At 47.3% G+C, this 140447-nt stretch overlaps 6 protein-coding genes, 1 long non-coding RNA gene and 1 other non-coding gene across 13 annotated transcripts; 5 read left to right on the forward strand and 3 right to left on the reverse strand.

Moving 5' to 3' along the window:
- Positions 1–1138: 1138 nt before the first annotated feature.
- cdk8 (cyclin dependent kinase 8) lies at positions 1139–41338 on the forward strand. 5 transcript variants are annotated; one of them, XM_088920329.1, is made up of 14 exons: positions 1139–1613; positions 20475–20550; positions 20767–20877; positions 22346–22486; positions 29120–29177; positions 29418–29549; positions 31242–31385; positions 34293–34362; positions 36310–36382; positions 37423–37520; positions 38771–38849; positions 39433–39591; positions 40078–40196; positions 40335–40798. In XM_088920329.1, the coding sequence occupies exons 1-14, from the start codon at positions 1486–1488 to the stop codon at positions 40579–40581; spliced, it is 1635 nt and encodes a 544-aa protein (XP_088776455.1). In that variant the 5' UTR covers positions 1139–1485; the 3' UTR covers positions 40582–40798. The 5 variants fall into 5 exon arrangements, with proteins under 5 accessions (XP_088776455.1, XP_088776456.1, XP_088776459.1 ...); XM_088920330.1 differs by having other exon boundaries at positions 39436–39591; XM_088920333.1 differs by lacking the exons at positions 40078–40196; positions 40335–40798 and adding an exon at positions 41169–41338.
- Positions 41339–42302: 964 nt separating this feature from the next.
- LOC148830285 (uncharacterized) lies at positions 42303–44949 on the reverse strand. The gene is made up of 3 exons (XR_016091301.1): positions 44887–44949; positions 42969–43044; positions 42303–42435 (listed from the first exon to the last, which is right to left on the reverse strand). It is a non-coding gene; the product is annotated as an uncharacterized LOC148830285 (long non-coding RNA).
- Positions 44950–45160: 211 nt separating this feature from the next.
- On the forward strand, positions 45161–73000 carry wasf3b (WASP family member 3b). Of its 2 annotated transcripts, XM_088920335.1 has the most exons (9): positions 45161–45234; positions 55444–55605; positions 63010–63144; positions 64348–64501; positions 65278–65395; positions 65483–65658; positions 67596–67919; positions 68587–68954; positions 69847–73000. In XM_088920335.1, exons 2-9 carry the CDS (start codon positions 55473–55475, stop codon positions 70002–70004), a joined length of 1566 nt encoding a protein of 521 aa, XP_088776461.1. In that variant the 5' UTR covers positions 45161–45234; positions 55444–55472; the 3' UTR covers positions 70005–73000. The 2 variants fall into 2 exon arrangements, with proteins under 2 accessions (XP_088776461.1, XP_088776460.1); XM_088920334.1 differs by having other exon boundaries at positions 45162–45234; positions 65278–65658.
- An 8597-nt stretch (positions 73001–81597) lies between these two features.
- Positions 81598–82608, reverse strand: gpr12 (G protein-coupled receptor 12). The gene has a single exon (XM_088920829.1). It carries the CDS (start codon positions 82606–82608, stop codon positions 81598–81600), a length of 1011 nt encoding a protein of 336 aa, XP_088776955.1.
- Positions 82609–109962: 27354 nt separating this feature from the next.
- Positions 109963–121811, reverse strand: usp12a (ubiquitin specific peptidase 12a). Its single transcript, XM_088921805.1, has 9 exons — positions 121721–121811; positions 119496–119576; positions 118835–119048; positions 118345–118574; positions 116933–117009; positions 115884–115967; positions 114841–115038; positions 114250–114328; positions 109963–113594 (listed from the first exon to the last, which is right to left on the reverse strand). The coding sequence occupies exons 1-9, from the start codon at positions 121766–121768 to the stop codon at positions 113493–113495; spliced, it is 1113 nt and encodes a 370-aa protein (XP_088777931.1). The 5' UTR covers positions 121769–121811; the 3' UTR covers positions 109963–113492.
- A 1163-nt stretch (positions 121812–122974) lies between these two features.
- On the forward strand, positions 122975–127235 carry rpl21 (ribosomal protein L21). Its single transcript, XM_088921806.1, has 6 exons — positions 122975–123030; positions 124053–124132; positions 124786–124847; positions 125555–125667; positions 126346–126496; positions 127109–127235. Exons 2-6 carry the CDS (start codon positions 124066–124068, stop codon positions 127196–127198), a joined length of 483 nt encoding a protein of 160 aa, XP_088777932.1. The 5' UTR covers positions 122975–123030; positions 124053–124065; the 3' UTR covers positions 127199–127235.
- LOC148830290 (small nucleolar RNA SNORA27) lies at positions 126126–126258 on the forward strand. Its single transcript, XR_016091374.1, has one exon. It is a non-coding gene; the product is annotated as a small nucleolar RNA SNORA27 (small nucleolar RNA).
- Positions 127236–132948: 5713 nt separating the features above from the next.
- Positions 132949–135204, forward strand: LOC148830291 (ras-like protein family member 11A). The gene is made up of 4 exons (XM_088922008.1): positions 132949–133259; positions 133621–133677; positions 133775–133851; positions 134527–135204. Exons 1-4 carry the CDS (start codon positions 133139–133141, stop codon positions 134992–134994), a joined length of 723 nt encoding a protein of 240 aa, XP_088778134.1. The 5' UTR covers positions 132949–133138; the 3' UTR covers positions 134995–135204.
- The last annotated feature ends 5243 nt before the right edge of the window (positions 135205–140447 follow it).

Genomic DNA, 140447 nt, shown 5'->3' on the forward strand with positions numbered 1-140447 from the left:
CACGGCCATTGATGTTTAAGTATAGTATAATAATGGAGGTCCAACAAAGAGTCCTTAATTTATATACCCCTCTCCATCCAAAATTGCTTTACAGATAGCAGGGGTCTCCCCTTAGTCACCACTGAAGGGCAGCTTGCGTGACCAAGCACGTGGCCATTCTGCACCAGGAACCCCACTGCACAGCAGATCGCCGAGGCGGAGGAGGACTGAGAAACCGCTTCTTCAGTTGAATTGAAGGGGGAAGTTTAGGAAGTTAAATCCAGAAATTTAGCCTCGATTACCGATTTAAAGACCTTACTCTTCAGAAGAGCAACATTGGATCTTTAAACTTTATTATACAGCGAAGTTTTTCACTCCTTGCACGACTTTCACTTCAGACACGCAAGGCAACCACCCTCGTGACTTGGGAGCGTCTCAAATACTCCAGGACCCCGACGACACCCTTACATGTCTCACACACCAGTGCCACACACACCCCGCGAGAGCTGGGGAAAAAGACATCTGGCAGAACATCTGGTGACAACTGGCAGAACTGGGGAAAGAGAAGTCTCATTTCTGTAAACGACTGTCCTCACAATCGTCTTATAACTGGATATTAACATGAGATTCGACCTTTTTTCCTTTCTGAACGTTGCCGGAACAAAACCTGATGCTCTTCACATCTAGCATGGTCATTCAAGCGAAATTCCAGCAGAGGGAGCTCTAGAGTTTCGGAGCTCATCTTTATACATATATATTGCAATATCTGTTTAAAAAAACGGCCAATCTCCTTTTTTTTTTGGTTCGTTTTTGTTGCTCTGACATTAAAAATATACCAAAACAATAAATATTTAGGTTTCGTGACGTTCAGTCCAAACCCAATCTGGTTACTTCACAACTGTGGAAAAAGACTGCATGTTTGCAGCCAAAAACAAATGAAATCCGAAGAGTTGGCGAGCGCGTGTTTTTTTTTTTAAACGACCGGCGCGCTAACGTGATTTACGAAGGTCGTTTCCTCTGCCGCTGATCAACACGGCAGAGCACCTCTTGACAACAGCAACGGTTTCGCTGCGGAAGGGCAGAGGCAGCAACAGCCACGGCGACCGTGCGCGAAGGGTTAAAAATCCACGTGGTGCGCCGCTCGGAAGCGCACGTCTCCCTTTCCAGACGGTCCTTTATTTTAAAGCCTGGCTTGGCGACGCTTTGCGACATTGCCGTGCGCTGATGCCCAGCTCCTGCGAGCAGATACCGGCAGAGAGGCGCAGCTGCAGAAAGGGAGAGACAGGGGGAAGCAGAAGCAGTGTCGGTGCAGCACCCGGGGAGCCCAGACGCTGCAGAAAACCGTGCATCTCTCCGCCACACGCACCGCCGGTACATGCCGCATCTCGGCCCGGCGAGGGGGCAGCGCTAGGGGGGGGGGGGAGAAGATCGATAGATACGTAGAGCCCGGGTGCGAAGAGAGGGCTGCTTCCCAGGCGGCGCTTGGAAAAAAAAAAGGCGAGGAAGATGGACTATGATTTCAAAGTGAAGCTGACTGGGGAGAGAGAGCGAGTCGAGGACCTGTTTGAATACGAGGGCTGTAAAGTTGGAAGGGGCACTTACGGGCATGTGTACAAGGCGAAGAGGAAAGATGGGTGAGTCAGCAGGCCTGCCGGGCTGGCTCCGGGTGAAAATAAAGCGCACGCTTTCTTTGCGGCTCTTTGGTTCATTTTAGTTGTGTTGTTGTTGGTGGTGGTGTTGCTGCCTCTATTGTTTGAGATCCCAGAGACGGTGGTGGTGTTGTTGTTGTTGTTGTTGTTGTTGTTGTTGTTGTTGTCCTGCTGGATAACGCAACCCGAATAGAAAAGAGACATGCTCGGTAACACAGTACCAGCACCATGAGATTGTCTCTGAACTGGAGAGGGACAAAGCTGCCCGGACTGTCACATCAACCCCCCCCCCCCGTCCGTGCCAACCAAAGATAGCTGGATAGGTGCCGTGTGCTGCTGTTTTTGCTCAATCGTTACTGTTCTTAACTGGTGTTACGAATTTCCACCGCCTGGCTGTCGCACTGTTTTCTGATTAGAACTACAGCGGCGGCGGCGTCCCCTATAATAGACCGAACCCGTTTGCAGAAAACATCCTGGAAAAATACATTTTAGAGGAAGTGTTTACGTTGTAAATCCTCAGCCGGGATGGTGGGTTTCGGCAAAGCGATTTGCCGAAGAATACCGGTGTAAGAGCGACGTTCCCATATCGGAGTAACCTCTCGTTTATGGGGGTGAATTTCATGTTTTCTTTCCTCTTCCGAGTCTCCACGCCGAGGGTGTTATTCACTTTTGTCTTGCCTCCCCCCCCCCCGGACACCTTTTGCAATAACACAAGGCACTTGCAAACAAACCGACATTTCTCGGGAGGGTTCTGCGTTTGTCGGAGCTGTATCTTCCTGCGGACAGCTCTACGCGTCGAAGTCTGCGGTCACTGGTTTAAATCGCTTGTATCAACCCGAATAGCAACTCGCAAGAAATGCTCCATACATCTTGAGGGGCGGTTCAGTTTTTTTTTTTATAGCAGTTACATGAGACTGACGAAGTTGTTCCGCTTGCCCCTGGAGCTCAAGGTGAAGGACATCCTTCAGCTGCCTGGATAGACGTGAGGGCTGACCCGGGTTGCTGTCCTTTTCAACAGGAATTTATTAATAGTCCCAAGAGCACACAGGTGCTTCTCTGCCACTGGCTGTATCGGTGTGTGTCCCTCTTTCTCCGAGTGCATAGACTTGACACACGCACTGTGTGAGCAATGGAGCAATGGAGCCATCACTCCTGTGTTTTGGCGCCTTAGAAAAGAGTGTGAGCTGGGGTTCTGGACTTGCCTGTCCACAGACAGAAGCCAGGCTTGGTCCCAGTATCTCTTGGGGGCACAATACACAGCTCTCCTCCCCAACAAGTCAGGCTCACTGCCAGGCAAGATGGGGGGGACCACAGGCAGGGGGGGATGAGTTTAATGTCCTGTCGTTACTGTCATCAATTAAGAAGAAGGTACCAAAACAAAAAACTGCATTTAAGTTGGCGGATGGAAGGGGTTATTCATCACCCTCTCGAGTGAAGCCACGCAGCTAATGAGTAGTGACATCCAGCCTGGTGTTGATGCGTGTCAGCTCTGGCTGTCAGGACAGAAGGCACTCCAATATGGGTCATCTCCTGCATTTGTCCCCCCCGAACTCCCAGCGCCAAAACGCAGGGGAATCTTACAGTGTGGAGCGGCGGGCAGGGCTCTGGACTCCTCCCTGGAAGCTGTGGGTCTCATGCGGGTTCACATCTCAGGTGGCACAGTGCTGTTGTACCTTTCCACGAGATCCTTCAGTCACATGCCCTGCTTCATGTGTGGCTACTGATTCAACCCCTTTGGATAAAAGCCCTGGCTGACTCGGTTAATGGCACGTCTCCGTGTGTGCATCAGCTCTTTGATTTGGGAAACTCTGTTGTGCTGTGACAGAAGAGCTGTGTTACACCCCGTCTCTTTTCGCTGGGTGTGTGCTGTTGAGATTTTATGATGTATCTGAGCCTCCTCTTGACAGCAACGTGCCAAACCCTGCTGGTCTGCAGATACTATAACGAGAATGCGTCGCACTGCAGAGGTCTCTTAAACGAGAAGGGTCCTTCTCAGTTCCTGGGGGTTTTCCTGCTTGAGAAAGTGTTGCTGTTGCCGTCTCTGAAAGAGGCCTGCAGAAACGAGCATGATGTCACTTTCTTTTTTGCGAGCTGACCAGATTGCGGCAGCGAGAGTTTTAATAAAAGAAACATGCCTCACAATCCAAGTGATCAACGCGCTCTTTTACAAGTGACCCTCCCAGAAAAAAAATGCTGCTTTTAGGTCTTTGTCTCTGTGAGCCACGTGCTGTGAGACGCGTCCCAGACTGCCTGAGGTGTTGTGTTCACGATGCCGGTGCTGTAAGTTGGTTTATTCATAGTTCCAGTGCCTTCACAGAATCCAGACGCGTTTGAAGCTGCAGGGCTGTGATGGCTGAGATGGTCTGTCCTGCAGCTCTGTGGAGACGTCCTGGGCTTCTCAGTGGAAGAACCCGAGGAGACTCTCGCACAATGCACAGCATGTCAGCTGCTCGCTGTGGTTAGATATCTCCCACCTTCTCCATGTCCATTAAAGCCCTTTTGCATGGGAGAATCCTTGTCCCAGAAGTGCTAGCACATCGCTGTGCATCCCACATTTTAGTCCATCTCCATCATTTCTGTGCTTCTCTATTGCTCTATTGCCTTGGTTTCCAATTCCGAGTGTGCGGCGGCGCTGTTGATACAGCGGATCGGGGCTGACTGCTATGGCAGCGCACTGGGAGGGGAATGGGACCACTGGACCACCTCCTTCAGACAGGAGGGGTTTCCTTACAGAGGTGTACAGTTCCTGTGAAGTACGAAGGCAGCTCTTTAACAACAAAAGACCTAAAGAAGGTATTTATACAGGGTCTTCATTACAGCAGCCGTGGAAGACGGGCTGCAAATCGGGAGGAATTCACAAAGCCTCCTGTTGGAATCGGCTGCAGTGCTGCAGCAGTTCAAATCTGACGCTACTTTGGAGCTGTCCTTAGCGGAGACGACGTGCAATGAGTTCTCTATCAAGTCAAACATGGGCTGATTCTAGATACATGGTGAACTTTAAGAGGTTATTTCTCCCCCTGCGAATGCTTTTCAAGAGACTGAGGCACCTAAAAGAAATGTTATTTTGAATGCTAACATGTTCTGTACGAAACAAATTAAAAATCTTGCTGGGGGGGTATTTCTGCATTAATAGTGGCTGGTTTTGATCACTCGGGGGTAAGTGGAGGGACAACATTAACATAAAAGCTGAACAATAACCGTTTCACGCAGAACACATCTCCTCTATTGCTCTGTCCAGGCGAAAGAAGAGCAAAAATGCATTTATGACACAAGACCAGAAGTTTGCAACACAGGCTTGGAGTGTGATGTCTTAATTGTATAGCTCTCGGAACAGTGGCAGTCTTCCTCACCATGTCTGACCATGGGTGCAGGCGTCACAGCTGCAAACTTCAATTAATGTCTGGACATACAAGTATACATGCATGGTCTTATCAGTGTACTGGAGCCTAAACCCTTGTCAGTAAACTGTGGCTCTTTTTTAACTGACAAGAAGTGCTTCATGCAGAATGTAAAGCAGTCCAGATTATCCAGTAAATCAGGAAGATATTATAATCAAAATCTGACTTCTAGCTACCCCAGGAGCTGAGGCGTTACTTTGAAATATTGGGGTGTTGGCTCCGGGTTTCTTTGAGCTGATCAAAAGCACATGCACTTCCACATTGGTCCAGCAGATGGCGCTGTGTGAGGCAGCGCCTGTGTTGCACCTGGTGTGGTGTGAGGTCACAGTGCAAAGACCTGCCACTGACATCATCCTGTGGGCATTGAGAGATGGAGCCATTCCCACAGCAGCAGACACTTAAGGGGGTGAGAGCTTTTAAGCGCTTGATGGGAATGCCTGACTCTTGAGTGTGAGGCTACTGTTAGACCAGTTAACATGAGTATGGCTTACTGCTTCTGATTGCCTGTCCTTCAGTCCTGTACGCTCATGGTAAAACAAGATGTTGGACCACAGGGGTGCTTTTCCTGGCAGAGGGATAAAAAGGCGCTCTCGGTGCCAGAGTGTCCTGTGTGCACAGCGTGCTGGGCTGCAGAGATATGCTTTTCTCATCAAGGGGGGCCTGTTTATAATCCAGGCAGCTGTTTGGATTTCGTTCTCTCCTTGGACTGCAGGTCTGGCTCGGAGCTCGGTTTGAGCTCGGAGGCGGAGTGAGTGGGGGGGGGCTTCAAAGGGGGAGGAGGCGTGACGGGTCAGCGCTGTGTTGCAGCAGGGGGGCTTGTGCTGTACTTGAACATGGCCAGAGGAAAACGTACTACCGGGAGACGAGGGTGGGGGACCTGACGATGCATGGGAGCCCTTACCCTGCAGGAATTACAGGTCAACCTCGCTTAACTCCTCAGGTCCGAATTCATGCTTGACAATTTAGCGACGTCAGTGGGATTTGGGATGAGTGGGCAGGCCTCTTCCTTCAAGGCTGATGGGTGCTTTCATTCACAGCTGAACTGAGCTGCTCAAGATGAATTGGTGGTTTGGTGGTGATTTCGGGGTACCCTCTAGACACAGCTGGGCTGTGGCTCTGCGGGATCACCCCTTTGTGGACGAATGCCACGAGTCTTGAGGCAGATCAGCACAGACGCAGTGTGAATGAGGTGAGCAGGGGGAGATGGAGAGAAAGAGAGTGGCCTGCACTTGTATTCCAGAGCTCTCCATCCTCCTTGCTCTCCCTGACACTCCAGCTGAAATGGATTGGCGCCGGTTGTGTAGATTCCGGCGTCTCTCGTGTGGGTGATATCCTGTGTCCAGGGTCGCGTCCAGTAAAAAGAGCCACGCGTTTTTATCTAGTTCATGGCTTTGTCTGCAGTCTCTGCTTTCGTTTTTAAATATACCATGCGGACGTGCACCCCAGCAGATACACCAGCGTATGAACGAAATTAATCTTCATACTGACAACCTTCCACGTGGAAAGCTCGTTGTGTCAGATGAAGGGTCTTGTTTAGTGTTTGCAATGCACCAAGTCTCTTAATCGTTTGAAGAAATAAGATTTACTTGAATCATACATAACTTGGATGGGTTCTCCACAGTGCCTCAGCTCATAGAGGAACTTGTTTGGTGTGCGTGTTGAGCCTCTTGTCTGTACAACACGTGTTCCGAGTCTGGGCTTTGCCTCAAGCTCTCTGTAACCAGGGATCCCCGAAGTAGGGTACCCCCAAGTCATTTGCTTGTTCTCTGATGAGACAAGTTGCTTGCGCTTAAATGCACCAAGGTGTGCAACATTGCCCCCTTGTGACCTATCAGGCACCTGCAAGCTTACAGTGCTGTTGAGAAGAGCAGCATGACTTCAAGTTGTGCTGTCTCTCCCGTTACGCCCAGTGGGACTCTGTGTTTGAAATGGTGAGTCCTGTTGATGAGAAACACAGGCATTTTCCTCATCACGCGCATTTACCTGGCACGAAGGCCAGAATACCAAACTAGCTTTCGGACTTGGATCACTCTGCCTAGTTCTTCCCACTGTGCCTCTCAGACATCCCAATGGCCAAACTACCACTATGCTTAAAACCTGCTTACAAGGCACAATACTGTCTGTTTTGCACAATACTGTTTTATAGCCCAGATCCGGTTTATTAGTATGAAAAATACTACAGACTGGTGCAGATGTAACTCTGCACTGCCTGTTTGTATGTACTGTATGTGCAAAACTGTCTGTTAAAGTGAAAATCCTCACTTCCTTGGAAGAAGAAAGACCAAGCATTTGGAGGAAAAAAAAAAACCATTTGGTCCTTCTTTAAGAGCTACATTTATTAAGCCTGTTGGAAAAGCTGTCCCATTTTCTGAGCGGGGTCAGGTGAACAGGAGAGACGCAGGTGTGCGGAAGGTCGTTGTGCTGTGACCTTTATAAGCTTCCTGCGGACGCACTCAGCCAGGCTGCTTAATGACCGGGGCACTAAGTGGTGCAGCTGGGATTAGGCTTGGCCCTTCGATTTCAGGGGAGTGACCTTTATGCCTGCCCGGCAGCCGTCTGTCACTCCCCTCCAGGCTCAGGACGTCCTGCACACTGATCTCCCGTTGACGAGGGACGCTGCTGTGCACAGGCTTGCAGTCCCTGTACCTCTCTCTACCAGCTTTATTATTGTCAAATCTGTACGTGTTGTATATCTATAAACTCAAGAATCATACCCTGACATGCTAAGCACATCATTTTCTTATGTTTTTTTTTTAACTTTTTTTTTTTACTTTTCCGTCAGGATGAAACTCTTATTACCGAAACTGTAAAAGACCAATCGCATTCTTTATACGTATACAGACCATTTTACTATTTCATTGCTTTAGGTAGGGGACAAAATTGCATTGTAGTTTTTGAATGTGATTTCCTGTAGCTGCAGATGAGAACTGCCTCATGTGCTGTGGCTACAGAGGTGTCCTCTGTCTATTCCGTGGTTGATATTTCAGTGGCTGAAGGGGGTTTCCTTGTGCTAGTGCAAGCATGCATCAGTGTCATTAGGGTGCTGAGGAGGAGCAGGTATTTAACCACAATGCATATAGAGTGAAATCACATACTTTGTCCTCCTAATTAATGGGAGAGTGTTAAGAATGAGTTATTTAAAGATGAAGATCTGAGGAGAAAGACTCCACTGTCCTCTCAGGAGGAGAGTCTGTGTGGTGCTGACTGGCTTTCTTGACCCTGTGCTGTTCTCCTGACGTGCCTCTTGGTCAGAAAGCCCCTGTGATGCAGCAGGACGTTGCCAGGCGTGCCCTGTCTCGCCCTGGCTCTGTTCTGAGCTGCTGGGCAGTGCTGGGGGGGACAATGGAGAGCTGTTGGGATGCTTTCTGCAGTCTCGGATCATTTGGTTCCACATTGTGTTGCTTTCTTTCTGACGGACCATTCCTTTCCAAAAGCAGAATCGCTCTGGTCTCCAGAGAGTGCTTGTATCAGGGGTGGGCAATCTGCAACCTCATGTGTCTGTGAGGGGACGACCCGTTTCTCGGTGATTAACGCCGAGCTCTCCAAGAACCTTGGCCGATAGGTTATGTGGCAAGGGCACAGGGGTTTCCTGGTACAAAATACTGCGTCAGCTGCACACAGCCGCCTTTCATGTCAGTCCCGAAAAAGGCCACGTTTAGCGGTCATTGAACCTAAAAAACAAACACGCACAGGGGGGTCTGTTTTCAACAGGAGCTGCCCTCAGGAAATCGAGGTGGGGGGGGAGGAATGCATCATGGAAGGGCTCAGCGTTGTCCTAACTGGTGGGGCGTCCAGCAGAGCTCCTCGTGGTACAGTATCGGCTGTTGGTTTGCAGCTTTGGCAGAGCTGTCGGTGGCCATCGTCCCTTCATGACTGGTCAGCCGTGCTGCGTGGGAGCCCTGCTGCCTGAGGAGTTGCTGATTACAGGGCAGGACTTTGGCACACAGGGTGCTGAGCTCCTTGCCCAGGGTCCGCCATGCTGGAGCCCCTTATTCATCTGCAATTTCAGCGTTTCATTAGCTGCAGCATTGCTGTGCAGGAAATGCCAAGATCCTCAAACGCACTCCAGGGTGAATCAGCGAGTGCAATGTGCTGTGGACACTCCATGTTGAACCGTTTGTGGATAGAGCTGCAATATTTCCAGGAGAAGATGAGACATAAAAGTGTACAACTGTGCTAAACATAGCCAAGTATTGTTTCAGGATTGCTTTTTGCTCCTTTGTGTTTTAGGGCTTTGATCATGCTGACATTACAACACACAAACACCGTTTATTTAAGGGGATTTTCAGTGGTTGGATCCCTGACTCCTTCATTAACAGTGTCGGTCTCCCGTGCTCCCAGCAACAGAGAAGGGAAGCCTGTAGAAGTTCAGCTGGCGCCCTCCTGTGGTTCCTAATCAGGTTTAAGTGCATCTTTGTGAGAAAATAAAAGGTTTTTGGGTGGCGGTGGGGCAGGAGGTTTGCAAGATAAGGCTTCTCCCCTGCTGTAGTGTCCAGCTCTGTGAGCTCCAGCTTACAAGCAGCTCCTGGTTGGCAGCTGAGGGGATTTAGGTTGGCAGGAAACATCCCTTTTGTTCCATCGCCGAAAGCAGTGCTCTGGTAAAGAGAAGGTATTTCCTTTCCTGAGCTGCTTCATCACACTCCTGCTCAACTGGGGCACAGCGCACAGATGAAAAGCAGCATGTAAGCCTTACCCTAGTTCCCTGTCCTCTCTCCCGCTTCAGCCTTTTTCTGGATGCTTTAATGTCGTTGCCCCTGCTCCAAATCGGTAACGAGCGTGCTTAACAGGTAATGGGGAATCCCACTGCTACCACCAGTGTGCAGCCCCACCTGGATGATGCGCCAGTTCACTCCCCACACACTCGCTCTCAGTGGGAGGAGAACAGAGTGATGAAGCCAGTTCAGAGAGGGGGGTTATTAGGAGGCCATGATTGGTAAAGGACAGGGGGAGAGAGATGAGCCCTTTCTCCTCTCCTTTTGATGAGCCTCTTTCTCCTGGGTGAAAATAAACGTTGTGCTCGTTGCTAACTGATTAGCGGTACTGCAGAGCGAAGCTGCTTGCTGTACGTGCCCAGGGATCGCTCGCCGATGTTAAATGGCCAAAAAAAAAAACAGCTGCTTGATTTAAGTTCCAGTGTGGAAGATGGACATGAACTTAATTTGCCAATTAAGAACGTTTAAAAATAATAATGGTGACCTTTTGCGACTCTCTCAGAACATTGGTTTTTAATGACTTTTCATTAGCGAGTGAAGCAAAATGTGACCCAGAGCACTCTCTGTGATGTGGAGGATTCGTTTTAATTCGTGAAAAATGGCAAAGATGCTCCCAAAGTGCATTGGTTCTCAGGGGGAATGGCTCTGTTAACGATCTTAACTCCCTCCTTTTTGTAGCGCTTGACTCTATACAGAACAGCCGAGCCGTTTGGTACCGCAGTGCTGATCTTTTATTCCTTTTGTGATGTTTGTGTTCTTATCTCTGAGGAGCCGGGGGGCTGTGAAGTACACAAACACGTTCATTCCTGTGGAGCTGGAGTCGTTTTCTAGAGCGCAGTTCTAGATTCATACGATAGATACCGCAGAGTTATTCCCCAGAACAGGGCCTCTTCAGTCTTTTATCCTTTTTAGTTAAGGGAAGTGTTGACTATAAATCAAGGGAAGCTATGTTAAAATGGCACAAAGCACAAGTTAGACCGCATTTAGAATACTGCATGCAATTTTGGTCACATTAAAACATTAAAATTGCTGTACTGGAATCAACGACTAGTGCTGTTCCCAGGCTTAAAGGCATGTCCTACCCGCTGACAGAAAGGCACTGAGTGTCTTGAACAGTGAAAGCCACGAGAGGACCTAATTCAAGCATTCTGATTCCTCGGAGGTATCGACTGAAGACAGTCAGCAGTGAAATGGGAGCCACATGACTCAAGTGGGAACACTTGGGAAAGAGGAAAGAGTGGACAATGGGAGACCTGTGAGCTCGGGGACGCGTGCGTCTGGACGCCCTGGCTGTGTTCCCTCTCGGTGGTTAAAATCCCCACAGCCCGCTGAAGAAGGGTGATTCCACACCAGGAAGTAGGTTGACTGGATTTTCTGTCCAGTCCCCCAAGACCTTGGTGCACAGGTAGACCTGCTGTTTCTCAGTCCTCTGTACCAGGGTTTGCCGGGCCTGCTCTTAGGGAATGCCAGCCTGCTGCTTTGCACTGCAGCTGAGATCTTCACTTCAGTAAAACCCTGAACTGGACCAGTATGTTGCTCAGCTGGAATCTTTGTGCGTTTCTTTTTTCTACTGGCCTTATTAAGTTACTTAAGAAACGCAGCAGTTAGAAGGCAAGCTCTTGCCCTGTCAAGGAACCAGAAATTAAACCTGCTATTAGGTCCGTTAAGGGTTCAGTTGTTTAACGGGGTACTCGGGTAGAACACAAACCAGTAATGTTGGGGTGTGGGGGACCCCAAGATTGGATGCCCCTGCCCTACACTGTTCAGGAGAGGAGACTCGATCCTCTCAGTCCTCTCTCAGCAGTAGAACAGAGAGTGCACCTCTCCAGTAATAATGTGATTGTTCTGATTGTAAATGCTTTGCTGAATATTTCAGTGGCTTAACTGACATTCGTCGGTCACGCCAATAAAGCTCACAGAGATTCAGACTTCAGCTGGGGTGACGCAGGTAGCAGGCCTCTGTGCGAGCTGGTCCAGAGTGGTTTCACATTGAGGGAGGGAAGAGATGGGTTCCAATGGGCCCTGGTGCCATCAGAACCAGTACCATTAAAAACATGGATGTTGATGTTACCCCGGAGTCCTGGCCAAATTTCCCCCTGCTCTTTACCAATCATGGCCTCCTAATAATCCCCATTTATGTACAGGCTTCATTACGCGGTTCTCCTCCACACTGAGAGCTGGTGTGTGGGGAGCATATTGGCACGTTATGGCTGCCGTCACATCATCCAGGAGGGGCTGCACACTGGTGGTGGTGGTGGAGAGGAGTCCTTATTACCTGTAAAGAGCTTTGAGTGGAGTGTCCACTATAAGTGCTATATAAGTGTCAGGAATTATTATTATTATTTTATTATTATTATTATTATTATTATTAACATCAGGTCCATCTTGTTGAATTTAAGTGCAGCCCAGCCTCAGTCCCCTTTTCATTGGTGTCTTTGGTTACTGCTGGGCACGAGCATGTTGATTTTCAGCAAAGGATTCCCCCAATGGCACTGTGGCTGGAAATTGCAAATGGATAGATTTTAACTTCCGAAAAGAAAATGGATATAGAGCAAGGACTTCAAAAAATACTGCAAAACAAGAATACTTATGGGGGTGACGTAAACTCATCTAACGTCTTCTGAGGATCAGTTTTAGGACATCGTCTCCAACCTCAGAACACTCTTCCTGGGTTTTCTCAGGCTGAATTTCTGAAATGCTTCATAAAATGGCAAAAAATGATTTGTTGCTGGAAGTCTTTAAAGAAGCATGTATTTTTCAAAAGTGTTTTTTCTTTATTCTCCAGTGAGTATGCAGTGCCCGACTGTACAGCTGTGCCTGAGACACAGTTATGCTTTTGTTAGCCTGGGAATTCTGCTTGATGAGTGTAACAGATTACAGATTTGCGATCTTTTTCTTCCCTTTCTTTTTGAAACTGTAATTGTATTCTCTCCACTTGTAGTTAAATTGTTCTTTGGCTGCTTGATGGATTTGTCCTATAATAAAAGTGGAAAGACGCATTTAAAATACCTCCAGCTTACAGGCTCTCTTGTGGCTCAGCCTGCCTTTGTTACGGAAATTAAGCTTTTTCTTCAAAAGGTTAGGAAATTGAATGATGTGCTTGTATAGTTTCCAAGAGAAACAAAGGCAACTAGATATCTTCAGTTTGCAGAGTGGCTTTGTTGCATCTTGCTGAAAAAACGTGTCAGTTGACATAAAGAAGCAGTGTGTCAGCTGGGGGTGGGAGGGGCTGGTTTGGGGAGGGTTGAGACACATTTTAATGGTTTTCCTGATCTACAGCTTGAAGAAACAGAACTGTGTGGAAACCTGGCTTTTGTCTCTTGGACAGAATGCAGACAAGTAGCATTGAACTCAAAACCAGAAGCTCTAATAATTTGATTTTATCTCTGTTAGATCTGGGGTTTTACATCTTAAGCCAAACTGTGTACTTAGCTTAAAGGAAAATGTTGAGATTATATCAATAAATGGCCCTGTTTGCTCTGGCAGTCAAGTCTGCACGGCTGGGGTTCTCCCTGTGGGAGACTCTGCCGTCTTCTCTTGAACTTGGCCTAGGTTAAACACAGGTCGCTGGCAGTTTGTCTTGGGAGGTTAGTTAAGCATGTCTGCTTCACAGCCCTGGAGCAAATCTTCACGTGGGAATTTCTGGAGCTTGTGACCGCACCCCCACCCACCCTTTACCTCTTCCATTGTGTACGACTTGTAGAGCAAAATTTCTCACAGTCCGAACACCGTTTTTCCTGCCTGTCAACTAATTGTTCAAGCGACATCCGTGTTTGATGTCTGTGTTTGATTGGTGATGCCTTGATCCTCCGGGCGGCGCGTGGATTGGCCAGCAGAAGTGGAATTACAGATTTTGCAATGTGCTGATTGGGCCAGGGTTGCTCATGCAGGAAAAGAGGTCCAGGCCTGTGCTTTCTGCCCCGAGTTCAGTGCTATAGTGGTATCGGTTTGGAAACATGCTCAAAAGACTGACGAAAGTACTTGAAAGTGCTTTGTCAAGACAGGCCCCCATTAAATCTTCATCTGGATACAGTGAGCAGAGCACTACAATTCTGAGCAATTTGCACTCGGGGGATTGAGCATGAGCAGTGTCCTGACTTGTAGTGTCCTCTTGCATCAGAGGCCTAAAAGTACATACTGTAGCTGTTTGACTCGGAGCCTCCGGAGCAGCTGGGGTTTTGGAGATTTGCATTTTTCTTTGAGCAGGAACTGGCATTTCAATAGGACTGCGGTGTGGGCGTCCCTGTTCCCCATGACTTGGCTACGCTTGCCAGTTCCTGCCACCTCATACGTAATGTAATACAGATAAGAGCTCCAGCCAAGCTATTTTGTAAAGTCATGAAGCCCTGTCAAAGCTTTTAATGTTGAACATAAATAATGCCAGGCTGGACACGCACGTGAGTGCACAGCTCAGGCGGTCAGGAAGGTGTCGTGTTACTGCCGTGCAGACGCTGAGCCCGTTCGCTGCCGATACTGTACCAGGGAATGCCATGATGTATGTTAGACAAAGCCAGTCAGAGGAGATCTCTGTCATGTAATCTTTTTTTATTGTCCAGACTGTTCTTTTCCAGTTTATTTGAAGATGCAATGTTTCCTTAAGCATCCTGTTTTGCAACAGTTTCTTAATACTTTGATTCAAAATTCTTTTTTTTTATTTCTGTTTCTGCAGGGGGTAGAATGCTTCCCTAATATCCTTGTGGCCCTGGATGAAATTTGAAAAGCAGCTTCTGACATCTGTAAACAACTAGCGTCCAAACCAGGGCAAGAATTCCTGACAAAAACAGTTTTTTTTCCCCTCCACAATGCTAATGTTTATAGAAGGGTGAAAGACGATTTTGCAAAAAAACAATCTTTAAAATCTGCGAGATGAAGTGCTTTGTGTGGCAGCTGTAGTTGGTCCTGTGTGTTTCTTTTTGTTTTGCAAGCTGTTGCACGGCTAAGCTACACGGACGTGGGACTCTGTCCTCACGTTTAATTCCTTGAATTTGTTGGTCTTGTTGGGTGGAGCTTGGGATTGCAGACGGTTTTCCCTTTCATGTTGATAGGCTTGTACAACACTTGATAAATCCATCCCTTAATTACAGCTTTGCAGCCTCCTGTTTGGGGTAATTATATGTTGACATTCTGTCTTGCTTCTTTGCCATGAATAAGCTTTGAGGTAAGTGTGGTGCATTATGGAAACCGAGGCTTTCAGAGCGAACCAGGAGACAGTGTTTACTAAACAGAGAGGCACGCTGCCTTCCCAAGACAGCAGCACGCTGTGCCGATTCCCGATTCCCGATTTCCCAAGTCCCAAAGTCCTAAACCCACAACCCGCATGCCCTGAGAGATGGAACCCTGTTGGAGGTGATGGCCAGTGATCTGTGTCTCTGGGCATGCGTGCAGCGTACTTGCAGTCATCCGGTCCTGTTAACTCGAGAGCGTGATTCTCCTTAGCAGCCAGACACTGAAGAGAAAGCGCCGCGCCAGTCTTTCGGATTCTTGATCTGCTCCTGCACAGTGCTGCTTTGTAACCGGTTGCTGGTCAGTAGGTGCATCGTTATTCTCAGCCCCCACTGGCCTGTGGCTCCCCAGCACTTGAGGACGAAACCGGTCTGGGAGCCAGTCTCCCCGGGCTGAGAGGCCGCTCCTGCCAGGAGACGAATGGAGTTCCAGCTGAAGGGCCTGTCCAGCCACGGCGAAGTGGTACGTTGAATTTTTGAGCCGCGGCTCGGGGAGAGAGAGGTGGCACCGTCTTCAGAGCTGTGATCGCCTCAGCGCAAACCCGCCTGGAGAGAGAGAGGAGGAGAGAGGAGGTTGTTGCTGTTTTTTGGGGTTTTTTTACCCGGTTCGGAGGCGTGTGAAGCATGAGCTCTGCTCATCGAGAGGGGGAGAGAGAGGCGGAGGGGCTGTAGGACATGTGGTGATGGTCCCCCGTCTTGGAATAAAAACGTATTAAAGAATTCAGGTGACTGGTGATGGTGACTGATGAGCCACCGCTGGTGAACATTGCCGGCTTAGTCAAAAGAAGAGTTTTCTCTTCGCATTCCAACATAAGCGCTCGGTTAACTGAAATGGACCTAATTATGGGCTGAGCTGCACCTGCTGGATTTATTTTTTCCAAGCTGCTCCTCAGAAAGATGCTGTTTGAAGGTGGGAATTGGCCGGAGCCCGACATCTGCAGCGTGAAGTGGTTGAGGGAGCATGTGACGCCCTCCCCCAACTCCAGATGGGACACTGATCCCTCGCTGGGATTGACCCCCCCAACAGTACTGGCCCCCACGCACACAGCCGGGTATTGCAGCACTGTTGCCGTGGGGACTCGAACCCACAACCTCTCAGTCGTGAGTCCAAAGCCTCACCCTATGGGCTCTGGTCGAAGGTGTGACGCTTTCCAGCTCAAAACATAATTGGATCTTAGATCGGAGAAGTAAGTGAGACGTGGTGGTCTCGGTGGCGATGGGGCTCTCCTCCCCTGTCCCTGGTGCTTTGCAGAGGGCTTGGCAGAATAGTGCTTCTTAATTTAAGGAGCTCCATGGGGCTCCAGTTTGTAGCGGCAGGCCTGGATTTCTGAAATGCCATGGAGGGCAGGCAGCCCTCATTAACCCCCCCTGATTATTTTAAGGAGTAATAAAGAGAGGTATGTTTGCCACAGAGCCCCTAGGCCTTCGTGCTGCCAGTTCTCAGGACTGCTGGCACTCCTCTCTGTGGCTGAGGGCGGGTGGGTGTGTGTGTGTGTGGAAGGTGGAAGGTCTCTCTTTGTGTGCAAAGTATTTCAGCAGTTGTTCGTTTTTACTCTCTCCTTCCATTAGCTCTTCTGTAAATGTGAATCTGCACTTGCAGCACATCTGGCCTGTTACAAAATACAAGCAGTATTTTTACTGAGGCTCTTTTTCATTCAGGTTCAGATCGGGTTTGTTTCTTTTCTACCGTGATATTAATTTTAGGTGGAAGTTGGGGGGGGGTGTAGATTTAAGAGCTTCTGCTCTGAATCTCTCCAGGCCAGCTAGCCGAGATGTTTCTTGCCGATTTTCCAGACATCCCTGCACAGGAAATTGCCTGGGCTGTGACAGCACAGTCCACAGGGGCCAGAATGAACTCTCTTAGTTCCCCCCCTTCTGTGAAACAGGCCCGCTCCAGCCTGGCCCTGTGCTTCTGTGACAGCGAGTTCTTCTGCTTTTTCAGCCTGAAGAACGTCCCGTCGCCATGCCTTAGAGCAGCGGTTCCCAGTCCTGGTCCTGGTGACCCGCACATACCTGCTGGGTTTCGTCCCAGCCCACCTTCACTGGATCATTGATCTGAAAAATCGTTTCAATTTAATAATTGCATTTTGTTTCTAGTCACAAGGTTGGGATTTGATTTCACTTACACAGCGCGACTGTTCAGCTTGATTTGAGCCAAGATTCATTTGTTCTTAAACACGTTGGGGCTGTATTATTGTTTAGCCAGTGATGGGTTTGACTGTGTAGCTAAGGGTTTGGCTGGATGGAACCCCAGCAGGTATGAGGGCCACCACTGCCTTAGAGCCCGCCTTAACCTCTGCAGCACGTGTAGCACTAGCCTCGCTTGTGAAGCTCGTCTTACTTTCTTGAGTCGGTGGAGCTGTGCGTGGGAACCCCTTGTGTGGTGACTGCGAGGAGAGCCGTGCAGTGGTGCACTCCTTTATCCCGCACAGACTCGAGGGGAGGGGTCTCATAGTCTAGACGGCTCTTGGCCACGTGAGAAGGAGCTAGTCAGTCGGCGCGCGCTATGTTGTGAATGTTTTTACCTGATGCTTTATATGAAGGCAGTTCCTAGCCCACGTTTGCGTTTCTGTGGGCTTCAGTCAGCTTGTCGTTTCCATTGAACTGGAATGCTAGCAACACATTTATGAGTCATGATTATGGTAATAGGAACTAATACACTTATGCACTTTTGCAAAAAGGGCTGGGTGAAGAAAAGCTCCATTTATTCTTTTGCGATGCCTGGCGGCGGCGGTGGGGGACATAACTGATTATGATGAGTTTCTTAAGGGCGCTACCTTTCTTAAAACGCACGTTTTGCACGCATGCTTTGGAGCACAAATGCAGGGACTATTTCACAAGAGTAACCCAGCAGCTCGGCAGGCTTGCTGGAGAGCTGGGTGGTGCTGGCCTGTGAGCCTGTGTCTCTTGGATGGGGCAGCAGGTGCAGACCTCGAACCCCCAGGACCGCAAAGCCGACTCCCTTCTGAGGGTCCCGGATGCTTTCCCCTGCATGGAACTGGCCTGCGGGAGCTCTCGAGCAGGCCCCAGTGATCTGTCACCAAGAGGCGCCCCAGGAGTGGTGTGATGGCTTCCAGGCAGTGTCGCCTGCACGTGTGCTGCCTCAAGGGGTTGTCTGAGGAGGGCGGGGAATGGGGCTCCGCTGCCTCTGTTGAAGAGGGGGAGGGCGACGGGGACGTTGCTGCGCTGTGCGGCGCACAGGTGGAGACGTTGCTACCTGCTGCTAACCTTTCCACAGGGGCCAGCGGGCAGGATGTGGTCGAGGCTCAGAGCGAGCTGGCTCTGGCGCGCTCGAGCTGGGGGCTTGTTGTGAGAGCGCGCCGAGGGCCAGTTCCCCGGCTCAGTCTGTGTTGGTGGTTTGAGGTGTTTTCCCACAGCTCTCTGTAGAACTGCTGTCACACGCAGAGCGCCTCCACCGTAGTGCCTGATGTTAACTCGCCCCATCGCACCGTGACAAACCCATCTCTTCATCTTCTTATAACCTATATATATATTTATCACACACTTATATATTTACATACATAAAACGCAAACCTCGGTTGAACAGAGCACATTTCATACAGTAGATTCACAGGCAGGATGAGGCTGCAAATCACATTCTCTTTCTCCCCTGCCTTCGCCCCTTCTCTCTCTCTCTCTCCACTCCCTCTCTTTGTCTCTCTCTGCCTCGTTCTCTCTCGTCTGGCGTCCCCGCCCTGCCTGTCTTCCTCCCCGCGCTCTCGAACCCGCTCCCTCCCTGGCTCAGGCTGCCCGTTAACAAACCAGCATGTTAAAGACCGCGGCACTCCCTAGTGTAAGTGGCCTGGTAATTGTGACCATGTGTTTAATTGCAGTGTGCTCGGTACCCCCCCCCCCCACTTGTGGTGCAGAACCAGAGGAAGGAATAATCAATTAGACTGCAGCTTTAAAGGACTACAGAACCTACTTCAGCATCTCAGTTATTCTGAGGCAGTTAGAGCTACAGACCCTTCCACTGTAAGATTGCTGTCTGTGTTCTGATTTGAGCTGTTCGGATGCCAGCAGAGCCTTGTTGCAGTCAGTACCCAGTCGGGCCTGCTGAAGCCACTGTCCTCCAGTCCAGCTCGCTGCTCTTCATAGAGAAAGGCTGAACTAAACGTGACCCAGGAAATTGAGCCCTTCCTGCAAAGCAATGCAAGCCATTTCAAGCTTTGAACAGAAAAAGGAAGAACTATAAGATTGGAAATTTGCACATGCTGTGCCCAAGGAAATGTGCTTCATGGCCACAAACGCGAAGCACGTTTCTGTTCTAATGTGATCAAAAGCGTTCAAAAATAAAATGTACGATATATTGTAGGATTGGAAATTGCTTGACTACAAAAATTAATTTGTACTTTGTCACTTGATACATTTATTACTTTAATAAAATTGCATGAATTAAATAGGCAGTACTAGCTTATATTCCAAAGCTTGTGGCTCACAGCGTCTGAAATTGCTACAATTGAAGCTCCATTTGGAGCCATAGTGCGTTTTCTTCCCTGAAACAGGCTAAGCCACTTATTATAGCACAGACATCGTAATTGCTGATAGGCTCTCTGCTGAGCTGTGAGGTCGCCTAGTTATTGCACACTGTTCCAAGCAAATCCCAGCTGTTACGGGACAAAGGAACAACAATCTATTTCTTTTCATGTGTGGTTTTTTTTTTGTAGCAGTGAATTCGTCCCGGACAGCGCAAGTGAAGGAAAACATTTGTTAGTTACTGAGCTCTTCACACAGAGTGTTGGGACCTTCTTGTTTCCTCCTGCTGCTATTTCGGCTGGTGCCTGGCTCTGCCTCGGGCTGTGGACTGCAGCGCCCAGTACAAGCCCTCTGTGGTCGCACTACCCTGGGACAAATGCCGTGCTGCTCCTTGTTAATTTTTTTTTGCTGTGTTATGCAGTGTGTTTAATAAGAGCAATGCTGTTAGGGTTTTCAGGGGTTTGCGTGACAAGTGGCAGTTGTTGTTTTACTGTTCGTGCTGCCTCGGGGCCAGACATCACAATTTCTAAAGGAAACTGCAGTAAAAAAGCTACTATTCATAAGTGATAACTTTTCCCACGGGCTGGGTTAGCATAGGCCTTCAGTTCAGGCTTCCACCTTGAACTGTCTGTAATGTTTTTTTATTTCACAAAATAGGGTAAAATGCCCTTTCCACTAACAGTCCTTTAAAAACTGCAGGAGTGTGTAAACGTGTTGTAGCTGTTCTTGCGTCTTCCTGGATAGTGGCTGCAGACACTACAGCCACCTGCAAAGAGGCTTTGTAAGGCAGGCTGGTACAGCTCAGCTCCTGCATATTTTAAATTCTTCCCATCTGAAGAGCTCAGAGAGGTTCTATAATTGGTCCAGTTAAGCCAATTAAGGTTAGTTGGAGTTGGAACTAAAACCTGCAGACAGATTTGGTTTGATGAATGTTCAGTTGCATCATAAATGACTCATGTGTGAGGGTTCATGACTTCTGACTAGGCCCTTGCTCTGATGAATTAAAGTGCTTTTTTTCTTTTCGATTGCATTTTTCAGGAAAGATGACAAAGACTACGCTTTAAAACAGATAGAAGGCACTGGAATATCCATGTCTGCTTGCAGAGAAATTGCAGTGAGTATAAAAACAGAATGCTCTGTGTTCTGGACCAGACTCTTTTGCCTTGGCAGCCACTTCAAGCTAAGCTGTCTAAATGACTAGACTTGCAGCAGAATCCTACGTACTTCCACTTTCCTCTGAAGAAGGACACATGTTGGAAAAAACAGTCTGTTCTGTAATGTTTTGTAGCTTTCGCGGGGGTTTAACTCTGTGTCTGTTTTCTCTGTGCAGCTCTTGAGAGAGCTGAAGCACCCCAATGTCATCTCCCTGCAGAAGGTGTTCCTGTCCCACGCTGACAGGAAAGTGTGGCTTCTGTTCGACTACGCCGAGCACGACCTCTGGGTGAGGCCTGCGCCGCTGTGACACTGCGCTGTAGGGAGCTTCAGTCAACTCTTCAAGGCATCCTGAATGGACAGAGGAAAACCCATTAGCTGTGGATCACAGCTCATGTTTTCCTGGGTCCAGAATCTAGCAGGCTTTCTGTATCTCCCTAAATTGTAATGAGCATTGCATCTTCATCTGGCATAAGGGCGAAATTGATCCAGTCGAGCTTTGATGGGACAGATTTATGGAAATATAAAACCTGCTGTACTCCGGACCCCAGGGGAGGTCTGGAGCTGGGAAGCCCTGTTTTAGGGGATGTCTTTAAGTGGCTGTCTTTGCCGCTGTGCAGAGAGGAGGGGGGGGAGCAGAGCCGACACCCTCTCGGAGATTACTTGAGCAGGCCTGTTCACCGTTTGCTCTCTCAAGTTAGTTTTTTTTGTATAAAACAGGTCATGCCATTGCAGCTGTTGACCTTGGATCTGGTACCAAGCGGACTGCCAGCTGAGGTTAAATAAGCAAATAACGAGCAGAGGAGATAGGAAGGCTGGGCCTCCCAGCACTGTCCTTCTCCTCATAAAGGTGCTTTGGAATTCTTTTGTGATGAAAAGCGTCTCATAAGTGCAAGAAATAATTCATTATTAATAAAAATGCTTTTGATTGAGGAATGCATTGGGTTAAGGCCCGAGTGGGGAGCTGCGTCGGCGAGTGTCGTCTGCGAAGGTTCATTTCAGACTGAGGCCACAAGATTCAGGAATCGCTTTGTTACTGGAGGGTCTGCAACTGTGCTTTTGTGCGCAGCAGGGGTCTGATTTTACCTTGAACTTTTGCCTGAGCTCAGGGAAGTAACCGGCTGACCTTCTCACTTGGCTCCCAGTGACATTTGTAGTGTACGTTTCTGGCTGCTTTCCTGATATTTCGAAGATGCAGGTCAGCAGGTGGTTTTGTTTTTCTTTGTCACACCCTTGCAGGGTTTCAGAAGGTCAGGGGGGTTGCAAGGAGCAGTCGTGAAAGGAATGAATGTGATGCACAGAAAACCATTAGTGTGTTTAGCTTTGTCCCCTGACCCCTGACCCCTGACCCCTTGCACGGCCGCTGCCACTGCCAAGCTAGCCACATGAGCTGAAGCAGGGGCTCCCAATCCACACACGTTGGATAATTAAAGACTGAGTTGCACCATTGGAGAAGTTGCATTTTCCAGTTTTTGGAAAGTTTGGAATTTTATTTCCCTTAAAAAAAAAAAAAAAATACAGCTGAATACAGTTAAAGCTCCAGCACGTTTCAGAGCTGGGCACAGACAGCTCAAATTAATTTTATTGCTATGAAGTCAATGAAGGGTTTGATTGTGTAATGGAGGCCTCAGCTGGAACAAAAACCAGCAGGTGTGTGGGGGTCACCGGGACCAGGACTGGGCCCCCCCATGCTGAAGAGGCCCCCTTCCTTGTCTGTAACGCGTCTCCTCTTCTGTTCCCCGACCCCCTCCCCGTAGCACATCATCAAGTTCCACAGGGCGTCCAAGGCCAACAAGAAGCCCCTGCAGCTGCCGCGCGGGATGGTGAAGTCGCTGCTGTACCAGATCCTGGATGGCATCCACTACCTGCACGCCAACTGGGTTCTGCACAGGGACCTGGTGAGTGCGCCCCGGGCACTGCGAGCCCGAAAGGAACACGGAACTCGCACCTCAATCCAGCCGGGAATTTTAGTTTCTAAATCATCTGCCGCCGCAAAAAAACCTTGCGGGTGGGGTGGGGCTAGGTGCAACGCTAGCTGAACCAGTAAATGGAGTTACACAGCTCAGGCCAGAAGATCAGATAAGATCACTTGACTGGCCATATACAATTTCTTTATTAGGAATTTGTCTTTTCACATACCCCATGAGACACAGACAGGGAGAGAAGCTATGGGTCAGAGCGCAGGGTCAGCCGTTTATACAGCACCCCTGGAGCAGTTGGGGTGAAGGGCCTTGCTCAGGGGCCCAACGGAGTAGGATTCCTCTGCCGGCCGCGGGATATGAACCGGCAACCTTCCAGCCACAGGCGCAGATCCTGAGCCACAGGGCCCCCCCGCCATCCCAAGATGCTGTCCATCGAGCCTTATCTTCTCTTGTCTTAAGCTGATACCCTGGCTTCTTTCAGGAAACAGATGGATGAGATCCCTGGATCAATTAGCTCTTAATTACTAATCAATTTAGATGGGCTGAAGGGATCCATTCTGATGCGCAAACACAAAAACAAAAGCTTCCATTTGAGGCATTTTGGGCTTTTGTCATTGTGAGACGCATTTAAAAAAAGCATGATCCTGGATGGGGAAAAATGCCCAAAAAAAGGCTTGATTTAACATAGGTCAATGGCGGGAATACGACCGCTCAGCTGGATTTCGGAAGCGGTCGGTGGCCCCCTGCAGTCCCGCAGTCCGAGCTGATGTGTGATGAGGCAGAATCAGCTTCCTGTCCAGCCCTTCGTCTCTGCTGCTCAGTCCCTTTCCCTGCAGAGCGCTCTGCGTTCATCCTCGTGTCTGCCCGTATCCGATACCCGGGTTGTACGACCAGATATTCCTCAGAGAGGGGTGGGGGGGGCGATGGCATCGTTAACGAGAGATGAAGCAATATCGAGGAACAGCCAGAGCGAGTCTATGAGTTGGGGGGATTCATTCAAATAGAGGAGTGTGTAGCCGGCTTGCTTACCAATAAAGAGCCTTGCTTCTTGTGTCATTTTCACTTTCCTTGAGAGCTCACGTCCTGCTGGATTTTACCGTGAGGAATAGTAAATAGATGTTAAAACAGGCATAGTGATTCTGAAAACCCTGACAGGGAAAATATTCATCTCGGATGCGGTTTTATTTTTAAGCAGTCATGCCCTTGTAAATAATTTCTTAATTTATTTGTGAAATTATATTAGGAGCTAAATGAGTGCGTGCGTGCGTGCAGCTCATGGTGTCAGACAGATGTGGGCCTGCGTCTGAATCGGTGCGTGTGGCTCTTTCTTTCCTCTAAACCCTAATAAAGGCTTGAGCACTAAAGTAATCCCTCTGTGTTTTCCTGTGCCCAGACTGCCTCACGCGAGCCCTGATTGTTCATTCAGGATTAAGAGTTGCTAGCAGCCCCCGTAACCAGGGGTTTGTGAAACACAAAGGCCAGTGTTGTCTTTAATATTATTTTAGTTCCCATGTCTTTTCTTATGCAAGTTTAATAAGCGGAGAACATCCAGCACCTGGTGTGTGTGTGTGTGTGTGTGTGTGTGTGTGTGTGTGTGTGTGTGTGGGGGGGGTGAAGCCTACTGCTGGTAAAATCCGGAGTGCCGGGTTCCGCCCGCAGGCGGGACGGGAAGGGGGAGCTCTCGGGAGCAGAGCTTCGCCTGCTGGAGGCTTCAGGTGTTCTTTGTTTTTCCAGGCATTTCACAGTGTAGAGGTCATTGACCCAAAGAGCAGGATTTTGAGGACGCTCTCCATAATGGCCTAATCCTGCATCTGCGCGGGCTGGAATAACCAGTACTGTGGGCTCTCTCTGTGTCGCTCTGCTCTTGCCGGCACCCGCGTACTTCATTCAGAGTGACGGATCCCCAGATCTCTTCTTCTAGCGACAGATCCCCAGATCTCTCACTTGATCGGGAACAGTAGTAGTCCAGTATCCTGGAGTGCGGCTGCTCATGTCCTAGTGTTTGGACACATTTCTTGAGCCCGTGTGTTCGACACATTTCCTTGTGTTTGTAAGGGGGTGTGGCCGGATCTTTGATCTCCAGAACCTCGGATGCTTGCTGATGCTTCCTAACCCTGCCTTAAACAAGATCGATGCAGTGCTGCTTTTTTAGAATTCATGCTGGACGGTCTCCCGTGAGCCTTCTAAGCTGAGTCTGAGGGCCTCATGCGCGTCTCAGCTGGGAAAGGCGCACGCCCGAGCATTGGCTGGTCACGGGTTTGAGCCAGGGTCGTGTCGCTAACTGACTGTGGCCAGGATCCCTCAAGGGGTGAGTGGCATTGGGCATCCCATGCTCAAGTCGGGAATATCCGACTCTTGCTGGGAAATCTTTTTTTTTCCCTAAACATTCCTGAGCAAATGACTTCTTTCCTGGGTCTTCTAATACTCCAGTAATAAAGGAAATTCTTTTAGCCATTGTGTGCACACCTTTTTAGGAATAAGCGCAACATACCCCCTGCGCGCTAAGTGTCCAGATTAAGAAGGTGGGGTACCCATTACCCTGACTGCTCTGGACTCTTGAAGGAGACAGGGCAGACGCCATTACACATGGATTTCTGCGAGAAGCTGTCTAAGTAGAGTTTGAGGATCTTATAATTCTCAATCCCTATTTTTATCTAATCCAGTTTTGTTAAGCTGTTTTTATTCATGTGAAAGCATACACGCGATCTCTTCCCTGTGCTGTAGATGTTGGAAGCGTGTGGTTTTGATGTTTTTGTCAGTGCTGAGAGGGTGTCGCCTGTCACCTATCTAAAGGGACTGTTTGGAGCGATGACTGGGTCTGGTTCCTGGGTAATCGCCAGCTGTTATCGCACGAGGGGGGTAATACTGCAGTGGAGCTGGTGCCCTTTCTCCACAATGAGCCTTGACTCAGGTGACATTTCAATCCTTATTAAATTGCGGCGGCTGCACTTCTTTAAAGGAATGGAGGAAAAAAAATCATTGCAGGAGCTTTGCCAGATTTAATCAACAATCTAAATGCTAATGGCTGCAATTTTTTGGCATGTTGCTTTGTGGCTTCATCATAAAACAAAATTGTTCCCTGGCAGTCCTCTAGGGTTATAAAACCACATGCTTGCACATATTCAAGCATGTTTGCAAATTTGTGCTGTACAGACATACACCACTGATCGAAAAAATTCCAGCTGATTACACTCTTCAGGAGCCAAACACTCAGTCCTCTTCGCTAAAAGTTTTTTGCTGTGCAGGTTTCTCCCGTTAACCTTACAATCTAATTATGATAGGCATGAATGTAGCCTGAGCCAGCAATCTGAGATTTACCAGTTTTTTTTAGGAAACTGTCCAATTCAGAACACGCAAGGGCAGCTGCTAGAAACCATAAGGAATATCTCATTCCATACCAGTCACCACACAGGTGATCCCCTGTCATTCTGGGCGTGAGCTGCCTGGTGGGGGTCTCTAATGGTCTCTGGGATGGTTTGCCAGGCAATAAAGATGGATTCATCAAACCGCTTGATACGTCTTGGTCTCTAATCCGCTTTCCATCCTGCTGTTGCTGGGATCAGAGGCTAAGGGCACCCCAGGCAAGAGAAGGACATGGTGAGCTGGGGGGGGGTCTTTCAGAGGATTGAGCTGCAGCATTGTCCTGAAGCCCACCAGGTGAGAGAATCCTGGCTTCCAGTACTGCAGGCTCACTGATTGCCGAGGTGCTTTGTCATGAAAATAGCAGTGCAGTTGTCATCAGCCAGAAAAGAGGTATTTAATAGTCTCCCCTCCGTTTTTTCTCTGGAGAAAATTTCTCGCTCTTTCACCATCGAAGCAATCAAGCCCAATTGATTTTGTTCCTTTTATTTGATGTTGAAACTCAGAGGTGGGGGGGGGGAATGCCTTTGGTAAGTAGCAAAACTGGAGATTTCAGAACTCTGTCCCCTCCGTTTGAGAGGAGATTTAATCTCTTCTTGCACCGTCTGGGGTCAGGAGCAGGCTGGCAGGGTTGGTTTTTAGGGATTAAAGTCAATTCCGCAAATCTTTGAACACCTGGTACCTGTTATGTTAAGCTTCAGCGCTATGCTGGCCTGTGGGGCTTTTTTTTCTCCTTCAGATGAAATGTGCAAAAAAAAGATTCTTATCGGTTTATCAAAACCTCCGTTGTTTCAGGCTTTTTGAGTGCGGAAACTCTTGGTAAGCCTGTCTGTTACAGCAGATCGGATCACACGATAACGTGTCCCAATCCAGACCAGGATAATGAAGTTAACAAGATAACAACAAGCACCACAGCAAATAATGCAAGAATGTGATGTAATCGCTGTGGAAATGTCTGTGTGTTTTCTGCTGAAATCTCATGGGGGCAGAGTGGGACCCACACTCTGCAGGGGAGCGATTGAATGGGTCATGCAGATCTTCTGGTTGTTTATTGTGCTTTTGCCAAGATTTCTGCTAGCAGTCTCCTGCAGTGGGGGGCCTACACTGCTCCAAAGGAGAAAATTCCCCATCAGCCTGCCTCTAGCCTGTGAATTCCCTGCAAATGCTATAAGTTTACAAATAAAACACTGCTGCTCCCTGATGGAGACCCATGCGCTTTTTTTGCAATGCCTTTGAAACAGAAACTTCCCTGTGTCTTGGTGTATGTTGTCGTACACCTGCCATTGCAGAAACTGTGGCAGGAAGGGAGTCCAAGGAGCCGTGGGAAAATGGCGCTTTGTTGAATGTGAGAATTGTCACCTGCAAACGGCTTCTTGAGGAAAAAACAGGAGGGTGTAATGCAAAACGGAATAAATCTAATATTGGATTTGTCGATGCAGTGCTGTCCCAGAGTGCTTTGCAGCACAGAATTAAAAGCGCGACTGTAGAACGAACGGTTGCTTTGGGTTACGCAGGATGCACAGTTTGTCCCAGTAAATGCCGGCCGTTGCTGTTGATTTTCAACTGAGATTTGAATACTCGAGTAGGTCAGCCTTTGAGAGGAGAGGAGATTTTGCGGTTTGTTTATGAGTTACCCACGTGAGCAGTCCGGTTGCTGATTGCGAACCGGGCTGGGTCAGTATGCGTTGGGCTGCAAAGGAAAAAGCACAGTTCGACTCCGCTCAGGGACGCGGAGAGTAGAAACGCAGGGAGAGCTGCTGGGGTTTGAAGCTCAAGAGACCGAAGGAAGAGTTCAGTGAGCACGGGCGGCCTGCCAGGTGAGAAAGAAAGTGTCCTAACGAATGGAAATCTGGGGGGGAAGGATTCCTTGAGAAGTGTGAAAAATCTGTAAATGAATGGAGAGGTTTTACGAAGAAATTAGCCGAGATGGTGGAAGGTGTGATCCTAGTTTTAGAGTAATTATCCTGGATAACGGTCCGATTTTTCTTCAGTGACTATGGGGATAAAAAGGGGGTTGGGGTGGACCTTCCTCCTCAATTCAACAGGTGAATGAATTTCTCGGCCTCCTCCTGCGCCGCCGGTCTGCTGTGCGTTGGGGCTGCTGCTGCAGTTCTGCACGGCTCCTCTGACACGAGAGGGGGTGCTTTACAGCGCCCGGGGCCCGTGGACAGAGAAGCGTTAAGGAACAAAGCATGAAACGGGGTTTGAATCCTCCAAGGGCCGCAGCAAAACACAAAGTTAGACGCTTGTTTTAACCTCATCGGAATCGGGTCAGGTTGTCTGATAGTAGGCTTTGCGATCCTGTGTAAAGCCAGCTACAGTTCTGCGACGCTGTACTGTTCACAAGGGTTCGAAATCCCGAATTCCCGAGGGTCCGCTACCTGATTCTGGTTGGGAGTCGCCTACAGCATGAGTTTTTCTAGTTGTCTATGGCCCGGTGAGTCCTGGATTTTACCCTGAAGAGCAGGGGTGTTACCCTAGTGCCTTTACCAGTCATGGCCTCCTAATAATCCCCATCTGTAAACTGGGTTCATCACTCTGTTCTCCTCCCACTGAGAGCTGGTGTGTGGGGAGAGTACTGGCCCTACACACTGATGGTGGTTGAGGGGATCCCCATTCCCTGTAAAGAGCTTTGAGTGGAGTGTCCAGAAAAGAGCTATATTATTATTTACAAGGGCTGGTGGGCATGAAATGTGTGCACATGATATCCATGCCCGACTATCCATCTGGGAATACTCTGCCCCCGTTACCAAGGACCTGTGTTCCTTCAGCCATGCGCTGATCGTCCCCGGTCCCTTTGACACGTCGGGACAGCATCGCGGCAGCACTCGGCCACTCGGGCCAAGGGCAGTCTCGGAGGGAGCTTGGCGTCACGCGGTAGGAATTGAAGTCCTGCTGTGATACCCGCTGTGCGCACCAGAGGAGTTTTAAATTCTCGTCCCTTTCTGGTTCTTTCTGGTGCTTTCTGGTTCAGTATAAATGTTAATAGAAGTAACGACAAAGACGCTGAAGGGGAGATAAGTGGATTCCAGGGGCTTGTGTGAATTGTCAGCCAGGATTGATAAAAGTTATGTTTACAGGTGGGCTATGACTGGTTTTGGTTCTGGGTTCAGACTAGGGTGTGTCTGGCCTGGTAGTGGAAGCACAAGCAAAGCCAAAACAAGGCTGTCAGCAGCTCTAGTGGCCTTCGGGCGTCGGTGTGACAGGGCTGCACATCCACTGCTCTAACCTGCTCTCCGTCTCCCACAGAAACCTGCTAACATTCTTGTGATGGGAGAAGGCCCAGAGAGAGGGAGAGTCAAGATAGGTAATGCTCTTTTTTACTTCGGCCGGTCTTTGGTGTGGTGAAGAATACAACTCTCGTGAGAGGTACTCTTTACTTCCGAAGCCCGTGTGGTTTTATGCGTCGTTGCTCTGGGTGCGCTTGGAGAGACGTGGCCGAGAGGGTCTTTAAGGCTTGACCTTTGCCCGTCGTGCTGCAGGACTGGCTGTCTGCCGATCTGTTGGATAGTCTTGTTAAGGGCTCTTTGTCTGTCTTCCCCCGCAGCTGACATGGGCTTTGCTCGGCTCTTTAACTCACCGCTGAAGCCTTTAGCCGACCTGGATCCTGTCGTAGTCACATTCTGGTACCGGGCCCCAGAACTGCTGCTCGGGGCGCGGCACTATACCAAAGCTATAGGTAAGTGTGAGCACCGGGACGGAGACACGACTCAACTCTCATCCAGGTGTCGGGGGAGCTGCAGCACGCCGGAGAGCCAGCCTGAGAAGAAGGAAGAGGGAAGGCGAAGGCTGCTTGACGGGGGAGCCAGATGGGGGGTTAAAGGTCACGGCCAACCAGCCTTGCTGTCCCAGCTCTCCCGGCTCCCAGCAGGTCTAGGTGGTGCTGGGGATGGAACATGCAGCAGTGGAGTATTTCCTCTCTGCTCAGAATTTAACGTTCTACAACTATACAAATTCCTCATATGCAAAGTCAGCCCAGCTCCCTTCTTCAGCTTCAGAATGATCAGGGAAAACCTGAACCAGACGCTACAAGAAGAAACGTGCAAGACCACACGCAAGGGGCTGTGTGAGTTAGAGACAAGTTACCCAGCCATGTTATTGAAGTCTTGTATCCTGGATTCCTTTAAAGAAACAGCTGGAAGAGACCCTGGGTTCAATTAGCTACTAACTGCTACACAGGCTTGATGGGCAGCTCGGCCTCCTCTTTATGCTAACTTTTCTAATGTAAGAAAAATCTAGGTACAGCAGAGGGGGAGGAGAGTGTGAGGCAGGTGTGCACATCACTGGAACGGGTACAGCAGAGTGATATCTGCTCGGTCAGCACGGGTCTTTGCACTGCAGCAATAACGGCTCCTGTCAGAGAAGCATTTGTGAATGATTTTACATGGCAATAGCCCAGATGTTAATTCTCAACCGGTCTTTCGGTGCATGTAACTGCTGATTTTCTGAAGGCACTAAGTATTGTAATTGTAGGCTCCCTCTTTGTGCACTGACTTAAAAAATCATCTTTACGTGAAAATCCCACATGACTGACAGTTTGATTGCATGGTAGGTGGTGGCAGGATCTGACAGCGGATTTAATGTTCTCCTTTGTATGAATTTCATCACAGTCGGTCTTATTTCCCCTGAGTGAGTCGCACGTGGCTCAGCTGTGCTGCCTACGGTCCCGTCTGTCAGCACTCAGGCCTGCGACGGCAAGAGTGTCTCTGCAAATCCCCCTGTATTCCAGCTTTATGAGAAGTCCCCAGGAGCACAAGCAGTTCCGTCGCTGCATCTGTAAGCGGAATACTGACAGAATCAGGGAGGTGAATTCAAGTGGCTCGCTGCACGTCTTTCCTCTGGCTGCAGTGCAGATGCCTGAGATGTTTCGCAGAGTTGAGATGTACACCCATCACCGCAACAGATTGAGCAAGCAATCCTGGTTTGTCGGAGCCGGCTGTGGTTAGCACCACATGGTTCACATGTGCCACATCTTCTCAGACATGGTTTTTATTTCCACGAAGAGGAATGCAGTTTCCCGGGGCCTGGAGAGAGCTCCGTCTGTGTATTGGCTCTTCCCCAGCGGGTTCTTTTACTGCAGAGCCTGAGGCATGCGTCCCCATCCCGCTAGAAGCAGAGCGGTTTGGAAATGCTTCTGTCTGCCGTTACTGTGTCCGTTGTTTTGCTGAGGGTCAGCATCCCAGCTTTCCCCGTCGCAGGCCGGGACTGAACGAGAAACTGCTGTCATTTCATTGTGCTCTGTGCCCTGTCCTCCCTAATGCATGAATCATGACTGAAGGGATTGTTTAGCCTGGAAAACCCTGCACTGTGTCTGATGTAGTGGGGAGAAATTAACCTGCATTTGTTTTTCTGTTTGTCTTTGGGGATATAGATATTTGGGCTATAGGTTGCATATTTGCTGAACTGTTAACGTCTGAGCCCATATTTCACTGTCGACAAGAAGACATCAAAACCAGTAACCCCTACCACCACGACCAGCTGGACCGCATTTTCAACGTCATGGGCTTCCCTGCAGGTGAGAGGGCACCGCCCGGCCATGACCCGCAGCGGAAGAAAGGCAGTAGAACCAGGAGCTGTGGTCCTGGTCCCATGTCAAAGTAGATCGAGCCATTCCGTGTTTTGGCAGTCTGGAGACATGCCCTGCTGGTTTCCTCACTCTCGGTGAATTAACGTCGGCTAGACCCGAGGCCGAAGGAATATTTAACACGTTTCGCTTTCCCCCTTTTCAAAACAGTTCGTTCAAGAGCGAGCATGTGGTAAAACCTGAAATGGACCAGACTGCTTTACGATGCAAAGGATAGTTCCCTACCCTGTCACCCATCTAGTACTTGTAGTTCAAGCTCAAGGTTTCTCATCTCCGGTTATTTTGTAGCTCTGCAGATATGCAAGAATGTATATCTTTGTGCTCACATAAAAGACTTCGTGGTATAATCAGGCCAGGAGGGCCCTTTCAAAGGGCTGTAGAAGACGAGGTTTCTCCCTAAAAACCCTGGTTTAAGTTGGCTGATGAAGTAGATGGTTCTCGTCTTTCTCATTAATTAAAAAATGGAATGTTTTCATGTGCTTCATTAGTGGCCTTGGGTGTGAATATAAAAATGTAAGCTCTAGATGTATGATGCATCTTCACATGCTGTACCTTTTCAACACATAATCGGAGCTGGCCTGAGTCGGATTTAAAATAAGATGGATGGACACGTATTGCTTCTGTACATCTGAATAGATCACTAAAAATTACACATTGCATCTATTGCACGTGCTAAACAATTTACAAAAAAACACATAATAATTACCCAAATTGACATATTGCACATACATAGTTTGTTACAGCATAATCAGTTTATACTGACTCCATCGCATGTACCCTTCCCATTTATTCTTCTTATCTGCTTTAATAGGTAAAATGAACAGTTGTGTGTACATTTGGATACCCTGAAACATTTTCCTCGGGGAAATTCAGAATTCAGATGAATTCGCCTGTCTAATTGTGAATCTGCAAGGAGGAGAGCTGCTTCTCTCCATCGCTTTCCCTGCTGTTTGGACAGGAAGGGTGATAGTAGTTCGGGTAGGGAGCTGCGCAGGCTGCAAAGGAACAAGGTTTATTCCCTGCTGAAAAGAGAAGAAACGAAACAACGTTTCAGCTTTGGAGCCTTTTTCGGGTCCGAAACGTTGTTTCCTTACTTCTCTTTTCAGCAGGGAATAAACCTTGACTTGTTCCCTTCCAGGACAGGTGATATTTGATCTGAATCGGGCCAGTAAATAACCAGGCCACACTGTTATGTATCTAATAACGCTCTCCATTGCAGCACAGTAGGAGGAGCATGATTTCCTATCGAGCTACCAACACTCTAAATGTTTGGTTGTTTTTTTTTTTGTTCCTTTGAAAAACATTTTTCATCTGCTTCACAGCAGCTCTGTGATTTTCAAGATTTCAGCAGCTTCCTCCCTTAGGGAGCTGTGGGAAATGCTTTGTTCCTAAAGGGGTGGGATTAGTGCCGCAAGGTGAATGTCCGCTTTTCTAATGCGTGATGAACCTCGTGGTGAGTGCGCTGGCTGCCCAGGCTGCGCGGAAATCGGGGGCTGCGAAAATGGCCATTTTTGCCGACGGATGTGAATCCGCCCAATTTTTTGGGGAATCGCCAGGATAGAGCAGTTCCATTTTCTGTGGGGTTTATCGAAGAGTGGCAGTGACAGGGGCTACAGTGGAATCGCAGGGCTGAGGAATCTGTAGCTCAGTGCTTTATAAGTAGCTTGGTTGCACATGTTCTGTTTGCTGTGCATTTCTCCATACTGCTGCATATCTTCAGAGCTCCCGAGGTGAGGCTAGAGAATCCCTTGGTCCTTTCTTTGAGGTGTTTTTTTTTTTTTTGCTCCTGTGGAGTTTTAGAAAACAACTGCCAGTCGAGACTGAGATTCCCCTTTCTTTAATGTAGAACAGGTAAGGCCGGCAGTGAATGGTCATTTTCCAAGATACCCAAAAGGCGTGCACGACGGTATTTGAATAGTTGGCGGTGCTCGTGATTTTTAGCCGAACTCATTCTCCTGCCTGCTTTTCAAGGGGAGCTGATGTCAGAGGCGTGTCTGTGGGTAGGATGTGCCGGACATGGGGGGGTCCGGGTCCGTTTCACATTGGCGCGAACATCTATACTGCCCGCACATGGCCAGTGCCCATTAGTTCTGCTGCAGAGCCGGATTGGTCATCACCCATGACGCGGGTGCTGTGGTTAACAAGGAGGTGTCCTGGGACGTCACCTGCAGAGTTGTTCCCTAAGAAATCTGTTGGCGTCACTCACACGTACCGCGAAAGTTACTGTGGGAAATCCACAGCTAAATCAGAAGCACAAACTAGGAGATGCAAGTAGGCAAAGGTGACTAGTTCTTTGGCATTGATTGTTTAAGTCATAGCATACAGCTGTTCCCCTTTTTACGGGAGTTTTCCTAAAACAGGTTCCCAATGGGTCTGAGAGGATGTAGCTTCTACATCAAAATATTCCTCCCATACTGTATATTGCATCGAAAATGTAGATGACACCTAAATTAAATCAAATATATTTTTCCTGCTTTCCCCACAAATGTTTTATGGGATTAGGGGAGGAAGAGGGAGAGCAGGATAATAAAGAAGACTTCAGTCAAAAGTGTTTCCTTGAGTTGGTTCGAATGGACTGTTTTGTTTTTCAAGGAACAGGGAGTATTGCATCAGATTTTCATTGTGTTTTACATCATATTGATGAGCTGCAGCTATGCACATGCTTTACTAGAAAATTTTAACAATTGCACATCGAGTCAATGAATACTGTCAGGACGTTCGCTGTCCAGTCAGTAGCTCCAGCCGGACGCTACACAAAACCTAAAAACCAAACATTCCTGTGAAAGATTGGATGTCTGGCAAACCTAGAATCAACACAGCTCTGTGCCTGTTTCACAGACAAAGACTGGGAAGACATTAAGAAGATGCCTGAACATTCAACACTGATGAAAGACTTCAGAAGAAATACGTAAGTTGAATAATGTGCCCTGCACATCTTCTAGTCTTCATTGGCTGACCGCCTTTCCACAGGAGTATTCATTCATAGGTCATCTGCTTTTGATGCAGGTGTGGGCTGCCCTCTGTAATTGAGGAAGGCTTGCAATAAATGCAATGCATGAAGGATTAGTGTTAAGAAGGAAGCAAGATCTGCGCTTCACAGGGCGATCAGTGATCAGACTCGAGGCCCTGTACGGTCAGCAGTCCATCGCTGTCAGGACTGAACAGCTGTCTCAATCCCTGTTAGCTGCTTCACACTCTGGCCTTTAAACAGGTGAGAAGAGAACAGAGGCAGAGTGACTCGTTGCACACACAGAGCATGGTCCAGCTATATCCTTCTTTGTATTTCAGTGTTTCCTTACACGGTACCAGGGAATTATAGATGGATGTGTGAAACTGGCCTGGTAAGAACTTGGCATTTCCCACAAAGCTTCAAGGCCTAGCTGATCCGTTTGCCTGCCTGTGGTACGAGGGCCAGCACCAGAGTTCAGATCTTTGCTTTATTTCCAGTTGTGTCTCTGAGCTTTACAGTCCACAGCGCACACCCTTAAAATCAGACTGAGGTTTTTTTTTTCTTCATGTTTCAGATTTTAGTGACAGAGTGTGCTCTCTCCAGGCTGATGAAAGGGGTTTCTCCTTTTTATCTGCACTGACACGTAAAACTTGTTTGCAGCAGAAAGGGGGGGTGGGGGAGACTTTATCTGATGAATGAAAGCAGTAGCTGCTGTAAGGGATGCTTTTAGATGTAGCTCTCTAAATCCACAAAGCCCAGCTACAGATGGTACTAAGACAAATTCTGACTTGGCCACATTTTAATTGATTTTTTTTTCCTCTTTTTCCCCAAGATGTGATTGCATTGAAGATTCAGGTTTTGATTTTAGCTGTCATTGGGAAGTGTCCCAGGTCTGCACAGAAAATGCACAGAGAGTCTTTGAAGCTTGGTTTGGTTCGGCTTGAAGCATCCTATGAAAAGAACTGTCATTTCAGTAAATGCTTCAAACGAGAGCGTTTAGGAAGAAATTAACCAGTGAAAGGTGATTGTATGCTTACAGAAAGAGGAGGCTGGTGGAGGGGGCATCATTTTTAAATTGTGCGAATGCTCATATTATGAATACTCAATTTTAGTCCAAGGTGTTGAATATAAACAATGTAATCGATATTTCATTCGGTGTTGCTTGTCCTTGCTTTTAAAACAGTCATTGTGTGCTTTTGAATAGAAATGTATCTTTTTTCATACTGGTTGAGCGCAGATGAAGGTTTGCTGTGTCAGATTTCTCTGTCGCCCCCGTAACCTTCTCCTGGTGTCGAGGCACGCTGCTCTTCCTTTCTTTGCCCGGTTAATAAAAACATTTTCTTCGTGTGGAATGCGAGTTCACAGGGCTTGACTGCAAGAAGACGCGAGGGAGCTGGGAACAGGAGTCCGAGTCTGATGACTGTCACGGCTGTATGGTGGACAGGCAGTGGCAGACTTGATGGCCCTCTTGATTAATTTCGACGGGATTGTCCTGCCTGCTGTCCTACAGGGGATGGATAGATTCTGAGGAGCAGAGCTGATCAAATAATCTCACACTTCGTGCAGCAGCAAATAGCTGTGTTTCGTATCCCAAGTGTCCGGTGCATGTGTCTCCCCACACGCGCCTGGGCAGAGCAGGAGACGGGGGCTGCTAGTGTACCCAGCAGGGCGGCCTCTTTGAAACCCTGTGAAGGAGGGGTCTGGCCGCAGAGAGGCTGGCTCCTGTTCGAACTTTGCCGAGGCGCGGCGAGGTGGCAGCGCAGACCCCCCGATGCAGCCCTTTAAGTTTCTCGTATTCATCAAGCTGTCAGTTTGCATTCTGAATGCTCTGCGTGTGACTTTTCCTTTCACGCTTTGTTTTTCTGCACTGAACTGCCACTGATGAGTCTTTTTAATGCGTTGCAGGTACACAAACTGCAGTCTTACTAAGTACATGGAAAAACACAAAGTCAAACCAGACAGCAAAGCATTCCACTTGGTAAGCCCGGTTCCAGACCGCTTTGTGTTGGTCTGTCTGTGTGCTGTGGAGATGTGTGGAGGGCAGTGAGGGAGACATCAGGACCAGTGAATCACCACCCTGCTGAGCTGCACAAAAATACACTATGTGGTTTAGGTTGGCTACATTAAAAGTTCAAGGGACAGATAGAGGAGAATTTAAGCACGGTTTTCCTGGTTGTCCAGCTAATGCAAGCACATTACAAATGCCATTTTAATCTGAAGACTATTACTTTTAATTGGAACCAATTTGAAACAAAAAATGTGACTGATATACAACCGAATATCTTTATATGAAGTTTCCTTCATTTCTTCCCACAAATACCCAAATGATCAGTACAGATGTTTGCAGCTGTTATTCAGTCTTAGCAGTTGATCACCTCAGTGTGACACTACACCCTCCCAGACAAACCGTCCAGATAATGGTTGTTTTCTGCAGCTCTAGCAGTGATGAGCTCCACTTACTCTTGTCTCCATGATCAGTGATAACAGCATTTGTGTGTTTGGACCCTCCACTTTATTATTTTTTGTTCCTGATTTGTAATGATGGGGACTTTCACAGCCACCTAGCACTCTCAGCGTTGCTCTTGATGAGAGAAAGGCAGCTCTATTACCCCAGTCATCTGACCATATTGGGAATTTCTGTTTGCCCCTCAAATGAAATAAATGAAGGTAAAGAATTAGCATCTTTTTAGATTACGTGTTTTTTTTCTTGAGTGCAGCGTACACATTGCGGTGAAGTTAAGTGATAGACTCAAACAGAAAATGTGTAATTTTGTTAGACGCAAAGCATGCAAGTCAGTTTTTTTTTTATTTCAACCGAGGCCATTTATTGAGCTATTAAAAAAGCGATGGCCACTTAGCGAAGGATTAATTCTTATTGTACAAGTTGCACTAGTTTATGAGTGACTTAACTCCATGTGGTTTAGTGCGTCCCAGTAATCTGAGGCCGCCTGGGCACCTAGTTGTGTGAGACCTGCAGCCACCCGTTCACAGTGTCCTCTGATTCCCCTCCTGTTTCAGCTCCAGAAGCTGCTAACCATGGACCCCATCAAGAGAATAACCTCAGAGCAGGCCATGCAGGACCCCTACTTTCTAGAAGACCCCCTTCCCACGTCAGAGTAAGTGTCCCCTCCTCCCCTCCGGATGCCACCTTGAGTGCCTGGCTGGAAGCAGGTGTAGACAGTGGCTTGACTTGGGTCCGATGAGGTGGGAACCCTTGCACTTCAGAGTGCGCTTCTGCACTGTGGTCGACCAGGCGAACTGCGAGGCACGAGAGAGGCGCTTCTTCGGCTTTTCCGCTTGCCCGTCTCTCCTCGGCTTGCGTGCACACACACACACACTCCTGCCTCGGCTCCTGGTGGAACTGCATGCATAGAAGAGCACTTTCTCCATCGTCCTGGCCGGCGTTTGTGTCCGGGGTTGTTGGGGGTCTTACTGCAGCTTTAGCTCTGTCTCCTTTAAGAGTGCATCGCAAGTCTTGAAACCCTGTAGTTGGGAGAGGCCTCGTCTGATCACGCTGCCCTGTGGAGTGCACTGATCCCAGTCGCTCGGTGTTGGGGCCGTGCACTTCCAGGGGAGGGTCCAGCGTCCGGCAGCAGCCCTGTCTCTTGTTTGTGCCAGCTGTGGAGGAGTGTGGGTGTCCTCCTTGCCACTGCCCCACTGGACACCGACGCAGGGGGAGTCCTGGCCTTCACCTCCGCACTACCGCTAGCCTGCACGGTGACCAGCTCGGGTGGAGAGCGCTGCTGTCCGATTCTTCACCACTGCTGCGACTACCTCACTCCTGCTACCCAGACATCAGGCATAGCAAGACCTACTGTAGGATTCAGAATTCCCCATCACGGGATGAGTTTGGATTCTTGCTGAGCCTGATTGTCGTAAACTGAAGCCGATGGTTAAAAATGTGCGTTTCCAAAAAGGCTTCCCCTTTTAGAAATCTCTATTTGTTGCACGCATCAGTCGGTGCTGTCTAACACCGCATTGTGAAGGGCTGGACTGGTCCTATACTGCCCCCTGTCTGTGCTGTGTGCAAATGAATTTCCTTCAGTAGAATAATTTCCCTGGCTGCAGTGTCATAGGAGAGAGAATCACTGAGCTCTCTTCCAGTGGAATTGGGTGTATATATTTCAGTGCCTTTGTACAGTAGCATCATGTTTAAACTTGTGAAGTATCGAAAAGGCACTATAAAGGTATAGGCTTCTGTCTCACTCCTTTCCCAGTGCTTGATCTAACTGAGGAGGTCTTCACCTGCTGTGTGCTTTTCCCACACGGGGCTGTCCTCTCCTTTTCCCAGGGCTTTCCTTAAAAGGGGTTGAGGTAGCAAAGGGAACTTCGGGACGGTGTCACACTGAGGTGTCTTGTGTTGTAGTGTCTTTGCAGGCTGCCAGATCCCCTATCCCAAACGTGAGTTTCTAACGGAAGAAGAACCAGAGGACAAAGGAGACAAAGTAAGAAATTAATAAATGATGCGTTTTAGGAAAGAAGTGATTCCAGATATTGCAGGCCAGCTTTATCAAGTGGAAAGTGAGACCCGCAGAGGTATGTAGAAAGAGCAGCTCGCAACTGGTGGGGGTGGAGGGGGAATCCCCATTACCTGTAAAGAACTTCCAGTGAAGTGTCCAGAAAAGTGCTATATCAGTGTAAGGATATAATTAGAATTATAAGTTATAAGAGCTTGACGCATACTAGTCAATACTATTATAGCACAGAGGGGTTATTTGTGCAGGAATTAGCAAATAAGCTAGAGTCTTTCAGAATTCAGCCGTGACTGTCATCGTCTGTCTCGGCTAGAAATCTGATCCTGTTTTTTTACTTCTGTCTGAACTCCACTCGCTCTTCTGTGAACAAAATGGCAGATGAAAATGGTGATCGAGCTCCTTGTGTGGTAGAAATTGCTCTGAAGGGTTACTCCACATGAAGCCCGGGAGGAGGGTGGGGGGGGGAGAGGTCTCTCTGCTTGGTGTATACTAACATTCCTTCCTCCTTTTTTTTTCCCCCCCTCTGTTTCTTTTTCTTCTTTGGACACTTGAGAAGAACCAGCAGCAGCAACAGGGGAACAACCACACTAACGGGGCGGGCCACACGGGGAACCCAGACAACAGCCACGCGCAGGGGCCCCCCCTGAAGAAAGTCAGAGTGGTTCCTCCCACCACTACCTCAAGTGGGCTCATCATGACCTCAGACTACCAGGCAAGTCCCTGCCTCTCTCGGCCTTTTGGTTAAATAGCTCAAGTTTTCTTGGCGTCTTCTCCCCCACGCCCCCACGCTCGGGGTCGCCCACCTTCCACCTTGCCTTCCTCTCTCTGTCTCGCTCCTGCCCGATCCAAACCAGGGAGCGCGCAGGACACTGTGGGGCACGGAGGTACAGTAGCTGGATTTCCGCTGCCGAGTCTCGGATGAGGCAGTGCATTCCCCTGCGTGCGTCATCGCAGTGGCTGGGTGGGTGCTCGGTAGTGAGGGAGAAAAGTCATTCTTGCTCTTTTACAGCGTATTTGTTGGTGTCCGGTCTGTCCACAGCAGCTCCACACCCACCAGTCAGCCTTCTGTATGATCGTCTGCCTCTGGCCCTGCTGATGCGTGGCACTGAGCTGTGTTATCCTGTCTATACACCTGTGTGTTTCTGTGCGTGTGTACGCAGCCAGGCTCTCACTCAGCAGTTCTCTGTTTCCCTCGCAGCGCTCCAACCCACACGCTGCTTACCAGAACCCGGGACCAAGCACATCACTACCCCAGAGCAGCATGGGATATTCCTCTACCTCCCAGCAGCCCCCGCAGTACTCGCACCAGACTCACCGGTACTGAGGGCTTCGGGGGCTCCTCCAGGAGCACTGCGCGCACTGAGGGCCCAGAACACACACACACACACACACACACACACACACACACACACACACACGTTGCCCACTCCCCCTCCTCCCCTCCCACTGCTGCAGAGCATACCTGGAGGCGAGCGCTGGAGCCCAGCCCAGCCCTGCCCTGTGCGCCGCGGAGAATGTACTGTGCATCTTCACCCCCACCGCTGAGCCTCCAGACAAGCCCCTCTGCCGTCGCCGAGGAGACAGCGGGTACCGGGACTCCAGCAGCATTCGGAAACTATCCGGGAGCTGGCTGGGGGGAGGAAGAAGAGGCACAAGCGCAGTGTGTGTCTTCATCATGCTGCTCTCCCATCTGTTTACTTGACCTGTCGCTCTGCTGCACACCGGCTCCCCATCGCCACCTCCTGACTCAGCTGACTTCAGCCAGTTTGAAAAATCCCCCCTTCCCCTCCCCGCCCCACAAAAAACAAAAATCGCAAAAAAAAACAAACAAAAAAAAAAGCTGTGAGTGTGCTAGAGCAAAGTGTGTTTTGTTGTTAATGGTGAAAGTCATTGCTACACTAGCCGACCACGAAGAAAAAGAAGCGGAAGAATATGATTTAATTTTAAAAAAAACGCAATCTAGTAACTGGTACTTGAAACGTTCAGCGTATAATCGTAAAAATGAATAATACATTCAGCCGGATGAAAAAAACAACAGATTTTAAGAAACATTTTTGGTACATGTTTTAGTTTTTGGTGACTGTGGGTATGATAACCTATAGAGCAGTGTTTGCGCTGGATGTCCTGAGGGCTCTCTGGAGGTACAGAGCTCTTGTCATCACACTCACTGTCTCCCCCAAAGACTCAGAGTCCTGCCTGGACTGGTCTCCCACATTGTCACCTTCTTGGATCCTTTCTGATTTATTTTCTCCCCTCCTTTCTTTCCTTAATGTTGACTGATAACCTCAGCTGCTATATCTACATGACCTGTAATGAAACGAGCCCGGTGTTGTGATCCGGTCGGACTGACCGTCTCCCATGGACTGACGGCTCGGAGAGCTGTCCTAGATCCGTGTTCTCTGGTCGGACTGACCGTCTCCCATGGACTGACGGCTCGGAGAGCTGTCCTAGATCCGTGTCATCCGGTCGGACTGACCGTCTCCCATGGACTGATGACCCGGAGAGCTGTCCTAGATCCGTGTCCTCTGGTCGGACTGACCGTCTCCCATGGACTGATGTCCCAGATTGGCCTGCTCTTCCTGTTTGTGCTGCTGATTTGTGAGCGTGGTCTGGGAGAAAGAAGCATTGGAGAAGAACAACTCCCCACCGCTGGCGGGTTTCGCTAGGCGGCCCGCTAACGACGAAAACAACAGGAGAAGCCTGATTTTAGTGGATTTTAATTTTTTTTTCCCCTCGGTAAACGTCTCTAAAGATGTTCCCACTGCTTAGGAGTGTACCCATGGTTACAGCCCGAGAGAGCTGTAGGCAGAAGCCTTAGAACTTCATGGAAAAACAAATGTAACATGCATTGTACTGTACTGTATTGAAATATTTTACATGAATGAAGCAAGTATTCTGACAATAAAATTTAAAGCCTTCAGTGTGGAGGGCAGCTTACTGAATGCTTGGGTCTGTTGATGATCCAGAGGTTGATCCTGGTGGGGCAAGAGGCCACAGAGCTTGGGCATTTATCGGAGGACTGATAAAGGGGTCAGATTCTCCCACTCCTAGGTTGTCCCTTACTCTTCCAGAGGAATTCCCTGTTGCATCTCTCCCTCTGCTAGGTTTCATCCCATTATGGTCTGAATTTTTGTTTTATGGAAAGAACTTCTCAAACCTCATAGGAATGGTTCCTCTGATAGAAAATAGGAAAAAAAAACATTTTTATTGTACTCTCAGATCTCTCCATTGAATATTCTGATGTTATAAGGTTTGTCAAATGACTTTTCTATCAGGTGTGCATATGATGTTTTATTTGATTTTTCAAGGATCATGAATCGGCTTCCTAAAATAATTCAGCAACAATGACTTGAGTTCAATGAAAACATTTATTTATAATTTTTTTTTCCATTCACACAAGGAAAAGCATTGCATACTATCCATCCTGGAAGTGGTGCAGATCCATTTTTTTTGTGGCTCTCTATTCTCTTCTGGCTCTTCCCAGGAACGCCAATAATCAGATCCTAGAGGCCAGGATCCTGCAGGCTTTGTTGTTCTAGCGTTGCGAGAACATTATCTGGAAATAAGGAAATAATCGAACAATTGATGTATAGTCTCAAGCAAAACATGCTTGACACTTTCGCTGTCAGATTAATAGAGACAGGTTTACATCCTTTTTGTTATACATTATATGGATTTTTGGATGATTAGAGCATAAAGATGACTATATAGACTTTTCAATTTATCTTTAGCTGGAATATTACAAAGCACCAGAGGTGTAGTTTCTAGCTAGTGTTTTTTGTTGTGTTGAAAGAAATTGTGTTTATAGTAAAGACCCAGTACTGTGCAGTACTGTCCACGTGCCACCCAGGGTATAAAGTTAGGAAAGACTTAGGGTGGGCTGACACTGGGAATGGAACACACTGTGCTCTTCCACACACTCTTGGTTCACTCTTGGTTCACCATCTGACATTCATGAATTGGATGCGTTGTTAAAACCCAAGGAGACGTTTTTAATTAAGAGCACCAGGACAGTTCTGGGTACCACCAAATGAATCGAGAGTAACGGTAAGATGCAGGAGGTATAAAACGAGGTGCTGGAGAACCCACTTTTGAAATTCTAGTCAGTAGGCAGGAAAATAGCTTCTCTGGTCTGAGAACGGGATTGTTCTGGGACTCGGGGGGCCTGTGGAAAGAGCAGAACACACTAATGCACTGCTTCATACACCTCCTGCATACCCTGGCTATAAATATCTATCCATAAGACATGAAATATGTTTTCTTAATCTTGATGACAGAACACCAGCATACCTTGCCAGAACCAGATGATGCCAATGAGCAATGTCTTGCAGTGCATTAGGCTTGTTTCTGTGTCCTCATTTATGATTCCTTGGTTATACTCTTTTTATGAAAGCTAGGAAAAAGCGTTTTTTTGAAAATGCTATTCAGAGATGCAGAAGCCTACTTGCTCTGAAAGTTAAAATGCACGATTCAAAAGGGAAGGTCCAATTCAGCAAGTGAGAGCATCTGCCCAGGCTCTGGTTTAATAACTGAGAGCTCATGGTGAACAGGGGCTGGCTCACCCAGCTGTACAGCGAACTGCAAAGCCTGGCTTTTTGCGCAAACCCAGTGGAAACCCGCAGAAACAGTATGCTCTGGGGGATTGCAGCTGCTGGGTCAGATTTTCATTTAACCTGGGCTGTCACCGGCTTTCACGCTGCGCCCTCCTGGAGGGCGGCTCTTCGCAGTGCAGCGTTAGGAGCCCTGTTGCGGGCCAGTGTAAAGTCTCCACGCTGCAGCTGCCTTATTTCATAGCCCGGCTGTTTAACTCCTGAGAGCACCAGGCCTCGGGGGAGAGGGGGGGGCTGAGACATGCCCAGAGAGATGATAACTCCCTGGCACAAGGGCTAACACGGATTTTTGCTTTGTCCATGGTCGGGCAGGTTTGTGGGAGAGCGCTCTGTTTAATTGCGCCATCGAGTTAATAATTAACGAGCGCGCTATGCCGAACTCCCGCTGCGGGAAGTCATTGGGATCTCCAGTATTTGACTGCTTACGTTGCTGTAATTAATGATTCTTACGGCTCAGCCTAACCCCAGCATTTCCTGCGTTGAGTCTGAGGGTTTTGCTGTTAATGGGTTCCAGAGGCTCCCTGTTTTAAGATCAGTTTCTGCCACTGGCTCACTTCATAATGTGTTTTTCCAAGAAAAGCAACTGATCTTTCTTGTGCTCTTCCCTTTAATGGAGATATAAAATCAAGGATCTGTCATCGCCTATCAATAGGAGGCCCCATAGAACACATTGCCAGGCGGTTTTGGGTAAAAGTGCCCTCCCTCCCTGCAGCGTGGCTTGGCTCTGCCAGGCGGGACAGCTCCCGGGACCGGTGTGGAAAGCCTCAGAATCGGGCTAATGTACTGTAGTTAATACCGCCCCATAGAAGAGCGAGGCAAATTGACGGAAACAGAATTCATGTGGCATCAGCATGTGACGGCGCATCTTCGGTGCGAATTGGAAAAGAGGGTGACGTCACTTCTAGCGGCGCTTCCCCGACAGCCCGCACGGACTCGGAAGCGGTTTGCTACAGTGTGTGTGTGTACAGGACTACATTTCACTTATGATATCAGAACTGGACAGCGCCTCTTGCTGGGGACGCAGTGCCCCCTGTCGAGAATCGAGGGTATTTCAACTATGCACGGGGGGTCTGTTTTCTGAGATTGTTAATACGAAAAAAAAATCCCCAAATCCGATTTTAACCAATCCAAAATTAAGGGAGTAACCTGTACGGATGCTTGCCTTATTTAACGTGGTTGTTGAATTGCAATTTGTTTCCCCTTGATATGACCCGGCACGATTCATGTGGTAAGAACGCGGTAACCAAACACCAACCATCTCTTATTTACATATTTACAAATTAAAACTTATAAATGAAAAGTTTGCGTTTTAAATATTGCACAGCGCGACATCTACGACATCACATTTCAGTTCAAACCCTGTTGTTGTTGTTTTTTTATTCTGATCATTAACATACCGTGTGGTGGAGAACATCGCTACCCTACTCAGCACAAACACCACCCCGCGCCCGGCCCCCGGCTCCCGGCTGGCCAGCGCTCACAGTTCTGTTTGCGGTCTTGGAACCCATCTGTCAATCAGCATGAAAACCCGCCCTGGGCATCAGTCTTCTGTGAATTGATTGGGCGGTGGTTCAGCCATGAGCTAGTAAATCCATTTTCCTTAGCGCTGATTGGTCCTGTGGCATGGCCGTCACCCATCTCGCACCGCCCACGCAGCAGTTTGTTTGGAGTGTGGTCCGGCGGAGATGGACAGGATGGTAGAGAGGTTGAGTCAGAGACGGGCTTCGCTGCAACACACGATTTAGGTGAGCTTCGCGATTTTCCCCCCTTTCAAACATTTATGAAAGTTTTGGCCGATTCTCTCCAGCTGTTCTCCCTGTTGTTTGGTTTGATTCTTTTCCATGAGAAAACGCTTTGGTTGAGCTTCAATTCAAGGGGTTGCAACAAACGTTTCACTCTATAATTAACTTGAGTCTGATCCGCTATTTTGCGTGGAGAAGAAGCGGTTTATATTGTTTAAAGTCTCTGCCCTCTCGTAGTTTCCTGGAAGGATCGATAGCCTGTCGTTATTTTGATTCCAGTCGCCTTTTGCCGTTGGTAACAACACTGTTACCGTTGTGTCGGAAAACACGTCGGTACTCTCTGTAGCCGAGTAATGTTTCACTTTGATCCTGAAGTGCAACATCGCAAAAACGTTGCGTGCGGTGTGCATCAGTGCAATAATACCGACATAAAGTTGCCGATCGAACGGTCTAGACTTCGATTTTAATCGCAAGAACTGACCTGGGGAAATCGTGTTCGCCACTGGGATGAAAAGAAACAGGACACACTGAAACCGTAGCCTGGGATCCGAAAGAAGTTATTGGTTGCAATTTATAGTAATTTGGCTCGGAGTGTTTTAGGACGGCGCTGTTGGATTTGAGGAATAATTTGTTTATCGGGCGTTTTTAGAGGCGCGTTATAAACCGGGGTACGGCGGAGAGACCACCTTGTTTTTATTATGGAGAAACTCCTTCACTGGCCGGGCTCCAGTCAGTTTTAATTAAGCAAATTGAACGCGCAGAGCTGCAAAACGGGCTGCACCGCGCTAATCTGCCCACCAATGCAGAAAATGCGCACGTGATAATTATTGATAGGGTTCGCATTGTTCAGTCCAGTTTCGTCCCCTGCTCGGTCGGCAACAGCGTGGCTAACTTTTCGCTCCGTTACCCTCGGTGGGTGTGGGTTTCACGGGCTTGCCCGCCTGTTTTCCCCCAAATAACATCTGTGTTTACGGTGTTAGAATGCACTTTCTGCCAATGAAATCGCGCAGTTTAGCAATTTAATATATGCCGACCTGTTAAAGGAGCGTGGTTTTATTTTAAAAATCCACACCGTGCGCTCCGTCTTGCATTATCAAAGGCGCAGTACACATTAGCTCTAGGAAACAAACCTGGGCTGTGTTATAATTTACTGGCAGCCCTAAAGCGTCAAGTTGCCGTGATTTCTGGATAGTCGACAAATACGACTTTCCAGCCGGAGTCGCCGGTTGGAAAATTAGTATTCCAGCCCCCGATAATGAGGTTATTATTTTTTTAGAGGCGACATCTCATGGCTGCCTCTCGTTATGAGATCAATGAGAACAACAACAGATGTTAAGAATGAAAGCAAAATCTGTAGTTTTGGGGGCTCGGCGATCGTGATGATTGTGATGTTCAGGGGTGCTCTGTTGACAGCCGCCTTTCCAGTCACTTCTGTCGACGAGTGTGGGGACGATGAGCGAGTTTTGCTGCTGGCGTCGGAACTGTCCAGCCGCCGTTTCTGACGCTTGTCTAATGGCGAAGCGCACCGTGAACACTAACTCGCCTTCATGGGGAAAAACCTCTCGTATTCATTCTGTCTGGCTTCGAAAAATCCCTGTACAGTAAGTGTCCACTTCCCTCCTCTTTTCCAGTAGTTCCTATGTTTAGTGCAAGCTGATAGTTGGATAGCCTCTCCCCCCCGCCTCCCCTAAGAGCTTTCAAGTTCCTGCTTCGCCACAGTGCCCAGGACGTGACTGCTCTGTCTTGGGGGAGTATTGTTCCTGAACCGCATCCTCGGACAGGAGTCCCTTCTCCGTACAGATCCACTCTTGGCACAACGCGACCTCGCGTTCTGGCCGTTAAAAATCCGTCTGGTGAAGAACAGGAAACCGTCTAGGTTTGCGGTCTTGTTTTCTTCAGTTCCTCCAAGGCAACTGGGAAGGAAGATTTATTACAGCAAGAATCCACAGTAAGGTTTAATGAGTCTGAAGACCCTAGAAGCCCAGAGACATTAAAAGTGGAAGTCGAGGTGCTATGCAGGTTCACACAGAATTAACAGTAACCTCTTCTAAGTAGTTTTGAGTTCTAAAATAGCGTTAACTGAATGTTTAAAATCGTCTCTGTTGTTATTTTTAAGGAACAAAAAAAGTCCAATAAATATTCTTTAGAAAGATAACCTGTTTTAAAACACAGGTAAAAGGGATATTTTTAAGTTCTTGAGTTAGTATATTTTAAATGCTGTAAGTCATGAAAATATAGAACCTTCGCTCAACACAGGCTTGCCTCTTTTCTTCAGATGTGTAGGTTACCTCGTGTTGGCCTGTTGACATTCAAGGTCTGGTTGTTGTCGCCTTCTCTGTGTCTGGCGTGCTGCAGCCAACGTGAAGTTGATCACTTGTGAAGGCTGGTTTGGACACAGTGTACAGGCAGTTGCCTTGCTGTTTGTCCAGTATGAATGTGACAGTGTGTTTTGCGTTTCTTCACCACAGAACTTTCGCCCGTGAGCCCTGCGGGCTCAGGCCTGGCCTGGGGCAGCTGCGCTGGGGTACTGGGCCGGAGGCCGTGTCGTTGCTGGGCTCTGGTGCTTGAAGGGCCAGATGCTGCACTCGCAGTGCTGGCGGAGTGCTTTGTGGCTGTAACCTGACGTGCTCATGGCTGGGGAACAGCCCCTCCTTTCTCTCGGCTCGAGCTGAAAGAGGTCGGGGGTGGGGGGGTGGAGGGGGTTGCCTTTGTCCTGTCGTGGATGCGCGGAAAAGTTGGTCTGTTGCCGTGTGAACGCGGCCTCAGTGACTGGACTCCTGAATCGGCTCCCCCCTTTGTGCTGCTGGGGCCTCTCTGGAGCCGCTCCCTCAGGGTCTCCTCCTGGAGACATTAAGAATTCACTTTGAGTGTTTCCTTCCTTAATGAGAGGCTTTCATCTCCTACCTCCATGTTGTCACAGCTCCAGCTCCGCGCTCGGTTCCTCTGCCTGGTGTATCAGGGCTGCTCCAGCTCCTGGTTTCCCCTCGATGTGTTTATGTGAAGATCCCTGTGCTTCTGCTCCCGGTTCCCTTGCCTCTATTGTTTTTGGAGATGACAGGCTTGGAGCAGCGAGGCCACGCGGAAGTCAACCACCCTGATGGGATTGCTGCTGAAGTCCGGGATTTCCTACTCTGTTCTCCTTTAATCGCTGAGCCAGACCTTCCTTTCTTTTTGGAACATTTAACTCCTGTCCGATTAGTATCCTCCTTTTCTCGCAAATGTTCCTTCTTTTAATGAGCATACATGGTACCTGTATTTACAGCTGGGAAGTAAATTAGTCAGTTTCACAAATCCAGTGGATGGTTATCATGATCTCCTTTAGTGTAAGTATGCACTTATAATCAATAAAGATTTAAACTGTCCGTTTAAATCTGTTAAATTCCTGGGTTTCTGTTTCAGCTATTGAGTTTGTACAGTACCTTGCCCCATAGCATTCCTGAAATGGGTGATTCCAGTTTGTGTGAGTCTCTCCGCTGTTTTACACAAATGTTCGTTTAAGAAAAAGGGGGAGTTTGATGCAGTCTTCTGTTTTGTGCAGGTTGTTTCAGTATCTGTGAAATGTGAACAGCTCAATTATTTATGAGCCACCTGAGACATGTATTTCAGGGTTGGAGATAAGACCATGCACTTTAATAGACACGCATCTCATTTTGTCTAGTGGCGTGTGTTCATGCAGATGTTTTCCTCGCTGCTGTGCGGGCTGTTCCTTTGTTACGTAACCTAGTAAAGTGACATGCTCCATGAAGATTCCAAAGACTCCGGAGAAACCACATTAACTTGTTTTGTAATTGATGGTGCTTTCTACTTAAATATGGCTGACAATTGTCCTGAAGCCCAGCTGCATGCTGTGCAGCTATGTGGAGGTTTTTTTAGCTTCCTGTAAAGACAGCCAGAAAATGGGACTGGGACTAAAAGAGAAGGGGTCTCTGAGGAAGAGGGAATTGGGTGGTCTCTTGCATCACCTCAGCAGGATGTGTTGACTTCCATGGGCGTTGGGAGAAATCTGCGGACCTAGCTAAGGCTAAACGTCTCCCTGCTGTGTGCAGTGTCGCATCAGGGAGGGTGCATACCTGCTGTGTGCTCAGGGCTGACCCCTGGCTCCCCTCCCTGCTGAATTCCTGTTTAAACAGGAAGCGAGCAGACAGGGGGCTTCAGACAACTGGTGCAGGAAAACATCAGGCTCACTGTCTCCCGTCTGCTCCATAAAAAGACTTCCCCTCGTTTTCCCTTCCTGTTTTTTATGTGCTGTGCTGTGAGAGTAATGGCTGGGGGCAAGGAAGTCTGACCAAGCACGAGATCCGTGCTCAGACCCAGCACACGCGGGCCAATCACAGCAGAGGCTAGGAGTCCTGTGCAGTGGTGACAGGACTGATAGACACGCTTGAATTAGACAATTTGCCGTTCAGGTGACTAGGAGCGGCATTTTGTAATTGAAATTCTGGTTAGCTTTAAATTCTGCGGAGTGTGACCTGGAAGTGCCAAGGACACCTGCAAGGCAGACATTATATTCCCATTCACAAGATCCGAATTATTAATAATATAGTGCTTTCCTGGACGCTCCACTCAACCACAGCCAGTGTGCAGCCCCACCTGGATGATGCACCAGTACACTCCCCACACATCAGCTCTCAGTGGGGAGGAGAACAGAGTGATGAAGCCAGTTCAAGAGCTGAGGATTATTAGGAGGCCATGATTTGTAAGGAATGGGACGCTGGGTTAACACCCCTACTCTTTTTGAGAAATGCCCTGGGATTTTGAATGATCATGGATAGTCAGGACCTTGGTTTTAGGTCTCATCCGAAGGATGGCGCCTTTTTTTTTTACAGTATGGTTTCCCTATCACTATACTGTGGCATATTAAGACCCACCCAGACCATAGGGTGAGCGCCCCCTACTGGTTCCACTAACACCTCTTCCAGCAGGAAGCTTAGCTTTCCCAGGAAGTCTCCCATGCTGGTACTGACCAGGCTCACACCTGCTGAGCCCCCGTGGGCTGCCAGTGGTGAGTTGCAATATATCGGATCTTTTCAGTTGTGGTAGTGATTCATATGGAAAAAAGGTTTGTACTATATCTGACAGAAATGCCAACCTGCAAGGTGGTTTGATCTATGTCGGATGATACCAGCTGCAGACTTTGTCTGAAAAGAATGTAATGAAACCAAAAGATCCTACATGTTGTGCTGATCTGTGATAGTCTGCAGCTCATAGATACTGGAATGAAATTGCTGTGCAGTGGGTGATTGTTTTCCTGCTACTGTAGGAAGTAAACTAGTGTTTTAAATTTTACAGGCATTGAATACACGCTACTGTAGTCTTTTAAAAGATTTTTAACTGATTCTCCCTTCCTGTGCTCTGCAAATCAGCCCAATGTCAGAAGATGTGTGAATGAGTTTCAGTTGATCATTAGAGAGACTGCTCAGAGCACCTCAGGGTACTATTTCACCATTGCTAGTGAACCAAGCCCTTAGCCGGACAGCCGGTTTAGGACAGACAAGAGGAAATGTCTGTGGCCAGTGTTGTGGGTGTCTGCTGCAGGCTGTGCAGTCAGGTGGCTGAGGCTCAGACTCTGGACTCTATCAGGAGAAGGTTGGATGGCAGCTACCAACCCCTCTCCTCTCACTTACTGCCTGCATTTTTCCCTCTCAGCATGAGGAGCGATGGGTTAGCCTGTGTTTCAGCTCTTTAGAGATTATTTCCAGGTTTCTGCCACCTCTTCTTATGTCCAATGCTGTTTTGAGAGCAGCTCTGAGCTGATATACTGTATTACACTGTGCTCTGGCCCATGGCCTTGCTGTCGGTGCAGAAGTGCACACTGTTATACAGAGATGCTGGGCCAGATGGGGATGTCTTTTTTTAATGAGCTTGTGTGGCGCAATATGGTGCGTTTTCATTAACCCTCACAGCATTCCTCTCATGGTGGTTGAGTTCTTTTCAGAAGAGAGAATTAAAGTTGAAAATAACTTGGCAGACTAATACAGGCCTGCAAATAATCCTGATTTCTTCCTTGACCTGCTGCCTTAGCTTCATGAAGCTGTGGAACATGCAATGCAAGCCCAGGTATCTTCTTCCTGAGCTGTGGAAGAGAGCCCAGCGCATACAGACGCAGCTCCAAAGCCAATATTGTTTGGTTAGAGCTGGGAAAAGTATTAAAAGTATGTAATGATACCTCATAGTGTTTAAAGATGAAAATGACAGATGGCTAGTTTTGCTTCCACATAATGAATAAAAAAGAATAATTCAATATTGTATAAAATAGCAAGGAAAGAAACTCTTTTTTTTTTGTAGTTGCTCTCTGAAGAGAGTTTTTTTGACTCTCAGGACTAGCTGGTCCTAAGGCTTCCCTCGGCTGCAGAGTAAAGTAAGTTGGATAATGGTCATGAAAGCGGATGAGTTCAACTAGATGCTTTTTCAGAGCTGGCAGTGACAGGAGCTCAGCCACCTCTCCCTCACTCAGCAGGAACACGTGCTGCTCAGTCTGTGTGAATCAGGAGAATGTTTTGGCAGGAGGTTCATATTGGGGCATGGATGCAGTCAGGCCTGTCCATAGGGGTGTAGAGTCACTCCTATCGTTTTCCCAACAGGAGCTTTCACTTGTGAATCTTGGGATCATTCAGATCTGTCCTGATAACACAGATGCCATAAGTTGTAGTAGTTCAAGTTGGTAGCCACATCAGCATGCGTAGGCTGCAAAGGAACAAGTAAAGGTTTATTCCATGCTGAAAACCTTCTTGATACCTGAAGACGGCTCCACAGCCAAAACGTTTTCGTTTCTTCTCTTTTCACCATTTAAACCTTTACTTGTTCCTTTGCTGCCATAATTTGTTTTGATGTTGCTATGATGTGTACTGATCAAGTAGGTGAGTTGAGATGTTCTGGGCATGAAGACTTCCGCACAGCCCCAGGGCAGCTTCTGAACAGGCCAGGGCGCTGGGACCACAGTGCACTGTGTGGGTGCTTTTATTTGCTTCTTGGCATGCTGTGGCTGGTGGCATTGTTTTGGGATGACCACTGGCATGAACTAAAGGTAGCAGACAGCAAGGCCCCTTGAGCTTTTGTGTGATTCTGTACACCCATCATTTTAAACTCACTATAGGGTTCCCCCTGGTTTAGCATTGAAATCAATTTCTGTTTAATTGCTGGATCAAACAGTGAGCGTAGCCATTGCGAAACCCATTCGGCTGCAGCTCTTGAGGCCAGCGGCCGTTGGCGCTTGACAGGAATTGTAGGCATTCCCCTGCCTCTGTGAGCTGTGGGAGCCGGCCGTGGTCTTCATCTTCATTATCACGAGGCCGGCAGCACCCAGGAGCTCCCAGCACACCTCTCCTCTTTCAGACCGGGAGCCCTCCTGCTCTCTGGCGCTTGGCCATTCCTCCCAGAGCAGTGCTGCACTCTTTGGATAAGGCCGGCTTGGAAACAGCAGGGACTTTCCTGGAACTCCCTCAGATACGGTATCAGGGACTGGCTCTCTCTTGGCTCACTCACCCGGCTCTCTCCCTTCCTTCTTGTGGAGAGCCCCTGCAGAATCTGCTGCAACCATTTTTTTTTCGGGTGCTGTTTAGCTGAAACTTTGCAGCCATATATAATTACAGAGCATCATCAATAGGTGTCACTAGGCGTCATGCAGTATTTCAGACATCCCTGCGCTGGATGTAGGATGTCAAATGTCATCGCTGCTTGTTAGATCTTTGTTTTTCTACTGCTGTTGCAAACCTTCTGCCTAATCCTGGTTTTAAGCTAAAAAAAGTTGCATTCTTTTGCAACTGTGCTTTCTGCTTTGTTTTCAGATATTGCATTTTTGTGCCTGTGGTTAGGAATTTCCACGTGGACGTTCTTTGGTTTTCCTACAATAAACCCTGTAGCTCTGTTTCTTGGTCCACTTATCCTATTGCCAGAGCTTCTGTGGGGGAGCAGTGTGCAAGGCTTGTCAGAAAAAAGGAAAGGGCCGTGATGTGGTCAATAACACAGCGCCTCCGGAGCCGCGGGGTTTGTGTGCGTGAGCGAGAGTTGGAGCTGGGGGTCGGGGGTCACAGGGAGGAGGGAGGAGGTGGCTGTGCTCGGCGGAGTGTAATCCCAGCTGAAATCCAGGTCACTGGCCCAGCTGCGAGATTCCCGCGTGTCCCTGGAGGAAGGGGGCCCTTCTGGCGCGGGAGACAGCTGGGCTGCTGGGCTTCCGCGCCCGGCCCTGCCTGTGCCTGGAGTGCGCCCTGCCACAGTGGTGGACACGGGCACGGCATGTGGGCCTTCCGACGTCGCCAAAGCCTGGACAAGCTGCCCACTGAGGTGGACCTACTGCCCTCGTCAGTGAAAGCCCCACTACGAACTTGGTTGCGACGCTGACTTGATCCTTTGCCGCTTGGGAAAGTAAAGCTTAAGATAACGAGGAACAGAAACCTCTATGAAACCGTGGCTGGGGGAATCGTGTCCCTCTGGCCAAGCTAGAGGTCTTGCGATGAGGGATGTAGAGCAATTTCCATGGCAACAGCCAGTATCTTCCAGAGGGATCCAAGAATCTCTGATTCACTAAACCGTCAGCTGAAGGCAGGTGGCACGGTCAAGTTATAAATACAGGGGCATCGTGATTTACGGCCGGATCACCACTGAAGTCTAATATTACTACAACTGCACCTTCTGCCTGTCGTGCTGTTTAAAGAGTTTTATGGGAAGAGGGGGGAAGCAAGTTCCCTTCTTTTGTCGTGGAGCTGGGTGGCCCTGCTGGCTTGGTCATGGGTTTCATTACTTTTATTTTTTTATTGAGCCGTGTGGGAGAGAGGCCGCTCGCTCTTCAGTAGCGTGTGTATGTCTGCGCCGTTTGTTCGGCCACCAACGGCAGCAATAAGGGCGGGATTAGCAGGTCAGCATCTTCTTTTGTTAATACCTTAATCCTGTGGCTGCTGGGTGTGGGCAGGCTGTCTCTGCGCGCTTCAACAGGTCACCCTGAAGGAGATTTTCAACTCTCCTTGTTTTTCCAGCCCTTTTACCCAAGAGGAAAACCCCTTTTCCCATCTGAACTAACTCCAAAGTGTTTTTGTTTGATTGAAGTCAGTTTGGACCTTCAGACTATAAATACTGGGGCAAACTGCTGGAGCACAGCAGTACGTCTGAGTGGTGTCATGTTCAGCTTCAGTAGAGGAGTCTCCCGCGGTGAGCAGCACCAGTTATACAGTATGAGCACACTCGCGCCTTCCTGGGGATTCAGATTTATAAACGTCAGCAGAAAGATTAAGTGTGCCACCTGGGATTACGGTGTTAAAGTGATTTTGCATGCGGATTAATTGTACCTGTCCCTCTGCTTAAGATCACAGACTGTCCCATCTCCCTGTGTTTTCTGCCCTAGTGTGCTGCTCTCACAGGGCTGACTTGAAGCACTGATTCAGAGCATTGTGCAGCGGTAATCTGCTTCCTCCAGATGGCATTGCTGTCTCTGGGAAAGAGTCAAGGAGTTACTGTGCCCCACCCCAGAATGGAGAACCTTGGGGAAAAACAACAATAAGTCGTGATCCCCTGGCTGTCAAGCTATTTTAATAGGTCAGGTAGTATCCCAGTCACTTGACACAACAGATTGCTGCACAGTTTGATTCCAAACACTTTATGGGTTATATGCTAAGCAGGCTTAATGAATCCAGTTTCTTTCTATTAATCTTTTATGGTTGCTGGTGGGATATTAACCATTCTGTCCCCTGGGCAGTGCAGTTCCCTCATGAGTTGATCGATGTGGGAAAATCGAGGTTTGGATTACCAAGAACATCCTTGGCAGCCCCTGAAAGGAGAGCGAGATGCTCTTCTGTCGGCTGTGCGTTGCCGTTGCCCGAGGGTTTTATCATTTAGGGCACTCCTCTCAGCTCTTCTCCCACATGCCCAGGTTGTTGCAGGGGTAATGTTTCCTGCTCGTTAACGGCTCCTTGTTAACGGCTGTGATTCTCCGGGTGACTGCAGAATTGCAGGCCTTTGATTGTGTGATGCAGATTCATCTCGCAGGAAGCCGGTCTCCCTTATTCTGGGAGCTGGCTTTTGAGGGGGGGTGGCATTTGGCATGGCCTGCGCCCTGGGGCACCTGTGCTTGGAGGAGGGCGGTAGGGTGCTCTCCGTGTAGGGTACCCTGGCCGTGCCTTTGGGTTTCGGGTTAACGCTCCGCGGGCTGCAGCAGTGAGCAGTGAGCCACATATAACCATATAGCCCATATAACCCCCACCCCTTGTTGTTCTGTCCCCGCAGGGAGCGCGGAGGCGTGGGCGGGCACGGACATGCCGCTGGTGAAGAGGAACATCGAGCCCCGGCACCTGTGCCGGGGGGCGCTGCCCGAGGGCATCGGCAGCGAGCTGGAGTGCGTCACCAACAACACGCTCTCTGCCATCATCCGGCAGCTCAGCAGCTTGAGTAAGTTCCTCTCGTCCCCCAGCGCCCGGGCGCTGGCACTGGGGGGTGTGGGGGAGGGTCTTCCCCGTGTACTGTGACGAAGCTTGGCATACCCATGGTGCATTGTTTCCTTAATTTTTAGCACAGTTTTACAGTTTTCATCGGTGTGAAGTTGCGGTGTGATTCACCTTTAAAAGAAAGCACATTCATTTATTTTGGTCTTTTTCCAGTATGCATCCTGCGCTGCACGGCCGTGATAGCCAGTTGGTTTTTCAGGAAGGCTCAGCGATAGTCCTGTTCGGGCTCTGCTCGTCGTGCGCAATGTGCCTGTGGAATAGGTTCATTAGGTGGCGGTTAAGGCAGTCTGCGGAGACTGCAGGGGTGCTGGGAGATGGGGACTTGTGTTTGTTGCAGTGCATTGCCGTCTCATCATTGTTCAGAGCCTTCTTCCTGGATGCAGTGGATCTCAGCCGGGGAGGCGGGCGTCTTTACCCTGCACATTTGGGGACCTTTGTTTAGATCACAAGAGCTTTCCTTCTGATCTTGAAATGAGTTCCTCTGAAGTCGGGTAGAAAGTCCGGTTTTATTCTGGTTGGCGTCCAGCTGACAGCTGGCTCTTCTGTAGGCCTCGACGCTGCGGCTGCCCAGGGGTGCCGAATGAGCCTGAGATGAAAGCACGCTGCTGTCTGTCCTTGAGTGTGGGGTTTCTCTCGGACAATGGCTGCAGTGCGCAGGGCTCTGGGCGGCCCGGCTGTTCTCTGACTGATCAATAACTTGGCTGAGTGGAGGGGGGTGGGGCTGTTGAGCGAGTCGACCTCGCTGCTTTGACCCGGGCCCTTTCGACACCGGCTTTGCGCGGATGCCAAGTGCTGCTTCAGTGGATCCTGGACGAACAACGCGTGTGGCTGCAGGACGCACAGTACGTCTGCAGCTCAGGAATTAACTGGAGAGAAACTCTTGTTGCCCCTGGTCGAGAGTGCCAGTCGCCCGGCAGTAAACCCCACTTCTGTGAATCTGCTGTTGTTGTGCCTTTTCAAATCCAAGCTCAGTATCGCCTCTAGAGAGGGCTAGGACATAATCATTCACGAGCATCAGTTCTGAACATTCCTCACGCTGAGTGTTTAAAACCGCTAGTTTGTCGTTATTGATATGCGTTTTGGAGTTTTGGATGGGTTGTTCTCACCCCCTCCTCTCTAAGGGCTCGCAGGAAGCGTTGCCCCCCCCCCCCCCCCCCCGGGGCCGGGGTGACAGGATGGCGCGGCCTGCGTTTTCGTCACGGCAGGAGAGCGGTGCGCCCCGCCCCCCGCCCCGAGCGTCATGTGACCGCCTGTCGCCGTGGCGGCCAGCCGTCTGTGTGGCCGGGGGATTAGACATGCGGACGAGAAACTGCGCTGCAGGGATGGATTTTGCACCAGAGGGTGTCTGCTGAGAAGCCAGCCTGCCTTTCCCCTCATTCAGAGCCCCCTGCCCCCACGGTTGTTAAGAATTCTATCTAATCTGATCAGTTATTTGGCTGTGCAGTGAAGGCAGGCGTACCTCCTGTCGATAGTATGATGTCCATGTGTGTTTTGCACTTTTTATAATGAGGGCATTTGAGGGAGCAGTGTGCATTTGTCACTTTAAAGTGCTTTGTTGTGTCATGTGAAAAAGGATGTTTTCTTGTGAAATACTTGGTTCTTGTACTATTCACGTGAGACCCGAATTACCAGCAGAAAGCGGGGAATGTACTGTATTTTTATAGCCCAGGTGTATTGAAGAGCTGTGCTTGAATAGATGAGTCCCATTCTGCAAGCTATCTTCATGAAGTATTTCCTGACCTTAGGGATCATAGCAGAGTTAAGCAACATCCCAGGAAACAAGCTGTGCAAAGGGCAGACCAGAAGCAGAGGTTAGCCGAAAAAAACTATATTGCATGAGATTTAAAACAAATTCCTATATGATGGAGACAGGATAGTAAAATATTTCGGCATTCCAATACCCAAACAGCTGCAAAAACTGAATAAGTGCAGTTATGCTAGAAAATCAAGTGACACCATACATTAAAACTGGTTCTACTCTAGCTCTTGGGAAGTTTGAAAGGTTAAGGCTGTATGGATGCACACACTGTACTTCACAGCATTCTGAGTTTCAGGCCTTGCCTGTCCTATTACGGTACCCAAGTCAAAATCATGGGACAAGCTTTTCAGCAGGGCTGTAGGGGAGGGAAGGAAACCACAGGTGAATCTGAAAATACCCGCAAGCTCCCAAGCGAAAGGAAGATCTAACTTTCCCAGATTTGATCTTCCTATCATACATCTCATCTTAAGCCTCCTGTGTAAAGTGAAGAGGAACAGAAATAGCTGGAGGAAAGGATGTTGCTTAAAACAAAGTAGCAGTGTCTGTCTAGGCTGCTAAGCGTCCTGCATGGTCAGGCTTGGTCAGCATGTCGGAGCTGAAGGGCGCACACACCAGAGTGGGCCCCTGGAGAGTGGACAGGCCTGTCCTGGCCCCAGCAGAGCAGGGCTGCCTTCCGAAGAGGGAGGATTTCTAAATTGGCTTTGCTGTAAATCAGTGTTGTCAGCACTGTGGCTCGAATGTGCGTCCTGCTGAGGAAGCTTAGAGGCTTGGAGAGGTCAGGATTATAATAATAAGGACCGGGGGAGAGTGGTAGAGATTTGGATACCTTCCTGATGCTGTTCCACTCGGGCTGTGCTCTGGAGTGGCTCTTCGCTCACTGTTGTGCGTGTGGACCTGAAAATCTGAGAAAAACCAGAAGGAGTTTGACCTCTTATCTTGGCTCTGTTTTCAAACACCTGTGGGGAAAAAAAAAACATCTGTGTTTTTACACTTTGCGCTTGACAAGGAGTGGAAATGGCTTTCATTGTTCTGTTGAGATCAGATTACTACATTTGAGAAAGGGCCTGGTGTAGATTCTGTATGACGAAATACAGAATACAAACATAAACACAAAGACAGAAGGGCTGCTTGGTTTTGTGGAAAAACAAGAGAGTAGAAAATATTGTTTATGCCACCAAAAAACACTCAGAAGAAGCTGTACATAGGGGAAAGGATTGTACCAGACAGCTGCTTGCTCTTTTGCTGAAGTACAAATTGTGTGCTCAGTTATTAGCTAAATTGTGCTTTGAAAGAAACTTCAAACTGGTTGATGTAAAACTGGATTTGAGGAAATGTCACTGTCATTCTCTCTTCCTGGACCAGTCCCTTTTGATCGTTCACTAATGGCTTTCCGGAGATACGGAGCACATTTTGCTTTGTAGGGAAAAGGCTTTGAATGTCACCTGGATGGGGTTTGATTGAACGCTGAGCTGGAGCTGCAGGCGGGTGACGCGCCGTGACTGACCCCCACACAGTGGCGCTGCGCTCCCTGCCTCCCGATTGGTCTGTCTCCCAGGATCACCCAGAGGGAGGCTGCATTGTTCTCCCTGTCGCTCCCCGGGGCTGGGAGCAGATGTCGGAGCGCGTCTAATTGCTCTTCCTTGAGCACCGGCTCAATTGTTGTCTGAATCCCTCTCTTCCTCCCCTGGGACTCCAGCCTTTCAGCTCCAGCGGGGTTGAGAGAGGTTAAAAATAAATAGCTGGATGAGATGGTGGAGGGGAGGGGGGTGGGGGTGGGGGAGTTGTGTTTTTAAGTCATTGTCGGAGATGATCTTCAGGTTCATGAGCATCGGCAGCTTTCTGTAACCCTGGGTGATAGTGGCAGTCTCTTCAGGCCCATAACGTGACCCCTGGAATATGTCTGCAGGGAAGAACTCTCCTCCTGTCCTGATGGCTTACATAGCAACTCCAGAAACGTGCATCTGAATTCTGCTGACGCCGTACAGGCAGTTCACGTGAAGGATTAACGCTAAGGGAAAGGAAGGATACGCATGTATTAGATCAGTCCCACTGATATGATAGTCCTGTTTTTTTTCCTTGCATTAAGCTACCTAACTTAATCCAATGCCATGCTTTTTTTATAGAGTGCAAAGCTGATACAGATGAGGCAGTGCATCATTTTCCGTGAGTCTGAGTGCTCCCTGCCTTGTCTCTCAAGGTTCCTGGGAATTGATCACTCCAGTGTAGTTTACACGTGGGGCTGTGGTGTGGCGTTGTCGGAGATGTAACTTGTTTGTGATGATGTTGTTCATCACAAAGGATCCCAAACTCTTCACGTATAAGAGGACACACTTCATTCACCTCCAGGGTGATGCTCTTGTACACTACTACAGAGTAGCTGAGGAAGTGAAAAAATATTTCTCCATTTGAACATAAGGGGTGACTTTAGGAAAGCCAAAAGTGGACTTCAGCTAGACCAAAGTGCAAGACCCAAGTGGAAATATTGTAGGGCATTCATTGGATCTTCAGTGGCCAGTTAGTAAAAGCCCCAGTTTAACGCTTTCTCATCCAACAGATGGCACCTCCTACTGTACATTATTGTCCCTCACTATAATAGTGCATTGGTTTGAAAACTGTGGTCCAGAGGAAAGAGCACTACCTACAGTCCATGAGCAACACTTAATGAAAAACCCAGGTTTCCCTCTGCGAGTTCTCCCACTTCAGTCCTGACCAAGCCCAGCCTTGCTTAGCTTCTGAGCTCTGGTCCTGTCAGGCGACATGGTGGTGTGAGGGCTGAGCCTCCAGCAATACCACAGGGAGACAGACTCCAATTGCATTTCAGGTCCGTTTCAGGTTCTGTGAATTGTAGGCTCTTTAAACCAGGATCAGCTGTTAGATGTTTCAAGCTTGTATTAATCAGAGTTAATTTCCATCTAAACAGATGGGATGTTAAAAAAAAAAAGAAGACAATTTTATTTTTTGGCTATAACCTTACTGTTTTGCACAACAGCCTTTTGCTTGTTAATGGATTAAACTGTTGTGTGTTGGATTGCGTTAGTGTTCATGTCAGTCACTAACTATGTTTTCTGTCCAATTATGGAGAGAGTACAGTGACGTTTCCATCTGTCAGCACTCCCCAGTGCTAGAAGAAGGTGGAGGCTCTCCTAGTCACTTGCAGCTGCTCAGTATATTGCACTGTCACTAAAAAGGCTGCCAGTAACACACCCCTGAGACTGCTGCCTGGTGCCCCTAACTAGAGACCAGACTGTAGAACATGGTAACATATACAAAGAGGATTTCTGCTAGTGTAATTATCCAAGACCCTTGCCAAGACATTTCTTTAAAAATTCACAGGTAATTCTATTACAATTCCAGTGAATCAGCTTCGTTGTGCTGGTTACTTGATGTTCCTCACCCTATTTTGAATACCTTTAAGTGCACTTCAGTATATTTAGGGCTGCTTTGTTGCTGCCGAAGCAGAACGTTGTCTTGGGGCCTACTGTTCATGAAGTGCATCAAAGTGCTTTTCAGTGAGGTCCTTACTTCTATCCCCGATGAGTCCTCTCGGTGTGACGTCATCCGTGGTCTGGCTGCTGCTCCGCGCTGCGAGACCTGTGGGGGGAGGGGGGAGCGGATTATTTGCTGAGGAAGTCTCAAGGCCAGGAAGGGTGTGCACAGCCCATTCCTCTGTTAGACTAGGCCGTGTACTGTAACGGCAGCGTCTGAGCTTCCTAACGAAAGGCTGAATGGAATCCCGATGTTAGCACATGCCAACTATTATGGGCTGACATCAGCAACGTTTCTAAAATAAGATCCAGCTCTGCCACTCTTGGGATCGCTTGTTTGTTTTGTACCCTCTCTGGGTTGACCGTGGTCCCCATCCCCCGCACTCCGTACCAGTTTGGATCAGTAATGAATTCACGCTGTGGGGAAACAAAGCGAAGCCAACATTGTTGGAAAGTGAACGGGTTCCTAGATGTCTTTTTAATTAAGACAGACAAGATGCCGTAATAATGTAATCGGAGAATTAACAACCCCACACTTGCTATTCTGTGGTCCCAACTCTCCAGATTTGGGTTCTACGTTCTGCTGTGGTCTGCTTTTCATGTTTTTTAAAACGGTTTGGTATTAGTTGAAAATGCATGCTCGCCGCTTGAGACAAAAACAAAATCGCGGCGTTTACGTGCCTGCTCTGCAAAGGCTATGCCTCCGGTGACTGCCGGCATCGCATCCCAATGCTGACGCCAATGGGTAACCGGCAGAGGCTGTGACTTACTAATGGGTCTGTATGTCTCTATGACAAATGACTACGAGCAAGAAGCTTTTCTTGTACTTTGGGCTTTTCTAGTGTGATTTAAAGGCAAAGAGCCCCAAACCTAAAAAAAAACCCCCAAAAAACTCAAAAAGGGTGTTGAAGATGCCGAAGACCGTATGTTTCGGGTTTTCTTTTGTAGTCAGGTCAGCTTTCCCTCACTTTCCTAGCCAGCTCCATTTTGTTTATTTCTTTTCTTTGGCACCACTCTTGTTCCTTTCCCTGTGTGTTATTGTGTCCTGTTTTGAACCAGTCACTTATTCAACTTAAACTCGTCACTTTTGCACCCACCCTTGCTATCACGCTTCCTAGTCCCTCACCAGAACCCACCTGCTTCCCAAAATTATCCTAAGGGTTACACCCCTTTACCCCTAGACACTTGGGGTCGTACCAGTGTATTTTTTTAGGTTTAGATTTTCAGTTTAAATAATATATATTGATTGACCACCACCCTCCCTAAGAATATCTCTCTCTGTGGCCTAGCAACCCAGGTTTCAGGATTATAACAGCGGACTGGTGTCTGGGAACTGGGGATTATGGCAGACTGGAATGTGGAGTCTAGGGGTTGTCTGGGATCTGGGAGCCGGGGTAGCACGGCTGGTGTCTGGATTACACTGCCACAAGGATTTTGCAGGAGAAACATCCCGACATCTGAAACCAGCATCTCTGACCTCACCGATCTATTCATGTGCCTCTACATCCTGGGGTTTGCAATGTCGGTAAGAGCCCAGTGCATGTGCTGGATGGGCAGGAAGAAAAAGCACACGCTGGAAATGGAGCCGGTTTTCGTTTCTGAAAACCAGGGGTGATTGTCTCATCTGTGCATTTTATATTTCCGTTACAGGTGACATTCGAGTCGGTCAGTGGGTGTCGGGAAATAAAGAAATTGAACATGATGCAATAAGAGTGTGATATTACACTGTGTGTACACATCAGTATTACACAGGTGTCTTGGGAAAATAAGAAGGCACGAGTTTCACTTGTCTGTTGAGTAATAACATGGGTGAGGAATAAGACCTCCTCCTCCTCCTATTGCTTTATCAGTCTGTTGCCCCCCAAATAGATAAAGAATGTATTGGTTTTTCATTGTTGACATTATCCTATGTTAGTTACAGTATGTTACATAAATGTTATTTAAAAACAAAAATGTTGTTAGTTTGAGTGCGCTCTGTCTTGTGGACACTAAGCGAAATGTGTTTTCCTGGTGGTGCTGGTTTTGTTGCAGTGGGTGATTCTCCTGGTGAAGGTTTCTGCCTAGATGTTCCCTCAGTGTGCTGTCTTTCACTTGCGTCTCGCAGGTAAACATGCAGAAGACATATTCGGGGAGCTGTTCAACGAGGCCAGTAACTTCTACGTGCGCGCCAACTCCCTGCAGGACCGCATTGACCGCCTGGCCGTCAAAGTCACCCAGCTGGACTCCACGGTGGAGGAGGGTGAGTGTGGGGCAGAGTACAGGAATCTGTACTGGAGCAGGCCAGGCCTGGCACGAACAAAATAAACTGGAAAGCCTGTCTGTACATGTGGTCTGCCGTGGAGTATTTGCAAATTTTAATAGTTCAGTGTTTGAGTGTCATAGAGTCTACAAATAGCTCCTGTGTGGTGTGATCTTAGGATCTTCACATAGTGAGCACTACCTACAGGAATTTTAATGGTGTTATTCCGGGCTTGTACCAAGACTAAGCCAACTTAACCTGAGAGTGTAGTCCTTTTCCTTACCGCAGAGCACACCACATGGCTCAGACTGTTTAACACCAAGGCACAGGGCTCTCTGTGCTGCTCTTCAATCAAATCAGAAAAATGTGGTCTTTCTCCTCAAGCCTTAAAAGTGGCATTCTCTAACAGCCTGCAGAAAAGGCCAAAGGGGACTTTTCAGCAGCAGCAGCAGAGTTCTGGAGGTTTCAGTCAGGTGGATGCAGGGTATCGGTGTTAATGCATTTCAGGCTTGTGGAAAAACCTTGGAGAGTGGTAAATTTTTCAGCAGTGGAACTGTTAAAAATGGAGAAGCCTGTGTCTGCTGTTATTCCATGTTCGTTGATGTGCAGTTTCATCCTGACTGATCGCCTCACTGAGCTTCGCTCCTGTGGTGGGTGTGAGCGTTAACCCCTCATGCATTGCATAGCTTTTTTTACTCCTGCTGCTCCTAGTACAGCCCCTTGAATTGTATGTCAGTATGTGAAGGTTTAAATTTTATTTTGTATAAAACCTAAAAGGTTGCATTTGTATTGCAAATACATGCATAAGCAAATAACGTGTTGCTCTATAATAACATTTTTTTCCCAGAGAGGGTACAAACTATTTTTCTAGTAGTGAAAACATATATAATTTTTCACGTAGTGGTATTTGTGAGGAGATCAGTAGTGGATCTAATAAGACCCCCCTGTTTCCTAATTGAATCCCTCTTTTTGGCACCATCAGCAGGATTACAGCCCCTAAAAACTTTGCATCATCATTCATCTGGACCCTGATGCATTGACAGCGGTCTTTCACTGGCTTATTAGTAATATTATTTTTCACAGAACACCAAGCGACATTATAAGGACTAGCTTTGAATTTGGCTTTGTTCTCCTTCCTTTACATGAAAAATATGGGGCTACAGGAATGACCCAGTGGGTGAAATGGACTTTTGTGTGTTTCAGTCTCCCTGCAGGACATCAATATGAGAAAAGCTTTCAAGAGCTCTACAGTGCAGGACCAGCAGGTGGTGTCTAACAACAGCATCCCCAATCCGGTGCAGGAGATGTACAACCTCAGTGACAAGCCCCCTCCTCTCAGCATCCTCACGCCCTACAGGTGTGCGCTAGGTCGTCATGGCAACCCCTCCCGCGAGGACCAGCGTTTTGTACTTGGCTTTCTGCCTCCTGTCTTAGTTACAGCTGGTGCAGGGGTGTTGGTGTATCAGCTTCTTTTGCATTCCTTTGTGGTTGATGTGTGTGTATATATATATGTTGAACTATTATATCTTCTGATGAAATTAGCTTATTTTCTAAAAAAGCAAGAATTAATTCTTGGAAGAAAAGACCTAGTTTGGTTGCTTACCTGGTAAGATAAAGCTGGCAGCAGAACCTTGCATTTTCCTTGCTACAAGCCTCCTGGTGTGGTATGGTGTGTACTTCTGCTTTCCTGTGGTAGGAAGAGGTGAGGCAGCTGTTTGTCTGGTGAAACAGAGGCACGGTGCGTGTCTAGGTGTGAACTAGGACGCCTGTTCTTGGCAGAACACGTTGAAACTGGATTGCCCTTCATTACTCTACCGGCACAGAGCGAGCCAGCATCGCCCCGGTCATTAGCACATCACAGGGAAAAATCGTTAACTAATTAAACGCATGGAGGAGCATGCTAGTGTGCAGAAATTACTTCTCTGAAATTAACCCCTTGTGCTCTGCTTTGTGGGACGCTGCACCAGAGCCCTCAGTGCTCGGCCTCAGAGCCTTGGGTTGCTTTCCTCCTTGGCTGTCCCTGTGTGTGGTGCTCAGTGTGAAAGAGGTGCGGGGGGCGGGCGGCGGCCCTGAGAGCGAGCCGGGGCCCCTGCGGCCCTCTCCTGCTCTCACCCATTTCTGCTGCCCTTCCAGAGACGACCAGAAGGACGGGCTCCGGTTCTACACCGACCCCTCGTACTTCTTCGACCTGTGGAAGGAGAAGATGCTGCAGGACACGGAGGACAAGAGGAAGGAGAAGAGGAGGCAGAAGGTAAGGGGGCGCCTCTTTGTCATGCAGGGACGTTTTCCCTGCTCCACCAGTGCGAGTGCTGACCCGGCCCGTCTCTCCTCCCGCCAGGAGCAGAAGCGGGTGGACGGCACGACCCGGGAGGTGAAGAAGGTGCGCAAGGCCCGGAACCGGCGCCAGGAGTGGAAGATCATGGCGTTCGACAAGGAGCTGCGGCCCGACCACCGGCTCTCGCAGAACGCCGGCCACGCCGCCTCGTCTGAGGGCTCGCTGTCCCCCGACAGCAGGTCTGTGTGCCGGGGGCGTCTCACCCCCCCCCCCCCCCCCCCCGCGGGACCCCCGAGAGACAGGCCGCCCAGGCCGCCGCGGCTGGGAGAGCCGGTTACTGTCCCGCAGCCAGCAAAAAGGCTGCCCGGCCTTGACCTGCCCCCTTGGTGACCAAATCTGTTCTGTCGCAAAACTGAATGCACTTCAGGGGACAACATGCTGTCCAAGCGATTGGTTTCCAGCTGCCTTTAACTCAGGCTTGCCCCTGGCTCCTTCAGTACAGCAGGAGGAGATGAGGCAGCACTTCGCCTGCTTCAGTTCTCTTCAGCCTTGGCTGTCCTGCAGGCGTTTCTTCACGGCGTCCAGAATCCTCCCCACTGTCACAGTGTCTGACCGGTCCACTCCTTTCTCCCTGCCTGCTGGGCCTGCGTTGCCCTTGCTTTATACTCCTTAACGCGCTGTCTCTGGCTCCCCCTGCTGGGCCGTCACCCTCGTTCAGCAACACGGCTCATTCAAGCACAGAATGAGCTGAAAACGGTTTTGTTTTCCCGTTTCTGCAACGCCTGTGTGGTTGATCTTTTCTCCCGTTTGGAGGTGAGGGAGACTAACACATTTGACCTTATCTTAAATTCTGCACAGCTCCCTGGATACACAGACAGTTTCGGCTGTTGTCTGTTTTCTGTGTTTTGATCAGCAAGTTTGATAAGTAGCCTGGTTATTTTTTGCCTCTGTTAATATATATATATAATATATAAAAGTTAAGCAATACTAAAGTTACGCCAACGTCAGACATAAGAATACATGGTATTAAAAGAAGTTTATGTGGCTGCCCATACATTGATATGTGCATTTATAATAGTTTATTTCCTCATTATGACAGGAAGTGACAAAAAATAAAAGGAAGCCTTTAAAATAGCAAATTAACATAACACAAAAGTCACACTGTCTAGATGTCTTAATTGGAAAGTGAAATATTTATTTGTGTAAAAGTTGGAAAAGTCCTCCCTGATTGTGAGAGTCAGACTGGTAAATGAAACCAGATCGGCTGTTTAATCATTGGTTTGGTTAACTTGCTGTGCAGAGACCCACAAGCCTCAGGATTCCCGAAACTGATGGGGCGCTGAGACCAGTGTTGTGGTTGGAATACGAGATTCTTTGCTCTTGAGTGGCTCTTTAGGCAGGATCTTTTTCACATGTATCGGTTAGATAGGTTACTCAAAAATTAACAACAAGAAAAAGAATCATGCCTTTATCCAGACCGACCTGCAGGGTCATATTTCTAGGATGACATAATCACTCGGTTTCTTTTTTCCCCATGCCTGCTTTGCTTTTCCCTGTTAATGCCACTTTCCCTTCTTAATCTATTTGCAAATGTGCAAATCCAGCTCTGGGGATGAAAAGGCTTTGAAATGTGACCTTTTCTTGCATTTATTCTGGATGCCTGTGATGATGCAAGTATGGAATTAAACTGAATTGAAATGCACAGGCCTGAGGACGCGATGTGTTGGTATCAAGAACAGCAGGCCTCCTGAAGTGCGAATTCGCAGGGTGCTCTCTGTCCTTATTATTCTCTCATTTCAAAGGAGTACAAAAGGGTCTTTGAACTCTAGTTTTAACCAGGCGATGTGCGGTTTTTTTTTTTGCACGACAGCCTTGTGCAGTTTATGCAGGTTTGTTTCTTATTCCCAGTGTCTGTACCTTGGAGAAGAAAGATGGAAGGACTTTGGTCCTGCTGGTTATTAAATGAAATGGGTTTCATTTAATATGTTTGAATCGGGTTGTCGAGATAGCACGGGGCCTTGGCTTTAAAACAAATGTGTGCGAGTTAAACATGTCCGTTTTGGCGACCCTTTTGTCTGGGAGTCTTCTGCAGTTCCGTCATGCCCCAGAATTGCACGCTTTTTTTTGTACCGCTGTAACGGCTGTGCCATCCTCACTGTGCCAACCCTCTTGGCAGGTCCCATGGCTCCGACTTGACTGACTATTCGTACCCGGCCACGCCAAACCACTCGGCCCACCTCCACCACCTCCATCACCCCCACCCAGCGCAGCCGCTGCCACTGCCACAGCCACAGCAGGCCCTGCCGGGCCCCTACCTCGCGGCAGATGGGCAGCAGCACCTCGTGGGCCCCGGGCTGGGCGTGGAGCACGACTACAGGGGCGGCCTGGTGGCTGCCTACAGGCAGGGCACCCTCAGCCGGCCGCAGCAGCCCCCCCCGCCCCCTCCTCCCGCTGACGCCACCCTCAATGGAGTCCTGCTGCCCCCACCCGCGGAGTACAGGTACGCGGCCCAGTCTCGCCCCAGCCCTGCGGCCGTGCATGGGGGTTTACAGAGTGTTCTACTAGCATTGCTCACTGGAGCGGTGCACCGAGAGGCTACAGAGCTCTTCAGGTGCAGTCCCAGGCTTGTTCAGCCCACTGCCAAAACATAGCACAGCATCTGAGATCGAGCCTCCTAATGGTAGCATTGAAGTGCTTCTACTCCAGAGTGCTGTAGGCGTTTTTAGTGTGTTGCATGCGTATCTTTGATTTTGGACAAGCTTGCCTTTGATCTCCTCTTCACTGCGAGTTCCGCACTAATTATTGCAATTTTTAATTGAAGTTTACAGCGAGTTCCGCGCTCGCTGCTGATTTAATGGCTTTTCACAGCTCCAGTGAATTAGTTTGTCTTTAAATGCCTGCTTTGCATTAATTATCATATAAAATCAGGAGATTAGCATCTTTCTGAGGATAATGTGGGCTTTCATATTTGCATTTTTCTTATAAACAAATTTCTGGACCAAATTTTAAAACCAATACTTTTGCAGTTTGTGAAAATAAGATCTAACTTGGTGAAAAAAAACTGAAAGTAGATCAGGCACCAGTTGAGTTGTTTGAAACCCCTCAGTGAAGGAAGTTTGTCTTTTTCTGCTACCCCCCCTACCCACCTCTTGCTTCCTCTCTTTCAGCATGTCTGCAGCTCAGATGATGGAGTTCTATGGCAGTGGGGGACCGCCCCCTCCTCCCCCAGCTCCACTCATTCCCTCAGCTCAGACCGCCTTTGCCACACCCCTGGGAGGGCCAGCCCCGCCCACCTCCCATGTTGGACCAATGATGGGGTCCACCGGCTATGCTCCTCCCCCAGTGCCCCAGCCCGGCCCCCTAGTGGCTCCGCCTCCACCAGGGCCACCACCACCTCCACCTCCTGGTCCCCCTGGCGCCAGCTTCCCTCACTGCGTCTCCCCCAAGCACCCCTCTGCCACTGAGGGCAAGAGGCATGAGGCCAGCCAGGCCATCACTGATGCACGCAGCGACCTGCTGTCAGCCATCCGCATGGGTGAGTGTCCGTTATTAAATACTGTAAACCCTTCTTCAACGCAGATCTGGTGGCACACTAAAAGAATAATCAGTGGAAGCAAATCTGTTGAACGTGAAAAATTTGATTACTTGGTAAGCGGCATATACGCTTACGAAAGCATTTACTGCTTTTACACATGCTCTAGCACCTTCTAGTAATGACGCCAACACCCCACACCTGCCTGTCCTCTCTCTGTCTCCTGCGCACTGTTACTGCGGGAAGTTTGGTAAATCCCCTTTTTTAAGTTTTTGAGCTTCTTGTTGGTCAACACCCTTCCAAACCCATAAGGCATCAATTCCCAAGGCCCCGCTAGTGATAGTGGTCCTGTAGAGGAGAGAACTCCACCGTAAGATTATGGCATCAGTGGGGAAAAAGTGAAGATTCTGGATAAGCTGGAGGTCCACAGCTTTCGCCCTTCAAAGGTCCATGTTTAATGGTTATTTCCCACGCGTAACCGTGCCTTTATTGTAGTACAATGTGATTATATACACAGCTGAGTTCGGGTAGGGCCACGCCTTTGTGTGTAACTACAGGTATCTGGGCTGCAGGGGTGGCTCCACAGCCACGATCACAGACCCTCTTTACCACACAAGGGGTGTTCCTCCGACGTGGGTTTCCCGAACGCTCTGCTCTGCAGGAGCACAACCCCTCCGCCCTGCACAGGGGTGGGCTGTGTGTTGTCGCCTACGGCAGTATCTTGCAGCAGGCCTGCACAGATTGCTGCAGGAGTCGTAGAGCCCGTCACGCGTGGCGAAAGGGGGTTCCAGCAGACGGCAGACATGGTCTCCTAGTTTGTGCTGAGATCCGAGGGGTCTGCCATACCGGTGCCCAACCCTGCGTGTGCTCTCTGTGCCGTGTGTGTGTGCGCCAGGTATCCAGCTGAAGAAGGTGCAGGAGCAGCAGGAGCAGCAGGCCAAGCGGGAGCCCGTGGGCAACGACGTGGCGACGATCCTCTCCCGCCGCATCGCCGTGGAGTACAGCGACTCCGACGACGACTCGGAGCTGGATGATAACGAGTGGTCCGACTGACGCCGCCCCTTCCCCCCGGATGGCCCGACACCCCCCACCGTCTACCACCGCCATCACCCCCTCGGCAGCTGACTGGTGCACCGCGTGACACCCCTACACTGACCGATGAGCGCACCCCGGCGGAAACTGGGGTGCGGTTTGGGCTTTTACCTGCGTCACCACTGTCTCGCACACAGACGCGTCAAACAGCAGAGCCCGTATTTGAGACACTTAACGAGTCAAGCAGCTGTAGGATATTGGAGATCTTCTTGAGTGGCTCAGTCTGATTGAAATCTGATTCTCCTGGGAAGAACAAGGATGTTGTGTTCTCCTGCATTAAGACGATTGTGCTCATGCCGACTCTCGATAAATTAGTGCAATCTGAACGTTGCAGGAGAGAGGGGAAAAACAGTTCCTGGTGGCTGGGTTTCTTCAGCACCACTCTCGCTGCACCGCATTTCAAGTTTGACGAACACCGGCAGACTGTTTTTTACATGCGATTAGGTAGCAAGCATGAAATACCCAGTACCATGGACATGTCATTTTCTGCTGTTAACTATGCACAGTATTGAGTTTTGTGCTCACTATGGTATGCGTGAGTCAGCAGCTCATAAAAGATCTGCTGAAATGGACAAGACAGCTCAGTTAACGGGCCTCACTGTCATTCCCATTGGTTATGGTGATGCTCGCAGATGCAGGCCCTCCCACAGCCTTCGCGGAGGCTGGCTGGTGGAGAGTCCCCACTGGACCCTGCTGCCAGATCAGCACTGGGAACCAAGAGTTTGCTTCACGGCTTGAAACAGCACTTCACTGGGAGCAAGCAGAAATACCTTAAAAGCAACTCGATGCAAACTCTAGATGGCCGTTTCAGAGGTGTTGCTCCATCTCATCATAATCAGTCATTTAAAGCACAAATTGGCATGTCGGGCACCGAAAGAAAGCTGGAGATTATCAGATGTTGTCAGCCCCAAGCACAGCACTACTTAAAATGTTAATCCAGCAGGTTTCTGTTTTATTTGCCCCTGGTCCAATGCTCATGAGCTTGTGCACTTAAGTGCTGTCTAATGATAACTTCTCTACCACAGTTCCGTTGCACTCCCCGGGAGCCTGATGTCTGAACGCTGCCGGACAGGAGTGAATTCAGCACTAGAGTAGTCTTGGTTTCTTCTGCTAACCACAAACCATGTGCTACTTGTTGGCTTTAAACAGATGTTGCAAGTGAAAGCGTAAGCTCTGCTGGGCCTCAGACATACCTGTCGGCATCCTGAAAGGTTCTGTTCTAATGTTATAAGATAGTAGCATATCTTAAAAAGTCACCGGGTAGAATAATACGTCGTTCATTTACTGCATGGTTCCTTTTTCCCTCTGTCCAAACGATGATGAGCTGAGCTGCTGAAGTAATCTATCGGTGTCGTCTTTCTTTTCGCTCCATGTTGAGTTGAAAGATGTTTTGCATCCGCATCTGGAGAACCGGTACACCTGTGTGGCTTTGCTTTCACAAACGTGTCGCCGATGGACATGGGAAGGTGGCGTGTTTGCGAAACCAAACCCAGTGAAAGCAAGAATGAAATTGTGTGCATGGAGGTCTGTCAGGGACCCATGCTTAGTAATGAGACCAGTCTTCCTGCTGTCAGATTCCCTGCTTCGGGGGCTTAGACGGTGATGTGGTATAAATTAGAATATAGTGTGAGGGATCCTAGGTTTTTGCTGGGAAAGACAATCATAACTAGCTTTACAGCTGCTGCTTACAGAAGGTAGTGGAGGTTGTTTGTACCTAAATCAAGTAACATAGACAAAAAACCCCCACTAATAACCCATATAAAGTAACAAATCAGATAATGTATTTTTCTTTCAAAATCTAAAATTTTCTTTTTAAAGAACTGGCTCCACTCAGTTGCTTGTATTCTTGAAATGATGGGCATTGTGCTGTTTATGAAAATCTAAGATCCCTTTATAAATGGCAAAAGAATCTTCTGATGCCATGAAGTTGTTAATTTATTGTGGCACGTGCCTGTGGATCATTTACAGTAAAGAAACGGGGCTGAGTTATGGCACATTCTTCCAGTTCAGGAAAATGCACTATATATAGTAGGTGTGTGCACATAATAGCTTTCTGAAGCTGGGGGAACTGCTTCTTTGATGTTGTGTATAAAGATATTTCAGAGATTTTGACATTTAAGCTTGTGATTCAAGCAATGCAACAAGTTAAAATAGGGTTTTCTTGTGCTTATATTCCAAGAAAGATTCTCTGAAGATTATAGAGTCATGACAGCTCTGACAGGCATTACTTATTAAAATTTATTTTGTTTATGCTTTTGTAGATGGAAAAAGAAAAGGATCTGCTTTTTGTTTAGGCCTTGGTTGGCATTTATGTTCATTTTCTTCTCTTGATGATTAGTTGAAGATATAAAATTAGTGGAATTTGGGACTGGATAAGAAATGAAAAATCCAGCTGAGTTTTCCAGTGCTGTTCCAGACTCTCTGGATTCTCCTGCTCACATTCCAGCTCATCCTGAGCCCTGCTGGGCATCACCAGGGGCTCGTGAACAGCAAATGGTAAATGCCCAAAGGAGAATTTCCAAAACTGGTTGGTCTGCAGCAAAATTTGCTCCCACTTTGTGCAAGTTTATTTAAAAAAAGCCTGAGATGGAAATGTATCTCATGAGAGCGTAGGTGGCATAAAGAGCAAAGGAGAAGTAAAAGATTTTATTTTCCACTTAAATGTAGTTGAAACTGGAGCAAAGTTTGTGCAGGCACTTTTTGGAGGTTGTCCTTACTGTATTTTACAGGTGGTGAATTTCAGCATGGGGCATTTTAACCATCTTAATAACGGGAGCCTACTGGAGTACGAGCCTGAGAGAAATACCATGGAACGGATCTCATTTTCTGCTCATCTGCTTTTCACCTGCCACCTGTGAAACCGTGAGGTCAGCAGCTTCTGTGTTCTGAGGTCGGTGTGGCTCTGGATCTGTACGAGCGACTCATGTGAAATAAATCCCAGTTCTAATTCTCCTGTGTCATGTGTGTGTCGTGCGCAGTTTCTTGTTCTGGCTGTGTGGCAACAAGAGTGACTGTCCTACCTCTGTGCCCCAAGGGAGACAGATTTTCCCCACAATAAAACAGCACAAGAGGGTACAAAATATTAATAGAGTAATTTGATCGATTAAAAATAGATGTCTCCATTTCCTGTTTGTCTGTTGTGCTCCTAGGTTACCATCAATCTCTTGGGTTGAAGGGGACAGCTCCCAGCACGGATTATTACAGCTACTCAACTTCACTGTCTCTGTGGAGGACGAGACTTGGTGTCTTTTGCTCTGTACTCTGTTAGCCATCCCCTCATTATGCTTTTATTGGAGATGCACACTGAGCTAGTTGATAAGTATCTAATGAAACAAAAAAAAAAAACCACTCAACGGAAAAATAAAATACTTTGTTGCATTTATCCAAGGCTTCGAAAACTTAATGAGCGGAAAACAACCCCTTACTGTGAGGCTATAAAAAAACAATTATTCAGACCAGTTCTTCATGAATGTCAAATTGGCATATATCTTTCCATCTGACCTGGATAATTCAGCTTTTAGACAAAGCAGTACCATCGCCCAGAGGAAGCTAAGGGCCACATTTGAATTTCAGATGTCGGCGTACGTCCATAATGTGGATCTGTCGGTTGTGCTCGTCTGCCACTTTGTTTTGAGCTGGTGCTGAATGATGGCAGGTCTGACAGCCCTCTGCATGAAGCAGATCCACCCTGTCTGCAAGAGGACAAGAGGAACAGCTGCCTGAATGAAAAACTAGAGAACCACCGTCTTGTATTAAAAGGTACTCCTCTACAATTTGATATTAATTGCAGTGTCTGTGCTCTAGGCCAGCCATTCCCAACCTTGGTCCTGGTCACTGCCTCTTCTGGCTTTTTGATCCATCTGTGTCCTTTATCACAGGATAATTGTATTTTTTTTTCCAATTTGTGGCCAATCTATAAAATGTGCTTTCAGTTTTTAAAAATGTAAATGAGATATGTAATTGGTTTTATCCCTGAACCAATTCTGAGTTTCGAAACTGCCCTTGTGAAGATTTCTTGGACCTCTGCAGAAGGACAAAAACACTCGTTTTGGATGTGCCTCGTATAGTTGTGCTGGTTAGTGTCGCACTCATTGTGGGTGTGTCTGAAACAAGGGTGAGCCTACTGATGTGTCTGATAAAGTTATCATACCCGCTTGCGTCTGTCCATCATCAGCTGATAAACTAGGTAAGAGTTCAGTCAACAAGAGTTTAGCTGTTTAGTCAGGAATAATAGACAGCAGGTTGTAGAGAGTACGCATGAAGTTCTGTGTGCTGACAGTGTTGAAAACTGTTCCCTTGAAGTAGAACATTTTTGACAATGAAACTTCAGGGACATGTTGATTGAAAGTGTAAACCAGCAGCCATAGTTCCTCCAGGACCTGGGCTGGGAATCATTGCTTGACCCATCTGTGGTTTAGTGCAGTTATCTAGTAAAGCTATTAACATTATTAACATTGCTGATCACTTGTACTGTGGAAGCAGGTAGGTGGTAGGGAAAGAACACTTCTTCTTGCCTGGCTTTGCTAAGTGTTTAATAATGCATGCTGTTTCTAAAGAACATACTGCGTCCAGTTAGCCATGTGTCAGACTTGTGTAAAACTCAGGCTGCTGAAAAGGAAGATGTCTCAGCAAGGCAACAGCCCAGTCTCAGTGCCTTATGTAAAAAACAAAAAAAGGTTTATTTATAATACACAGCACATTGTTTCATACAAAATTAACAATATCTCAGAAGTCATCGTACTATCCAAAGCAATTAAAAATTACAAACACGCTGCAAAAAATATACACCACTGTCACACACACAATGTAATTACAATGTCTTGATTAGTGCAGGTTGATTATCATTTCTTAATTTTGCAGATACGTAATCTTTTGTGCCATTTCTGTTAAAAATAAAGTGCATTTCACAGTTAAACTACTCAACATTTTTACAGTTTGCTCTGTAGCTATGTCTGAGCCTTTGTGCACACCATATTGGGGCTTGACATCTGCTATATATATATAGTATGCGCAGAACATGCTCTTATTTATCTCTGTCACTATGTAGAAAGCACTTAACCACAGCAGTGAATGGTTCCTTGCTTCTCCCAAAAGCTCAACACTTCACATTTTTTTAAGCTGCATTTCACATACACTAAGTAAAGTCAATGTTTAGACTTGGCACGCTATAGCTATTTAGCTATTTTTTTCCTACTGCATGACCCCTGTGTCTGGGCAGAGAGGCTGTACAGGAATGAGTGAAAGAGATCAAGAAAGTGAGGGGGGGGGGGGGGGGTGAGCGATAGAGTCTCCACACTAGAAAAGAAAAATGAAAGCAGGCACTGGACTTGCAGTACTGCAGTCTCCCCAGCAGGTGTCTCAGTAAGGCATGAATAGAGTGTAAGTCCCATTAGGCAAGGGGAAGTGGACCTTTAAAGCACAACAGTTTTCATTTTCAAAGCAGTGTACACACACACATACAAGTCTCCTCACTGTTTTGGTCTGAGCCTGTCTTTTAACAGTCCAATACTTTATATGAAATCATATTTCTAAGAGGTTTTATAACTTTTCCTCTCAATGGTATATGCATCTAGATATACATGTCTAACACATTTGGAATCAATCCGTTTAGTAAATGTACAATATCAACACGTTAAGTTCCATAATGGGAAGTGTCAAACAAGACGCTTTCAATAACAAGCACTGCTGTGAGAAAAGTCTTAGACAATCTGTTCACCCAAAGATAGCTGTATTAATAAGTCAAAACTCGGTAGAATTGCCAGATAAACTGAGCAAATCGTTGCTGCTCATTACATGTCGATTTTGTATTCGCTGATTGTGTCTAATGTCAGATGTCTAAGACTTTTGCATAGCAGTATCAGAAAACATTCGAACCCTACAGCAGGTGAGTGCAGCTGAGGCTTTGGGCTTTCTGGAGTGAAACGAGATGTTGCTGCATTACTCATGGAGTAGCAGGTACAGCAGCAGAGGGAAGCACTGGCACAGTTCACTGAAAATACTAACCATCTACAGTAGCTCAACAAGCATTGTTTGCTAAATTGTCTTTATCAGAGGTATCCTTTCAAAGGCTAATGGGCAGTAATTCATGCTAATAAGTAGCAGTTAAGACCCCATTTGCATTAGCAGATGTGGACAGCTGCCAATCCTCCCGTCTGTGACTGTAACTGCGAGTCCTGTGTAAAGAAAAGAAACGGCAGCTTACTCTCTCCTGGAGTCCTGGGCTTAATTGCAAGTGGTGCACCGTCCAGCTGGGCTGGTCAGCGTCAGCCCTCGACCAGTGTATTTTCTCCAAACGAGATCAGAATGACCAAAAGTGACCTAATATTTACTGGTAAAAGCGCAAGGCTATCGGGTGGTGAGCTAGGGTTGATTAAATGGCACCTGTGAAACCTGCCAGACAGTCTGGCCAGCCCTCCACTATGCAACACTGTCACGCAGCGCTCTGCAATAGAAGCTACAGTACTTGATGCAATGGGGCCTGAATATTGTGCACAAATACACCTTCAAGACCTGGGCAAGATCTAGTTAAAAACAAGCTGGAAAACCTTAATTACATACTAATGAATATCAGAAAATAGAAATATTTTCTTGAAGAATATCAGCAGTACTGTTATTGCCTGAAGTGTGTGGAAGTATGATTCACTGATCTTGACTCCTTGTACAATGCAGGCGGGCAGGCTGGCGGGGGCGATTGGGGACTCTTCTGCCCAGGTATTAGACTGTACCCCACCCCCAAGGGAGCTCCGCTGATCGTGCTGACACCTCTGAGGATCCCCCATCCCTACCTGCATTTGAGCCCGCTTAAAACATTCCGACGTAATTCCACCAGGAGAGCAGGTTCTGTCCAGGAACGTGCCTGCAGAATCCTACTGCGAATGGAGAAGGAATCCGGAGTCTCTAAGGAACCCCAGATTGAAGCAGCTGTGGAGAGCAATCTGACCAGCTGCTCTGTCCAGGCCCCTGGGTACACTGGAGTCGAGCCTGGGCAGTCCTTGAGTGACCCTGGGGTCCTGGCCATGGGAACTACTGGCCCACAGGCTGATGAGAGACCACCAGGGACTGAGTGGGATTCCTCCTTGATCATCTTAATGCAGAATATTCCTGGCTTAAAACACTGTAAACAGGTCAGCCATAGACCTGGACATTTATGATAGACAAGTTAGAACAGGCTCCTCTAGTCAGCTGCGTTTTCTACAAATTCATATCCAGTGTGTCTCCATTTATGCTGCCTCTTTAGTTCTTTTTCCTTTCAAAGGCATTCTGTCCAGTCACGGCATTGACGGACCACAGCAGGGGCCGGGGTCTGGCGGAGAATCCCCCCCAGTACTGTCACAGGACAGAAATACAGCAGCTTCCTGGGCAGGATTCTCCAGCTCCCACCTGAACACTATCCCCAGAATGAAGCATCAGCTCTTCCTGGACTACAGATGCTACAGAGTTAAGGCTATCTTGTGGGAATGGGTAGAGATGACAGTCCTGTGCTTGCAGATGTAGTGCACAGCCCCACACAAGGTGGTGGAGGAAGTTTTCCCTCTTTGCCCCCTTCTCTTCATCCACAGCTCACACATGCTGGCCTCTTGCGGGGGCAGCCCTCTGTGTACAGCCTCCAGTGTATGAAAACACCTTAGCCAATCCATTCCACCGTGAATTCGCTACCCAGGTCAGCTTCCAGTGCAGTTCAGTAGCAGTCACACACAGAACTGCTCAAATAAACTCAGAATCTTCCATAACATTAAAAAAATCTGAATGGAATGAAGGAAAATGTTTCACATACCAATTATTAACAGCCTCTTACAGTGATTGTAACACAGAATCAAAACTGTGTGACTGTGACAGTCCTGTTGACTTCCTCTGAGCCTGTATCTGTACGGTTCTGTTGACTACACTCTGAACCTGACTCCAGTTCTGTTGACTTCTCTCTGAGCCTGTATCTGCACAGTTCTGTTAACTTCTCTCTGAGTCTTTATCTACACAGTTCTGTTGACTTCTCTCTCAGCCTGTCTCTACACAGTTCTGTTGACGTTTCTGTCTGTATCTGCATTGTTCTGTTGACTTCTCTGTAGGCCCCACTAAGAGGCGATAAGGCCGAGGATGTACAATTTTCTTGGCATGAGGGGAAGACTGGTCCTTCCCTTAGGATTCAGCATGTTAGACAGCGCAAGAGAAGTGTCAGGTCCGGAGTTCCTGGACACTGACTACAGGGGGTAAAGCACCAGGAGGGAGATCCCCAGCTGTGCTCCTGGCTCCGGAACAAACGCTCATGTTTCTCAGGCAATCCTTCACAGGTCGGGGATTCAAATGGATGATGGGGCTGGAGCCATACTGAAAGGGAAGGGGATCTGACTGCTGAGGCTGCTCTTCCCTGCAAGCCAGTCGGCATCTGTACAGCGGCGTATCTGAAAAGTGGCTAGGATTCAGCAGTGCCTCAGCCCAGCTCATTGGAGGAAGCACATTACTCTACAGGCATGTTTTTGAGAAGAGCAGGTGTGCAGAAGCAGAACCCGTCCAGACAGCCAGAGGGACCGGGCTCGCTTGCAGATTTTATTGCACATGCCTGTTCATATAGCAAGGAGAAAATAAACAAAAGTGCTGTGGACTGAAAGGTACCCAGACAGGGGCAGCAATAATTCTATGTTGAATTGCTGCTCCATATACATTGTTTAAGGCCTTAATGGGGGCCTTCCAAACCCAGCGAGCTGTGACCCAAAGTCTTCCTAGATAACCTCTCACTCACTTACAGTAACTGAATATAAATAAGCATTTACTGAATTCACCCTTCCTAACTGCTGTTCGGAACCTCCGGTCACCGAGGAAGTGCTGTAGCAGCTGGAAACTCTGCTCTGTTTTAACCAGGTCGTAGGTTCAGCTGAGGGTTAAATCAAATAATGGCGAGCTGAGCAGGGGAGGAAGCTGTCAGACCCCACCGCTGTGAATATGAAGACCCTGCCTTACTGATGAAACCCGCAGGACGGAACCGCAAGTACTAAACATCTGATGCTGTACCTCAAGAAAAATCACGGTAGCAATTTCCTGAACGTTTCCCTTTTCTGTTCTGCAGTACTGAAACATATAAAAGTACACCGATCTTGTGCAATATCCTTCCATTGAGGCAGTACAGATACCTCAGCACACAGGCCCCATACTGAAAAGCAACTACAAGGAAAACCTTTCTACCTTAGATATCAGAAAAGACTGAACAGAACACCGTGGTTGAACGTTGGCGAATACTTGTATGAAAAGAGTATTAATGGTCTGTATTTGTGTGGTATGTTCTGATTTCCAAATAACGTTGTTGTTCTTAACTGTCCTTTAAAGGGATAGTAAACAAATTAGGATATCAAACATAGTAAGTCACAGTATGTGCTTTCTGTTACTTAAAATAATCACTCATCATTTGAATCCCCATTGAGTATTTCAATACCAAAGCTGGAGTAATTGCAGAGTGCCCTTGAACTCAAATAGCTTCTATTAAAATACTTGTACTGAGCTTGTGGCTGGAATGAGCTTTTTATTGCTGTTTGAATATTGCTGTAATTCTCGGGAGTTCGTTTCATACCAAAAGGGGAAAAATAATGTCAGGATTTAGTTATTGCTAATTGACTTTTGACACACACAAAAGAGAGAAACTGAAATAAATATCAATGTATAATGCTTTGATCCGGATTCTTCAAAAGGCAGGCTGAGAAAGATCATAAACAGGAGACTGAGCAACAGTTAAGGTGAATAAAATGAGAGTCTAGAATTGTCACTGACATCTGGGACGATGGAAGCTGTTTTTTGCTTAAAACATGTCAGTGGAGCAGCTGTAGCTTCACGACAGCTCTACTGGTTATTTGGGCCATTTCGTTACAGTAATCAACGCTCACATGTTTCACTACCGCGAGGAGAACCTTATTAGCACTCCAGGTAGTTACTACCATCTGTCCAACAGCCTAAGAGCTCATGTGATGGTACAGATCTTAAAAATCTGTTAACGGTTCAGCTTTAGGGAGTCTGCTTTCCATACTTAACAATGGCTGGTTTGGGTTTGCGATATGATGAATTATTCATTAAAAACCATTCAGCCCTGGAACCTACAGAAGATGTTGAGCTGCGCACTAAGTTATAAGACACTCAATACACTGACAGCACATTTTCAGGTTATTCTGTACAGTCCAGGAGATATGTAAAATTGTATTAAACATAGTATTACTAACCCTACTGTAAAGATAAAAAGAATAATATTCTTCAAGGAGCTTCATTAAACTATGCTCTAATGATAAAATAAAGCCACCTAACAATGGTATTTCTATTTAAAAGCTACTTTTAAAATATTTTTATAAATCAAGGCATTATATGAGTCACTATACGTTTAATACATCCATTGTGGCTTGTGGATTTTTCTAGCTATGGGGCTAATAGCAGTTTTACTTAGACGTTCCTCTCTCACGAACATGAAGCAACTAGGGACCGCGTTACTGTTTGTGTTGCCCTTCGGTGTGAAAGAGGAGCCTTTCTCCAAAACAGAAAAGAGCTGCACCAAAGCTTGGCCAAATTTCCAGACGACTCATTCAGAAGGCTCACACTGGTGTCACCCAGTTAATATTCTTGAGAGTCTGCCGCAGATACAGCCTCAGCTCCAGCCCTGCTCTATTTTTAGCACAGCTGCTCTGCCGGCTCGTTTTTAACTTGCAGGGCACGTTACTGTAGCTGCGGCTGGGCTCGTGATGTGCAGCCAGAGACACGCCGCTCGCCGATCAGAGCTGCTGCCTTCGGCCACCGGAGCATGCACGCGCGCACGCGTGTGTGTGTGTGAGCGTGTCAGCTCATACCATCTTGCTGTACTTATACAGACAGACCTTTGTTTCACATGCACATCGAGAAGGGATTTCCTCAGCGAGCCGCAGAAAACAATCAGAAACTCTTTGAAACCCCTCGACTAGCAAAATGAAATGAGGAGCAAGGGACTCTTGCATTTCTAATTTCTCATCCTCCTCTCTCCTGCCTCCCGCTGTCTCACAGCGGTGTCACTACTGGGAGTGGTGGAGCATCTCAATGATCAATCCTATGAAGCCGAGAGCAAAAGGATTCTCAGAAAACATGTCAGATCTCCTGCATCTTGGGTACAGACTGCATCATGCAGACACATACTTTTCCCTACACGCAGTCTTGGCTCTAAGCTTTTGCACATAATAGTTGTTGTCCTTTTAATTTTCTAAGTCTTGAGTCTCTAGGTTACGGATCACGAATCACACTTGAGTTCTAGTAGGGCCTACGTTTTCCTATCCTGTGCCGACCAGATGGATGGATGGAAGGGTGGATGGAGAAGTGTACTGTACTTACAAAAACAGCCGGCCCATTCAACACCTGCGCCTACTAAAAGCCAACAAGCACAGCACTGGTCTTCTCCCGATGAACGATAAAGGCATGGCTACCTGAAGATTGCCTGAGAAACGCAAGCCAGGAAAACCAAAAATAAAAAAAGCCACAAGCATCCAGCGGCCCCCCCTTCTTCCCCCCCACCCCCCACCGTGTGCCCAAAGAGAAGACGGGTGTGTCAGTTCCCCACGGGGGCTCACACGTCGCTGGGGGAGCGTGCTCTCTGAGAAACGCTGGCCGGCACGCAGCCACAGCATATGAGCCACAGCGCCTTCTGGATCTCCTGGTTGCGGAAGGCGTAGATGACGGGGTTGATGATGGAGTTGTAGGTGGCGGGCACCAGAGTGGCGTAGGTGTATATAGAGGGGTAGGTGTAGTCTGCGATCAGGGAGTAGAGGGTGAAGGGCATCCAGCACGCCGCGAAGGTGCCCAAGATGATGGCCAGCGTGGAGACGCCCTTGCGGGTGGTGACGTAGTGCGAGGTGGCCAGGAAGTGGTGCTGCAGGGCGATCTGGTGGGCGTGCCGCAGGACGATCTTGCAGATCTGCACGTACAGCTGCAGCATGAGGCCGAACATCAGCAGGAAGGACACGGACAGCACGGCCACGTTGTTCTTGGTCAGCGGGCGGATGATGCTGCAGGTCGACTCGTCCCGCAGGCAGTTGACCCCCGTGACGGGCAGCAGGCCCAGGCAGATGGACCCCCCCCACAGGACCAGCAGCATGACGTAAGTGAAGGTGACCGTCCGCTCGGAGTTGTAGGTCAGCGCGTAGTACAGGGACAGGTAGCGGTCGATGGTGATGGCCAGCAGGCTGCACACGGAGGCCGAGAAAGAGGCCACGATCAGCCCCACGGTCACCAGCTTGGCGGAGTCGGACTGCAGCAGGTAGGCGAAGACGAAGTTGATGACCAGGCCCAGCCCGGCCAGAAGGTCGGCCAGAGCCAGGCTGCCGATCAGCAGAAACATGGGCGCCCGCAGGCTGGGGTTGTGGAAGATGATGAGGACCACGATGGCATTCTCGCAGGCGATCAGGGTCCCGGAGGTGCACAGGACGATGTCCCAGGGGTTGACGATGAGCTCGGGCTCTGTGTCGACGACGGGCACTAGGGAAGACACGGCAGCTGTCACGTTCTCTGCAGCGCCACCTTCAGCATGGGAGTAGTCCTGAGACAGCCAGCTTGCATTAACCTGCGCCCCTTCATTCATCGTACCTCGCTATCTAGAACAAAACCACAGGGAGGCATCAGCGTGTTTCCAGTCTCCCTGGAACCGCATGCATTAAAAAACACCAAAGGTTATTAATCACCAGCCTACACACTGTACTCGTAAGGTAACCGGAATGTGCACATTTTCCTTCCTTTTCAAGTAGTTAAACGCTGCACCTGTGACATTGATGTACAGTAGGTGCAAGCGTTGTGCTACGGTAGCGGCGGATATTCACGAGCTAAGGGAGGACAGCCTACGCCGCTGTCTAGTGTGTAACAAAGAAAAGCTGGTTTTAAAAAAAAATAAAAATCGTCGGTCGGTATTGAAAACAGTTCAAACAGTGCGAAGCATTTTTTTTAAAAAGCAGGACGGAAAGCTAAGGCGGTCGTTTTTGATGCATGCTAAAATCAGAATCCGTGGATGACTGGAGAGCTCGGTTTTGATAAGCCTTTAATGTGTCTGTAACGACTTTAATCGCACCAAGAGCCCGACTTGTAACAAGCCCGATTCATCAGGCACCCCGCACCGTGTACACAGGAGACGCAGCACCGTAACACAATTACACGGACAGACGACGAAAACTGAGACGAAAACACGAAACGTTGCCGTGTAGCCGTACAGTATGCTGCATTGGAGTTATATCATGCAGTGAGGAAATATGTGACCATCACGAATATGCCCTCCCGTCCAAACCCCCACATTTCTAATTGCACGGTCTGCGGGAAAATGTTAAAACACCAAGTGCCCGAGAACTGCCCAGGCGAACAACGACAGGTTTGCCCGTGTTCCCGGGAGTGGTTGTTCATCAGTCTCCTTACCTTGACTTTCTAGGCGAGTCGCCCGCGCGAGCAGCTTCTAGATGCGCCCACGACCTTGACGCTTCTCCTCCATGATACTGTGGACGGCGGCGCACACAGGGACCGAGCCGCGTCGCCTGCCTGCGGCCGGACTGAAGGTGAAGTCCTTTGTGAGAACCGGGGGGAGACGCGGCAGCCGAGCCCGGTAATTGCGGGCATCAGGGCGGACTCAGGCTGTGCAGCAGAGCCTAGGAGAGGGGCGGGGAAGAAGAGGGTTGGGGAGGGTAAGCGTGGTGTGTGCGGTGTGGTGGTCGTGGAGTTGGGGGGGGGGGGGACTAGCTCAACAATCATCATCATCCTCACACATCGCACGCTCGCATCTTACTGTTAACCTCTGACTAGAAATAATTATTCAGTTCATGCTCTCCAATGCGCGCACATCAACACAAACAGACCCATGCTACACCTTTTTCCCTACATTTCCTGGTATTTGTTTCACTGCGATTCGCTTTACAGCACAAAAAAAAACAAAACAACAACGTAAATCTTCGCTTCGGAGAAAGACAGACAATCGGCATTTAAATTCACTGCTTACAACACAGAAACGAAAGCAAGCAGCGTTCTAGTGCCACAGCGAGCGCTGGGCGCCTCTAATAAAGACTGACCTGATTAATTGCACTGGTTGACCATTTCTAATTGACTTCGGTTAAAACAAGAGGCTCTGAGGAGGCAGCGCTGGACCCAGAGGGAGACCGGCTCGCCGCGATTAGAGAGTTTTAGGCAGTGACCCTGAATCTTGGTCCCTTGGCGATTGAGCACAACAGCCAACAAGGGCATGCTCTATTCTTGTATCACCACTGACCTGGTAGAAATCAATAACTGAATCCTTTCATCAGCTGTGCGGACCATGCGGAGAATGCAGAGAAGCCTACTTCAGACCTGCTCCGGAAATAAATTTGGCCATCCTAAGTTGCCATGGGAAAAAATGTGTTCCGTTTATTGAGATGCTGTAAATGAGGAAAAGAAGCATCTTCTGTCATTGCCTGTTTATGGTTTTGTTACCTGACCTACTGTACTTCCCCTGGGATTCTCCTGCGAACTGTTCTTGGATCACAACGTCAGGCAGGCCAACAGCGAGTCATTGTTCTGTCCGGTCTTTCTGCCAAGAGGTGCAGCAGGCAACAGGAGCTGAACAGTTATGGAACCTCGACAGAGGCCACACCCGGGTGCGAAAGAAAGACTGTATCGACCGCTCTTCTTCATGTGGTCCACGGTACAGCTTTTCGATCTGTGTCGTCAGCTGTGGCTGATCGAACTGGCGGGTTTCTGCGAAACAGCAGGGCTCTCGCTATTCCCAGATCCAGGTCGCGTGCCTGGTCTCCACATGTACAACACAGCAGGTCGCCTGGATTGGATACAAAGGGCTCGGGGTCTTGTTTGGCAGGAGCTTGGTAGCTTCTTCCAGATCCCTACATGAATTTGTGTGAAGACTTGCTTCCGATTCTCAGTTTCAAATGCACTTTCCCATAGTTTAAATGCATTTCTCTGTAGTGGAAATAGTGCCTTTAAAATCTGACAAGCATTTGTTCATCCACTCTTGACCTGATGCAAAAATACACATGAAACTCAGTGAAGCAATTCCTTTCATTTCTGTTCATCAGAAGCAAACAGTGCGTTGTATCCAAATCCACCTTCTGGATGAATCTAACAGGCTGTTGCTTTTATTCAATAAAAAAAACAACAACATTTGATTTGAAAGTATTTTTAGATGGTTTGATCCTCTGAGGGAGAGACGGCATCATTACCAGCTCTGATGTGCTGTGCAGCGTGTGAACAGACCTGTGCTGTCAGATTATCCCTCAGGAGGAGCTGTGAGGATGTGAGCTGTGTGTGCACTGTTCTCTGTGTCCCAGTGAGTGTGCAAAAAATCACATCCTGTGCTTAGGATTGTGTTTGTGCGTCAGTGTGATGCAGTTCTGTCTGGTTGTCTTGCTTTTCTAAAATGCCAGCGTCAAAATAAGTCCCTACCATTTTAACCTCTGCATATCAGTCCTGCCCCAGAAAAAAGCCACTTAATCACTAAGATCTATACAAACACCCAGATCAAGACATCTCACTTTTATCCCTTTTGTTTTGAGGAGTTTCCTTTAAACCATAAAGTTACCTACAACAGAATAAAAAGAGCAATGAACAGTGGATAGATAAATTCAATTGTGTTTGTATTGGTTGAACTAACAGGTTATCCAACAAGTGGAATAACGCTGCTCTCACAGATATGTTTAAGTGAAACATTGTAACCCCCCTCTGCATCAGCATGAGCTCAAAAGAGCATGCCACCTGTCAGTTTAAAGATGGCAGGCATTGAGTGCTACAGCAGACCCTTTGCAGAAAACAACCTGGGCAGATGTTTTAGGATGTTGTCTTCCTGAAAGAAAATGCAGTGTCACACCCTTGATTGTACATGGCTTTCCTGATTCCGAATCATTATGCACATTATTGCAATTCAGAAGTGTTATGACCCATCCACCTCATAGCCCCGGCCTGGCTGAAATCACCCGGAGATTTCTACCTCTTCAGCCTCTTACAGAAACAGACATCCAGTAGATGAGCTGCTGCTGGTGTCAAAGTGTTGCAGGCCGTTACATCTTCGGGTTGCAGGAGCCTGAAACAAATTTCTAATACAGAATATGACACAAGTGGCAGATCATAAATGAACTGGCATGAATTCAAAATGACAACCGGAAGATCCATTTATACAGTAGGACAGTCACTTTAGCAACTTGAGTTAAGTACTTTACAACAGCAGGTTCCCACCTGGAATTTGAACCCATGAGCCTCCTAGAGCCACTGCTCTATACTGAAGCCTTTTGGTTTAGAACTAGATATATATCAATATACATTTACATCTTATTTCACAATCAGGAAGAAAACCAAAAAATGAAACAAATAATATAGAAAATCAGAGCTCATGTTGCTATAAAAAGAGAACAGGGCTTTGAAAGCAAAAAAATGTATCTGACGACATTTTTTGGACTAGATAAATGTAATCTAGCTGTCATTTTTTATCAAGAGTACAATCTCCTAAAATTAATGAAACCTAGCTTGATTTAAGGACGTCTGTCTCCACACACCTTAACAAGACAAAATAGACAGTAGTTAACACCTGCCAGCAAATTAATTTGCTCACAGAGAGTCATAATAACTTGACACCTGTCACTGAGCAGGAGCAATGGAGGTTAGGCAGGAGCGATCAAGATTAGGCAGGAACAATCGAGATTAGGCGGGAGCAATACAGACTGAACAGGAGCAATTGAGACTGAACAGGTCCACTCAAGACTGTGAAGGAGTAATTTAAACTGAGCAGGAGCTAGAAAGGACACAGTCCCACCTGGGAATGTAATCAAATACACCCACAAGTGCTGCATCACAGAACAGTCCTAGACCCTATGTAAGTAGCTTTTTTTATGTGAAGCCTGTTAATTTGCGAGCTGCCGAGGGCTCTCTTCTGGGGCTGTGCTAGTTTCTGCCTTCTCCAGCAAGTCATCAGCCTCCCAGCGCCGAGCCCAGCGAGAACGGTGAGCTGTGCTGCCTGGCACATGCCACGCACTCCCGCTGGTTGCTGTGAAACTGTGCCAGCAGAATAAAGGCCTGAGGATGTGTGTGCCTCTGGTCAATTAGCGCTGAGGACAGCACGTCCATGTCACTGTGCCTATTATTAACCTGCAGGTTCTTGTTTGTGCGAAAGCCTCACTGCACTGGGATGGAGCTCCCTGAGCTTGGAGACATTAGGAGATGTGCCACCAGCAAAATGAGTTGGCCAGGGGTTCGCTTTGCTCAGATCGGGCATTATTCTCACACGATCAAATATGTGAGCTACCCCTTATTTACTGAAAGACTCAGTTTGTAAATTTCTCCCAGACAGCAACCTACTGCTGCAAAGATACCCTTCCTCGTGGAGTTCATGGTGGAGAATAGTATTTAGGAGCTTATTCATTGAAAGGAATTCCAGTCTAAGTGTGTTGGGAATGTGCCTTCTGAGACAGGTGAAATGCTGACAGCGAAACCTTCCTGATTTTTAAAGCTCGGTGTTGGTAGATATATTGAACGCCTTGTAGGGAGTTCACAAGCCATAGCTGTAAGCTTTCAATTGCTGTTAATGGCATGACTGCCCAAAGTCCGGTAAACAACTCAAAATGTGCAGGACTCGATCCAACTCTGTGGATCTATCACAGATATGATAGAAAGGAGAAATCAAAGTGCCAACCTTGATTTCAGACATTGGTGATGTTTTCATGTTTGGCAGAAACAGATGGCTCACAAACAGCTTGTGTCAACTGCGAGACCTGTCTGTAGGTGTCGAGGAGAGCGCTGTGCCTGTGACCTAGGAAGCTGCAGGAGCTGTGAAAAGTAGGCACAATATCAGAAGGATGCAATTACATTAGTGCAGCTGCTGGGGGGCACTTAGACTATTATTCTGCATCAGGTAGCGGTTTTGTTTTCATCTGGTGCTATGATTCGTCCTGTGAGACAGGATTGGCTCCAGTCCCAGAAAGAGCTGTCAACAGAGTTTGTTGAGGGAGGACGGGGGGGAGGTGGGCGTGGCTGCAGCATTCCTGTCTCCCCTGCTGCCTGCAGCAGCAGCCTGACGGGGGAAGAGGGGTGTCTGTGAGCCGTGGGGGATCTGACTCGTAATCGCACCTGCTGAGCAGGCGGCACGTCTTATCACAGCGCCCGTATTAGACTCGCAGCCTAGGAAGCTACGTTTTTTTGCATCTGTTCCATTACCGCCACAGAGACGTCGCTAGGCAAAATAAAATGCGACATTTTTTTCAACACCTGTTTTCCTATCCCACCATGGAGAGCAGACAGTAAGCGACCCAGTCGAGTCTGGGCAGTGACTGCAGGGCACGGACATTGGAAAATCAGAGAGACGAAGCTGGAAGAGCCAGTTCCCTTTGGAACTCTCCACTTGATTTCAGCCAAGAAGTATTCCCATTTGGAATATCAACAGTCATTGCTGGCTGATTTGCAAGATGATCTAAAGGAGGATATTTAGGAGTACTTTTAAATCCTGAAGGTATGGACAAACTCAACCCAGAGGAGTATATCAGCATCAGTAGTGATATTAGGATAACAACTAAATGCGCACACTGGACCATGTGGTCCCTTCTTATTTGTGACATTTCCTATGTTCTTAATGAATTGCGGTATTCATTCTAAATGAGGAGATTGTTTTGTACTGCTGAGTGTTTTATCAGATTTGAGGGTGAGCGGGGTATATTTTAAGAAAACAATTCTGTAGGCACAGCATACCTGTTAACTCGGCCGATGAGAAAGCAAACAGCACTGATGCATGCTGAGCCCTGACTTTCACTCTCGTACGCGGAGAGCAGGCCGTTCGGCGTGCACACCTGGGCCAGCAGGTGAGGCCCCGTGCGTGTGCGAGAGGTGCACAGCAGTGAAGCCTCCAGCCATCTGCTCTGCCCTCCGCAGGCCTGTTTACAAGCCCCACAGACATCCATTAGTCAGAGCTGATGATGCGCTGTAGAGGTCTGGGACATAACAGGGTGTTTGTTTGCACGTTAATGTACGACTCAGTGAATTAGTTCCAGAGCTGCAGGCAAACAACAACACGAAAACCTGCATTAGTTCGGAAAGGTTAACGGAGAGATTGCAAATAGGGTGACAAGAAAGCACAAGTGTCAAAGAAAGTGTAGATAATTGAGACTAAAGGTGGCATGGTGAAGGTCTGTCATGGCCTCACAGTACGTAACAAAACTGCAGAGGGTGGTGGATTCAGCCCAGGCCATCACCGGCACAAACCGTCTTCACTAGGTGCGGCCTCAGGACAACAGACTTCTGAACACCACCTCGTACTCCTCCCACCCCCACATTACACCCCACTGCTTCTGCACTGAACACACAATACTGTCGCTGCTTGGTTTGTGCATATTGCTGCTGTTTGAATGCTGCTGAAAATCACAGTTGTTAACTTCTAATGTATACCATTTCTGCCATTGTGTTCTGTACTAATCTTATGTATATTACTGCCAACTGTACATTTATACATACTGCTACTACATGTATTTTACACTTCTGCTTTCCACTGTGTTGTTGGCACATTTGCTATTGTTTTATGTTCTTGTCTCTAACAGCTTGAGATGTCATTTATTATGTGAGGAAACATGAACGTAAGCATTTCATTGTCCTCAGGTACTGTACTGCACTAAACAACTAAACTAGCTAAACTGAACACATCCCAGTGTCCTTCAGACTCCCACACGCCTCACACCTGTCTCCACCTCTGCTGTAATTCTAGCTTGCCTTGGCAAGGAGGGTCTCAGCAGTGCCAGCTGGCGCCGTGTCGGGGGTTAAAACTAGTTAAAACACGTCGGTTTCAAGGTCTTGCACAGAACAAAAGCAGTCTGAGGGACAAAGTGACAGGGGATGTCTGCATTCCCCTTGGACTGAAAGACAAGGCTATTTTTAGAAGCCGGGATTGCAGTGCTTTGTTTGACACTCTCGAAGCATCAGGGAGATTTCATTCTGCTCAATGGCTTCCCGGAAGCAGAGTCCCAGCAGGCCAGCAGGTGCTGTCGAGGGAGGGCTAACACAAGCCAGGACAGCCCGGTCGGCATGGTGCTGTCAGGGGAGGGCTGACACAAGCCAGGACAGCCCGGTCGGCATGGTGCTGTCAGGGGAGGGCTGACACAAGCCAGGACAGCCCGGTCGGCATGGTGCTGTCAGGGGAGGGCTGACACAAGCCAGGACAGCCCGGTCGGCATGGTGCTGTCAGTGCTGAACAGCTCCCACCTCTGCGCATCGAGATCGCCGTACAGACGCTTTTCCTCAGCTTGCTGTAGGAAATCACTCTTACCGAAAGTAGAACACAATCAAAGTGGGGGAGAAAGTATTTGCGCTGCCTTTAGAGCCATGCCATTTTGCAGGTGGAGAGTTCGTTAGCTGTCTTAAGCCTGTCCATGTTTCCGCAGCATCGCTGGGGAAAAAAACCCTTAACTCTCCCAGGATAAAGTGCTGGTCTTCACTTATCCAGCCAGGTGGGTTGGCTGGAAAATTAAGTTCCTACATATAACAGCAGTTAAACTCATTTCTCAGCCCCAGAGCGTTGAACCTTTCATGCCCCATGTTCTCAAGCCCCACCTATTTTATTCACTGTGCCCTGCTCAGCGCATCGCTTTATTTCCCAAGTTCATCGTCATGGCTCTCGACTTTCACGGCGTAGCTCCATGCTATTTCTCGAGAGCACGCTTATTAAAAATAGATTGTGCGGTTGCGAGCAACCGAATGAAGGGACTCGCCATTAAAGATGTATAAACAGGGTTATTAATTCCTCCTGACAAAGAGAACGCCTGGGGTGTTTTCCTTCAGCACAAGGGGCAAAGGAAGTGAAGCCTGTAGGCGAAGTATCAGAAGCTCTTTGGAAACCATTGATCAGGCTCCTCTGAGGAAGGTACAGCACACTAAGGTACAGCACACCGCCTCCTGGAAGCCACAACACTAGGATGTCCTCTGGCGCAAAATAACTTATTGATCAAAAACCCCTTCTCCCAGAGCAATTTGTTTTTATTTCCAGACACAGGAGCAGGAATCAGATCCCTGAATATACTTTATGTCCATGGATCTGAGTCTGTTTCATTAATAATAATAATAATATCAGTGGGGAGGACAGCAGAGTAATGAAGCCAGTTCACTGATGAGGATTATTAGGACACCATGACTGGCAAAGTCCAATGGGAAATTTGGCCAGGACACCGGGGTAACACCCCTACTCTTTTCAAGAAATGCCTTGGGGGTTTAATGACTTCAGACAGTCAGGGCCTTGACTTCAGACTTCAGTCCTTCTCATCCAAAGGACAGTGCCTGTTTTACAGTATTGTGCCCCCATCAATATACTGGGGCATTAGGATCCACACAGACTACAGGGTGAGCGCCCCCTACTGGCCCCACTAACACCTCTTCCAGCAGCAGCCTTAGCTCTCCCAGGAGGTCTCCCATCCAGGTACTGGCCAGGCTCACACTGCTGAGCTTCAGTGGGGCTGCCAGTTGTGAGTTGCAGAGTGATACAGCTGCTGGCATGCTGACTCCAGCAGGGTGTTTTTTGCATGTTAATGGCATCTAGAGCACAGCTGAAATAAAAATACTAACATAAGAAAGGTAACAAAGGAGGGTGCTTTTTTGCATCATGCTGGTCTGGGTTTTAATAATGTAAGCACCCACAGCTGTGATACCTTGCTGAAATACAACAGGTTTATGTCTCTCTCCACTTGTCACCCGAGGAGCCAAAGGCCCACGTTGCCTGCAGCTGAGCTTGCTGTGGAGCATAACTCTGAGGTTGTGGGTTTGAAACCTGGGTGAGCCTGTAGTATCCTTGAGCAATGCGGTTCACCTGAAATGCTCCAGTACAACACCCAGCTGCATAGAAGAGTGGAAGTTTAAACGGCTTTTGTTTGAAGCATCAGTGAAATATCTTTTAAGAAAAACTCCTGTTAGAATGAATAAACCAAGATCCCCTTTCATTACTGTCTCACTCCAAAATCAAAAAATGAAGGGGGCATCTTTTTTCTTTTTTACAGGGAGGTCAAAAATGATTTCTGTCTCTGTTTTTTTTTTCCTTTTCGTCTGTACGTCTCGATAATGGTTCAGACAACACAAACCTAGAGGCTGCTCAGTTCCTGTTTCACTGTCTGGCTCAGATGGCAAAGGCCTGCAGAGTGGCTGAGGAGGGCCTGGTGACAAAGGGTCTCTCCCGCATGTCAGTTCACGCTCACTGAGCATTTCAGACAAGGCTATTTACTAACTTCGATATTAATCCACTTGCAAGCGGTGATTTGTTCACACGCTCAGTAATGAAGCAGTATGAAGGCCACTTCTCTGTGGCTGCAGCATTCACACTGCTTTTGTAAAACTGGGGAACATACTGCCAGTTGTCATAGAGTCTATCTTGGGGCCCAAGATTTCATTTTAGCAGGGGAGTCTGTTCAAGGTGCTCAGGTCTATGGTACTCCACTTCAAAGCTCCTTATTCTTTGCAGTGTTGACAGAAACCTAGAGCCAGTGACTGAAGCATAGGTCACAAGAAGAGACTATACCCTGGCTAGGACATCAGTACATTGCTCAGGGCTCAGGCAGGATTTTACAGACTCCTTGTAGCCTAGCCAGTACATCTTTGGAAGTTGGGAGGAATTGGGAACATCTGTAGAAACTCTGTTCGAACATGGAATGGAATATGAAAACTCCACACTCAGATTCGAAACCAGGACCCAGCAGCAGTGATGACTTGATAAGAAATGCCATGACACCTTGCTACCTATTATCAAGACATGCAATGTAATTGAAGGACAACAAATGTTAAGCAGCAACCAGAAAGCATTACTGTAGGTAAAATCTAAAACAGCTCAAATCTGTTACACGAAGCCTAATTATCATTAACCCCCAGAAAAACGTTTCAAACACGCAGACTATACAGAGACAGTTTCTGTACCTCGACACCCTGCATTACAGTAAGAGGACCATATTCTTTCCCTGTTAAATTTCCCGTGGTGGTTAAAATTTAACACCTTGCTCACGTATTAAATTGTATTTTATAGAGCCTCATGTAACATTAGGGGTAGCTGCATAAGCAGAAGTAGAAAGACAGTGAGGGAAAACACTTTACAGCAATTTTCCTTTCATCTGTCCACCTGTGCTCTGCTGGACTGGGTATTGATTTTCTCCATTCTGAAGAGCCCTGATTGTTTATTGTCCTGGCTCTGAATTACAAGCAGTGAATTTCAGCTCCAGACAGCACCCCTATTCACATGATAATTGAAATTAGCTAATTAATAATAATTATTTCTGCTTGATTCAGTTTAAGATGTTACAGTATTAACATGCAGCAGTCTGTTTATTGAAGTGTCAATGTTATTATCCTTTGTTTAGTGAATCTCATTTTGAACAGTTGTCAAGAGGGCCAACGTGCTACTAACATATTCCACTTTCCATGTCACATCTGCCAGATTAAGACTGATTAATGGAAGGGGTGTTTTGCTTGTACCTTAGACCAGTGTTCTCAAGCAAATCATTTTTGTAAGAAAATAAAATTTTGAAATAGTAAGATATCTTTTGCCAAATGCCAAAAAAAGACAATTTCCTGTGCAGTAATCGCAATGTCTTGGGGCTTTTCTACTTAGCATGCCGTTTTTCCCAAAACCCAGGATAAAAGAACCTCCAAAACAATTATACAGTAGGGAGACAGTTTTTGTTTCCCATTTATTATATTCCTGGAGCAGTGTATTATAGAGATATAAAAGAGGTGATGAATGATTTTTGTGTTTGTCTTGAGAATGTGTGAGCAATCCCAGTTGTTTTTAGTTGGTGATGGGAGCAGCGCTGTGGCAATGCAGATCCCCAGTTTGGGGCAGTGAAGGTGATGAGTTCTCCCCATCCAGTTGGCTCTGACTGCTCTGTGTCGCTAGGCAACTGAGCCTCAAACTGATAGTTGCAATTGAAAGCTTGTGGGAGACAGCCAGCCAGAGCAGTGCACTGAGAGATTGGGTTGCAGCACACATGGAACAGGGCTCCAGAACACAAATCGATGCAGAGGAGCCCTCTAAGCCAAGCTTCCAAAAGAAAACAAAGCTTACCTCCAGTGGCTCAGGGACAGGTTTGGAAAGGTTTTATTCCTGCGCTGGGGCCCACGAGAGCTGCCTAAACTGAAAGCATCTTGCGTTACATTTCTCCTTGTGTTGAGTTCTTCAGTGACGAGTCCTGGAACAAAGTGAGCAGTCCACAGCTGCTGGAAATCGTGTTTCAGTGGTCTGACTCTTTAAATCGTGCATTTATAGTAATGAATCTTGATCACATTGGACACATACTGTATCTCTGTCCATAGGCAGAGAAATATGTCAACAGATTTGCTCTAAAGAGAAGCACTAGAGACTACTTGAATGTACGTGTTTATTCAATATGATTGACGTGTATTTAAGTTAGTACAGTAATGAAGATTATAGAGATTACAATCTGTTAATGTCAGAACTACTGGAGCTGGAATCTCAACAAGTCCTCAGAGTTTTTTTCTAGATCTGCATTTAGTACACAACTGCTTTCTACGAATTGCTTTCTGAGAATGGGTATTGATTGTCTTTTCCATATATCCTGACTAAAGTGTGGGCTACTATTATTCCCTGTGTGAAGACAATGTTTGTTTCCATGATATTCCTGTCTGAAAAGATGTACAGTATGTGGTTGGGTGCTGGAGTCTCAACAAATTTCAAACAGTTGAGAAATAAATTAAAAAATAAATTAAAAATAAATAAGATTAGTTCCGAAATAAATATATTGTTCCAAAACAAATTCCAGGAAAATTACAGCAAAGGTAGCAATAAAGGGGCAAGGTGATTTTTATGGTTGTATTCTTCGATCCATTTTAATTTCCTCTTGGAGTTTTACTAAACTCAAGAACAGAAAGAACAGATGTTGGCTTATTACTAAATTCATATTCCTTACACAAGCGATCACCAAATGTACTGCAGACTGTGCTTTTCCCGGGTGCTGCCTCAAACATTAACGTTTTTTGGTTTGGTTCCCATTAGATGTACCTGCTCATACTCTCACACAATGTTTTATACCTGTAATTTTAGACACGTAAAATATCCATGTCTTTCTTGATTTTTACTAATTTCTGAAATAAATACGTTGTTCTAAAACAACCGTAAATACCTTCATTTTCCTGACTCTTTTTTCTTCTATTTCTTTCGTTATATTTTTTTTATCTTTCTGACATTCGTTCCCTGTTCACCCTCGGTCATAAGTCTCTAGGTTATCCTCTCTGTTTCTGAATTGCAAACACTCCGTATTGCACTCTGTGCCGATGGCTGTTCACTGATTTTCCATGATTCGGACCTGAGCTGCAGTTCTGCTAACACTGGCGCTGCGTTCACACACGTTGTACTCTGTGCTGTGAGCAAATAAACATATATCTGTGGATTAAGTCGGACACTGTCGGGTTTCGCCCACAGACAAAACGGCAGCCACAGTACAAAATTAATAACAGTTATTAATCTCTTATTTTAGCACCTGCGGGACTTCAGCCGTACATCTTAATACACCACTTTGTATCACTCTCGGTGAGACTAGTTGGAAAAATTAACAAAAGTAATGCAGTATCGTTTAAGTCCGTCAGTGAGGTCGCTCATTCCCGCTTTACCGTCCGCCGACCAGTGAGTAGGCGCTGTTCAGAGCTCACGGCCTCTGTCCACGGTGCTGAAACTCCCCCGGAGAGCCTGGTCTGTTTCACCGAGCTCTTCATTGAGGTTCTGTACTCAAACAAAAAGACACCTTTCAGTGGTGCAGCTGAGTGAAGCTATACTTTGGGCTACAGAGGAAATGTCTTCGAAATTGCATGATATCTTTTTAGCCGGTGACCTGCTCACTCGCCAGCCACAATGTACTGTAACAAAACCTGGGCATTCAAACTAATCAAGCGAAACTCCAGTAAATCTAATTTCAGTTTTTCCCAAGAGAGCCTATAAAATGTGAAACCTGTCAAAAATATTTAGGAACACTCTAAGAGCGTTTGGTTTTGTCAAAAAATTATAGGCGCCGGGTCAGTCGCTAGTCTGTATTGAATAAAGACGATAGAAGTGGACGGCTGAATTAAATTTCGAAGGCACAAAAACTATATTGCTTGTAATCCAATTAAATTTATATTCAATATTTCCTTTGTACTTTATTTTCATAAGATTCAAGGGAAGATATTCCATGTCCCATTTTCCTAGAAACACTTTGAGAAATTGAAAGGCAGACGTGAACATTGCCACTGTTTCAAAAACAAGCTTAACCAATAATTCTTTAAGGGCAATATGCATTATTCACTAAATTATGTTACATTTTAATGTCAACTCTATAAAGTACAGGGTTCCTTCGTGGTTTCAGGACTTTTTTTACACAAGCAAAACACAAGGGGCTGCTCTCGATGGATGTTTTCTGCAATGAAAACCGGCACTTCTTTATTCTCAGAAAGACGCCATTCAGGGTTCATTAGAAACAAAAGGATGAAAACGTTCTATCTCTAAAAGGCATGCAAATAAAATCTTTTGATTTGAATGTTTTTACTGTATTGTTGTGCTTCAGACTCGCGTCCTCAATTACGATCCCTGATAAGATCCCTCTTCTCACTGCCCTACGGACTCATTTTCAACGCTCTTGTCATCTTTAGCTTCTCTCAAATGCTACATGGATTCTCTCCACCTTTAATGAATTAATAAATTCAAATTCCAGGGAGATTTATTGGAGCGATCCGTGAAAAACAGTGCTGCCAAATCAGTAACTCTTCGTAAACATAGATGCACTTTCCTCTGTGCTGCGAGAAATACTCAGACCAACATTCTTCCCCCAAAATAGCACATCTAATCCCAGAATCCCACCGCCCACCTGGATCAGAACATCCGCCAATCTCACTGAGGAGGAGGGAGGAAACTCAGCAGAGCTGCAGCCCAGCGTGTGATCTCCAGTCACAGCCATAGGAAAGGAAGGAGTCAGCCTGTCTCACAATCATGTTGTGTGAGATTACATGCATATATGTCACACATACTGTACTGTAGATATGACAGTATGTAAATGTCCAATAACGTGTTTTTACCGTAAATGTCTATGAATGTTGGGTTAATTGTCTTTGCTTTGGCAACACTGTAATTCATGAGACATGGCATTAAAGCACTTTGAATTTGAATTAGTCTCTGTTGGACCACAACCTGCTTATGTTTTGTCTTTAACTAAATCCTCAAGCATTTATTGTGAAGATAAATGCCGACATTGCAGTTCAATGTTGTTCCCGTTGGCTTGACCCAGTGGTTTATTCTTTGCTTTCTGTATCCCATAGATAAGGAATGAATGAATTCAAGGTTAAAAAAGTCAGAATCATATCTAGGCTATAAATCTATCCTTTGATCCTCTGTCAAGAGTTTAGTATGTTTCAACATTCTGCCTCCCACTGACAGCCTTGTCTTGACTGTAAACCAGGCAGTTTACAGTTGTTCTTCCAGGCTGATAAGGCCAGAGCCAGAGGCAGAGTGCTTTAAGAAATACAGCACACACTCCTAGCTGCTACTAAGGTCTCCCTCTCTCAGTAATACTACAGGTATAGTACCACCCTGTCACAGACACTCACAATGAGACAAAGTGAAAGAGAAGGCATGCAGGTCTTTCTACGCCACATATTGTATTGAGGCTTTACAATATCAACCCCTCCCACAAACACCTGGCTCCGAAGATATGAAAGTATAATTCAACCCATTTCACTGTATGACAGTAAAATGTAAGATCCAATCACAGATAAACCACAAAATGGGATAGACACCACATGGAAGTCTTCCACACACAGTTCTGTACAAAAAAAACCTTCCTGTGCAGAGAAAAACTCCAACCCACACAGGCTGAATTAGGACAATACACGCTGCTAATCAACATACAGAAGAGAACAAGAAAATATTGACTACAGCTTAAAAAACAGACACTACAACTCCTACATCAAGGCCAGCTGAGCCCATAGAGGTTTCTTCTAGGCCAGCTGGTCCTGAAGTGTACTGCCCTGAGACACATTGACACCAGCCAGTCTAAAACAGCACAATTCACAGTCAACCCAATCACAGCACAAACTAACCAACACCCCCTCACCCACTGGGAAACACACACAAACACAAACTGGAATGTACAGAACCCTAAAATAATAAGGCTTTGCTCCTACTGCCAGCTGAGAGACAGAGAGGCAGAGATGGACTTTTTCTGCAAGGTGAGAGATACTCATGGGTTCTTCCCTAAAATAACAAATTAAACCCCAGAATTCCTACACCTGCCAGAATCAGAGCAGCTACCAATCATACTAAGTGGGGGAGGAGGAAACTCACCAAAGCTGCCGCCCTATAAGTGATCTCTTGCCACAGCCTCAGGACCAACAAGAGAACTTCTTAACTAATAACATTATGTCATTGTCTAGAATGTTTCTTAATGTTTTGCTCATTGCTATTGCATTGGAGACACTATAATGCACTGTTCACGCCAATAAAGCTCTTTAAAATTGAAAAAAGCTTATGTGCTTCTGTGTATAAGTACAATAATGTGTAATTCTGAACATCATTTCTTCTCTGAGCCCTCTTGTACATTCTGTAAGCATGTCCAGTTGTGTTTCCACAAGCAAGATGATGTCCGCTGATAAAGGAACTCCTTATCCCAACAAAATCTGAGTTGACTCTGAGGTTAGGGAGTTACCGTGATGGAAGAGCAATCACAGCTTGCTAATGAGGCTGGCTGACCTTTTTCTTGTTTGTTTTAAGGAGCAACACCTGTTTTCAAATGCCCCAGTTTTCACACTTCCCTTCACCGGCTGTCCTTGTAGGTAATCGTGGAGGTGAATTCTGCAGAGCTCCCTGATCAGCTCAGATTTCCCCCAGCACTTTCAAATTAGAAAGTGAAGAGAATGGCAGGAATGTTTCAAAAATGATCACTGATACTGTTCAGAAAAGGTTACTTGCCCACTCTGGCCAGGATTCCCTGTGCAGCACGGTACTGTCTCCTGGACAGCTGTAGGCTTGTGGCGCAGTCAGTGAGGGATGTCCCATCCTCCAGCTGGCAAGGGGCACCTCAAATGTCACTGCAGAGCTCGTAATGTCAGAAGATGACAGTTCAGTGGCGCGGCAGGTCAGAGGAAAACCAGCAGCTGTATCACTCTGCCACTCCCACCTGGCAGCCCACTGGATCTCAGCAGGTGTGAGCCTGGCCAGTACCTGGATGGGAGACCTTTGGGAAAGCTGAAGTTGCTGCTGGAAGTGGTGTTAGTGGGATCAGTACGCACATTGCAGTCTGTGTGGGTCCTAATGCCCCAGTATAGTGATGGGGACACTCTACTGTAAAAAATGGCACTGTCTTTTGGATGAGATGTAAAACTGAGTTCCCGATTCTCTGTGGCCATTAAAAATCCCAGGGTGTTCCTCAAAAAGTGTAGGGGTGTTATCCTGGCCAAATTCCCCCCTGGCCTTTACCAATGTGGCCTCCAAATAATCCCCTCTATGAATCCAGGTGGGGCTACATATTTGTGGTATTATTATTATTATTATTATTATTATTATTATTATTATTACTGGGCAGAGCTTTGTTGATATTCTTCATTCCCACCCCTGTTGGATGGGTACAGAGGTCGTCACTGTGATTAGAGCTGGAAGAACACAATGGACAATTCCACAACCGCTGGGCTCATAACAAATCATAACTGGCCATTCTAATCTGCAAAAGAGACATATACACGGAAAGTTTCCCCTGGAGCCAAGCTCACTAAAGTATTCATGTGTAAGTATTCTAACTTTTGCTCATGCTTCCTTACCATTCCTCTAACCTCTGCAGTGTCAGAATAATAGACATCCCCAGTCTGGAGAACAGCCAAAGAGCCTCAGTCTCATGAAAACTTATTGTGCCAACTGTCCTCAGGGCTTCATGTGGTCACAGTGGCACATCCATGACAGCAGCTGATCAATCCAAACTGTAAAGTGCTCAGCAGCAGCATTGTGGTGAACAACATGTGTGCAATAAAACCATGATATAATAATATGTTGAGCAGGAGAAACTGAACTGCTTAAACAGATGTTTCAATCCTTTTATCAACTTGTTAAAGATGAACCTGGAAATTTGGCCCAGTCAACAAGGGGTATACAGCAGTTCATGGTAGCATCCTGATTTGACAAAATCAATGTTTTGAGAGCTCTTAGTCACACCTTTAAGCAGGCATTCCCTTATATCCTAGATAATGGCAATTAAAGCACTGCTCTAATTTTCTAAGATTACTTTGCCTCCCCCTTGCTGAAATGTGGTCAAATCCTGTGATCAGGATGTCGTTATTTTCTTTACCGTCACTCAGAGCATAAACTGGCACAGCACACCAGTCCCTGCAAGCGAGCCTCACACTCTTGTGCGGCTTCCCTGCAGACCGTGAGAGACAAACAGATGTCCCTCAGTCACCAGCCCTGCAGATCACCTCATCAGTTTCCTCCCTAGGCAATGCACCCAGCTTGCCTTCCTTATCCCCCACTGGCCCTCTGTCTCTCTGCTCTGCCTCTGTAATGATTAACGGGTCCTGTCTCAGTGCTGCAGATAGCAGGGCTCCTGTGCACAGTTCTCCCAGGTGAAGGTCCTTCCCAGGGAGGGCAGCAGATAGTCAATTCAATTCAAGATGCTTTATTGGCGTGTCCGATGAGTACAATCAGTGTTGCCAAAGCAAATAAAAAATAAAATTAACATAAAACAAAGAAAACAAAATTACAGACATTTACAACAAAGACATATCATAAAATATTTACATATACTGTAAACACATGGAGCATTATTGGGAGACAGGCTCACTGCTGTGACAGGAGAACACATACTGGGCTGCCAGTTCAATTTAGTTCCCTCCTCCTTCTCCCAGTAGGATTGGGACCTGTTGTGATTCTGGCAGGTGTGGGAACTCTGGGACTAGATTTCTGAATTTAGGGAAGAATGTTTCTCTAATCCCAGAATATCTTTCACAGTGCAGTAGAAAGTGCACCTCTGTTTCTATTTCTCCTCGCTGGCAGTGGAAGCACAGCCTGTCCTCTCTGGGCAGGCAGGTCTGCCTGTGTCGCCCAGTTTCTATGGCCAGGCTGTGGTCAGGCTTTGCACAGAAAGGGAGACACAAGGAAACTGCCTGGGGGATTCAATCATTCCTCCTGTCGGAGGGAGACAGAAAGGCCTGGGCCTTGGCTGTAGTGCTCTGGCACTGCTTAGGGTCATTTATCAAAGTGACAAATAAGATTTTTCACAAACAATAAGACAGGCAGAGCAGCAGAGGCGCACAGGGCTTCGGTACGGAACTGTATTGACACAATACACACGGTCTGCAAGTCTGACTCGGCAAAGAATCCCCCTGTGCTCTCTTGTTGAAGAAATATCAATGTTTGCCTTCAGCTCAAATACGTACCACATACACAGGCCACATTATCACCTTCTAATGCAGTGCACTGATGTTCACCACTTTTACACTTAGCTAAGGCTTTTTGTCAAAAAGTTATTTAAACCTGGAGAATAACAAAATACACAGTACAGTACCTCACAATGCTGGGGCCCTGGGTTCAGTTACTGGGGTGCTAGTTGTATGGTGTTTGTTTCGCACTCAAACAGAGATGTTGTGTATTCAGTTCATCTGTCCACACATCCGTTATCAGAAAGCTTCCTATTCTAGTTTAGAGTCGTAACAAGCTGGAGCTGAGCCCAGCAGCACAGGGCAGACTGGATGGGAAACCAGTTCATTGCAGGACACGGAAACACAACTCAGGGTCATCAGCTAACCTGGTCAGTGTGTCTTTGGACTGTGGGAGGACACCGGATAGCCCGGCAGAAATGCACATGCCCTGAACATGCAAACTCATTACACACAGTGCTCCACTGAAACCCAAAACCTGAAGATAGCAGCACTAACTAGGAATGCCACCACATCGTCCATTTAAGATGCAGAAATCTTCATGAAGAAAACCTACTTAGCTGAACAAAGCTTAGACTTTTTCAAACGTATACACTAGGTGGCAGCAACAGCTTATGAATTAGTGTACAGAAGACACGCACGCTGGCCAGCAGGCCTCATGTGCTCTCATTGATGAGGCACACCACAAAAGTTTTTGAGTCTTGTGAGACTCAAAGGAAGACTCTCCCTACAGCATGTTAGATCCTTCAAATGCTTACTTTGTTATAGGGGGACTGGAAACACTGGTGCACGTTCAGGATCAGCATTGCATTTCCCTCCCTCAGCCTTGCAGTACTGGTTAGGTGCCAGTAATCACGCTGGTCAGTGCATCAGTGAGCTGGAACATCCTTGCTCTAATACTGCTGACTGGGGGTTTGACACCCTCCCCCGTCCCTTCATTGAGATCAGATCAATTACTAAAATGGTAGAAATGTTGTGATATTCCTTTACTGATCAGACACCCTTATACACTTCCATATTTCATAGAAAAAAAATACACTACATTCTGACCCACCTAAATAAGGGCATCTGCTATGCAAATAATAATGGGTGATCAGCACTTGTTTTTCCTTTTGTCTCAGATGTGCTCTCTCCCTGCAGCTCTAGACCTGCTCAATTAGCCACTGAAAAGTAAGGGCTTTGTTCTGCTACACTGTGATGCAGGTAGGACGACATCTTGAATTCCTTCTTTTTCCAATTGTAAGAAAAACGTGGAGGTTTTATTTAAAGAACAGAAAGGAGAGTGATCTTTTCAACAGCGGTTTATTGTATCTCTAAACAAAAGAGTCCCCACATTTCCAGCGTTACAGGAATTGATCGCATCTCAGCGAATGGCCTGGGGAAGCCGTGTGGTGTAAGACTCTGTCAGTCTGTGTGATTGCAATGAGGCACACTGACCAGCACAGTACCGGCCTGCAAACAAGGAGACATTGTGGAAAGTGAAATGTCTTATCAAAACATTTAACGAAGGCTTAGCATGCGACTGTGAAAGAAGGTAGTGTATCTAAGTCAAATTGTGCTCTCAATGGTGTCCAGCCTCTGAGCTCTGAGCTCTGGGCAACAACCATCACTGCATAGGTCAAGCAAGAAGCTCGGAGACCCTTCGAGATTCACTAGCATAGATATCCAGGCTTTAAACATCAGAAACCATCAGCTAATGAGCTGCCTCATAAAACGGTCCCATTTTTCACAGCAACTGGCTTTCAATAGATTGCATCCATTCAACAGACAATGTGGTATATCTGCATAGGTTTCAATAATACACATTTAAGAAGTTGACTTACTCAGATAATAATCTGTTTTCTAATATGAATGATTCATGTCATTGAAACTCTCCTATACTGAGAAGGACTATGCCTGCAACTGTGCAAGATTCAGACAATACAGTATGTCTCCTGTAGGGTCATCAGGGATCCTTGACGCAAGTTCTACATTTTTAAAATTATTTCTGTGCTTGTCAGGGCTTTCAGGCGGGGGGCGAGGTGAAAGCTGCCTATTGTTCACAGAGCCTCTTTCAGTGCAAAATGCTCAAGGCTTCTCCTTTGTCACCGTGCCAATCAGCCCTGGAGTTTATTGATTGCAATTACAAACGATGCACTGAAATACTCCTCCTCACGTGGATCCATCTCCATCACACCGGCTTCTCTATGACTACTTGGCAAGCAGCAGCCAGTGTAGCTAATAGACACCCTTGAACCTCCATCTCGAAACATCTCTGAAAGACAAAAGAAAAACAATGCTTTCAGGCACAGACGCAAACGTGCCGACAAAGTCACTTACTGCCTATGTACATACACACACACGCACAGCTCCCACACTGTCTTGTCTCTTACAGTCTTAGGTGCTGGTGTAGCTCAGCTTGTAATCTGGTCATACACGTCAGCCTCCCACAGCAGAACGCCCACCTGCGGGCCAACACCACAGACTGCCCTCCGCTGTGAACAGCAGCAAAAGCCCCAGGTGGGACCCGTTCCCTGTGAACCCCAGGAGCCCCTGAGCCCTGAGCATGTTGCTCACTGGGGGCCCCGTTTCCCATGAACCCCAGAAGCCCCTGAGCCCTGAGCATGTTGCTCACTGGGGGCCCCGTTTCCCATGAACCCCAGGAGCCCCTGAGCCCTGAGCATGATGCTCACTGGGAACCCTGTTTCCCATGAACCCCAGGAGCCCCTGAGCCCTGAGCATGATGCTCACTGGGAACCCTGTTTCCCATGAACCCCAGGAGCCCCTGAGCCCTGAGCATGATACTCACTGGTATATTTTATTTAAGGTTATGCAGCACGGAAATCAAGAGATAAATACACAACCGCACACACCCTGCAGAGGGCTTATGCACCAACCTGCACTGGCGTTGGGTTAACCTGTGATGGACCACAGTACCGATCAGGGGGAGTCCTGTGCTACCAGTCCATTTAAAGCTAGGGATTCCTGAATAAGCAGTGTCCCCTAGTAACCTGGGAGGCCTGTAAAGGACATTAACATGGTCTTATATCTCCTGCACCAGTATCAGCCTTGCTCTGAGGCACCGAATGGCCCCTGTTTCAGGTTTGACAGATCGCTCTCAAAGTGCCTCTTTGCTGTGTGTTTCCAGTCTCCATAGGAGACTGCAATCTTGTACACGGAGGTGAGAAACACTCATCCCACGGCCACAGTACCTGCTCCAAGACGAGCGTGCCGGCACCTCAAGTGCTTTGCCTGTGGCTAAGTCTTTATTCTACAAGCGCAGTGAGTGAAGGGGTATTAGCAACTAATACGACTCGGCTGCCTTCATAATCCCACTGTCTGCCCTCCTGACCTCCGTCAGCCATGCACAGCAGCAACCCAAGAGGCTCTTAAACTGCTGAAAAAATAAGAGTCATTTCCGAGTGGGGAAAAAAATTCCACACCTTCCTTTGAATGATTACAATGAAAAGCTTTTTATCTTTTGCTGTGCGGTACTCAACACACTCTTTTGCTCTTCTTCTTCTTCTTGCTTTACGTATCCGGCATCCAGACTGGCCAATCCAAGTAGCTTCTGTAACTGCCGAGCACAGAAATAATGCACACATGAACTATTCCACCCTTCTCAAGGCAGGAAGGAGAAGTGCCCTGATGATGTCCTTGAATCACTTTGCTTCAGCTCCTCCAACATCAATACATCTCTCTCTATACTGCTGATGAACTTAACTAAAGCTATTGGCTACACATTCCAGGATAAATATATTTGCTTCATCCTAGTAATTTAGTAAATAAATTGGCAAGTGTTACAGTTAAATAAGGGAATGCCGTTATAACCACTTTAACCATTTCAAGGTCATGCATTGCACAATTAATTTTTTTGACCATGCAAATACCGCAGATCACACGCCAGAGGTACCAGTGAAGAGTTCGAGCCTTTACCTAAACCCAGCTTAAATTGCTGGCTTTGTTATGCTGAAAGTCAACAACTCCAGATTCCCAGACTAGCATCCTTCGAGGCCCTGTTTCCTTCTGGGAATCCACAGCATTCTGACTCACATCCCAAAGGTCACCTCGCTAGATTTGTTTTGTACAGTATGTCATCGCAGTGATGGGCTTGTTGCGTAATAGACTGCTGTCTGCCTAAATCAATGGCCGTTTACAGTATAAAGACAGGGGCTGCTGCCTGTGATGGCATTCTGAAGCCAGGGGACTGAGTGACGGCATGGCAGACTGGCACACAGAAGAGAACTGGCCATCAGGAGTTCTCCTCTGCAGCTTACAAGGCACAGCTCTGACAGCACTGAGCATAAACGGCGATAATAAAGTGTCTGTGTCATTCTCTCTGGAATGTGAAGACTGCTCTCTTTGCATCAGGCGAAGAGGAAAGAGAGCTTTGTTGGTATTTATGGCTCGTCTGCAGCTGTGTTTTTTCTTTTCCTTTGAAAATGTGATCTTTACGGAAATGCCTTCCTGGAAATTGTGATCAGTTTCTGGCAAACAGTGCGGAATGATGTCACAGAGCCAAGTCGCTGGCCTACCATTCCTAACCTTTACCATTGTAGATAAACACGTTTTCCCATTTACAGCTTCTCCCCATGCTTACATTACCGTACGTTAGAATTGTTGAATCATTTAATCATTGCTCTGCGTAGTACGAAGCATGCTTCCCTGCACAGTTTCAGGCTTCAGCACTAACTCATTGCGCTTTTGCTATGTGCTTTCCAGCTTACACCACATCCCCATTATCAGACAGGTAGTGAGGTTACCAGCAGACTCCTAAACTGGAAACTCTTCTGTTTAATGTTTCTAACAATCCACCTGTCACTGATGCCAACAGAAGTTACTGTAGGCACAGAATTAACCGACTCTACTGAAGAGACAGTTTGAGAATTTATCTATTTAATAATTTGCTATTCAAAAATGAAGAAACTGTGGAAAAAAGCATTTCACTCACCTAGATGAGCAGACAGGCAAAGGATTGCCTTACTGGGGTGTGCCTGAAGTGGTCATTTCTGCTCTTGTTTGTTCAGTCTAAAAAGGGTAAGAGTCATTGCTGCCCTGTTCTGTTTATGAAACATTGCATAGAATTCAGTTTATCAGGAAGTGCTGGCCATGACTGGTCAGCTTCCCCACTGCTTGTAGGCTGCCTTGAGATTTGGGGGAAAGACTCTGTAAATATTTGGTCTGTTTTTTAAACTTTGCTCAAATGCTCAATGGTACTGGTAGTCATGTGGTACACAAGTGGTTTACAAAACGTCATGTTACAATGCTGATCATAAATCACTAGAGGTTTTTTGTGGAGAGTAAATATTAACTGGGAGCTATTCTAGAGCTTCCCTTCAGTTTAGTCAAAAACAGCTTCAGCTCTGAGCTCTAAAACACAGCCTGGACTATTACTAACTATGCCAAGAAAGTTGTCCATGGAACCTTCGTGGTTTTCTGAGAAGCCTAATTAAACCTCTGAATAAACCTCAGATACTCAGAACTTTATCTATCTTTCGATCATCCTTTTCACTTAAAATGCAGCTGTTGGTAGATGGAGTCTCAAAGCAAGAAAAATTATCAGCAGAAAAAAAGGCTCCTACCTCGAAGGATAAACAAAGAGGAGATGTGGTGCATCATGTAAGAACTAACATCAATAAAAGGCAAACAGTTCTGAACCACTGAGTAATGCCAAGCTTTGGCACATACTGTATCAGCATTAACCATGTACAAGGCCAGCAATAGTTCAGACTGAGCTCGTCTGACAATAGGTCACTGTGTTTTCCCTCCAGTGCCTACACATTGCAGGGATGCCAGATTGATGTTACTCAGCCTGCACTGGGAGATGCTGATGGAATCTTTTAATTAGTGATGCAACGCTTAATGGACAGAAAACATGCGTTGAAAAACCTTGTGTGAGAACAGTGGCCAGTCCTTGGAAGCTGAAGGTTATTGCGGAGGACAGTCTGCTGGGAGGTGGGTGGCGTGGGCAGGTGTTCTGCTCACCAGTAAGGGGTGGGTGTACAGGTGTGGGTGGAATGACACTCATACGTTGCTGTGATAATGTGGTAAAGGGATATCCCCTGCTGTACATTCTGGCGCATGGTTTGTTTCTGAACAACAGAGGGATCTGTTGACCAACAGAGCTCATGTGCAGACATGCCTGTCCCCCACAGAAACATGGATCTGGGATCTTTGTGTCCCTTTGGACCTAAGACTTGGATCAAGTAATAATAATTGTAATTGCTTATACTTAAATAGCGCTTTTCTGGACACTCCACTCAAAGCGCTTTACAGGTAATGGGGATCCCCTCTACCTGCACCAGTGTGCAGCCCCACCTGGATGATGCGACGGCAGCCATAGTGCGCCAGAACGCTCACCACACACCAGCTCTCAGTGAGGTGGAGAACAGAGTAATGAAGCCAATTCATAGAAGAGGATTATTAGGAGGCCATGACTGGAAAGGGCCAATGGGAAATTTGGCCAGGGGTTACACCCCTACTCTTTTCGAGAAACACCCTGGGATTTTTTAATGACCACAGAGAGTCAGGACCTCGGTTTTACGTCTCACTCGAAGGACGGCGCCTTTTTACAGTATAGTGTCCCAAAGTAGATTCTTGCCATATACAGTACATGTCCATTAATGATTTCAGGTAGAACTAAGGAATAAGGGGGAAAAGAGCTGCCTTGACTTTGTTGCACTGATTTGCTTGTGTACAAGAGACTGTATTTTTCACAAGGAGGAGAACTGACCCTCAGCCCCTTTGTTATTTTTTCCATGGAGATTTCCTGTGTTCAGTTTCCAAACACAGACCCAGAAAGGCAGCCATTCATTTCCACTCTCTACATGCCATCCTCGCTTCCCTCGGCTAAACATGGTGTGGAAACCAGGCTGATCCACCAGCGTCCACCCGGCTCCGAGGAGGACAGCGTTCCAAGAATAGACAGCTGTGTAAACCGTGTAAAAGCTGAGAGAGCTTCGCTGAGCACAAGGAAAGGAGGTCACATCAAGTGAGAGCTTTAACCTGCTTGCCCAAAAATAGCCGCATCTAAACAGTGTGGTCAGGAACCCCCACCTACTGTACCGACGCGCTGGAGGGCTCTTGAGTTGGGTTCATGTTCATAAACGTCTGTTCTGTTACAATGTCCAGGACAGCGTTTTCCACCCTGCAGCACACTCCCTTCAATACAAACATGCAGTGGCCCACCAGCAGGCTCCCAGCAGGTGCTGTGGTTCGCACTGCTGCCTCCCAGCGCTGGGGTCCCGGCTTCAGATTCAGGTTCAGAGCCGCGGTGTCATCGCTGTGGAGTTTGACCAGCCTGTGCTCGCGCGGGTTCCCTCCCGCAGGTTTCAGTAGGTTAATAGTCTTCTGGGAAAACTGGCCCTGGTGCGAGTATGCCTGTGTCTATGTGTCTGCCCTGTGTTAGACTGGCATCCCATCCAGAGTGGACCCTGCCTTGTGCCCTTTGCTTGGCTGGGCTAAAGTTAGAGTAGGGGGGGGGAATAGATTGTGCTCGATGTTAAATTAATAGTGACCTGTCGACTGGGAGTTAGGCAAGGGCAAGACGAAGGATTATAGACGAGTTGATTAAGATCGACGTTGGCATTGATAAGTGGATTCATTTTAAGGTGTGGGTCAGGATAATAATTTGTCATACAAACTCAAATGCGTTAATTTAGCGTCCCAGTGGTGCTCTGAGCATTTTTTTAAATGAAGGAAGAACCATATGTACAAGGTGAATTAAGTTTTTGGGGTTTCCGATAACAGAAAAGCTACTGAAGGGATTGAATCTCTGCAAAAGGGATGGCATCTTTCAGAGTTCAGGAATCCATGTGCTGCTCCTTTGTTGTGCTGACAAGCAGCCCATCAGAACTGCCTGACCTCAGCACTGTCACCACTGGGAAGATCTCCTTTTCTGTCAAGCAGTTTCTGGAGCCTATTGATGTCATCAGACAGCTCGGCCCAGCCACAGCTGGTACTGACATTAGCCAGGCTCATACCTTCCTTGACGAGTGGAGAAAAGTGGACTGCTGTTCTCCATGCAGGTCACAAAACAAACCCAGTTTCCATTAATTCTTAAAACAATCTGATGGAGAATAAAAGCCAGTGTTCAGTACCCTCCAATGTTTATTGTAAACTGAGAGATCAGTCTGCACATCACAATCAAGGCCTTTTGAAAAAACACTTTGCAATTGACAGGACAGCATTAATAGCTCTTCCAGACTTGAGTATTCGTATTCTTTTTCAATGTATCAAGTGAACTTGATTTCCTGTGATGTGATTTCAGTTGATGTAATCTCTCTCATTGTACGAATGACTGGAATGAATCCGACTCAGAAGCTGGAGCTCTGAAGCAGAGCAGAGGAAAGTTGTTTAACAGGGCTCTCACTGTGAAATTACAATATAATCCCAAAGCTGAAGGGTATCTTGTCTCAAGTGAAAAGCAATTTGCTTCATTTTTGGTCGGTGGTCATGGGACAGTTTAGTTTCTTTTAAATATCTGACCAATTCCAAAAACAACCAAATTATGAATGTTAAAAGCATGAATGGATACAAGTACATTGTTTATAGTATTCCTGGAGGTACTAAAATTCTCATTCACAATAACACACAGTGGTTGCCTGTACTGTATTTTTATTTTTCTTTATAACAGAAAATGATCATTTCACAACAGGCTGTCTCAAGCAAACCCTTAAATACGCCCGCCAACACCTATAAATCTGTATCAAAAGTGCAACATTGTATAATTTAGATTACATTTTATTGTCTTTGTTAATATTTAATATTTTTAAGATTTATACATCTGGTATGTTAACAAATAACATACATTATCTCTTGTAGAAATACGTAACCCAAATTTACAAAATTAGGGACATGTGCCCCCCACCCAAAACAAACATATACAGAATACACAACAAGCTGAAAATCTTGTTCCCTCATCAACAGCCAATCAAGCTGCCCAGCTCAGACTGAGTGACCAATCAGGGGGGGTTTTTGCAGAGGTCAAAGTTCAGGGAAAGGTCACAGCAAAGGTAAAGAAAATCCAACAACTAACAAATTCTCTCAGTGGCACAGTAATTCACTTTAAATAATCATTGACAACCTCAAACCCAAGTGTGACACCCTCTCACCCACAAAACTGCGCAACACTCTCCATTAAGATTCATCACAGATGATGGTTGTTTATAGATTAACGGCTGGCGCACTGGAGTTTGGCAACCAAAATGAAAAAGGAAATGTAGCACTCCACCTCCACTCAGGGCATTATTAATTATTAAGACTCACTTACGGCAATTTTAAAAAAATATAACAATAACAGACACAGGATATCCTGAAGCCAGGCTACTTGAAATCACACCATCGTCAACTCAAAGCAGCACAGCCCAGAACAGACCTCTGCAACGATTTTAATTAATCGCACTGGCTGATTTAATTAAATGATTAAAAGAAGCTGGTTGTGACAAAGTACATCCATTTTGTGGTTCAAGGGGAAATGGACAAGAATCCCACTGTAAGGCAAGTTTCATGAGAAACTGGCTCTTACAGAAATGCAACTTCTGAATTAGAGCAACAGACTTAATATTATTTTACCTCTGGACATCTGTCTGTGCAATTTCACCCCGTGCAAGATCATAAACATGAAGTATACAGAGCCTGCTGTCAGCTTACAAAAACCTGAAAAAGGATTAAAAAAATGCACACAAAGCACTGGAGACTTGGGTTTCCCAGCATGATTTGATTATCCAGACCTAGAGTTAGTGTCTGTTCACAAGAATCTGGTAAGGATAATGCCCTAGCAGTCAGTATGTAGCCCAAGCAACTGTGAACTTCAGATCAGAGAATACAAGTTAGTGTTAAGAGATCTGCAGTAAACACGTCCACACCTATAGGGGACAGCCTACCCGGGCACACGAGGTGGTTATGCAGGAGTAACAAAACAAAACAAAAACTTTGTCCTCTCGGTGGCTGGACAAAGAGGTGAACCAGTACAAGACCAAACCTGCTACACATACATTCTGATCAGCTCCCATTCTGCTGATGGCCCTTGACCCTGGAAGGTAACGCGCAGGTCAGGGGTGGGACCTCAGCGTGCTGTAGAAGAGAGGTGTGGAGCACGAAACCTTCCTCCAAAAATCAACCGACAGAAAACCACAACAGACGGGTATCTCCAGTACAGCCTGGAATGGCTGACTGCAGAAGAACAGAAATGCCAAATAAAGGCCGCACTTCACTGCTCGTCTCTGAGCAGTTTCCTTGAGTCCCCTTTTGGCAAAACGTTACAGAAGCATTTCGTAGCCCTGTACAGCAATGCGAGTTAAACACCAGACCTTACTATCCACTCCACTGCAGGATTCTGCTACTGCTATACCTCCAGCTCCATTAGCCGACGCTTCACTGCCTAGATCAGTCGTGTACGACTCCAGACCTGGAGGGGCACAGGGTTCTTATTCCAACTTTGCTCTGCGTCACCTAACCAAGCTGGTCATTCCAGCACAAACGGACAAATGGACATTTTGCTGTACTGTTGCTAATTAAAAGAGATCTACAGAACCTGTTGGATTCTGGCCCTGGAGGACTTGGGTTGTGCACCTGTAAGCTAAACCAATGAAACAGCGGTCTGTGAGAAAGACCTGCACTGGAGTCAGCGCCACAGACATATTTGACTGTCCCTGGCAGGATTTTCACAGCTGCTCAAGTCATCGCGTTGTCCAGGGCATTTTAGCACATTTGGCCTGTTTTGTTTTGTTTTTTTAAAACTTGCAACACATTTGTCTGTGGGTTCAGTGCGCAAAGGTCAACAGTGTTCACTGACTTGGTTAGATTTCCCATTCATTTTGCTCGTATTCGTTTTCCCATGATTGTCCAGGAGTCGAGGAAACACTGGCCGCGGATGAGGGGTGCAATGATAACAGTTCAGGCAGGAGAGTAAGAGGGAACAACAGAGCGGGGCCAGAGTTGTGCATCACAGCCGCTCTGCCTACATTCGGAGACCAGCGCTCCCAACACATGGGCCGGAATTTCACAAGAGGGTTCTGCACAGATAGCACCAGGAGGGGCTGATCTCTCTGTTCTTGCACTTGAAAGTGACCGATACCACTCCCCTCCTCCTCCCTGCATCTTTATCATCTCTGCCAGACAACCGAAATGCATCACCTATCCTCCCACACTCTTTTCGGAATCAAAAGAGGAGAAAAATAAATACCCCGAGCCCAAGGTGTATTAAAGACAGGGCCACAGGGAATCACACACACCTTACCCCTAAGAGCAGAGAACTGAAGACACTCTTTCAGATCAGAGCGAACACACATGTCCAGTGAAATCAATTCAATCTTCACCCCAGAAATTTCCTGTGGAGCAATAGAAAATACCCTTCAAATGCAAAAGACGACCCAGGTCATCACTCTCTCACCATCATAATGACAGATCTTTGTCTGCTACCACTCATTAATAGAAACTGAGATGGGATGCCTGCTCTATAAACCCATTTCGCTTAAGTGAAAAATTAAAAACAAACAGAAAAAGACGACTGATGGCTTAGCGTTCTCAAACATAGCCATGTAAAAGACAGAATTGGAATTCTACTTCGACTGAAATCGACAAAATGGGTTCCTCACAGCTCACTCCCTAGCATGCAGTACTAACGACATTAACGACCCAACACCCAACACAAGATCACTGCAGCAGTGTCCTCAGACACTGATGTTCCTATATTATAACAAGATGAGCAATCTTTACAAGAGTCCCAAATGTAGAAAAAAAGATGACACCTTCTCTCCCCTTTGCACAACCTGAATGTTTCTCTCTCCATCCAAAAACAAAATGCCCACATAAAAATAAGCACGACCAGGAGGTGTCAGGAAATTCAGAAACGGGTTTCGGAGAGGAAAGGGACGTGCTATGCATGACTGTTGGTATGCAGGTGTGCGTGTGTGTGTTCTGAGCCAATCCTCAGTCAAGTTGGAGCTCTGCCAGAGGCCGCAATACCTGAGCAAGTAACCCTAGGATCCTGTGTGTCAGAGTGTTAGCCACCGCGAGGTGCCCTGCAGCCCCAGCCTGGGCCTGCCCACCCCCTGTGCCAATGCCACACTCTGCACAGGGCGCCCACAAAGCCCCCGCGCAGCTGGAGAGGTCCCAGTCCGGCTCCCCTCAGTCCCGCGACTGGTAGAACAGGATGTACCCCGACTCCGAGTTCTTGGAGATCTCCGAGGTGAGCCCGTAGAACTCCTCGATGGCCTGAGCGTCAATCTTCTGTGGGACAGAAAGGCAGAAAACACGAGCCTTGAGGACACACAGGGGCACTGCCACTCGAGGGCCGTTCCCCCCTGAAGGCGGGTTTAAAGATCGTTCTCATCTGTCTCCACCCTGCCAGCAGCTACACTGAGGAGGCAACTGCAGTCACTTGTTCAGCTTTAATCCATCAACCCGTTCTACAGCTCTTCTATTCCACTGGCGTTTCAGGATGCTGCTGTACGGGGCTGGCCAAGTCCCTCCTGCAGAACAGACTTTAATCTCCATGGGGTTAACAGGTCAAAAGCCATATTAACAACCTGACTCTGAAAAGGGAAAGGTGCAGCAGAGTTATAATGGTCAACAGGGCTGTGGCACAGGGGATACCTGCCGTCCTGGGGGTTATGATGGGATAGGGTTTTGAGTTGAATCCATCTCATTACAAATACCAGGGCCTCTGGATATGCCAAGCTGCTGCAGCCGAGACAAAAAGGTTTTAAAACTGGATGAGGCAGTTATACATTTGACTTGAGCTTTCGAGAACCTATGGGAACAGTAGTGAAAGTGAAACTGAGACTGCAGCTCAAGCCAAACGTGACGATGCGCCCCCACATTTCTGATACAGGAGTTGGTCCAGTGATCCCACTGCTGCTGCCCAGCTCCCACTAGAACTCACCTCTACAATATCATCGTCGAACAGCAACCAGAAATCGTGACTTTTCACTATTGCGATATAATGTCCTCGGTTGGGGCCGCTGCAGTGGCAAACGAGAAGAACACAGGAGTGATGAGACGGCGGTTTTTTCCCCCTTCGGAGGTCGGGAATGTTGTGCTTTGGATTATTTTTGTCCTATACAGCCCCTACAGCAGGGGACAAGGCAGTTGTGAACTACAATAATTTGCTGGTGCTTTTAAAGGTAAGTACTGTATAGGCTGCTTTTCAAAAATAAAATCCTCTCTCCATCTAACAGCTACAGAGCAACAGTGCACACAAATATATGCTAAACTAAATTGAACAAATCTCCAAAAAGAATAATTTATTAAAGATTCAGTACACGGCATATTTTTAGCTATGGTACACTATTTGAGGCACAGAGCATTCCGTGTCTGTTGCTTTATTTTGCGTCACTCTCCTAACGTCCATCTGCTTCACAGGCACGAACGCCAGAGGAGACTGGAGACGACACGCCTACCCCTGCGAAGCCACCGAGACGGGGCCGCCGCGCGCCGCGCCGACCGCGGGGTGGGAGGGCGGACGGGGGGTTACCTGCCGCAGTGCACCACCACCGCCACCAGGTCGTAGAGCCGCTCGGGGTTGGTGGCGTCGCCGGAGGTGTTGAAGAGCCGCAGCTCCAGGGGGAACACCACGCGGTACGACAGCTTGGTGTAGCGGTGCAGCTGGTCCATGTACTTGAACCTCTTCAGGTGCAGAGCCAGGATCATGGGCAGCTTCTTCACCTTCATCCTGGAGCACCGCGGCGAGAGCACGTGAGCATCAGAAACAGGACAAAGCCCCATGGTCTACCTAAGGGCTTGAGCCACTAGATTTCTGCTGCTGCTGCTTTGTTAAATACACACAGGAACAAAACACATCCTCTACTTCTGTCCAAAGCTCTGGTACTGTCCCTGGTACTATCGGATGTGGTCCAGGTAGCTACAGGGTCTCCATCATACAACTCGGCCTCCTAAGGCCCTGCAGCTGGAGGCTGGACGCTGAGCCCCACCCCCAGTGCACAAACTGACCTACCACTTTCTTAAACCGACACCATGACTACCCAGACCTATGTTGCCTTGGAGACCAGTGAAGGATTTTGAGAAGACAGGATAAGAAAAAAAAGACAAGAGAGAGCGGACAACAACGATGGAAACATCTGGATGAGCTGAATCGACAGAGTATCCTCTGAAGAGAGTGTGTGGACAGGCCTGTAGGCGAGGGCAGGTACAGGTGTATCAGGGGCACATGTGAGGCAGGGGTAGTAGTAAAGGCGTAGGTGGACACAGGTTTTTTTTTTAGTTCATGGAAAGAAGAGAACCCCTGTATTAACCAGTCTGCAGTTTGAGAGAGCTGGCAGCATCCAAAGTAAAGCTCCCTGATCTGTAACATCCAAAGCTTCTTTAATCAACAGCAGTTTGAAAACTTCCAGAAAATGAATTGGTACATTTAAGGCTTAATTGCTCCACCTTGGTGCTTTGTCACAGGATTTAAGCTGCTGACAACTGAAAGAGACCTCTGGCTCATGGCCCTTCAGGACCAGAGTGCCCTGCTCCAGAGGGGACTGCTGAAGCCCAGGGTGACTCAGGGACACTTGCCTCTTGTGCGCCTCCTGTTTGCTGCGGCACTCCTCACAGTAGTATTTGTACTCGCTGCACAGGGTCTCCGTGTTACTGAAGCCCCTGGGGAAACAAGGAGGGAGAGAGGGGGCCTGAGAGAGAGGAAGCAAGAGAGCCGTGATGATGCACTTCTGTCTTTGGCCTGCGTTCAACAGGCCACCGTCCCAAAAGACGCATTTCATTGTGTTACGTTATGATTGTTGGCTTCCACTGCCGATTTTTTTTTTCAGGTCGGTCTTTTCCCTTCTGCTTTTACCGCGTCTTTAAACCGCCGGCAGAAATAAATCAACCGGCGCGCTGCTTCGAGGGGTGCTTACAGGAGTGCCAACAAGGCCGACTGCAGGGGAGAGCGACTGCGGAAATAAACACTGCTGTAAACCTCCGTCTGCACAACCGCTGCTCTTCCGATCCAGACCGATGAGCCACTGAAGACGATAACTCGCAAAGGAGTCAACACAGACTTACCGGCAACGAGGAAACAAGCCGGCGTGCTTACACCCCCTCCTAACATTTTGTGTTGAAATGACTTCATACTGAAATACCTCTGTCTTATCACTGTGAACTTAAATTAGGGGCTGTGTGATCATATACCGTATACGGGCAGACATTCCTGAAATTCTCTGCTCTGAATCAGCTGTTGTTACCCATTTTTCTTGGCCTTGCTCTGTGAGCCTCGGCTCCATTGGAGCACAGCACAGAGCCTGGCACTGCTACTGAGCCAATTCTGTCCACAGCGGGCTGGGTGGCAGGCCTCCTGCAGAACCGGGTGCAACTGCAGGTTTTCCCAAGTCTCTTTTAAGGACCTGCGCCCGAAGAGCTGGGGGGGGTAGCTGTTGAATTGGTGCCGTTACGCCAACAATGAGCTGCTTCGGGCTGTCAACAGGGGAGTGGGCATGAAAACCTGCACCGGTCTTCTAGGACCAGGAATGGCATGTCTACTGTCTGATCTCCACATCCTGCAGTTCCCTGCACCCCTACATGCCAAGCAGAAACAATACTCCATAGCCCAGGGCGACCTCCAGTCTCACCTTAAGCAATGAGTGATTGATGTGTTTTGCTCTACATCCACAGAGAGGTCTAAAAAATCTTCATCCTTACTGCTGATCTGTACAGAGGAAGGAGGAGGGGTTGAGAGGGGAGGAGACAGCAAGGCAATAAGGTTTAATTAATGTGCTTCTGTTTCTTTTTGTTTCTATAAATAATGCACTTATTACACGGTACACTGTTCAAACCATCCAATTAATCCATCACATAATAACTCCTGAAATGTTACAGAGCATTTTGGTTTGCAGATTGCAGAATGGCCCAATGAACTGCTCACCAAAATACCAGCAAAAGTTCTGACTAGCATAAGGTCTGGAAAGAGACCTTTTGCAGCAGAAAGACCACAGCTCACAGTCTCTACAGACCCACAACACTCACTGTCCTCCAGTGACACTCTCACACCTGTGGACACGTTCAGTCCACACCGCAGAGCTCACTCTGGCAGCTCAGTCACTGTCACTGACAACACCTCTTCCTCGGGCTGGGAAAGAGCGGCTGAGGAGACACACGTAACAGCTGCTCACATCGTGCAAGAACAGGCCTGATCATACTGGGGTCTTGCCAAGTGTTTTGTTTTCTCTTTTCAAATACTGTGGTCTAAGTGCTGTTGGCATCACTGGTTGTTTAAAACCATGTCAATCTTGCATGAGGAGACTATCAGAAGGCATCAACAAATACCACAATGCATATGCATGGCTGGAACAAAACTACATACTCATGGCTCCCCCCTCTCCGTGATACATCATCTAAATATTCGAATCACTATGGCTTGTGGCTAAGATCCCCACACATGCACAAACTGAAGAATGAAACTACTTTTTCAGCTAATCCTCTTCTGACATCACAGACAGCACCACCCTGTACCAGGGGAATAAAGCAAACTGCAAGAGATATTTTCTAGTGCTGTACATTAAGAAAACACTATAACTATATCTATGGTACAATGTGCAGAAATCTACAACCAGGCTGGGCACTACACTGAAGGACACAATGGCTCAGTGTTTGTTCGGGTGTGTCCTTCTGCAGAGGGACTTTCCGATCCTGGTTCCAGAATGAGGCACCTTCAGTCAGTGCTGGGAGGTTACTGGAGCAGCAGTCAAGTAACTGAGAGAGCTTGAGCAGAATGAAAACCAGAAGACCTCATTCTGTTGTCTCCAGGACCAGGGACGGAGTATCTGGTCTGGCAGCACGCTGGCATGCAATACAGTCCCTTCTAGTTTGGTCCGAGCTAGAGGCAGTCAGCCTGGGCGCTCCCATTCCATTGCACCGCAAGCCTTCAAGTCCCGTCAGTGTCGACTTGACCCATCGAGTCACCCAGGAACAATGACACGACTAAAGCAGCCGTCGGACAAGTCCCCGAAACGCAGAGAGAGCGGCGCTGGCCTGGCCCACTCACAGTCTCGCAGGTGAGGCAGCGCGTCTCGTTGGTGAGCGTGCCCTGGAAGATCTCGTGCACCCAGGTGGGCTGCGGCGGGGCGTTGTTGTTCTGCGCGTCCAGCGTGCCGTTGGGCAGGCGGCCGTTCTGCTTCTCCTGCTTCCTCTCATCCTGCAGCAGGTCCGCGATGGTGTTCAGCAGGTAGTTGAGGAACTCGTGGGCATCCTGCTGCATGTAGTTATCAAAAAGCTCTGGGCAGACACACACAAACACAAAGGGGGGTGGCATCAGATCAGATCAGGTAGCAGTGTCAGATATGACCCCTCCAGCCCCCGAGGGCCAGAATTCAGTGGGCTTGCTGGGTTTAAATCATCAATAGCTGGAGACCTTAGAAAACCGAGATAGGTATCAGCGCCAGTTTAGCCATTAGGTTATGAAACCTCCAGACGCCGTGACCCCGCAGTGCGGGGGCTGGGGGCCGCCGGGACACGCCCCATCGACAGGAGCTCACCGTTCTCCTTGCGCAGCCGGGTGATGAACTTCTTCGGGGGGATGACCCCCACTTTCTTCTTCTGGGTGGCGATGCTGTGGAAGAGGTCGGCCAGGCAGGTCAGCAGGCTCTCCTTCCGACGGGGCTGACTCTTGTACGCCAGGACCTTCTCCCGGAACGGCCGGCAGAAATAGAGCGCTTGCAGGACGGAGTTGCAGTAGCACGTGTTCCCGAACTAAGGGGGGGGGGGGGGCGGAAAATGACAGCCTCAGTTTCTCTCAAGACGCGTGGTTCCACATCGGCTCTCCAGTGCAGAGGTAGAGTCCGAGCAGGAAGCACAATACTCCACTGCCAAAGTTATTCTAGTCCTCATGCGACACTTAAAAACAGTGTATTACAGGGTATTTCTCCACAGGAGTCCCTTTACGTTTTGTCTACCTCTTCAAGAGAGCTTTAAAGGAGGTACAACCAAAGTTATCATCTCTGCAAATGTGGTAACATAAATGGAGAATATTTGTCAGAAGGAAAAAGTTCTAGTTCTAAATTATTATGCAGTGATATTAATAATAAATAATAATAATAATACATAAGCACAATGCAAGAAGCTAGTAAAACATTTATTAAAAAGCCTTTTTTTTTTAATTTCCCACATGGGCACCAGGCAGAAGGCGCAAATACTCACGTTGACTAAGCCGAAGTAGTGCTCGTTGACGGGGAACTGCTCTGGGCCAATCTCTTTTTCCAAAGCAGAGGCATTGGCGCCCTGAAACAACACAGGGTGAGCCCCTTTTAGTGGTCCAGCAGGGCACCGACATGGGACAGGGGGCCACCAGAGAGCGCAGAACCTTGTGTGCTCTTCCCACCCCACATGATCGTATGAGCTCTCGTACCGACGGTCTCCCTACGGCGCTTGTGAAAGGGCTCGGCTAACACGCTGTAAACACACACCCCTTTATTTCTTCTTCTTCACCTGATGCCTCATCCCGGCCAGAGTGAGGTTGGCTTTGCTGCAAAGCTACCCCCAGACAGGGCAGATTAATGAGGAAAGGGCTGCAATCCTGCTACTCATGCATTTGGACAATCCAGCCCAGCCAATCACAGCCTGCATTCTGGGGGTGTGGGAGAACACTGAGGCACGTGGAGAAGACCCCAGTAAACATGTGGGAGAGAGGAAGGGCTAATTTCCCAATGAGAATGTGCTTCAGCCCACAATCGAACACAGAACCCCGGAGCTCTGAGGCAGCAATGTTACTGCCTCGACTCCAACACCACTGGGCCCAGATATATTAACTCCAGGCTGATGGAACTGGCCAAGCAGAAAATGAGAAATAAACACAGGACAGAAGCAGCTCCATTTTCATAGCACTGCCTCGCAGGCTCCACTCCTTTCCCTAGGCACATATCTGCTCTCCCCAAACCCAGTTAAATCCAAGCCAAACCATCCATCTTGCTGATGCCCCAAAAGCGAGATTTTAAAGGAACCCATGTCTACAATTGTATCATCATCATAATAGCAGGTATGGCTCCTTTAGAGTCAGGACTTATGCAGGAACGCATCAGCCAAAGTGAGATATTTAATTTTGATAACTATTCCTGGAAAGCAAACTCACTTTTCTTAGTTTGTATTATACACTGTGAGGCAGAAGTAAGAAAATGTCAAACACACACAACACCAATAAGCAGATGCCTTCTTTCCCTGTACTGCTCTGCTTAGACGCCGACTGACTCCGGCCCCCTCTGAAGAGAGAATGAGGATACAGCCCCCAATTGACTTCTCCCCAGGTGCTGACTAGGCTGCCTGTGGAGTCCATAATAAGCCTGCATCTCGGAGCAGGAGACCTTGGGAAGCCTGAGATTTTCAGGACATAATTAACACCTGGGAACAGCTCCTGCGACCTGCAAAACAGCAGGCTCCTCAGCAGACCACAGGCTACAAGACCAGGCCCATAGACATTCCCAACACATGGACACAGGCTCCCTCTCCAGCACAGACACCTGCTTGAGCAGGGATGAGGAATCATGTGCTGAATGCACTGCTGCTACACAGCTGATGTTTGATAATCATGTATGGAAAAAAAATACTGGTCATTCACCCATTGCCATTTAAGTGCTATGGCTGCATTAATGTTTCAACCTTTTCAACTTCGGTGTGTTCACTACAATAATACATTTGGTGCTTGGGTATTGTGTCATAACCTGGCCTGTAACTGTTGCATCTTCAAAAGTTCTATTTAAGTGTAGAGTCCATCATCCTTTTCGTACGTTACGTGAATCGCGCTTACATTAGTCATAAACACGTTTATTTACGATGACATCCACGCAATTCTTCAATTTCCAACAACCGGAGACAGTGTCACGCAATCAATGCAGTTAACTAGACGCTACAATCTAGTTACACTTGCGAGCAAATACGACCATACGCGTATAATCCACCACAACATTACAAGTAACCTGCACCTGCACGGTAAAAAAAAAAAATGGAACAGGATCTTGCAAAATGCACTGGTTTATATTTTTTCCCCCGCTTCAAAACGGTGATCAGATCGGTTCCAGCGTCAAACTGCTACAGAAGCTTTCGCTGTTTCAGTGTGACAATTATATGGCCACTTACAAATACTGTAGCAATCGATCGCCGCGCAACCATTTAAAGGTGACATCCTGCTTTTAAAAAACAACATGCAGCTCCTGGACAAACTGCACGAACACGATTAGGCCTGCGAAACCCAGGAGCTACTCTATGTGAAAGTGAATCTCGGAGCCAGCCAGGAAGCTGGGAAACCTAAATTGCTCGGTCTTTTCCGCCCTCGCCGGTACTCGGGCACGTTCCGCCAGCGGCTAGGCGAACTGGGCATTTGTCTAAATGTGGGGTTGTTTGTTTTTTCTTTTTTAAAGTGAATTGTTGCTTACCATGGTACAAATGGAGGCGATTTTGGAAACTGTCATTAGGATTTCCATCCGCCCAGCGCCATCTTCCACCCAATCACGGTGCGCAGGGAGTGAGGGCGAGCGTGCTGCAGAAGCGGGCGCCTTGCGGACGGGCAGGTCCTAGAGCCGACGGCCTCTCTCCAAGCTCGGGTCGGCCGCTTCGAAACGGGTGCCCAGAAGCGTCATGGGGTCAACACAATGTTATTTCCCGCAACAGGTCCGTGCCCTTGGCATGAAACCTCGACGATACAGGCAGGAAGGGCAAGGCGCCGGGCGGGTCATGGGGGTGTGTGAATCCGTTCACTTCTGTTCGAGGCTTAGAGACTTTTGCTTCAGCAACCGCAAGAGGCTGATTTCCATCGTGTTCCGGCCGGGCTACCATCGAGCAGGTCCAGGGGAAGGCGCCTGCTTGGACAGACCTGGAAGACGGCGTCCGTTCTGATCGGTTCAGTAGATCAATTGATCCCACGACGTCAGGAACACCCTCCCTCAGTAGTCCTCGAGAATTGCAGGGTGTTTGGTATTTTCCATCTCAAGTAATTTACACAGATCTCCCCTTTAGGCAGTTACAATTCCCAAAGAGTGTTGTACTTGTTTACAAATTGATTAATTAACGGTGAGCAACGAAGCCCGCAGGACAGGCTGTCCAGAATTGTGGTTGGCCACCCCCATGTATGCAATGTTTTAAACATCTGTTATCCCTGATAGAGCCGAAAGCAATATATATAACAAACCCCGGGAATTATTAAAACTCATCTTACAGACCCAAAATATATATTGTTGTTTTAACTGTAATGACTCGACGCCACAAAATAGCGCTACCTCCCGGCTGAAATAATACTGCGTTTCTGTTTCATTTGTTGAAGGCATAGGGAAACATGGCTGGGTCAGAACGATCCTACGCAAAGCAAAAGTTTCATAAATGGCACAAAAGAAACACACTGGCTGACCTCTCCCGCCCCCAACATTTGCACAAAAACTGAACCCCCCCGGCCACCACCTCCATATCAATGCGGCGTGACCTCATTAATCATGTGATAGCGATCTAGGGTCCTTCGGGATAAATAATATAAACCCGATGCCTTGTAAAAAGTTAGCAAAAAACATGCTATATACTTCAACGAAACGGGTTTTAGACTCGTTACATAGCACATAGTCAGATCTGTTTCGAAGCGCTTTCGCATTTTCGATCAGGCGAAGGTGTTGTCCTCCTCAGTTGCGCTGTGTAAGGCGGAGCTGGGGTCCTTCGCTCTCTCTTTCCGCCGGACCCTCCATCTTGAAAGCTAGCAGGGGTAGGCAGAGCTCCTCAATTCTTTTTAAAAATAGGGTCTTTATTGCCCAGAAATATACCGCAAGTTTCACTTGCGCAAATCTAGAAGCTTTCTGAAGACAGGTTGGTTCGGTCTGCGTTTTAAATGATGACCGGAAAGCGGAAAAAAATGTTTCTTTTGTGGGGTGATGTTTCATGAGGCGGACTGCATGGCAGCCCATGTGGGCCCTGTCTGTACTGCGTTCATTTTAAATACAACTTTTACAGTTTAGGAGATTTTGGCGGCTGCGGGCCCATATGTTTCTTTGACACAGAGCTCAAATTAAAGATGGCGTACTAGTAGTTGTTTTGGCAGTTGAGTTGCTTTTTAATTTTACATGCAGTGATTTCACGGTCCGGTCACAGCTGAGACACTCGGCAGTAAGAAGTCCCACGTCTTAATATCTTTGCTTGCTTGCTTGCTTGCTTGCACGCAGGATTGCGATATTGATACATGGTGTAAAAAGTTCACCTGACCATTAGTGCATTTTGCTTTTTTTAAAGTGATCTTGGGGTATATCGTTTCTTTTCCTGCCCCTTATCAAAATTACCGTTTTGTCGTTTTATCTTCCCAAATTCGTTATATTGATAAATACGCGGAGCTCCCATAATGTCGTTTTTCTGCAATGTCGAACTTGCTTCAGAGTTGTATCTACAATTGTTTCTTGCCTATAGGCTTTGGGTGTGACTTTTAAAATGTGCTTCACAGGTATCCGTTTACTTTTTCCATTACGAGTTTTATGTAACGGAGTCACCCTGCACATAAACAAGAGCGTCTTCAAGGCCAGTGAGAGCTGGAAGCAGTGTTAAGTCACTTTAGAGATGTTCAGTTGTGTCCTTGCACATGTTTGCAGTGATTAAACTGTCAGCCTCAAGGGTACCTTGACGAGGTTTGGATATGGATGCTGACTTGTGCAGTGTATTATAGAAGCAGATGCCCCAGATGTAGCTCGGTAGGAAGGAGGTGCAGTTGGGTTGTTTTAACGCATGACGTTTGTCTTGCAGTTAAGCCGTCGACATGACTAACACCAGGGGCAAGAGGAGAGGCACGAGGTACATGTTCTCCAGGCCCTTCCGCAAACATGGTGAGTATCTGCATTGCATCTCATATCTCCAGGGCTACGGGTTCAAATCCAGCTCGGGTCATCCGTGTGGAGCTAGAGAGCTCAACCCGTACCAAGACTGGGATTTTCTCAAATGCTTCGTACTTTCCAGCCACCTGCCAAAGACGCATCGGCTTTGACTGGCTACTCTAAAAATCATTTTATTTGGGTGGTGTACTTAGCAGAACCAGTTGCCGGTTCTGTCTTGGGACCAAACAGATCACCGAAACCCAGATGAGCTGAATGAACTTCTCATTTCTGGCCTTTCTGCTGATCTAAGTTGAGCCACCTGCTTCAGCCAATAACATGATCTTCTGGGCTAAATATCAACATTAGGTTTGCTGTCACACTTTAAAGGAGCCATTTTTGGTTCTGTAGGTTTTTGGAAGCCCATCCTGTCAGTCTACTGACAATTTATTTTTCCTCCATTATCAGTCACTTTCAGACCTTTTGTATTTGCATTTGTTGGGAGTGCTGTGTGTCATAATTCAGTGCCATAACATGCTTCTCTAGTTGCGAGTTAAAGGTCAAATTTGATTTATTGGAAGTAAGGATATGCATTGTGTTGTGTGGATATTACAATACTTTGAAAATGTGTGCAGTTTTTTATGCTGTGATCTTGATTTGTTCAACAGGGCCTGTTCCACTGTCGACTTACATGCGTATCTACAGAAAAGGAGATATTGTTGACATCAAGGTATGTTGTAACTTGCAGAGTTATAAGACGCAGGGACTTGAATGTAACTCCTGTTTCACGGTGTTCTGGTCCATTTCATGTCTTGTGATCTAAAGTGTTAGATATTTTAAGGTTACTTTATTCCAAAAGGTGTTGTAAGAGTTGAAATACTGTTTTTCTGCTACACTAGTGTGAATTTTGAAGCTGCCCACAGTGTGCACATTTTGAATGGGATCAAACCAGTGTACAGAGGGAGTCTGATGCAGGCAGTGTGAAACTAATGAAGTTTGCGTTTTGCACATTTTGGTATAGGTAGTGTTTCGGGTAAATATATCGGAGCACCTGCTAAAAGTTACTCCTGTTGCTCGAGAGTGAAATCACTACCTGCAAAGCTTGAAAATGTTCTTACAATTGCCTCGCCCACAAACAGTAAATCAGTCGACATTGGAATCTTTTTATATGGACAGAGTACATGAAATCAGTTAACTTCCGTGTCTGCATATGATTTGTGGATTGTAAGTAAGCTAATAAGCACTAAAAAGCACAATGAATATTAGCTCTATCTCTGGGAAATGTGCAGGGCAGTCAATAACAGATGCCTCTGTAATTTATTGTAAGTGAGAGAGTAGTTTCAACCGACACTGTGATCGTGTAGCAGTTGATGTGATTGTTTTCTTTGAATATTTGTCTACGTTCTTTTATTTTTTTTATTTGATAAAACTTCCTAGGGAACGGGTACTGTCCAAAAAGGAATGCCCCATAAGTGCTACCATGGCAAGACTGGCAGAATTTACAATGTGACACAGCATGCTGTGGGCATCATTGTCAACAAACAGGTTAAGTAAGTATACGATTTTTTTTCTCTTGCTTTGTGTCTTTCGGCAAATGTTGACCTAAAGAGTTGTTCTTTTCCTCGTGGTCTGAACAGTACTAGATCTTTGATTGGGTGGAAAAAAAACGTTCTTTATGAAAAGCTTTGTTTAGAATTTAACTTTGTGGCGTGTAAGGTTCACAAAACATGTATTGATCAGTGCAAGACAGTATCAGTGCGTTGCCAAAGCAGTTAGGACTAAAAGTTTTAAGTTACAAAGATATTTGTTGGGGAAAAAAGATGAACATCAGTAAATGTACAGTTTAACAGTAGGAAAGGAGAAGTAAAACACTGAGTGTAAAAACGTGAGTCGAGGTCACTGTATATTCACTGGTCATGGTAACAGATCAGGGGGTTGAAAGACACAGGATTTTAAATGCGAGTCTCTCATTCAACATGTTATAAAGCCCATAATCATTCCTGCAGCTGTACCCCATTTCACTTTGCCATTGGGACGGCCCCAGTGTCTTGAATGGTCATTCAGGTGGGGTATATTGAAGTCCTTTTTCAAAACGCAAGCGAACGAGTTGTTTGGCTTGGATCCTGTGAGAGGACACATCCGCGGCTACAGTGACGCGAGCCGGGCGTACGTATACGTTTTTAATTTGATGGTTAAAGGGGGCTTCGTGTCACCTTTTCTCTTTGCAGGGGCAAGATCCTGGCCAAGAGGATCAACGTGCGCATTGAGCACGTCAAGCACTCGAAGAGCAGGGACAGCTTCCTGCAGCGGGTGAAGGAGAACGAGAGGAGGAAGATCGAGGCCAAGGCGAAAGGCACCTGGGTGGAGCTGAAGCGTCAGGTATGCCGAGTCGGAGACGGCGCCGATGACTCGGCACGTTCTCTGCAGGACTCTCACAGCTGCCCCCCTGATAGGGGGGTCCACACTTCCGTTTATTTTTCCCCCCACGTGGGTGGGCACTGGTTTGATGAGGGAGGCTCCCTGAATGTGAAGACTGAAAAGATTCTCTGGGGCTCTTCTGTTGCAGCAGCTACTTACTGCTCATTTGTTTCTTTGTGTGTCTGTAGAAGGTATTGGCTAATGGACACTTTTCAGGACGGTTCTCAGAAGTATTGCTATTTGTGCAAAGTGTAAAGACGTGTGAGAAAACTGGTGTTCCTGTAAGAAAGGGCGGTACAGAAGCCCTGAGTAGTGCCCAATACTATTTTTTCTACTACTGTGTTGGCTTCAGGGAATCACATGATCACTCGCCATCCTTCTGGATGGTGACAACTAATAGGGACCCTTCCTCTCAATTGTGGAGCATTTTCACTTCTGCTAATTTCTTAGAGCAGTCAGTTTGTGCTAACTCTAAATATAACCTGCTAGTTATAGCTTCATTCAAGCATCGGGAGGGGGGGGGGCACGCTCATCTGACTTCTTCTGACTGTTCGGTCTTTTTTGTTTTTGCAGCCTGCTGCTCCCCGAAAGGCGCACTTCGTTACCACCAAAAATAACGAGCCTCAGCTGCTGGAGCCCATCCCCTATGAGTTCATGGCATAAAATGTCCTGCACAGCCAATAAAGACATTTTCACAAAAGTCTTGGCTTGAATGATCTGTTTTCATCTCTGATTTGAGTGTGTGTGTGTGTGGCTCTGGGAAGAGAGGTGAGTGGAGTGTCGGGCGCTGCTGGTGCTCAGTGATGATCCTCCTCTTACGATTGCCCTGTGAGGCAAAGTGAGAATAGTTTCACCGGCGAACTGAGAGCAAACCAGCGCTGACACAGTGAGGCTGGGTGAATGACAAGCTGCCTGTCTTATGTGCTTCTGTTTACAACAGCCCCACTCTCATCTCTTCCATGCTTGATCTTGTGTGGCTGCATGTTATGTTTTGGTGGAGCTTGGAACAATAAATGGCCATTCAGCCTATCTAGTCTGGTTGTAGCCATTTGATGTATAGTTCTTTCTTGAAAGGACCCAGGGTATCTGCTTCTATAACATTGACAACCCTGTAAGAAACTGCCATAGAGTTGCTAAGAGTTTAGTCTTCAGACTTCTTAACCAAGTCACAATACGTACTGGGATGGAGAGAGCACTTGTCAGCAATTGCAGATGGTAATCTCTACGGATCTGGAGCCTTTTGAGGGGAATTAGAATTTGCAGTTTGTTCCCTGGGTCCATGGTACATAGCTTGGGGGTCTAAGTTGAAAACTATCTGGAAGGTAAGGATGCAGAATATAATGACTGACATTTTTAATTTCATGTCAATGTAGTTGAATGTTTTACTTATACCTTTAGGAAGTACTAATATGCACAGATAAAGGTGTTACACGTATACCAATAGTTAACCTAGTAAAGTCACTCAGTGGGAGACATTGTATCCAGCTGTGACTTGGTGTCTAGTGTGGCTCTTGAGTTTTGAGGATAGGTGTTTTTCAGAAAAAAGACATCTTAGAATTGCACAGTGCTCAGAATTCCAGAGTAATGAACTTGGAAACAACCTTGCTTTCGAATGAAGAAAATGTTTTGTTTAAAATTAGTGTAGTACAGCAGTTCTGGTAAGCACTTCATCGTTCTGTTGTCTATTCTCTGGCTGACATACGTGGGCCTCTTTTTCAAGACTTTTTCAACACTGTCGGTTTTGCGCTGTTGGGAGTTCTGTATATCTTCATCTTTACTGAACATTGCATAGACAGGCCCCATTATCTGCAGCACATCTGGGTATAAAAACAAAAATTCAAAAATTCTAATGCAGCCACAGTGAGCCCCCTACCTATTTGGAGAATGAGTGTAAGGTCAGAATCCCCAACTGCTGGGAGGTGGGAGTGTCATTTAGCTGATTCCAGGCCTTCTGTGGATCTTGTGCAAGAGGGCCAGAGCCACTATCCCAAGTGCTTTGAATTGGTTTTAATATTTAAGGTATGCTGCCAGGGAGAAAAACAGACCATTGTGTAGCTGGACGTATATAGTCCACCACCAGCCACCCTGATTGCCAGGAGAGGGGAAGATTATCTTATTCTTTGCACATGCAGGGTAGAAGCTGATGGAAACCGCTGTGCTGCAGATAACAATGAGTAGTTAAGTGATTGTCATCGGGGAGCATCATGGGTGACTGTTGGAAATGCAGTCTTTCCCAGGAGCCAGCTGATCTCCCAGATACTCCAAACTTTTATATCCCTCCGTTGGTTTTTCAGCTCCAGGATGTCAAGTTGCCAGTAAAAAACTGAACAGGGCACTTTTTTAGATGAGAAGGGTTAACAATATTTAAACGTGTTAATGGTTCAGGTGGGGGATGTGTTGAGCAATTGTTTGCTTAGTGACACAGAAACCTCCGAGAATGGAATTCTGCAAGGGGTGAAGTGGGATCTGTTTTATTTCAGTTTCTATTTTTTGATGCCAGTAATGCTGAGTCTATATCCCTTACATGCATTCCAGCTGCTGAAGTGTCACGGTGGGTTGTGTCTTGCGTACATTGCTGTTTCCCCCAGCTCGCCACGTAAGGGTTAGAAAAATCCTGCATTTTTTTTTTCTGCTGTTTTGACACAGTTTCTCCTTTGGGGTCTCCAACCCCGGTCCTGGAAATTTTCCAGTCCAGCAGTTTTTATAGGTCACCAGTTTCTAAAGACGTGTATTAGCCTAACTATGACAACTTAAACAAGGAAAGTTGTTAAAAGATGAGTGTACATCTTTTAGATGGACAGAAATTCCAGAATTATATGAATTCACCTATGTTATCACAATATAAGCCACCAGGCTGTTAGCACTATAATTGTTCTAAGTGTCTGGCCACCTTCCCCTGGCCTTTACCAGTCATGGCCTCATATTCATTCCCATCTCTGAACCGGCTTCATCACTCTGCTATTCTCACCGAGAGCTGGTGTGTGGGGAGCAGACTGGTGCACTATGGCTGGAGTTGTAGGTGGTGCTACACACTGGTGGTGGAGGGGAGTCCCCAGTACCTATAAAGTGCTATATATGTGTAAGGATGATATTATTATTATTTACGTCCATATACATATAGTACGCATCCGTTTCTGGGAGGGCAGTAGGATTCGTGACAGCTAATCTGTTGTCTGACTCATCCTTTAACTTGCTTTCTTCCCAAAGTGCTTCGTTGGGAAGTTCACCGGATGTGAAGTGTTCCTTCCCTAGTGCTGACATTCTGCTGTAATGTTGTACTGTAACGAGAAACTTAATAAGTTCTTTTTGCCAGACACCCTCAGTAATAACAGAGGCATGCTGGTTAATTGTGCTGTACAACGATCTCCGGACTTGGGCAGGCTGCGAGGTTGCTCTGTTAGTCATTCATCACAAACATATGAGTGTTTCAGTAAACTGGCGTGCAGTTTTGTTTTTGAGGTGTATTAGAGCATGGTACGCATGTCCACGTAGCCTGCCGGGATAGGCTCCGACTCCACCCCCCGACCCTGAATTGCATGAAGAGGCTTTAGAAAACAGAAGCATGGAGAGTTTATTATCCCCAAGGGGCAATTTGTTTTTACAACAACAGACTATAGAAATACTCACAGATAAACAAAACACGTGTACTGTACATACACAAGAGAATCATTTGTTCAGCAAGGTTTAAGCCACAGGTACAAATGAAAACTTAAGCCTACAAAAACAGTGAGTAAACGCTAGCTGAGACAATAAACTCTTCCACCTCTTTTCAGATCACCAGTATTTCCCTGGATTGAGTATTCCATATAGTAGACTGACACCGTTTCTTGTTTCGTGTTTATCACGCACTGAGACATTCTCTGCTGCTGGCGTGCTCCGTAATAATACATAATTAGACCACGGGCGCACCGACTGTATGTTATCACAATATAAACCAACAGGGGGTTAGCACTGTAATTCATTCAAAGGTGTATTTTGATGATTGCATTTCAAACGTGGGTTTTATGTTACCAGTTTCCACAGTTTTGCGTGTTTGTTTTTCGGCCGTATTGTTTACCACCTAACAACATTTTTAATATTGTCAAATTAGTTCCGTGTATGTCCTAATAGTTTGTAGTGTTACACTCCTTCCTGTCTTGCTAATGCTGTCTTGCTATAACTGAATACGTATTTTACCCAGGCAGAAAATAAATTACTTATAGTATAGAATAATCTTTATTTTTGTTTTTACGCCACCTTGACCGTGAAAAATAACTGTTTCCAGTGTTCAGTGCTCTATTTCAGTATCAAGAGATTGATTTGTAGCCTCCTCCGTCCTAATATCTTTTCCCCATTGAGACGGGTTTTGTTAACCTGTGGAATAGTGCTAGAATTGCAATTAAATCTGAGCATTTCCTTAAGCATTCGTCTGGGGTATTATTTACAGTTTTGTCCACAAAGTGAAAAAGAAGATATTTCTGCACCGGAATTAGTACGGAGAACATCGAATAGATCCAGTTCACGATTGGACTCAAGGGAATATCCAAAACTGACAGACAAAAAGAACTCGGTCACTTGTCCCAAGAGAAAACGCTGCGAGTTAACCTGATTCAAGTCCTCGGAGTAATCGACCAAGTCAACTCCCTGGACATCTTCTGAATCAACACCCAAACACAAATGGACATTTGGAACTGAGGACAGGTGTGGACATGCTGCCGAAAATATCCTGTTTTTTTTTTAGAAACAAGAGCCTTGACCCAAATTGCTACAAACACCTCTTTAGACGATGTGAACGACTTCCTTCCGTTTGTAACCTTTCCTACGTTCCCGTTTCTCAGTCAGATCAAGTAGCAAAACGTTGGGACCACAGCTGAAAAACCGAATAACCAGTCACTGCCGAATTTATACGAAGCAAACATTTTAATATGTAAAGGACTTTATGTTGCAGCCCGTTGCTAAGGCAACTCGCCGCTGTGTTTCTGCAGAAGTTACACTATATTCCTGCTCCTTATTATCTACCAAATTACTCTGTTCCCTGTTTAATTGTCCAGCCTCGCTACTTCTTTAACTGGACGTTGCTTCCTGTAAAATGTCATGTTATGCGAATCCATCTTTGATCGCGTCTGGGTTTGGCTTCATTGATAAGAGTTTTTTTTTTTACCTGAATCAAATTACTTTTCAAAGATGAAGAAGCCAAAGGCACGGAACTGTTTGTGCGAGTCCTTTCATGAGCGGATCTGAAATAGCCATGTGATTATATGTCACTCCAGGAAAGAAACACATGACTTCACCAGGATAGCTAAACAGACGTTACACTGAAATAAGAAGACACTTTGGGCCTCGACTTGTTAGTTGTCACGTAGCATTTTGGTTTAACAGCACATGTACTATAAGAAGTAGTACATGTGTTATTAAACCAAATTTGCTGACATCTTAGCAGTACAAAGCTACGTTTAAGGCGCACGAGCAACAGAGAGACGTTAGCTGACCATGCTTTCCAACCAAGCAGTGAGCGCCATTTCAGGTCACTCTTTGTCATCACATCTACAGGGAATTGTGACATTATACGGAATAGCTACGGCAAGCACAAACCCCACTCCTGCATCACTGGACGTTTTGTGATCCCGCAGCTGAGACGAAAACCGATTCAGATTGAATAAAGAAACAGTCCGTTAAGAGGGAAACGCCGGGGGTGACGGAGGTCACTAGGAGCAGGGGTATTAATCTCCGCGTCAGGCCACAATTTCACCTGAATTTTAGAATTTCACCTGAATGAAAGGTGGAGAGTATCAGGCACACTAATGCGAGTCACGTTTCAATATAAAAGAAAGGGGAGATCAAAGATTGTAACGATGCCCGATACTACTTTAAGTATCGAAAGGACATTCTATTTCCCTATTACCATCAAAACGTTTAAGTATAGTCGTTCAAACGTGTGTTTTCTAATGGGGGCGTTAACGCTCAGCAACAAAACCAAAGTCGCTGAGAAATGTTTTTTTGACACTTGTTTTCACCGCCCACGTTCCTGCGCCGATGTCTTGCTGCGGCGTTACTCTTCATCTGCTGGCACGCCGCTAAAACTCTGGCCGGGTAACGGAAGCAGGAGGCTGGCGATCGCCGTTTACGACAGCAGTCGAAACGGGCTCGCCCGAGCGAGGGCAGCGCCTTCCTCGGCGGGATCCCGCGGCCCACGGCGGGTGGGGGTCCCCTCCTCCCGCCCTCGGGTGCTGATGCGGCCAGCTTTTCCGTCGCTGGAGGAGGAGGAGGATGCGTAACGTCTCCGCGCAGAGAAGCCTTTACGCAATTCGGATGTCAGCCCGGCTTCATTGGCTCCTTGAACACAAAATAGGAGGGACGTTTTCCCAGCCGCAGCCAGCGCCAGCAGATAAAAAGTCGCCCGGGTCCAAGCCGGTGCAGACAGCCCTACGTCTCAGGAGAGGTCGGCACCGGCGACAAGCCCACTTTCTTTGACCGCCGGTTAGTTTTCGGTTATTTTATTTCCTTTCATACTCAGGAAAAGAAAACACCCACTGAGGTCCTCGACGCGGAGGATTCTGCGAGCGATAGATCAAACGGATAAGAAGTCTGGAATAAATATTACCCATCGCTGTTGGAGAGTTGCCGATGCGCCAGCTGACCATGTCAAACAACTTTTTGCTAACACCGATTCCGGAGACAACGGATTACTTTTTACACCGGGATATTAAGATTGCGGTGCTGGGAACCAGCGGAGTGGGCAAAACAGGTAATTATTATTTTTGGTGTGGCCGGTTGGCAAAAGATTTCCTGTAGGTGCAACTGAATCACATTCTTTGTTTATTCGATTGAAAAAAAAAGAAGGAAACGAGAAATTCCATTGACGTATTCTTGGTAGGACAGTTGCATTTTTTTTAATGACACCGGTTACGGGATATCTGGTCTGAAGGAGCGGTACCCCAGGGGCGAGGGACTTGTACCCACAGTAATCACAGGCAGAGCTCTGTGTAGTGAGCCGTAGTTCAGAGAGGACGGAGTATCTTGCTTCGGCCAGGAACGCAGGAGTGCTTTGATGCCGTGCCTAGCTTCTGGACCCCGGTGACACCGTGTTTCGCTGTCTGTTTTCCCAGCCATGGTGGTGCGGTTTCTCACCAAGAGGTTCATCGGCGATTACGAGCCCAACACCGGTAAGCATTTTCATTCCGATGCCGGAGGAAGGTGACACAGGAGTAACAACCTCGATTGGTAAGAGTAAACGTGTGTCTCTTGCTTTTCCTTGGCCAGGAAACCTGTATTCCAGACTGGTGCAGCTGGAAGGCGCGCCGCTGTCCGTGCAGATCCAGGACACCCCGTGCGTCCAGGTAAGAGTAAAGAGCCTTAAAGCGTTCAAAGGCCCCCCAAACTGGCACTGCCAGTCAGTTAACAACAGCATTCTTCACGTTCAAAACCCAGTGCCGCCTCCTGCGGATCTCAGGCGCCCGTGTTGTGTATCTATAGGAAACTATGCGGAGCTTGGCGACTTGTATGTGGTGTAGTTTCAAATGCAATTCCCGGCTATCTGCCTGCAATACCTATTGCCTTATCTAATAATATCCAAGATCTGATCTCTTACATCCTCCTGCCCCCTGCATACGCCCCTCAGTTTTGCGCTCAACCCAAAACGCGGCCACCACTTGCATTGTGCACTGAACTGAAAATACTGCAACAGGCGACTTTTGCGCACAGCCGCTCTCTAACTGCTGGTTACGTTTCTTGCTGCTGCCCCGTTCCTGCCTGCAAGAGCCGTGACGTCATTTGTTGTGTCGGTTTCTATGTCAGTGTTATGTCATCTTTCGTGTCATTCGTCATGTGAGGAAAACACGCACGTCAGCCTTTCATTGCACTCGGGTACAGTACATACGACAATCGACGTGAACTTGAACTGTGGAGTCTTGGTCCCCACGACCCAGGGGGGTGCTCACAGCTCCCCAGTTCAAGAGCAGGGGTGCTGGTGACATGCGTGAGACTCAAGATCTGTTGTTCTCCCCCCCTGCTAGATGAGTGGAGACGGAGCTCGGATTCCGGACATGGTCGCTCGAAGTATCCAGTGGGCCGACTGCTTTCTCCTGGTGTACTCCATCACGGACTACCGCAGCTACGAGGCCATTCAGTGCCTGCACCAGCACATCCGCCAGGCGCACCCGGAGTGCAAAGCGCCCGTGGCCGTGGTGGCGAACAAGGGCGACCTGCTGCACGCCCGGCGGGTCCCCGCGCACGAGGGGCTGCGGCTGGCCAGCGAGCTGGGCGCCGTCTTCCTGGAGCTCTCCACCAGCGAGACCTACGAGGACGTCAGCGACGTGTTCGCGCACCTGTGCAAGGAGGCGTGCAAGCAGCAGGCGCAGTGCATCCTGGGCGAGAAGCGCCGGGGCTCCGTCATCCCCCGGCCCAAGTCCCCCAACATGCAGGACCTCAAGCGGCGCTTCAAGCAGGCGCTGTCCTCCAAGGCCAAGCCCGCTTTGTCATGAAGGAAGGAAGGAAACGGGGCTGTCGCTCGGAGACTTCGTCCCCGTAGTCAAACCGTCCTTCGCAACGGGGGGACAGAAACCCAAGTTTCTTGTATTTTTTTTCTAATATCAATATGTACAGATATGTGTATATATAGCGTGTAAAGATATTTATTTTTGTACAATTCTATTTCTTATTGCTCTTCCCTTTTTTCAAAACCGTCTTTTTAAGATGAATGATAAAAATAAAAATGTTTTACGACGTCTAGCATCTGAATGCCACGCATTCTATCTGCGGTGCAAGGTTATAAACAAGCACAAGGCGTTTATATCTCTTTGCTATGGGCGACTCCATTTGATCAGTTGTCTTTTCATGAATGTCCTTAAAATGAAATGAAATTCGTTTAAAGGTGAACCTTAAAATATGCACTGCGTAGCCCAAAACAGGTTTGCTCGATCTTTACCTGAGCACATTCTTTATATGTGCAATCTGTACAACAGCTAGTAACAGTCACACCAGCTGAGCAACTCGCAGTAGAAACGTGAAGTCTGCAGATGACAAACTGCAGGTTTTACTACTTACAGATTGATTTGGTTGCCACTCATGCCATGCGACTTACATTTGCATTCATTTATTCAGCTGAATATTTTACTGGGACAATTCAGGTAACATCTCTGAAACCCACAGCCTTCCAGTTACGAGGCCAGAATCCGAACCTTCACACTGCTGGTGACATCTGATTAGCAGTCGAGCTGCAATTACGTGATTTCTCCCTTCTCCACTCGGACTGCTGTGTGGTGGGGCTGCTGGTGCAGAATGGCCGCTCTGTGTCTCCCAGGTGGGGGCTGCACTTCACTGGAGGTTGAAATGGGTCCCTTCCTACAGTATGTATGAAGTGCTTGGAGTTCCTTTGAGATGCAACGTACTGTAGAAGTGTGATATGATACTCTGCAGTAAATGTTTTACTTATTGAATTTCTTTCGAACCATTCTCCAATGTAAACAGCTGCCCTTTTCTGGAGCCATTTAAAAAGAAAGCAGGTTGAGATGAAGTGAGTCCCTGCATGGCCCTCCCTGACACTTCCCAGGTGAGGACAGCTGAGCTACGACACTGAGGACACACTGTAAGGTGTCAGTAATAATGAATAGAGAAATCTGTAGACCAACCTCTCTGCTTGCTGGCTGCCTGTGGTTCTGCCAGAGCCACAAAGACACCAGAGCCTTGTTCCCTGCCTTGTATTTTCTGGGAGATTAACAAACAGGCGCTGGGAAAGTGGGTGTCTAGAGAAAGAGACTGCTTTCTCATCATATAGCTGTTTCCCAGATCTTAGCACACAATTAAGCCTTTCTATTTTATTTCTATAAGAAAGGAACAGACTATTTCGTAGAAAATGTCTTGTTAATTGCTATTGCTTTGACAACACTGCAATTCATGGGTCGTGCCAATACAGCTGCTTGGATTTGAGCGAACTGACTACGATCTCTGCACCCCTTAGCTAGAGTCTTTTCTGACAGCAGGGAGCAAGATCACTCGAACCTGGGCTCAGACACAGGGAGCTGAGAGTACATCAGACCATCTAGAACAGCTGGACTCAGCACTCCCTCCCTGCAACCCCACGCTCTGTCAGAATCACTTTGGTTCCCTGTGCTGTGTTTGATCTTAGCCTCTGACGACAGCATTCATTTTATTTTGAATTGGTAATGCTGTTCGGTGCCGTTTCACATGTTTCCAAACATTCCTTGACGTCCAGACAGAGTCATATGTGTTTCTCTAGCTTACTGGATGGGGATATTTTACCAGATCCATCGTTGACAAGCTGGCGGCCCGTTGCCGTAGTTACCAGGCCTGCTGTAGGAAAAGCATTCAAAAGAGACTGCGAGGGTGTGAGGTCACCAGGTGTTAGTCTCTCTGCTAAAGTGAGTTTCTGTGCTTTTCTGGCGAAAAAGAATAAATACAACAGGGCAACACTGAGAGCCCAGCCCTCAATACAGTCTGACAAAATTCCAGGATCCCAGTCACAGCCTGATCAGAAATCTGTTGGGTTTATTTGTGGCTGCAGAGAGGGTGAAGGAATCCCACACAGTAGAAGAATTCAGTTCCCTTTTGCAAGGCCACGGTTACTGCCTGACCCTGTGGATTAAATTGGACTGCAGTGTGTAAGTGTTGGGCAGCACAGTGGCACAGTAGGTGGCATAGCTGCCTCGCAGCGCTGGGGCCCCAGGTTTAATTCCAGGTCAGTTCCCGAGGTGCTATCTGAGTTTGTATATTCTCCCTGTATTCATGTGGGTTTCCTCCTGCTGCTCCGGTTTCCTCCTAAAGACCAAAAGCATACTGGTAGGTTAATTGGCTTAATTAGGTTAATTGGCCCTGGGGGAAGCGTGTACATCTGCGCTTGTGTCTATGCGTGTGCCCTGCAATGGACTGGCTCCGGCTCTCCCGCAACCCGGGACTGGAAGAAGAGGTCAGGAAATGAATGGACGTGTAAGTGTTGCTCACAGCGTGACCCAGTTATAATCATCGTAATAATGGAACTCTTTCATTCACCTCCACACGTGTTCAGACACACCAGAAAGTACTTTGTGATGTGTAAGCAGTGATGTAACATATCGGTTGATTGGTAATCGTAAGTAAGAAAGATTCGTTAGTGCTGAATATCGTATTTTAAGCCACACACACTTGACCCAAGCCGGACAGCTGGGAGCTATGGCGAGAGGCGATGACGCGAAAGGAGATTTTTTCTGCAACAATCAAAGATACAGAAAAAAGACAAATCAAATAACCTCGACGTTCGTGGAGGGTTAAAGGAGCGCAGGCTGTCCCTGCTCATGTGATCTGCAGTTCACAGGCTCCCACTGGGACACAGAAGCCCCGTTCTCACAGCACTGCGTAAGCGAGCTATTAATACCCCTGACCTTCAGTGCCCCAGCCGCTAGAGTACAACCCAACATGGCACACGAGGGCACTGCAGCGAACTGGAGTACTGCTCACTGTATGGAGGCTGGCTGTCAGGGCGGGGAGATGCTATCTGTTTCTCTGCCAGCTCCCAGGAGCTTCTGCCCAGAAGCTGGAGATTATTGCATGCCGTTTTACTGATCTCTATTGTGGGAACCCTGCTCTGGTCTTCTCCTCCAAGTCTGGCATTTGCTGATGGTTTCTAGAACACAGGAGTCCTTGGTTTTAACTAAGTCCTCATTAGTTCACTGAACTCGTTACTTATTGAGTTGGACCAATGGCGCATGCTCTCTTCCAAGCCTTACATTATCATTGCATTACATTACATGGCCCACTGAATATGTTGCAAGAGCACAGAAACTACTGCTGATACTTAAGTGTTAATGGCTGGAAGTGTTGTGAGCACAACTGGGGCATGCAACATGACAGCTCAGGTGTGAACTACATTACCCAGAATACTATGGAGGGGGGGGGGTGACCTGCCTCTCTCAGTCACCTGACCAGTAGCTGGAAGGAGATTGGTTAGGTGATGATTTAAAATCAGGAAGCTGAGGCTTCCTAGCACTTAGGACAGCAGAAGAAGTAAGAGCAGTGTTAGAGAGAGCTGCAGAGAACCCTTTGTAGGACTATGGAGTAATTGTTTTGTAAATTATGGCTGCATTTGTGTATTTCCCAGTGTTCCCCTGGGACCTGCCTATAAAAAAGATTTATTGCTACAATGCCCAACCCGTCACACTATGAATCATTAAAATTATGCCTAATGCTGTTAAACGTATTTTGTTCAGTAAAATGAATCATCAATCATAGAGCCTTCATAGCTGAGATGCCCTCCAAGTTTAATTAACCACACAACCTGCTTTTGAAGTGGGAATAGGGTGCACTTGTATAAATTGTTCCTGAGGCAATCAAGACCTTCTTGCCTTTTTCTTTGATATCTGCCTGTTTAGTATTCCCCAACGAGCAGTGCCGCCTGTCTGTTTAACAATGCTCTAAAGTCATGAATGGATCTCAGCTCATTTTTGTTTAAGCCTCACACCCCCGCAGGATATGAGGGAAGTGCTACCCTCCTACTTCAGCAATCAGAGAATTTCAAGCCCTCACCACCTGACAGCTCTGCCTTGAGAGCTTTTGATTGCTTCAGTCATTACAAAAGCGACACAGATGGGGTCCGAAGACAAACCAGAAATCAAGAACACCAGGGGTAGGTGTTATGTCATCACAAAATTCATACAGTCTGTTAACGAGGGTCTGATTGAAACTGCTGAAATTCCAGTAGACACTTCTGACGATCTTTGTGTTGCTGCTGTTTTCAAAAGCATGTACAGGATAATGCATGGCACATGGAAATTGTATAATGTTAAACTTTATTACTCATTATTGTTCTTAATAATTTATTCTGCTTCTGCCTTTGTCCAGGGTGACTTATGAGGACCACAATTAAAAAAAAAATAGTGAAAATTGAAAATCATACAAGGACAATATACGTGAGGTAGTAGGGATGTTTATGAGCAGCAATACTATCAAGTGATTGTGACACAAATATGGTATCCAGTACCAGATTAGCCACAAGAACAGAATAATAAAAGTAAAAAAAATAGGTACAGGGCAGGAGAAGATCACAGGCTTCACAAAATATTCAGTTTTTTCAGAATCACTTGCTCTGATTTGACAAAAGTAATGCAAAATCATTTTTTTTAAAATAACACAACATAGTATGCAGGACAGGCAAGGCTCAGGATTGTCAAGGGAACAGTGATGTTTACACACAGCTCTCCATGATGAATACACTTAACAGAGCTTTTACTTCACCATGGGTTTGCAGCACATGTGAACTGCCTCCACACTTCCACCTGTGACAGAACCTGATCGACACAAACAGGAAATTAATCATGTTGAGCTGCTTCAAGCCCTGGCTCCTGGCACCTTGCTTCTGCCAGTCTGGGCAGGCAACACACTGTGCTTGCACTAAGAATAGCGTGAAGGTCTCTCTTCCACTGAATGGCTCATTGAAACTCAGGAGAAGATCTGCCACTCAGCAGCCTGAGCATTGTGTGAGCGCTGGGTTCATGGGCCCACAGCTTTGTGTGACTTCATCAGAATTAATTCCTCAGACCTTCTGCAGAAAGCTGATACAGTAAAAAGGGATTGAATTGGCCTCGAATGGTTTGAATACAGAATATTTCTGAATAGCCAAACATTTCTTTATTACTGCCGCTAATTGAACTTTTCAAGGCTGATTATAATTTGACAGAAATCATAATGACTCAAGAGACGTCTGGAATGGCTTGCCCAAGTCATCATTGTAGCAAAGTGAAAATTATTGTAATTGCTGTAATTATGATTTTTTGTACCCAAATATTAAGTAAAAGATTCCTCTTACAGGAGCAAGGTTTTCAGAGCGAGTTGTCTGTCTTGGTTCCTTGTATTTATTTACCCTGGCTTGGCAATTTCAACATGCCTTCATGGCCCACTGTTATTTCTCAGTGATTGGCTAAATATCACCATTGGTCCGCCATGCTTC

This window comes from Atractosteus spatula, chromosome 7 (genome assembly GCF_055471065.1).
Source record: "Atractosteus spatula isolate fAtrSpa1 chromosome 7, fAtrSpa1.hap1, whole genome shotgun sequence".
Classification (NCBI taxonomy): Eukaryota; Metazoa; Chordata; class Actinopteri; order Semionotiformes; family Lepisosteidae; genus Atractosteus; species Atractosteus spatula.

What these genes read in the sequence shown, in the direction of transcription:
- cdk8 (XM_088920329.1), top strand. Translation starts at nt 1,486, where the DNA reads ATGGACTATGATTTCAAAGTGAAGCTGACTGGGGAGAGAGAGCGAGTC. An exon ending in GGGTTCTGCACAGGGACCTG is followed by an intron (nt 22,487 to 29,119) that starts GTGAGTGCGCCC and finishes CGTCTCCCACAG; the next exon opens with AAACCTGCTAACATTCTTGT. An exon ending in ACAGCAAAGCATTCCACTTG is followed by an intron (nt 36,383 to 37,422) that starts GTAAGCCCGGTT and finishes CTCCTGTTTCAG; the next exon opens with CTCCAGAAGCTGCTAACCAT.
- wasf3b (XM_088920334.1), top strand. Translation starts at nt 55,473, where the DNA reads ATGCCGCTGGTGAAGAGGAACATCGAGCCCCGGCACCTGTGCCGGGGG. An exon ending in CCGGCAGCTCAGCAGCTTGA is followed by an intron (nt 55,606 to 63,009) that starts GTAAGTTCCTCT and finishes TGCGTCTCGCAG; the next exon opens with GTAAACATGCAGAAGACATA. An exon ending in AGCATCCTCACGCCCTACAG is followed by an intron (nt 64,502 to 65,277) that starts GTGTGCGCTAGG and finishes CTGCCCTTCCAG; the next exon opens with AGACGACCAGAAGGACGGGC.
- gpr12 (XM_088920829.1), bottom strand. Translation starts at nt 82,608, where the DNA reads ATGAATGAAGGGGCGCAGGTTAATGCAAGCTGGCTGTCTCAGGACTAC.
- usp12a (XM_088921805.1), bottom strand. Translation starts at nt 121,768, where the DNA reads ATGGAAATCCTAATGACAGTTTCCAAAATCGCCTCCATTTGTACCATG. An exon ending in GTGGTGGTGCACTGCGGCAG is followed by an intron (nt 114,329 to 114,840) that starts GTAACCCCCCGT and finishes TTGCCACTGCAG; the next exon opens with CGGCCCCAACCGAGGACATT. An exon ending in TCGACGATGATATTGTAGAG is followed by an intron (nt 113,595 to 114,249) that starts GTGAGTTCTAGT and finishes TCTGTCCCACAG; the next exon opens with AAGATTGACGCTCAGGCCAT.
- rpl21 (XM_088921806.1), top strand. Translation starts at nt 124,066, where the DNA reads ATGACTAACACCAGGGGCAAGAGGAGAGGCACGAGGTACATGTTCTCC. An exon ending in CAGGCCCTTCCGCAAACATG is followed by an intron (nt 124,133 to 124,785) that starts GTGAGTATCTGC and finishes TTTGTTCAACAG; the next exon opens with GGCCTGTTCCACTGTCGACT. An exon ending in GAGATATTGTTGACATCAAG is followed by an intron (nt 124,848 to 125,554) that starts GTATGTTGTAAC and finishes AAAACTTCCTAG; the next exon opens with GGAACGGGTACTGTCCAAAA.
- LOC148830291 (XM_088922008.1), top strand. Translation starts at nt 133,139, where the DNA reads ATGCGCCAGCTGACCATGTCAAACAACTTTTTGCTAACACCGATTCCG. An exon ending in CAGCGGAGTGGGCAAAACAG is followed by an intron (nt 133,260 to 133,620) that starts GTAATTATTATT and finishes CTGTTTTCCCAG; the next exon opens with CCATGGTGGTGCGGTTTCTC. An exon ending in AGGACACCCCGTGCGTCCAG is followed by an intron (nt 133,852 to 134,526) that starts GTAAGAGTAAAG and finishes CCCCCCTGCTAG; the next exon opens with ATGAGTGGAGACGGAGCTCG.